Source organism: Lissotriton vulgaris, chromosome 6, assembly GCF_964263255.1.
Source record: "Lissotriton vulgaris chromosome 6, aLisVul1.2, whole genome shotgun sequence".
Classification (NCBI taxonomy): domain Eukaryota; kingdom Metazoa; phylum Chordata; class Amphibia; order Caudata; family Salamandridae; genus Lissotriton; species Lissotriton vulgaris.
Window position 1 is genome coordinate 1651487769 of NC_141694.1, and position 144179 is coordinate 1651631947.

Genomic DNA, 144179 nt, shown 5'->3' on the forward strand with positions numbered 1-144179 from the left:
GAGTACAGGTGCTAATCTACTTGTTAAATGTAACAAATTGTACCTGTCTTAGCATTGAATTTTTAATTTCATCGCCAAATGCCTCTTCATGCCTCTTACTCAAACACACACTGCCCACTCTGCACTCAGCTACTTCTGCTCACAGCTGATGATTTCTGAAAGTGGAGGGGAGTAATACTCACCTTGAGATCCTGTGAAAGAAAAAAGTGGGTGAGCTAGGATTTTTTAAGAGGGTTTGTGGGTTGACCCTAAAGAACATTTTGAAAAAGTGTGGTCAAATAGTGCATTTTGGATTACTATTTTTGCATAAATGTGCTCAATAGTCATGAGCTCTGCGAGGGCACACATAAAAAATCCCACTACTTTCATTGTGTGTCAAGAAAACATGACCTCGCTGAGGAGCTCTCCACATATTTTTCAGAATTTTCCTTGTTCATCCAAAACAATAGGAAATAGCTTCAGAATTTTGCCATGGTGTCCCTTGTATGATAAGAATTACCTCACATCTGCCAGTACCAGCATTTTGGGAGTATACCACATGCTATGGGTGCTCCCCTTATGTTGAGAAATACATACAATATGCCAGTGCCAGAATTTTGCCATAGATTTCTCCCACATACTGTGAGCGCCCCATATGTCAATAATTGTATCTAATATGCAAGGACCACCATTTTGCCATGGGTGCCATTTCATGCAAAAACTTACCTCCAATATGTCCGAGCCAACATTTTACATTTGGTGCTCCCATATACTAAGAATTATCTTCAGTAACATTTCAACTCGTATGCCATGGGTACACTCCTCATAAGTCAAGAATTACTTCCGGTAAGCCATGGCCAGCAAAACAAACACACACCCATCCACCCATTACACTAGACAACAGTACACCACCTGCACATACCCACAGACCACACCACACTCACCATTGCAGTAGCAGTATTAGAAAAGGACAAGCTTACTTTATAACAAAGTCTACAGCTCTTAAATGTGACTCCTGAGGCAGTCCTGTCTTTTTAGCCAGAAACACTGCTTGTTAAAATGTATACCCGAGTTTACAATCCTTAAAGAAAACAATGCAGTATTGTGGTTCTTGACAAGTCAGGACTGGCTGATGGAGTTACACTAGACAATGTGCTATTTGGCAACTAGTTAAAAGAAAATGTAAGCAATCAAGTTACAGTTTGTGATGTTCAGCCTTTATTCTTGGGTGCAAACAAAGGCTTATTAATGAAACTGTGAAAAGGCTAACATTCATACAGCCACAATATATTAGAGCTTGCTGGAAATGTTACTCTCCACCACAATTAATGCCTTTTTGGGGGTGGACTCTATGTCAATGCACCCCTGCAGCCACCACCTCGCCTGTGGTCCCACTGTGAACTAGCAATTGAACACATCACAATGAGAAAAAGATTACAAGAATTCTTGAACCTGGTACCTCTGTCCCGATGCAGATTCTAGGCTTTGGTGCACTTTTACAAGCCCCTAAACTGAAATAATATTTAGATTCGAGCAAATGTAATTTGTTTTATTTATTTATTTCTTTACTTAACTCCCTTGGTCGTATTCCGGAGTTTACTACCCCGCATCCTGCTCCTGACCCGCCCTGCAGCACTCCCTCGAGGAGCCGCCACTGCTGTGCATGCAACAAACAGAATATGTGGGTGGCCAACCTCCCAACCCTCCAGCTCCCTGGCAGTCGCTGTAGCACATACTGACTCCTCGGTGCAGTGCCCCTTGCAGGCTCACAAATCAATAATGGCCATCATAAGTATGACAATGCAGCTGATTGTAGGCCCAGAGGAGCCATGCGGCATGAAAGGTCTGCCCTGGGAATAACAAGAAAAGGGAGGCCTAGCACTGGGCAACCCAATAGCCATGAAGCATCACTGTCCCAAAGAAGACTGCTAACTTGAGGAAGGGAAGATGTATGCTCAGAAGGGGGAGGGAAAGAAAGACACACAAAGGTGGCCAAGTAAAACGTAGGCATACAGATAGAGATGGGAGAAGGGGAAGGTGAAAAAGGAAAAGTCATATTATTATTATTTAGAAGTTTTCTATAGCGCTAACAAGACCCGAAGGTAGCAGAGCGCTTTACAGTAAAAGGAATGAAAAGGTGGACAAAAAGACACATAACAAATAAAGGTGATCATCAAATGACAATTAGGGGGGAGGAGAAAGTTCGTACAGTAGGACTTCTTGGTAATAGGCTACAGGGTTATCACATGGTTCTGGGGATGGATGTTGATCCTAGTTACCTAGGACCTAGGGAACGGATGAGGAACAAGGATTTGAGTTGGCTCTTGAATTCCGCATAGGACGGTATGGTTCTGATATGCGGGGGGATAGAGTTCCATATTTTGGGGGCATTTCCTGAGAAGGAGCAGTCTGCAGTTTTCTTCTTTCTGGTTTTTGGTAGGATGAGCAGCAGGGAGTTAGAGCTTCTCAAGATTCTACTTTGGCCAGCTTTTGTGAGTTTGTTTGCCAGGTATTCTGGTTTTCCGGTGTGGAGGGCCTTGTGGGTTAGGCAGGCCGTTCTGAAGGTGCTACGCATATCCACCGGGAGCCATTCAAGTTCTTTGAGTGCAGGGGAGATGTGGTCGGATTTTTTGCATCCTGTGATCATTCTTGCTGCCGCATGCAATGTTGTTTTTAATGGAACTGGTGGGACTGTTTGTCTGAATCATGAGGGCGGTGGTAGTACCATGATTAAGAAAACATGCTTGCTGCCTCCTGCTACACGGGACACAGCGAAAACAGGGGTAGCAAGTTAAATGGCCATGGGTAGCAGCTGCTGGTCTTGGAAACCTCTTAATGCTGCCCATGTGTGGTATGTCATGGCACCAGAGATATGGAATGTAATGGCTTCAGTCATAAAAAAAATATTTCTTGCTCATGTTGGTTAGAAGGATTAAAACAAGATTGCATATTACCAAACTCTTAATGTAACCCCTCAAAATAATTTTCTCTTTTGCTTTCTGGTATGTAAGTTAACTATGACGGTGGTGCAAGTAAAGTAGATAGTGGGTGTCACCCGATATATCTTTGAGTCGCAATCAGTGCAAGCAAGGAATGTATTCATCATTTGCATAGTTTAGACATTAAGAAACAAAGACGGATGCATCAACAACCAAATTTAGGTCATACATTTCCAATTCAGTTACCCTTTACTGACTTATTCTAAAGGCCTAAATGTCTCCTCACAGATTCTCTGTGCACACCACAGTGGAAGGATACTTTTAAATACGAAATGTACTCAGCCCAGGTATAGTTTTATATTTCTTGACACTTTTATTTTCTGTCAGATATATTGATGGGACTATTATAAAACAATGTAAACATTTATTTTAACCTTTATGCCAATACATACTGTAGTGGTAGCATGGGTGTAAGGCTGGGAAAGGGAGAAAGACCCCTGCAAGCTTTCATTTTGCCCATGCAGATTACCTTATGCTCCTCAGCTAGATCCCAAAATCCACACCACCATACAGAAAAGCAGCACCCAGTGAGGGAAAGTAACACACATGACCAACTGTGGAAGAATACCATGTAGTAAACAGTGGGTTGTGCATGATTCTTTGGTGTAGGTGCGACAGCGTACAAGCAATTCCTTCTTCTCTTTGCACAACATGCGCTGCAAGTCACCACCGGATTCCTGCCCCTTTAGCTATGAAAAGCTGGTGCACAGCACGCAGGGCCTGTAATCACACAACTGAGCAGTTGGAAACCAAACAAAGGAACCGCCAAAGCCTCTTGTCTCCGACGAAAAGGTCATCGCCTCCTGTTGGCGCAGACACAATGGAGCTGGCAAAGCTGCCGCGACCAGAAGAACCAGCCAGGCGTCAAACGAGTTCAGAAACATTGATTTATTTTTTTACAAAAATAATTTCAGAAAACGCGAAAGTAACAAAAAATCCGAATGTACAAACGACTGTACAAAACATTATGACAATGGTCACGTTTAGCATTTTTATTAGTTTACTGCTTTCACTGAAAGCAAGCCCTCTAGACACACCATGCCTATAAATATCCACTCACTTGCATTTTGTCAGTAATTAAGGCTCCTGTTCCTTTGCCAACATAACATTTTTGCCTAGTACAACTTGTCAGCAGCTGGAAAACTAAGAATCTGAATGCAAAAAAAGAAACATACAAACTATCTTTCTCGTTCAAGTTTGCAGAGGTTGATCATTTCAAAATTATTGGCAACGACAAAAGCATTTTTCAGAAATTGATTAATAAATTAAACTTGGCTGGGAAATTTTAAATATGATTCAGTTATGCCACATTCATAAGCCATAACCAAAGGGTATCAGTGACGCGAATGTACATGTTTATAAATAAAAAAGAATGTTGCTGCAGGTCACAGGAAGTACACACTTTGGTAGTCCATGTTTACATTTGATTTTTGTTGTTCAAATTAGATGGTTTGTTCTTGCTCATGAATGAGCCACATCACTAAATAATTTTGCCTGCAAGCATGCCTGATCTTTTCACACAAAACAAAAGCCACTCGCGCCTACAGCGTTGCGCCCGACATAAAAACAACACAGTGTATCCTTTGTTTCTTCCAACAAAATGTCATATTTCACCATTGTGGCGTTATTGCACATTCCTCCTGGTAGTTTAAGTCTTTGTTAACCGTGTAGTTAGCACTCGAGAGGGTAGAGAGTGATTCATAGTGCAATTATCTCTCCTTCCGCAGCTGTACACAGCACTTTGTATCTGTTTTGCTAACAGATGTGGGCGGGTACAGCCTGTGCATCCAGAGAACCGTCAGCCAGTCACTTTCACATATGTCATCTTTGCAGGATCCTTCATCAGGTGACTGGAGCCCATCTTGAAGAAGACAAGATGCCGACCTGGAAATATCCAAGCAGAGACGTTAATAAAGGCAACACAAAGCATCTTCACTACATGAGATCATCATAAGACCAGAAATACCCTTCTTGGATACTTCTGACAGCACTATCATGGAAGTGTGGAGACGGGGAAACAAACCCCTTGGTGTCAACACTTGTATGGTGGCAGGAACCATCCATGTAACAATGTGCTTACTTCATGACAAGGCTCTTCTTAATAATCATCAGACGACTTTGTTCATCTTTATGGGGCTCTCATCCTACCATTTTAACCGAACCAGTGAAAATTAATTTACCTTAGTAGAGCGCTGTAATGTATAAACCACAACCCCCGGTGATCTGCCTTGCTTGCTTGTGGTCTCCCCACAGCTTTATTTAGATGTTGGGAACCACTAAGCCAAGGCGTTTATGTCAATGTGGCTCAGATGAATTTCTAGTGGACAGGAAGATAAAAGAAAGTCCTTGTAGTATTATGCACCGCAAGATGGAGCTTTCAACATCATATAGATGGAACTAAATGCCAGTCTGGCCCACAGGCCCGAAAATATCATGATCATGTTTTGCCACTTGACTCATCCTCTTTGCTTTTTGTGCGCTGCTGAGTAAGAAGATTTCAGTTCAGTTTGCAGTTGGTTACTGACTGAAATCCACATTTTCTGGGAAATAGAAGAGTAATTCTTAAAGGATAGGATTTTGTTTTATTATGTTCTGTGTTATCACAGTTTTAACTGAGTAGTTTATGTGGCCTCATAAAATGTACATCTAGGTTATTAGAATTCATTAGATATAGAGGGCCAAATGTATCAACTTTTTGCATCATCGCTTGCACCATGCAGGATGGCGCACGGCGATGCATAACCAAGATTCAGATTTACCTATCCATGCAAGGCCACCCTGCGTAGCTTGGTAAATTTGGTGTAATTCAAAGCAGCGACTTACACTGCATGGTAAAGCATTAAATGGGGTGAGTGCAGGTGTTCCCGCACATCCACTCATGTATTCTGACGCACTCCCAAATGTACCAACATTGGTAGACCTGGGAATGTGTCAGATTTGTATGCCTTCTCACCAGACTTGCAAAGACAAGAAATATCATTATTTCTTCTTGTTGTTTCCTCTTTCTAAGGGTACTGCATTCTGCAGGACACTTAGAAAGAGTAAATACCTCTGAGATTTGTTTTGCACAGGAAGAGCAAAATAAACCTGCTTACAATGCAGGCACCCTTGCACCATGGTGCAAGGGTGCATGCGTTTGCGAAAGGCACCACATTGTGCGTCCTCATGCGTCATATGATGTTAAATATGGCGCAATCCTGCCCTCATCCTTTCAGACAGCAAGGTGTCTTGCTGTGGTGAGTTGCATGAAACTTTGCTAAATTGGCCCCCTAGTTACTAAGCAAAGACTATGGTGAGAAAAGACATGGACTTCACAAAAGATTTGCACTCAGATCAGGTAGGCACTGCTCTCCAACTCAGTTAAAGATAACATCATTTGCTGTTCAAAACTTTACAAACATTGAAAATTAAAAAATATGGGTTACTTTTTGTTAAAAAAAAAAGTCAATGAAAAAAACTCACTAAACGTAGGTTCTGCATGTGAAACAATAACGAATCATACTTTTAATTGGACAGTTCTACCTTTTTTTTGCACACGTTTTCTGTGGTATAAGTTTTAGTGGGAAAACTATCCCCACAAAATATTCATTTTGCAAGAAATTGTACTTGCAAACAAAGTTCACAAAGTCCGCAAAATTCAGAATTGAGCTATGTAAAACTCTACTTCAGCTCTTATTGCTAGCAGTGGTGTCTTCTCCTGACCAAGGTGCGAGTCACATGTCAACTTCCAGGACAGATTCACAAAGTCTTTCTTGGGAGTAGTGGTTCCTTGCTCCAAGTGTGGGTGTGACTCGCGTAAGTATCTTCAGAAGGAAGCAATGCTCACTCATACCAAAAGCGCAGTGAATCACAAACGTTTCCCTTTACTCCCAGATCGTCGCACCTCAGTATAGAGTAAGAGCCGACCGCTCGCAGAAAATGCTCTGCAAATTGATCCCACTAAGCTTTTTTAATTTTGGAGACAGTTAATTTTGCCATACCTACTTCTCCCTTTGCTTTCCTAACTGCATGTATTGCTAACACCATGGTTCACATGCCTCAGATATCAAAGTCTAGCCTTTGTATTAATAGGTGTGACTAGTGGAAATACTAATATGTGTCATCTGTTGCACTGAAACAGATTCAACACTATTCCAAACAAATACATAAAAGAGAGCACTCAAAGGAAGAGAGTGCAGTGCAAGAATATCAGCATTAAGGCATTCTAGATTGGAATTACTTTTTCTACCATTTAGAGCTAGAACTGTAGTATGTAGTCCACATCAAATAATGAAATAATAATCTATGGTGATTGGTGACTTCATTGTATGCACGCCCTCCTTGAGCCAGATTCAAAATTGCATTTCCATGTGTAACTTTAACCCAATATTCAAATAAATCCATTTACTATTGCAAAATGCCAAAACCAATTAACAAACTAATGATTGACAAGTTTATACTCAAATGGGATATGTGAATATGGAAAATTCACAATATTACAAATTTAGAGCCGCAATGAGGTTGGTGGTTGTTAATGTGGGGTCCTATCTAGGAAAGTAGATGAGCACCCACAAACCGATAGGTTGTTGGTTAGGGGGTTCTCCATAAGGGAAACATTTTTCTGTGGAAGACACCAGAAAAATGTATGTGTGCAAATGTGGGTTTCTTTCACCTGGTAAATGTTCTACATCTGTATACTAAAGCAGGTGAGTAACATAGGAAAACTGAACCTTCACTGCTTTCCAAGGGCACCATGTGGAATGCCGTTTAAGTAATACATTTGCACCAAGATTAATCCTGCAAGGGAAATGTTTAAGCTTTTGCCCTAATTTTTTTAGATCTGGGCTGCTCATGTTCAGTGACTAGTGAAGAATGCAACAATGTCCTTTCAATTACCATGAAGCTTTAAATGTTTGGCCCCCGTGTAACTGTAAGGCCTACTGTAAGGTTTGAATAGACTAAAATAGCTAACAGCAGATGGCATAAAGTGAAGTAAATAGGACCTTTGAAGAGCTTGTTTAAAAAACCTTTGGTGCTCCATAATTAAAGACAATTCCAGCTTTGCAATATGGCAGTGTTAGTTACGCGACTCTGGGGCACTTCCTTTGGGATTTCAATTACTCCATCAATCCATCCACACGTCAGGGTTAATTTGAGACAATCTTTCAGTACGGTGTCATATGCTGGTGTTTGCTGGTGTCTAGATACTACTGCCTGATCCTAGCTGTTGAAGTGATCTCCTACATACTTCTGCTAACAGCTGGGTGGGATCTATGCATAATCACAACAGCAAATACAGTGAAGGACACCAGGAAATCACTGAACATATACCATCGCTCCTGTAGCTGTTAACCCCCCTCCCCTACACACACCATAAAAACCTAACTACTGAAAGATGTGTTCTTCAACATAGGCACTATTCCAGCTCCAGAATGTGCAGTCTATGTGTCTGTCATCTTAGCAATTTATAAGATATGGGAGCATTTAGCAGGCCCTGGAAACGGCAGAACAATATTGCAGAACACATTGATGTGCTTATGCAGCCAATTGGCTGATAGTTATTTAGTGTCCAATAAACAAAATATGGTGCAGTGCTCATGAGATTTAGGAGAAAAAAGATACTGAACTTTTGACAGATTTGTAAAGGTTTTGTGTTTTTGGAGGAACATATTATTCACAAAGTTAACCTAAAGTCACGTCCATCTCAACATTTATATTTGGCTTCTTTATAAAATTACGTGCTTGTCATATTGACTTCTTAGTACCAGCATTTTTTTAGGGACATGCACATTTGCGAAGTTTTTCTCTTGTGAATACAACGAAATAATATCCATATTTTACAGTTTTCTGCATGTGGGCTTTTACTTTAAAACAGCCCCCCCCTTAAGCGGTTTCATCAGCACAAGGAAAACAGTTGCACCACTAACAGCGCAGAAAACAGTACATTCACTTTCAACATCAACTAGCTCAGAAGGGAAAACTGCCACTATCTGGTGAACGCTTTACAGAAGGGTTAAATTTGGAGTTGTCAGCAAGTAGTTGGGTAGAAGGAAAAGAAATCTTCCCATGGTGTCAAAGTGTCCAAATTAACCACACCAAAGACAAAGTGTATTGTCGTGTCTTATATTTCTCCCTGTTCACACTAGGTGGTTTTTAACATTTTGTTGCATAGAGTTTTAATGAATTTATATATTGATTTATGTCTTTTTATTGAAAATAAATATGTATATTTTTACAATAATTAGGTTTTTCTTGTGTTGAGAACTTCCCAAACAATAAGTTGAAAATGTGTATTTGAGTGAGAGGTTTTGACTGATTGAGGTGACTACTCGAATTTGAGAACACTTAACTCCCCAAAAGGAAAAAAATCTTTTTTACTTGACAGTATACTGGAGCTCTATTTCCCTTTGGTTTAAAACTATCTGGTGAAAACAATGCAAGTGTGCAGATACAGGAACATATGGAAAGCCAGTGAACTACAGATAGGACTTCTAGCTGTCCTGAATGTAAAAGGACCTTCAGTTAATATATTGTGGATCCAGTGACTACATCTAAATACCATGAGAATTAATACATTGTTCTCTTCACGCCCTTCTTTAGACTGGTGTAGTGTTTTAACTGATTAACATATATTGAACAACAAACATTGTCCACAGATAGGAAGCATGCTAGGAACTCTTTTGCATAAAACAGAACAATGGTGGAAGTAGACACACCTGAAAAAGTATGCGTTTCTGGAATTCTAATTATTCGCAGAGAAAGGAGCAGTAAATTAAGAAATTGAAAAGGTAATAATGGAAGGAATTACACAGTTGTATCATCATCTAGCACACTTATGGTGGGTCCAATGCACAAAGCGTTTTCCATGAGTAGTTTTTCCCCGCTATTGCATAACGTATGAACTACTCTTGAATTTTCACGTCTGATTTACACATTTATCCCTCTTAATGGCTTGAAACAAGCCTGTCATAAATACGATCTGAATTCATGCAATCTTGGAACCCTTCCACCAATGATAACATTGTAGAGGAATGTTAACGGTCAGACTTTGACCATTTGGATCTGTGGTGACATAAAGTGAAGTTCCACGGTGCAGTTAATGGAGAGAATGTTGGTATGCTAAACATGCTCTCCACTATCGCATGAATATGTAACGTAATTTGATTTCCTTGTGATGTTGACAGAGCCCGTCAAAATCCAATAAACATTATGTATGGAATGATTATCACAGGCTGAATTAATGAGAATGTTCAGAATTTAGGCATTAACTACTGTTGACTGCTTTAACTATGTGTACAGTGAGAGTATGAAGCATGGAGTCAGGAATAGTGGCCATGTGTTTTTGTCTCCGTTATATGAGATTGGGGAAGTGTTGCTATAGATCTTATTACCATGGGCTCCTACAACTCTTATTTATTTTTCCCCTTATTAAGACCATACTCACCTTTAGGCTCAGGTTCATGGCTAAATGACAGACAATTGCTTCTAATATTCTGAGCACTGGGCAATAATGCTTAGCTTTGTGCTTCAATTAAAATGCAGGTATATAAATAAATATTAGCCACTCCTTTGTTGTTATCCAGGTTATATAATAACCCAAAGATAAATTACAAAGTGCAATAAAACCAAGTGACAGTTTTTTCCCATTGTTGGACTATTTATAAATATGACAAATTATCTGAATTTACATAGACAGGAAACTGCAAACGTCAACAATACCTGCCTAATGAACGAGCCATCCCCTCAATGAAACTAAAAAGAGCACAAGACCTAATAAAAAATACCATTAATTAAAATCAAAAAGAAGCAGCAGGTCCTATTCTGATACCAGGGAAAGCAGCGTATACAGGGATGTAATAAAAGCCTCTGCAGCCGCTTCAGCGCATGGGGATGGAGGGGGGGGGGGGGGGGGACTCCCAACTCTTTGAAGGGCCCCTTCTGCCCCAAGGCCAAAGAATATCTGTGAGATATGGGAGAGACAGGGGTCCATCTTCACATTCTGCAGCCTCATCATTTTAAGTTATGCCAGTGCCTATATAAATAACAAAATGAAGTACAATCTTAGATCCTTTCAACAGGCCCACTTTCCTTTCACCAGCCTTGCTCCTGCTTAGCAATTTAGATATTAGATCAAATTTTCTTTCTATGTGCTATTTGGTAATGTCCTCTCTTACTTTGATCTCAAAGCCTTATTCAGAAAAAAAACCTCTCTTTTACTCCAGTACACATCTGAGCTGCCTTAAGCAGCTGCTTGCAGTACCCGTTGCTCATTAATTTGAAAGAAGGCATTCAGTAATGTTTCACTGCGGTAAGGGGCACAGCGCTGTTCTATTCAAGCACTCCTCGCGCGCCTTCGCTGCCAGGGTAATTACCTGTCCATGTCGTCTGATTGGTCCACACAAAGGCGCTGCACTGGGAGTGATTCTCACAGACCTCGATGGCTTCTGCAACATCAAACACCGACAGAAGACAACCTTTGTGGTGGTAAGAAGGCCAACATTTGTAATCCTCATCAGAAATAGAGGCTTCCGGCATCCGTCTGTACTCTGGAATGGAGGACAGTGACATCTTAGCATCAAAGGGGATCATTGTCAGTTTAAAGCAGAGTTAAAGCATGGAATCCTGAACATCAATATATATGGTGAATGGTGGTGGAATACAGCAGATAGTATTCTGCCTATTTTATTCTACGTATTACATCTCTCTTGGAGGTTTTATATATCTGCAACAGGAAAGAACCTTATATCTTTGTGATCGAGGGTGCCTGTATTTTTTTTTACAATCCCACATGTCCACCACCTAAAGTTTCAACAAAATAGGGTTTGGAAGGTGCCAAAGCTGGGGTTCTGAACAATTCGTGGAACATTATTATTAATAGTATGCTTATCATTGTTGTTATTACTATTATTAAATAATATGAATACGAATAAAGCTAATAATTATACTGATATTAATATTCATCTGATTCGTGAGATCTTTCCATTCTACTTTATTCGTCTTATGCTTCCTCGAGCACAGAGCCGTTCTGTGCAGCCTGTTGCCTCCATTAATGCTGTTTCTCTTCCTCCCTGCCATGCTGGAATGTGGCATTAAATCAACAGCATCTAATGACCCGCCGAGATGCCCGGCTGTGTACAACGTGAGCAGCCCAGTCAGCGCGAGACGTGATGAGATCAAGTGTTCCAGGCTCGCGCCCTGCTCCGAAGAGCACGCCACGCTGTCCCCGCGCCAACCGAGCATGGATGAAAAAACAACGTTCTAATGAGGCAAAGCCCGCTTCCCTCTGGTCAGATGAACACGCCGGGGGTTGGGGAGGGGACGGTTGCGTGCGAGGGCCCCTGGGAGCCGAACACACGAGGCGCCTCAGTCAGCTTCCCCCCTAGAAACTTTTCAGGATAAAAACTGGCTGCCTCTCAGACTCTCTCTCCGTCTCTCCCACTCTCATTCTCACGCTTTTTCTCTACCGGATTGTTTAGCTTTTTTACTTTGTATTTACTTGTTTTTCTCTCTATTATTTTCTCATGCTCTGACTCTTTTTCACACTTGCTTTCTTTTGCACCCAGGTGGTCTCTACTCCTCTATTTCTCTTTCAATACCCAGCCTCTCTCTTCCTCTGCCATTATATGCCTCTCTTAACCTGTCACTTAATCTCCATCTCACAAGGCCTTACTTTGTCTCTTGTTACATAATGCCTATCTCCTTGTCTCTTTCTTTAGCCGGCTGCCACGTGTGCTTTCATGTTCTCTTTGCATCTCTCTATCTCTTTATCTATTTACCTCTCTCTGTCTCTATTACCAGCTCTGTCTTGAAATTCCATGCCACTTCTCGTGATAAAATGTGTCTCTTTTCACCAACCTTGTTGTTCTTTCACCCCCTGTCTTCCAGTCCTTTTAAATAATCTAACTTTCTGGCTCCGTATGTTTTCTTTTTCCATCTGTAGCCCTCTAGCTTGCTTTCTCTATCTGTCTCTCAATCTCACGGTCTCTTATCAGCCTCTTTTCCTTTCACTCTCTTACTCTGGTTCTCCTTTTCGCGTGTGTTCCCTCTCTCACTTTCTTTTTCTGTACCTATCTTTTTCTTTTACTCTCAGTATCACATGGCCTCTGTCCGTCTCTCTTGGTCTCTCTTCTTATCTGTCTCTTTACCTTTGTCACCAGCATTCTCTTAAACGTTCTTGCACTCTTTCTGGTCTCTTAGTCTTTCTTGGCATATGTAAGTTTCTCACTCTCTGGTGCTCTTTATCCTCCCCTTCTCTCTCCCTGTTACTGTCACTTTCTGCGTTCATTTGTTACTCTCTTTCTCTTCCACTGGCCTTTTGCGTGCAAACTCGGAAAGGTGGAAGGACGAATCTGCCTTTAAACAGAACAGATTCCAACTTGTGACCTTCGGATCACTGCAGTTGTCAGTAGCGAGCGGTAAGTCACAAATCCATCCAGACAGAAATGAAGACCGACACGAGAATGTGCTCGTGTGTATACTAGAGGGAATAAGGGATAACAGAGTTAGAATAGATATTAATGTTAATAAATGCAATCAGTGCCCCGTAAAGAGTAAATCTCTTTAACTAGACAGATCTCTATAGCAAGAGGTTACAATATAAGAAAGAGGGATCAGGAGTAACTTGAGAAAAAATATTTCACAAGGAAAGCAGTGGATTTGGGAAGACGCCTCGTGAAAACTGCTAATACATTTGAGAATGCCCAGTTGGAAAGAGGCGTCCCCTCTTCATAAAATGTGCCCTCTTCTTCTCGATTTGTCCCTGGTTGAAATTATATCAGACTTGGTTGGTTGCAGAGGTAGCGCACACAACCGCACTCTCCATTTCAAATGTGATGAAGATCTATGCATTTTATTCTTAAAATGCAAGTAATTCGACTTTAGAAACCCTGTCTGCTACAATTTTCTTGTTGCCAAAATTGTTGAAAGATTTCATGCCATTCTTGATATGCCGGGACAAGTTTTCAACAATCGCCCAACATATACTACACAGATATAATTAAACATGTTCATGTCTCATTAAAACTGGGACAGCTCACTTGACATATATTTCCTTAGTCATTTTTATTTCTAACTTTAGCTAGCCATACTTGTGTTTTGGAGTAACATCATTTTTTATTATTTTTCGGCGGGGATATCTTTAATGTATGTTATGCATTCAAATAAGGGGAGAGCATTTCGTTGAAGAAACTCCACTGAGGCCTGACTACGAGGTGTGGGGTACATATTGATCTGTGTGCAAACAGGAGTTTGGGTTTGAACTGTGAGTAATTAGGTAAATACTGAACCCCTACAAGAAAGCTCTCCTGGCAGCAGGTATAATTACAATGTCACATGGCCATCCTCCCTTTCCAGAGGAAAACACAAAATAAGAAGACTTTACTGCATCTTCGGGTACCCCAACTTTATAACCAGGGTCTAAGAGTGGAGGGGCTACTGACCCCGGGTACCACAACTGCTCAAATATGAGTGCAAAATCACAGGTGATGTGCAGAGTCGTAGCTGAATCCACATCCATGTTTGAAGCATTTGTTCATAGGCAAACTACTCATCTGCAAAACTGTGGATGAAGATTGTCTCAGCAGCACATGCCTCTCAGTCTGATTCCAATTGTTTCCATTATGCTTGTGGCCTGTCATTGTTTCTCCTGTTTTTAGGTCGAGCATAGAGCCAGCGCGCATGTGCTGCTCTGCATGACTTATTGTAGAGGAGTAGGGAATAGAAGTCCCACTCACTCTCCGCACATATTTGCATTGGCTTATGTCACTGTCTGTTCTAAACACTGGCTTCTGATTCGTCAATAGGCTTGTTAGTCCCTCCTTAGTACCGCCTCCTCTTCATTTGTCACCTCCGATGGCGACTGGCCCCTTTATTCGGTTGTTACATGGAACGTCTTATTTAGACTGTGAGCACTATTTTCTTTAACTCCATGGCTGCTATGCGTTTTCCCCATCTGTGCTGCAAATTGTTGTTTTACATTGTTTCATGACGAGCTGGGCTCGTCATGAGTGTACGAGGAGGCTACACCATGACGAGCCCAGCTCGTCATGAGTGTGGAAGGGGTTAATGAGTTTCTCCTACTGCAGGCACGACATGCTTAAATGCCTTCGTTACTCCCCCCCTCCCTCGTGTTGTCGTGCCTTCTCCCCCAGCCCGCCCTCCCTCCCGTTGTCCGTGCCTTCTCCCCCCTCCCGTTGTCCGTGACTTCTCAGACCCGTCCGCCTTCCTGTTGTCAGTGCCTTCTCGTCCCCTTCCGCCTTCCCGTTGTTGTTGCTGTAACCCCCCCTCCCGCCCCCCCCCAGTTGTCTGTGATTCCTACCATATGCAATGTAATAGGTCTCGCATAATTGCGAGACCTATTGCATTGCAAATGCTTGTTCTTCCTCACTTACACACTCTCCCTCTCTCACCCGCACATTCCCATCTCTTACCCACACACTCGTGCTCTGTCTTTTGCTCTCAGGCCTTCCTCTTTCCCACTTGTTCTTGCTGCTCTTACTCTTGGTCTGTCTCTGGGACCCTTTATCACTTCATAGTTTATGCTTCTTTAGCTTTCTTTCTTTGTTTGGAGCTCCTTTCCCCACCTGCTATTAACAGCTTGCATACTTGACTCTTGTCCTGTACTGCTTACACACTCATTTTCTCTCCATTGATCTTTCAGTTTCACCTCGTCACTTTTACTTCCTCACAGACTCGTTTCCATTTTTGCTGTTTTTTTTTTTAATTTCAAAAGATTTTATTAGAAAGCTCTTTATTTCTCTTCCTCACTTTTTTCTTTCTCCATCGCCCTTTCTTTCTCTCCCAATCTCTCTCTCGATACTCGGTGACTGCACGACGTTCATGCTTTTTCTGGCTATATTAAGCCGTCTGGTCTTATGAACATGTTTTTCGGTGTAACCTCTTGTACACACAACTGAACTTTAAATAGCTGAATACTTCAAACGCTTCCGTGGAACACGGTGCTTAGTAATGCCATCAATGTCAGCCTGCTTAAAAATAAATAGTGTGTGGCATTTGAAAGCTGGCAGCAGTGAAGAACAACTTAAAAGGTCATTGCTCGACTTCTGAACTAATGTTGTTCAAAACCTTCAAAAACTTGCCTTTCACTTTAAAGGCAGCAAAATATTTGGGGTCCAATCAAGAACGTTTAATTAAGCTGCAAACATCATTATATGATCGAAAATTACTCCACAAAATGGCACCTAGATAGAGAAAATGCAATTCTTGTGGCCTGCCTGTAGTCAGTACTGAGAAAAATTAAGCATTATTAAAACTCGCACCAGGGGTGGGTAGTTGGGGTGACCAGATTTTTCTTATGAAACACTGGGACGGGCACATACATAGAAATAGGACTAAATGTCCAATTAGGCCTTAGGGCTGCTTATATACAAATATCTATAACAATATATATATATATATATATATATATATATATATATATATATATATATGTGTGTGTGTGTTCTTTAAAAAAAAATATTTTCACATTACCACTCGTTCTGCGAAGAGCTCTAGGGTCCTGCTGCTTGGGGCCGGTCCGTGCCCTATGGCATCTGCAGCCCTGCTTCACACCTCATTAAATCCTGCCATGCTGCTTAAATGAGGCGAAGCAGCACAGCAGGAGAGATTAAAGAAGTGAGCTTCTTTCCCCTTTCTAAGAGGGCCGGTTGACATGTGAGCCTGCACAACAATGTGATTAACATGCAGGTTCACCTGATCAGCCCTTAAAAACAGGGACATTTCTTTAAATGACCCAGGCACTACCCAAAAACTGGGACATTTCTTCAATTTGGAGAAACGTGTCGGGACACCGGAACAATTCTCCAAAAACCGGGACAGTCCAGGGAACTCCGGGACGTCTGGTCACCCTAGTGGGTAGTGGATGGAACAACGCAAGGCTGTCCTTAAGAGTTTGTGAATGCCCACAAAATTCTCTGTTTGTGGACATTCATAAACTCCGCTCCAACCATTTCCCCTGGCAATGGTTGGAGATTTCTTTCAGCAAAGATCTGGTGAAACTACCCTGGATCACTGACAGAATGTCTGAAACAAAAATATCGTTTGGACAAAATATTGTGTCAAAAAATAATATATAGGACCAAAATACTGGGAAGGTAAGTACATAGAGGTAAGTATAGATTTACCATTCTTAACTCCACATCTGCGTACCTTCAAAATATAGATATCGTCAAGGTACATATATGTGGAGTTATATATAGTAAAACTTGGCTTACATATAAAAACTGACCTTCACAATATTTTTGTCCTCGATATTCTTGACAAAATATTTTATCCCACAATATTGTGTTTTGGATATTCTGTCTACACAGAACTACCCTTCCAGGGTGGGACTTGAAAGAGAATAGCCCCAAACTTAGTTGTGCTCTAGGGTTAGGGATTTCTCTATCTCCAAGAAGGTAAAGAAGCACGTGAACAATTGCAAGGTGGGTTGCCTTTCCCAAGTGTTGCCTTGTACTGTATGTTCAATTCCCCACACTGGAAATAGCAACGTCCAAAGATTCCCCAAGACCCTGCCAATAAAACCCCAGGAAATCTGCGACTGGTGTAGTTTACAAATAATCTTGCTGGCTAGTTTTGTGAATTTCAAAATGTAGCACATATGCACCAGTTTTTATGAGTGATTATAGGAGTGCTGATTTTCTTAACTTTTTGTGATATGGGCAATTGTGCTTCATTTCACAGTTAAGCGACCCACCATTCTGCAGCATACATGAAAAGTCAGCTGCTGCGAAGATGTGCAATGCATTATGCGACAGTGTGGGTTGCCTTTGGCCTGGTGAGAATTGTAAGAAAGAACTATGGCCAGTTTCTACAGGCCTTAAGATCTACTTCTGAAAAACCTGCCAGTGTAATACACTGGAGCACTATAGCAGCTATCTTTTATATCACAATTCAAACATGTGCTCCAGTCCGAGCTGGAAACAATAATATACAACGCAAGCAAAAATACACAGGCAAACCATCACATTCAGAGTTCAAATAAATAATTTAAACTGTACCTCCTGACATTCCAAAACCCTAGAGACTACACACACTCAAAATAAATATCCAAAGAATATCACCTGTTAGCCCCTGTCCTATGCTTACCTTTTTTCTTGTTTAGAGTATTTTAACTGTTTTTAACTTTTCATTGATGTTACTCAATAGATATTTTAGTGCTAAGTCCTCCAGCTGTGTGGAAATTTTCCCACATGCTCATGCGTTTCATGTTTTCTGCACAATTATAGATTTGTAGGGTTGTGAACTTAACAGGGCTAAACACCTTCTACTGACCACCACATAAGTAAGATTTGATAGTAGGGAAATTATATGATTTGTTGCCTTTGTTGACTTAAAATCAGCTTTTGACTGAGTGCCCCAGCTTGGCCTATGGAAAGTTCTTGCTGACCTGAAATACCACCACATATTTTATCGCTAGTAGTTAGTCTAAATGAGGACAACTATGACCACATCAGGTGTGGGGATCAGGGCCAGTTGACTGATCCGAGTACCAGTTCGTAAAGGCGTAGACCAGAGCTGCGTATTGGCACCCACACTGTTTTTGCTATTTATTAATGAGATTGTACATTTTAACAAGCCAGCCTCAAAACGTAAGCAGACTTCGGGCGCATTACTAGAGGAATATTTTACTTCATACACCAAACCCATTGGGCTCTGACAGTTAAAGGCCAGAACGGGGCTTTTCAAATTCTGAAGAATTAACTAGAGTTGAAAATAAGTTCCTCGGATATCTTGCCTCTATCCTTTCTAGTATACCACTGTATCAACTTGAGTTGGGTGTAAGAGGGTTGGCGGGCTAAAATTGGCTGCGTTCATTAGCATAATGGAGACACTTATAAGCCACACCCGAACTTGTCCACTATGCTGAAGGCCTCAATGATGTTATGAAAGCTGGTCGCTTTAGCAAGGTCTCCTGGCTCTCCAGTATTAAGGAGGCATTTTACTCTATTGGGTTGCTCAAGTTATGGGACCATCCGGATACTTCTAAGTACCCGTCCAATGACTCTCGGAAACAGCACTACTGGCCAAATTTAACAGCCAATGAATCCTGAAAAGCCTCTTGCTCTAAGCTCACTAATGACATTATCAACTTCAAGCCCATTTTCGGGTTTGAGCCCTTCTGGGATCAAGTGTCTGTCACTTTGAACAGGAAGTTATATTTTCAGTTTTGAGTAGGCACCCTACCACTGAAAGCGTTCACTTCCAACTGGATGAGCAGGAGAGCTGCTGGGTGTCCGGCTTGTAACTCCCCAAAGGAGAATGTTCCACACTTTTCATTGTCTGTCCAGCTTACACGAAGTACCTGGTTAGCTCCTATGTGTAGGCTGCTAGGTGTGAGCAGTCACTGTGTTGCCCTCCATATTCATAGGGCAGATAATGAACCAGTTTATGCCATTTTTGTTGCCAACTTCTTGGGCACCATGTGCACACTTAGAAGGAAGGCTCTCCTCTCCCTGCAGTCACTTGATGTTGTTTGTACCACCTAACAGGCACCATATTTTTTGCTGTATCACTTATGTGCACTCTCTCCTTGTAAAATCAATGTATGGGTATCTTTTTAGACTGTAGACAATTTTAATTCTTGGCTTGCAGCAATGTTTTTATGAACTGTGCCTTTGGTCTTTTCCATAGTGAATTTTGTATTTATTTATTTAATGCTTTTATCTGTTTGTACTTTTATGGCCCAGGTGGCCGAAATAAAGTTATTTGAACTGAATTGAACCGATTCAGGGTATGTAAGAAAATTAGTTAATATGCAGAAGAAAAATGCTAATTTGCTATAAACGACAACACAATTAACATTGCTATAAAACGGCTATTGATACTTTACTTTGTAAAATGAATGCATATGTAGTCTCATCTACTACTTTTACCCTTCATTAACCTAAGTATATGAGCGAAACGTGTCAGTCTATGCATAACGTGAAGAAATATCAGGAATAAAACATATATGAATGCCTAAAGTTTTTTGCAGTATGTTTTAGACATGCATTCTTATGTTCATTAAAACGTTACCTTCCATAACAAGTTTAAAAAAAAGTAAAACGAGCACAGGCCCATTCTGTTGAACATAATAAATGTAAATGAGCAAGAATCATGCTTTGGTTAGGGGTCTGTAATACTCAGCAGGAGACTGTGGCAAGCCCAATATATTAATGCATCTATAAACAATCAACAACAGAGAAGCGCTGATCATATTATAGATTGATTGCCCTCTTCAAAATATTGTAGGGTTTTTCTGAAAACTGGCTAACTTTCTGCATATTACTTTCAACGAAAATAAGATTAGTTGATTTTTTAGATCCTAAATGCTACTTTCATTTTTGTTATATTCCTCTGTCAACTTTAACACGGGCCCACTGTGGTTTATGGGTTGTATAAACCAAAATAAACTGTTTATCACTCTGAACTGAAATTACCAACTTCTTTTTGTGTGGCCCTAAATATCCTGTACACAAAAACACATTTGCAGAAACAAACGGTCTTGTAAAATGACAACAATCAAAAAAATCAAAAGCAATTCAGCCAAGTTCATGCGATGTACAAATGTAGAACAGATATGACGGAGCGTGTCCTCTGAATAACCCGGTGTCTGAAAAGCAGACGAAGAGAGCCGCGGTGCTGCAGTGTTAGAGCCCGCCCAACTCTGATTCTAATCAGTCCTAATGACCAGTTATTTCAGTCCCAGCCGCCAGATTGCATGTTTTACTACCAGTGGCAGCTAGCTCCCTCTTGGAAGGCTGCCCGGGCTTCTTTTCCAGTTATCACCTGCCATTGCGTCACGGTTCAGTGATCCAGACTCGTCGATGCTGTGCAAATGTAATCACATTACCCCCTTCCTGTCTTCACTCCAAAGGTTACAATGAGGAAAGGACGCTGCCTTCAAACCGCCATTCCACGGCATAGCTGTTGGCGCACAATAATAGCCAGGATATCTCTGCTTGTTGTCTTTTCTCAGGACTTCACGATTCACGGGATAGCAAACTTTTTGCTTTATTTTAAATCGAAAACGCCATGCAGCAGTTATATAAAAACACACCAAAATGGACAAACATAAATAAAAAAGTTTGACACAAAAATGCTAAAATTGCTACAAGTGCAATAAAATACCTACACGCCGTGTTAGCGCCGTATCAAGGCGTGGCCAGGACAGGTGAGAGCAGTAGGGCGGTGGGAAGTATACAGATGACGAGATAGGGAAAATTAAATTAAAAAAACATTTAAACCACTTACCTTGTGCTCACCGCATCAACAATGCGGCGAACACATGGCATGGTAAGCCGTTTTATTCATTTTTTTATATCATTTTCACTATCCCGTCGTCTGTCGACTTACACCCCCCCCCCACACCCCCCGTGCACCTGCCCCATCGCTCTTACCCTTACGGGCTGCGCCTGGCTGCATTTTTAAAGGGTGAGATTGCAGTAAAGAGATCTGCTACTCAAGTTCAATAGACTCCACAGTCCTATTGAAAAGGAAAAAGTAACCCCAATTTCCAATAGGCCCAATAGTGTGCTTCTCTCTACAGAAGATATGTTATAAAGGCTTCACGTCAACAGAGAGGCACATGGGTATTTGTGAGTAGACTTTCACACATAGAGCTAGACAAGTAGTTCAATTTGTGTCTCCCATTCCTGCTTGGCCCCACAGTAGATAGAAGAAGAATGCAACAAAATAAGGTGGCAATCACACCATCAGTTTTTGGGGGGTCTTTACTGGACGAGACTCTCGGTTAAGAATTTGCTTAGAGTATATTATGGTGGACTGATATCACAAGACTTTACCCACAGAGGTACAAGACCAGGGCCGGACTCGCCGAAGCAGGCACTGTGCGTTTCCCCATTGGGCCAACACGGTGGGGGCCGGATTTGGACCCCTGGGGGCGGTTTTTGTTACCGGGGGTGGTTTTGAAGCATAGCTGCAATATGAGCCCCCTGTAACAAAAGCAGCTGCAGTGTTTTCCACGCGCAAGCCACCCCCGGTGGGCGTCCGACTCAATTGCCAGGGCCGGTTAGCGTTCCCAGTCTAGCCCTGGACAAACCTTCATGGTATGGAAACATGATTGTATAAAGGCTATGAAGGATCTTGTTGGAAATAAATGTTTCTCAGCATTTTCTGATCTTAACACAGAGTTTTGAAAAGAGTTGGATATTTAATTGACTAAACACTTGTCGGGCAGATGATTTGCCCTGGATAGCATGCCCCAGGAAGCATTTGTGTACATAAAAACAAAGTGACCATCTAGTTCTGTATTTCTAGAGAAGTGTATCGGTCAGTTCTACACTTAAGGAGTGACCCATGCACAATAACAAGTGAACTCCTGTTGGGATTAGTAAATCTATACGTTCCTAGTATACTTGTCTTAACAAGACAGTGGTAGTCGTTATTGTGAATGAGATATTTTTGAATGTCAATGTTTTGGCCTTGATATAGTGACATACAACGTTTATGAATGACCGAAAAAGGCAAGTGGAGACAATTGCCTGATTGTTACTGGGCACTTAGTACTGACCTGGTGAAATGACAGTGTGGAGGTCAGTTAACCTGGCTCCAACTACACAGCTTGATGTAGTCTGGCACATCCTCAGTGGCGTGTATTGCTACTTTAAATTAACCAGAAAAACAAATGCTTGGAAGAAATGTATTGGACGTTTCTCCAGAAAGGCAAATGTACACCAAAAAATGATGTTCACAAAGTGTAGGCATATGAATAGTTCAAGCTCTAATTCTCAGCTTCCAGAAGAGGCAATGTAACAATGTGTACCTTTCACATACCATTTAGTGGGGGGTGTATTGTTTCCTTAAGAAAACCAGCTATCTCAGACAAAAGCGAATTTGGTGTACACCGGATGATGTGCCTTAGTTTAAAGGGTATAATAACACTGTAAGCGATATTCCCATCAGAGGTATAGCCCAGCCTCTCAGTGTTGAAAACTGCTTCTGAACAGCTACCTTATGCTCGGAGGATTACATTTTTTAATGATACCCTTTATTCTCTCAGTCAAAGCCCTGGTTGCTTTGATTCTCAGCTAATTACATCCTTGTCTCCTCATAGACCCACTCCTTAGGAATGGTAATGGGTTTTCATCAATTATTTTATGATAATGTGCATGAAAAAACTTGTTTTTGATTAACTGGATATGTTATAAAAGGATTTTGTTACTAACCTTTGAAATAATCTGCCTGTTCAGACCTTGTAATAATTCAGTCTTATAAATGTCAAAGAGGGTTAAAGTGTTTATACTCCAGTCTGAACATTTTTTTTAAAGGGGAACTTCATCCTACAAAGAAGATATTGAAATTCGAAAGTCTCCACACATTAAACAAGAAAGGCTTTGAATTCTGATCTATAATTTTTCTCACACTTAAGTCTCAGACATTTTTAAATATATTATTTTTCTTCTCCTTTGGCCTTTGATCTGGTGCAGCCACATAACTCTTGTGTATCTCAGTGCAATGTCTCTGCGTAGGTACCTGGGACTTCACAACCATTCCGCACTGACTAGTTTATCCCCTGTGGCCTGCCACTGAGCACAGGCTCTGAAGAAGAGATATGACCGTGGCTTAGATTTACAATCAGCCCCCACAGGAAGACCTGAATTGTGATTAAATTGGTAATTCTAATTGAAGCAAAAAACTTAGAAAGGCAATTATGTTTATTAATAAGGTTATAGTCTATTAAAACACATATACTTCTCTAAAGGTAAAGTTCTCTGTAATATATGATAGAAGATAAGGGGCTGTGGGATTTGAATGAAAACAAGAGTGATGTATCCTTCCCCAAAACATTGTGATGCGAACTTATTTGGACCAAAATAATTATGAAACTTTCAATACCAAAATCCTTAAACTGCCTTCTACTTAATGTCACAGACACCAGTGTGCGAGGAATCAACAAAAAATCCAGAAGCATAGGTACCAAACCGGGTGGCGCTACAATGCTATACCAGAGGCTGAATGTGTGTTAAATAAATAACTATACCATAGTACCACAAACACTAGTCTAGTCCCTGAAGACCTGGCCATTCAGCTAATGAACTAAACCCTGCTAGCGCCTGGATACCCTCACGGGTGACAAGTAGCGCTCTATAAATTTACTGACTGACTGATTGCCGAAGAAGTGCAATGCACCACTGAAAACCACCCCCCCTCCCCCCCCCCCTTGGCGCCGAAAACGGCTAGGGCGCTCGACCTTGGACCTGGGGATCTGAAAAAGCCCAAAGCTTGAAGAGCGCGCCCTTAGGGGCCGGCCCCCCGGCTCCTCGCCACACCCAGGATAGCTTAGGCGGCCTGGTTATCCCTATGGGCGACCGGCCGGGAAGTACTTCCGGTTCAAGGGGTGACGCACGTCCGGTGTAGGAGAGGGCAGAGACTCGGGCCTATTTAGGCACTGGGAGAGGTGGTCCCGGTCTCTTTCCTCGCCTGCACAGGGCGGACGGACCCTGGACTGCGTCCCTCAAGCTGTAAACTCCCACCCATCCGTCCCTTAGATCAGTAGTTCGGGGGGGGGGCGTTTTTGCGGTAAAGATGCCTTAGAACATTTACATGGACTTACAGAGTGAACGGGAGTCCTCCTTGCGTAGTCCCGAGGCCAGTACTGAGGGGAGTAAGCTCTCCGCAGGGAGAATGAGGCCACCGGCTGGGGAGGAAAGGGCGCCAGTTTACAAGCCTCCTGGGATCCTGAGCAGCCTGGTGGTCGAGGGGTGGGCCCCGGATATGGCGGACAAGGACTAGAGGGCAGGGGCCCATCACTCAAGGGCACAGGTGGGTTGCACCTTGCGTGTGGTGATCAGATTTGGAGATGCGAGCCAGAGGGCCCCTTAGTGCTGGGGGAAAAGTAACTAGTAGAATTGAGAAAAACTTTGAATGTCAATATTAAAAATGTGTTATTCATTTTTATCAATTTGAATATGTATTGTTTAGTCATGTTTATGAATACTGAAATTAAACATGGCCGTTTTACACCGACTCTCTCTCTGATGTATGAATTTGATTGTGGGTTGTGTCATCTGACTTGGCGGGCGTCGAGCATGCAGGGGGGTCCGGGCCATATGGGTTCGAGTCTCGGTAACAACGCCAAAACCTCCTGTGATTCTGGTCAAATCACTTATTCTCCCCGTGCCTGAAAAGAATGTATGTCCTCATGTAACGTAACTGGTGCTATGTAAAGCTCTCTGATACCCGATTCGGTTCGGGTCTAGTTCGCGCTATATAAAACTCGGAAGAAAAAATAAAAAATAAAAAATAATTGGAAATAAGAAGCAACAGATCTATGGTCAGTGCCCTTCCATGATATTGCAGGAATAAGTAAGACTTAAACATGGGAATACCAGTTTCTGGATTTACACAAATATGCGGCATAAAAGTCAGCCAGTAGAGTGGTTATAGCAACACAAGAACCCAGCATATACAGTAACAAGCATTGGCAAAATAAACAGGTCTGGCTTCTATGTGCCAATGCATGTAATGCTGTATACATATATTGTATGCATTATCGCCTGCCGTGTCAGCTTTATCAGCGCCTGGAAAAAGTAGCAAAATGGATTTCTTTCTACACAGAATGCACATGGGAGATAAAGAATTGAATGGGACATATAGCGTGAGGATTAAGTGTACCTTCACATGTAATATAGTCCCTCGTGCATCCCAAAGGAAGCCCTTGCTAATAGGTGGAATGATACACCAAATAGGGAATAGTATGAAGTGAGACAGTATAACTTCTCTGGTTGGAGACAGACCCCACTCCATCTATATTTTAAAGAATTTGTAACAATATATTTGGCAGACAGCTGTGCTATCAAGTCAAGCCCATAAAGGACATGTATAAATGAACTATTGGGGTGGAAGGAAGATGAAAGTGTATCTTTTACTAAAAAGCAAAAAGGTAGACAAGATGTAGACCATTGGGTAAAGCGATTTGCTAATTGCATATATATTTTTTTATTAAATGATACTTTGTTTTATATAGTGCATTATTCCACACATCTGGCGTTTTTAAGCATTGCAAGTAATGGGAATAGCCACTAGTCACTAAGAAGTTTTTTACTGCATGGCCTTATCAGCCACACTGGGCGTCACATTGGATATGCTGGTACTTGAAGTGCCTTACACAGAGTTAGAGTTGAAATAACACTCCCAAAGGATTGTTATCTGTATCTGCCACAAAAGCAGAAATACCTCCCTCTAAATATCGGAAAATATACTTTTGAAAGTGTGCCTGGGTATGGTGATTTACTGTGCAGACATTTTGTGCATTATAAATGTAAAGAACATTTGGCACACCCCTCTGGCCCCCTGCACGGAGGGGACAAACGCTGGGGCAAATTAAATGCTGGCTGCACTTGAAATGTCTCAGTGGGATGGGCTCGCAAATGTTTTAAAGGGCCAATAAAAACCGTGACTCAGACTTCAAATGCGGCGGCCCCAGTCTACAAAGGTGCCCCGAACGCAGCAATAAGGTCACTGCCATCTGGCCAGGCCGTGACCTTGCTGGCTATCTCGAGGGGCGGGTGCTTGCAGTGTATTGCCTCCACCCAAACACTGCCTTGCACAATACAGCACAAACAAGGTTGATCGCCAGGCTGTGGCCCTGAATATTTACCGTTGCGTCGCCCAGTATTCATCCTAGCCAGCAGACCGAGGGCAGCGCGTTTAGACTGAATCAAACACCCGCTGTGCACCTTATGTACTGCGCACTGGAGTCACTGAAGCAGAGTGGAGCCTAATTTACAGCGCTGTAAAATGTTTTACAGCTGGAACATTATGGAAGCTTAGGGCTCCACGCTCTGTGTAACCCGATCAGAGTTCACCTTGTTAAACTTTATTTCTGCCAGAGTCCAGATTGACAACAGGCTTCACAACACTTCGCTGCTGATTGGAAATGTCACTTTTCTCACTTCCCGCTGTAAAGAGCTGGAGGTCCTTCCCTTCCAAAAAGTAAGAGGTACTCGAGCCCCAGAGATTGGCGTAAAGTTGAACTCTGTAAGTTCCCGCTAAAAGAAGCTTTCTTAATTGTTGCAGTGCTCTGGATCTTGTCCTATTTTGCATTTAAGATTTATAAAAGTACAACAAAAATAAAAAGAAGAAAAATGTCTTCGAGACAAAGAATTCTTTTTTTGCTGGAAAAGACTACCAAAGAAAACTTAGTAAGAAATTAAAATAAGAGTATGAAAAAATCAATGTGAGTTTTATAGAGGGCGGAAAACTACTAGGATCGGGGCCCACCAAGGCAGCTGCCAGGCAGAATTGTACCCACATCCTATTGTTTTTAACTACATCCTATTGTTAAGGCCTTAATAAAAGAGCCAAGATCCATTCTCCCTTAGCTGAAACTATGATGGTGGAGGCTCCTCTGGTGAAATTACCTTCTCCTGTCTCTTATGACAGAGACAATTCCATTGGAGGATTAAACTCACAAAAGATGATGGGAGGAAGGCTTGCAATAAGTGTAACCAGTGGCAATCGCACGGTGTAGAACTCCAACCCATTGTTCCTTTGTGCACCATGACACCTCAGTTGGGAAGCAGCCACATGAACACCAGTCTTGAGCCTGCTCCAACAGGAACAGTCCAGCACAAACTGTATGAATTACCGCTTTAAGTGGCAAGGGTATAGATAAACTTGGCTCCCATGTTCACTGTGCCACTGGAACCAAGCTATGACCCTAAGTAATTACCACTAGCTGATATTATTTCACACACCCCATCATCAGTTTTTTTGTATGCGTCATTTGAGAATTCTCCACCAGTGTGGAATCCTTAAAAATACATTGTATATTCAATGCCCACAAGTTGGAAGACTTTCTGGTATCACCCAACACAAATTTCATGCCTTAAGTATTGGACACTTACCAGAGTTTGATGTTCTTACTTTTGTTTCAGAAAGGCAGTCACAGTAAAAACACAGGCTGCTCAACACATTTACGGTAGACACAGGCATAACACCCACCATGGCAGCAGCAGAGATAGTACTTCTATCAAAACCTGGTAAGAACCCCACCAAGATTCTGGAGAACAGACTGGTGCCTTATCTCCCTGGACTAATTGACCCAGACCAAGTGGGATACATCCGCCTGAGGCCGGGAGCGGACAACATCCGCCGGCTTGAGCACTTAGTAAAAAACGCCCACCTCCACGGTATCCCCGCTTGCCTTCTCTCGCTAGATACAGAGAAGGCATTTGACCGGGTTGGTTGGGCCTTTCTTTCGTAAGATTGGACTGGGGCCTGGTCTGATAACTAAAATCATGGCAGCTTATGTCACACTCACAGCCACCATCTGCGTTAATGGACAATCCTCACAGCCGAACCATCTGGCGAGGGGCACTAGACAGGGTTGTCAGCTATCGCCCTTACTCTTCGCCCTAGCTGTAGATCTTCCTATTTTATTTTTGTTATCAGGGTTAGATATTTCCTCCTCTGTTGTTGGGCTGTCTCTGCCACTTGTGTGCTCGCCCGCTGTTCCGGCATCAATGCAACCTTGAAGATGGGCTAACCTTATTAACAAGAGTAAATACATATTTGTTTTAATACCCTGATGACTCTCTCTCTAAAGCAATCTTGGCACATTGATGTTGACTGTATGTGTATGCTTGGGACAGCTTTGTTATTCATGTTTTTTTATTTGGAAAAGTCAATAAATAGATTTCTAACAAAAAAAACAGGCTACTCCAGTGAGACTGGATGCATTGCTATGTCCACAGGGCATTACCAGCCAGAGCATAGAGCCTTAAGGGCAACCATTTCTGTTTAGAATGGAGGAAGGCTCTCAAATTTGGTTCAGCCCACCACAGGCCCTCTCATGCACAAGCAACAGTGCTTCTGAAGACACCGGCTCTAGTTTCAGCTTTCTGAGCCAGTGCAAGTAGACATGCAGTAATATTCCGAATCACATGCAGTTGAGGTGGGGTCTTTGGGGACAGAGACCATGGATGACATCTAAGCGTAGGTGGTAATAGGAAATTTGATTTCCTGACCACCCTCCTCTAGGTTCCTGCACCCCATTTAGAGGTAGGTAAATAACTACCTATCTGAAATGGAGCCTTAGCTGGCTTCGCTGTTGGAAAGAATTGCCCGACAGGAAAGCACCATGTGAGTTCCAGGCCTTTGAAGACCTGCCCTATTCCGAACAGTCCTTCAGTGCTTAATTTTCTTGCTGGGGCTACTACACAAACCATGGTAGTATTCACAGGCATGAAAAAAGATAAAATTCTTCAAAGTGTTCAGAAAAAACTCCTACCTCATCAGGGACATTGATTTTTTTATTTAACAGAAACATCATTCACTCATGCGTTGGTTCTATTAAACAAGAAATCGACCAATTGTGCTGCCTAGAAATGGCGGGACAGTCAGTCCTGCACAGTTTTGGCAAAAGTGTATTTGCTCTGTTGGCAAACGTCCTTTTGTTAAATAATCCTGTGCGATTTCGATGGGGAATCTAAACTGGGTAGTCCTTCTGTCCCAGTGGCAGGATGCTAGCACACCTGTGCTTAAACACGGCCACAAGGTCCTGTTTAGAGTTGACTGGGAAAGAAATGACTCTAATTTGTAGAGGAAGAGGTAAATCCTCTGTTGGAGAGTATTCCTTTAGTGGCAAAGCCTCTGACGGAATCACTACTACCTCAGGCAAAATATGGCAGGGTTCAATCCACCAGAGCAGTCTTCAACAGGGTAGAATCCTCCAAGAAAGGATTACCAGTTCCTCCACCAACAAAAGGACTAACATTAAAACCGAACTCCAAAACCTCGATAGCCAAATCCAGCTCGGATTCCCACCAACCTTGAAAACCTTCTTGAAACAGAACTGATAGAAAATATCAGATCTTCAAGGCACTGGGATGTAGAATTGTGTCTGAATGAGCCATGCTGCATTCGATACCATGTCAGGGATGGAAATTCTGACAAAGACAAACCTATGGCATTAACATGAAGGAACCACGACAAGCCCTATCGGTTTTGAGAAACAGAAAGCTAGTTAAGAATGAATCATACTACTTTAAGGCATATCCGGCATAATTAGAAAAGGGCATATTCGAGGAGAGAGTTTTCTTTTATTATTTCAATGAAAGGGCGTTCATTTGAAGACTATGAGGTACTGATGCATAAAACATTTTGGTGAAGTTCCAATAACTACTCTTATCGAATCCACAAAAAGGTATTGACCCTTCAGTATTAGGGCTACAGACACAATTAAAACAATACTCTCCCTAATTATGATGTCTTCTTTATATTTTAATTTTAATTTTAATGAAAGCACACTACAGTTGAGTGGGCGGAATCCAATTGTACCGGACACAAAAAACAGAATCCAAAGTTCATCTACCTAATTAGTAGTGATGGAAATGGATTCAAAGCTAACTTGCAAGAAAACACCTCATCCATCTTCAAACCCAAACAGCACTCAGGAGGAAATACTGGAGACTGCGAGGGAAAACTATGCAAGGACATACCTGTAGTAAAATCAGAAAAAACCATGAACTACAAGTAGGGCAGTCTGAATCTCCATAACACTTCACTTGCTTAATAAAAGCTGTACACGCCACTGGCCGCAAGACATTCAAGAATCAAACCATTCACCACATGCCCATTTCCAATTACAGAAAATTTAATTACTTCAATAGCCAAATGCTTGAAAATGTGGATTCTCTAAACAAGAATAAGAAACTGGTAGGCATTTTTTACATTCCCTAATTCCTTGTTCTATGCCCAAATCCTGCTCTAAAAAACCCAACGACTTGAGAACATGGGACTGTTGAACGTACTTATCAAATCAAATTAAAACAGCTTTATTCGGTGACAACAGGGCAAACACCATAAAAGCACACTAATACATATATATCTTAAAGGGTGCATTCTAACAAAATTTCATAGGGACATTAATGGTGGTACAACATGTGCAAGTTTAAAATACAAAGAAGCAGCGTAAAATAGTAGGTCCATTTTTCAAAATCCTTTAAATGCAATCTACCACTAATTCATACAATAAAGTGCAAGTGCAATCAGTGCAAAGAATGTGATTTAGAGGATATCTTACTCATCATCTTTTTCATATAGGAGAGCGTCCAAAGGTGCATAGTCTTTTCTCCTTCTAATTAGGTTTTGTATAAAGCATGTTACAGCACTTATTATTTTCATGGTGTCCAAACTACAGATAAAATTAAACGTGTCCTCTTAATTAAAAAGCATGTTTTTAAAAAAATAGTGGTTTCAATACAGCTTTTCGGATATCCATATAAAAAGGGCAGAATAAAATAAGATGCAGGGTAGATTGAGAGGTTTTGCCATCACATGGACAAGGGGGCAAGATTCTGTGCCATTTCTCAGTTTTTGGGAAAGCAACTAAATAATGTAAAGTGCTTATCCTTAGTCAGGTCAGATAAAATCTGTGCTGGACATTCTGGACCAGGGTAAGATATAACTGGGTGCCCCTCATATAAGGACGTTCACAATAAGCTGCCACTGACTGTTTTTGCTTGATCATCCTATCCCTATCATGTTCAGTATTAGCAAGATCTCAATTTCAGATCTCTTTTACTAAATTCTTGTATGCTTATGGGGTCGTCTGTACAATTTCGCACCTTGTCAAAAGATTAAAAATGTGACACAACCATGGTATTGTCATACCATGGTCTAGTGCTAGACAATCTATAGCTAAATCCTTAGAGAATTTAGTTTCTTCCTTGGTCCATAAGCAATGCCAGAGTGTAAGGGCAGCTATATTGAGAGTATCGCTTAAGTATGGGACGGACAATTCTTTGTGTACAATTATGTTTGCGGCTGCACTAGGGACTGCCAGGAGTCTTTTTAGGAACTTATTTTCATTCGTTTGGAGGATTGTCGTATTTGCTCTCCCCGATATGGCAGCTCCATAATTAACTGCTGGAAAACAATTGCTCCTATATAAATTTAAGATTTCACGTAAAGGCTTATTCCCAAGTTTGGCCGCAAACCTCATGATTCCCTCAGTTGTTTTTAGGAATTTCGTTTTACATAGTTCAATGTGCGGATTCCATGTGCCGCTATTACAAAATAATAAGCCTAAGTATGAAAAAGTCGGAGCTCTGCTTATAAAACCCCCACCCACGTGATGCAGTCTACACTTTTGTCTTTTGCATCCACATGCCGTTACAAATGTTTTTTTCAGGTTCAACGGTAAATTTATGTTGGTCATGTATTGGGCAAAGTTTTCTATTAGACATTGTAGGCCATTAGCAGTTCTAGACATCAAGACAGCATCATCTGCATATAATAACAAAGGGGTGGAGCGTGTTCTGACTTTTGGGGCATCTACGGCTAATTCTTGTAAAAATGGATCCACATTATTTATGTATATGGAAAGTAAGAGGAGGGCCAATACACATCCCTGTCTAATACCCTGCTTTACTGCGAAGTCAGGCGTGCATTCCCCTAATTTTCCATACCGTACCCTTGAGCTTAAAATTGTAAATTTGGGATAAGAAAACAATTATTTCTATGGGAGCGCCGAGCCCTCTTAAGGTTTGCCATAATTTTTGATGATTTACTAAGTCAAAGGCACTAGTCAAATATACAAACCATAGATGAAGAGTACCTTCCTTGGCTAGCGTATACTTCCCAATTATTAGGTCTAGATTAAGACATTGCTCCACCGTCCCAATAGCCCGTCTGAAGCCATACTGTGCCTCCGATAAGATGTAATGTTCGTTTGCCCAGTCTTCAAGCCTTTCTAGCATGATTCGTCCCATGATCTTAGAAGAGGAGTCAAGAAGGGCTATTGGGCGGGAGCAATTAGCCTTTTCCCTGTCCCCTTTTTTAAACATGGGTACAATAACGCTTTCAACCCATGTGGTGGGTAGGACTCCTCCCAAAGCAGCATTGAAAACTGTCACAAGTATCAGTGTCCAGAAGTCCTTATCATATGAAGGAGGCTAGGAGAAGAGGAGATGCACAGAAATCCTCCTCTGAAAAAAACATATGTGAGAATCTACATACCCACAAATATTCACAGATTGGAAAATGTAGTGTTTAGTTTTTCGAGATAAAGTAAAACACTGTGGTGTGATATTCCATAATTGGGTGCATAAGTCGAAAATGTTTTCTGTATCTGATAACCGAAATATACGAAATAGGAGCCCTAGCTAATATATTGTCGGAATGGACAAAATATGATCCAGAATGTAATAAGTATAGACAACATTTAAGTATGGAATCTGGTGTTGGTGAATAAGTGGACTTTCTTGATTTCCAAAGTCAAGCAGAATCAATATCAATACAAAGTTGAAATCAGTGAATGAGTGAGCCTGTGGTGCAAGGGTATTAGAAACATCCATTTAATATCACCCTATGGTAACATCCGACAATTACATAACAATGGGAAGGATGACGTGTGCCTTGTGACAAAAGTAAAAACAAATTGAAAGGAAACTGCTTTCAGAGGTACATGATCTATTTTTTATGATAATGTTGAAGAGCAAATCTAGGGTGCTCAAACCCTCTGGCAGCTTTCAAAATGACATGGCAGCCTATAGAAACTTGCGTCCAGTCCTAAGTATGCTGGTCCCAGCGTGCCCACCTGAATCATATAGGTAGACAGCCTCAGATTTCCCTGCCTCTCTCCACCACCAATCTAGCCTAAGGGTAGGGGACCTCTGATTTTACCTATTGCCCATTCCTACCATACCAATCATTCTAGCACAATGGTAGGGGGATAGAGGTAGTGGTTGTGAGAGTTATCTGAAGTGCTGCTGTGGAGCTGCGTCAGAGCTTTGAAACTTTGTGAGAGCCTTTAGTCTTATCCCAGCTGGACTACTACTGCTCCATAATCTATACAATGGATCTGAAGAAGGACAACCAAATGTTCAAGAACATCAAGAATGGCATTGCAGATTGTCCTTTAACCTTTAGAAGTCGAGTCAAATCACTAAAACTCTACAAGGCCTGCTTCCCAGTGGATTCAATTACAGAATTCAAAGCAGTCTGTGCCATAATCATAGATTTTGAAAATTGGACCCTAATGCACCGCCAGCCAGAACATATAGCTGTAAAATGCCATTCTAATCACACAGATGATATTCAATCACAAAAGCAAGGCAGACAAACGATCAAAGTAATGGTTCTAAAACCGTGGAATGACTTGCGGATACACCTGAGGAGAAAGCCCAGTTTTTAAAGTAAACCTGCAGCAGGATCTTGAGGAAAAGTCTATTCAATACAGAGTTCTTTCCACACCAAGACAGCTACGTGAACAAATCTTAGCAAGATGAAACTGTGGCCCTTGTTTCATAGGCCACCCTCCAAATTCCTACTTGGTTGTTGTTAGACCTGGCACCTTGGCGTGAGTCTCCCTTCCACTTTTTGCTGATGTGCCTCCGATGTTTTGCTGGTTTTCCGATACTCAGGGCACTGCGCCACGGCTGACCCGTGCCGCAGTGCAAGTGCTCCCTACTGTAAATTGTACATGCGATTGGTATCCATGATTGGTTCATTGGATTTACTGTTAGTCCCTAGTAAAGTGCACTAGGAGTGCCGGGGCTTGTAGATGCCAATACTGCTGGTGGGCCTGCAGGGCTGGTTGCGCCACCCACCGAAGCAGCCGTAAAGATGTGTCCGGGAACTGCGACCGCAGAACCCGCGTGCGGTCTCGTACCGTCACGCTAGCTGGGCAAGTGCACCCACTTGCCAGCCCCCGAACCTTCCCTTGACTACATATTAGCCACCCCTATGGTAGGCCTGCGGGCAGGGTGCGTTGTGGGTGCAAGGTAGGACAAGCCATGAAGTGTGTGGCCGTCCTAGTAGTGACTTACCCCCAAAACCGTATTTCACTATTGAAGGCTGCCTGCTCCATTAGGACAGACTGAGCTGCTGGAGTTATTACACCCTATAATCCCAGCAGGCTCAAGGAGCATGGTAGCGCGTCATGTTTAGTATGCCTGAACTCAGGATGATAAAATATTTCTTTTAGTAAAGTTTATTTTAGTATCCTGGGTTTGCAAATGCTACTTTTAGAAAGTTAGCATTTGCTTGCCTAACCATTTCAGCCCGCCTCTGCTGGTATGTGTATCTGACTGTCTGGGATGTGTGAGTGACAGGGCTGGGGGATGACAGGTGGTGAATGCGTAGATTGCACCTTAGTGGGAGGTAGGAGTGGCTCTTGACTCTGAATCTTGCTGTGCTCTGCCACCACAATGCTGGCTCCGCCCTCCTGGGGAGCGACTGATGACTCAGCCGACACCTGGCCCAGGAAAGGCGAAGCCCCCATCAACAAGGTACTCTGGCTGCCCCTGTCCGCACAATGCTGGCTCCACCTCCTGTGGGGCGTCTGATGCGCCTGCCCCTCACACTGAAAGCAGAAGCCGGAGTACACCCACCAGAGTACTCAAGGACTGAAAGTGGCTATGCAAAGGCCCCCCTGGCCTGCAAGAACAAAAGAAATGCAGTATAAAAGTAGGAGCCTTGCTCCTTGTAAATTAGATCCTGTTTGGGCTACAGAAGGAACTCTGCCCGACAAGAAGGACCGGGAAGGACAAGGAAGAGTGCTGTCTCTTGCCTGTGTCTGGTGCCTTGCTGCCGAAGGAGAGGAAAAAGGAAAGACTACGAAAAGACTTTTGCTTTACAAGACTTTGTGCCAAACTCTGCTAAAAGATCTCCAAGGGCTTGAAACTGAACTTGCCCCCTGACCAGCGCCCCAGGACCAGTGGGCACTACACCCTGAAGAAAGCAACTGCGTGTGCTGCTCCTCGTGGCAGTACCGACGGAGGAATCTCCTCCAAGGCAACGACATCCACCTGACCACCGTGACCGGGGCCCAGAGCAACAGCGAGAGCAAAGTGAGGACCAGCCGCCGCTGGCCCGAACACCGTGACCGCAACTGCACCGGGAGCCCGAGAGCAAAGCGAAGGAGGACCCGTCCGGTCCGAGCTCTCGAGTTGACTGCGCAACGAGCAGCCAATCCACTTGCAAAGACGGACAGTCGCCCTGTGAGAGTCCCCTAGGTCGGTACCTTGCCCGACAGCTCAGCTGTGAGCGCACAGCTGCACCGGCACTTGGCTGGGTACGTCCTGCACTTGAGGACCGTACTGCCACTTGCCGCCACCACGCAACCGCCGCCTCCAGGGTCGGAGCGGACGACGAGGAGAGGACCCTGCCGCCACAGAACACCGCTGCCCCGGATGACCCGTGAACTGCTCGGCTGAGAGCCGCAACGAACAGCGACCCCGGGAAGGCAACGCGACGTGGGACAGATCCCCTGGGAGCCGCCTGCTCCACAAGAACTTTGTTGAACTGGGCAGAAGGCCCTCAAAGAACTCTTATTGCTCGAAAGAACTGTGGCAACTTGAACTAAGTAACTTGGAACCGCTACTTGAAAGTCTGATAACTGTATTCATAAGCCTGCTTGAATTCTATATAAAGATATATATATTTTTAAAGAATACAGTCTGGTCTCACTGTGTGGTGGGTTGGTTGTGACGGTGTAATATTGCAAGTGTTTAACCCTATGTGCCCCAAAGATTAGCCTACGACTGCTTAAGCCACACTACCTAGAGGGTAAGCAGAGGTTGTCTGGAAGGTAACCCTCAGCCCTGACGAGGAAGAGAGAGTCCCTGCTTGTCGCTAGTGTTACAACTGCGCCAACTAGAGCCTCCCCTTCCTACAGTTGTCCTTTGAGTAAACAGTCGCCTCATGTGATGAAAATCTTCTGTATGGATCCCATAATTACATAATTCTAGAGGCCCCAATTGGTGTTAATACAACAAGCCTACACTATGTAAACAAACTGAGTATGTAAATAGTAAATAAAACATATCTGTATCAATACATTACCACCCTTCATAGAATTCTGAGATTAGCTTAGCCAATCGGAAGAGAGACAATGCAGTCTTCAACTATTGTTTTTTGCTTGCAATCTAAATTCAGTCAAATTGTGAAAAAAGACTTAAAGCAGATGGTGTTTTTGTGTGTGTTTGATTGAACAGCTAGCATAAGCTTTATTGTTAAAGTCTCCAACAGAAAAGAACAACCAATAATCAAGGAAATATAGTAATATATCACAAATTAAAGAAAATGTCTCCTAAAGCTACGGATGTATAATCAGTTGAAAGAGCACAAATATCCAGGCTATTAAGTGCACCATTATACATCAAACCTAAATGACGGAAATTTTTTGCCACGTGGTTTGTACACAACTTTCAGATAAATGAAAATGCAAACATATTGCATTATGTCATTGAGTTTATTAGTATGGAATTACTGTACATAACCAAATCAATCCAAATTAGTACTTGGGCTAATGAACAATTACCAGTGGATAGTACAAGCAGCAAAGCGCAACAATAATTAACATCTTTTGTTTCTGCATTTATTGCAGATTGAGTAGATAATCATCAATCCTCTCCTGTGCATATGCGGATACGTTTTTTCAATATAAAAAGTGTGTGGGCAATTGGATATTTTTTAAATAGTATTGGATTCGCTTCCTACCTACTGCATCCTCAGGGGTACAAATATGAATGTTTTAAATTCAACAAGTGCACAGGAAGAAAGTAATTACTTTCAGGATGCATCAAGCAGCAGGGATTTCAGCACTTTTTTTATTCAAGAAAGTGTGCAAATAATTATCTTTAAAATGTAAAATACAGAAGTATAAATATTGTCAGCAGATAAGCACCACCCTTCACCCTGTTGTCGTCAACATCACAGGCCTTCTTTATCACCAGTTCCAACATGGCTGCCTTTGGCCAACATATGCTCCCATAAAAGCAAATATGCATTTAATGAGGGTGCACAGACTGGCAATTCGAGCATAGAATATACTGTGCCTTTTTTAAATAGGGTGAACTTATGAATAAAGCCGAGTTCATGTCAAAAACTTTGCCAAAGCATTTTACCTACCCACGTATTGCTTTCACCAACATGTAAAAACCAAGCACTGGCAAAGCCAATAGGTCTGACATTATCTGACAGCCTTTTTGCTTTGCCAATGCTAGTTTTGTTTTGCCATGGTTTAAAAAAAAATATATAGTTGAGGGAGAAGCTGGGCTCTTATCAATGGAAACAACCTCGGCTAAAAGCAAAAATACTTTTAGTTCTTGAAAAGGACATGTTGCCCTAGGGGGTCCGAAGCAATGAAAATAATGCCCCAAGGCTCTCCCCCCAGAATGGGGACAGCTGACATTACAGAGGACGGGGTTTGGCCATGCAAGATGGCGGGCCAGCAGGCGAAACCCCTACGCTGTGCCTGGCCCATCTTCTACGGCCTGGAGGCTGGCTTTGCTGGCTGGTCAGCAGTTGGAGGTGATGGTGAGTATGGATGCTGGTCATTCCCATGTTAAAAAAATTAGACGAGGTAGAAAACAGACTCTTTATTAATACTCACCTCGAAGTAAAGACCATTGCCGCCAGCTGCTGGAAGGTCTGCAACGCCCAGAAGCCACTGCGGTGGGCATCTCTTCTTTCCCTATCCACCCATTCCTGTAGTTTGGTTCTGGCATAGGTGGGTCGAGTTGTGTTACGTCACATTTTTCTGTGTGAGTATAATGTTGTTGCTAGCAGCAGCTACCTCTAACGCTTATCGGGAGCAGGTAGATGCTACGTTTTATGTTGTGTTATGTTATTATAGTATGCCTTTTGTTATTTTGTATCAGGGTGAGTTTATGGTTGGCGAGGGCACATCAGGTGCCTGTGGTATCTCACATGAAGATAAGTACAAAGATCCCCAGTGTTACGTGGACCTCAAAGGGGCTGCTTGCATCAACTGTTAAGGATTCTGCAATTTTGTGGGGGGGGTAGGGCAGTTGTTAATGCATTCTTTTCCTCACCTCAAACACATGCTCAGGTGGAGCCATGGGATACAGACCCTTTGGGGTTGCTGGGTGATGCAGTCTGCTCCAGGGTACCATGTAATGTGCCCGTTGCCCAGAATAGCTATCCGACAGATGTGTCAGGTAGGGTTGCTCTGGGGTGAGCAAGCCTCCTGAATGAGTGCAGAAAGCAAGGATTCGCATAAGAGCAACTCACCAGTTTATGCTCTGAGAATGGCCCTTAGAGAGCGAGCCCCAGGAAGGCCAGAGGTGTTGGGGGTTCGGGTTGAAGTGCAAACCATCAGTTCACCAGAATGCTTTTGATGCACTGCGTTGTAGGTGACTCAATGTCTAGCGGACTATTTATCTCAGGTAAAACTATGTTACAGCCTGTAAAAATTAGTGCTGTGTTATGATGTTAACATGGACATTTATGCATATTTAATAAATACGGCCTGAGATTTTATATCTCTAACCAGTAACAAATATATGATTTAGGCTGTCATTGGGATTGGGTGGTGGATTTGGAGAGAGGTTGTGCTTTGGCAGAAGCCATCAATGTGTCCCTTCCATATTACATACGTGCAGATGTGCTCCCTGTGAAAGGGCAGGATGCTGTTACTTCCACTGAAGTTAGTCAATGCCTGATATGGGCCATATGCCAGCTGCCCCATGCTCCAGTGGGTGTAAAAAAACTGAGAATAGCAAAATAAGAGACCAATGAATGAAATAGGCTGGTGGGAAGCACCTATAAGGAAATGAAGTATATAATTTTACTAAAATAAAAAGGCCTTCGCTACCACCAGACCTAACAACTAATAAAAATTTGATCTGCACTCCTCACATCAACAGGCAATTTGTTTGCGGTGGCCTGAGAAATTATACTGTGGCTCTTTGAATAATGTTTAATAATTCCCAGTTTTACATCATTTTAAAATGTCTACAAATGGGCAATAAATGTGTGCATGGACCTACATTGAAGTGTTCACTCTGTAATCATGGAACCAGTAACTGCAAAACTGTTTTTGTACATGATGGCTGCGCGTAAACTGACCCTCATCTTGATGCAACTTGTACCAATTAAATGCAAATTAGCGCCGCACATGTGCAATATGGAACCGATATTCCCAAACCTGACCTGCGTGTGCCCTTCCAGTTCTTGAGGCGGGAGCTGGCGGTACACTAGGAAAGCTGATATGCACGACATGACCGTGTTCACGAGCGCCTAAAATGGCCGCTGGAAACACTTGTCCGCGAGCACTGTGCGGCCTTATCAGGTTGCTTAAATATATCAAATCAACACAAGAGATTTAGCAGTTGAGAAACTGCAGTGCAGTCTACACTAATTTACCAGCGGCCAGACACCGCCCGACTATGTAATCACTGTGAACACAAGACTTTTACATTCGCAGTCACACAATACGCTGTTTCTACAAGTTATTTCATCTGAAATAAATGTAAAATCAGGAATTGTTGGGCAGACCTGGCAGCTGCTACTGGAATCAACTGCCGTCGCAGCCAGGCTCAACCTCTCGCACTTCTTCAACAAAGGGCTGTTTGTGTTTTTGATCGGACTGCTGAAAATAATTCCCCTGTGTTGACAGGCGTCACTCAGCTCAGAATGTGACGACAATCCGAGAATTAGCGAAGGCGGCCGAGCACCTGCACCCGTTGCCCTGCCAGACCCGGAGGAACCGTTTATAATTGTTGAATCTCTGGGCGCGGACATTGTAAAGAAATATATATCTCTGTTTACGTTCCATGTCTGACGAGAAGCCCACTGTCTCCTCTGCCTCTTTCCAAAGGTTTGATGTTTGCAACTAAACAGCAATCGCTTGTCTTTTCAAATCACACAGGCGCTGTGAGGCTGCGGAACGTTTAATAATAATCCTCGGTTTTTAATCCACAACGTCACAATGGACAAGGCTCGACAACTTGGGCCAGGGGCTGAAGCTCCCACCGGCGCATTAGGTGCAGTGGCACCGGGGCCCAATGAATCCTGATAATTGGTGTATTTCATAACTTAAAAAGCAGCGGGAGGGGGGCCTTTCCTTCCAGGCACTCAGGTATAGGACACACACAGGCTACGCCGCTGAACCAGGTCCCTGAATCACACTCAAACAGCACCAAGTAACAAGATTTTACCCAACATTGTTCTGAGTGCAAAGCGAAGTCTCCGGGTCCTTGTGAAGCAAGCAGGGTAGTAACTACACCACTGTCGCCAGAGCAGGTCTTAAACCTTCAACCACAGACATATACAAGACATGCGGGACCACAACTCCAACTCATGCCAAATTAAAAGCACCTGAAATGTTCTTACAGTAGATTGAAGTGCCTCCATGTAACATATTTCAAGTGTGATGGCAATGAACTTACAAACCATCTTAATTTCACTGATTTACCTCTGAAAAGCCTGCTTTACATGCCATAAAATGCCAGGATTTGGCAAAACATGGTTCAGACCATGATAAACTTCCTTGGTCTTTGCAATTTTTACATATTTTAAAGACACTAGTCCATGGAGGGGTAACCAGCAACAAGTAACCAGTAACAAAGAAATGCATACTCAAACATAGCAAATGAATGGATCCGTGTAGCATAATAGTCTTTAAGCTGGTGAATAGCAACCAAAAAAGTACTAAACTTCCTCGACTTTAAAGTGTTATTCCTCCAAATGGTAACTTGTGGGCTTGAGAATCTTAGAAGGAAACATCTACAAATGAAAAATCTACAACACCACACCTGATTTTTAAAGCAAATGTTAACACCTAAAAGGATAACTGGATCGTGGGTTCTGTGAATCAGGATTCTAATATGATGCTTCTTTTAGCAGAAAAGAAATCAAGTACAATTAGTCCAAATATGTATTGGTATGGGAAAACATGTTAGGTTCTCTAACTATATTAGCGTGCATTAGAAAAGGCCTTTCAAATGAAGTTTTGAATTTAGCTTACCGGCTTTCGGCGTTCGGGTCGTGTTTCCCAAATAAAGGCCACTTTTGTACAAGTACAAAACATTTTCTAGCTGACCAATGGTTTCATCGATCCCCCAACGAAGCTCTCCTAAACAAGTGCCAAAGAAGACATTTAGAAAAGAATAAAAAATTACACCTCTACTCCAACTTAAACATATTGTAACGACTGAATCTGCTAGTTTAGATACTTTTGATCGAAGTTGCCTGAGTAAGTTGCATGCAGTAATCTATGTCTTTGAATGGTTCTCGGGAATGTGAATGAAAGGAGAACAGGGGGTGTTTGCAGTCATCCTGAACTATATCAATATTCAGTACCTGGAAGCCCAGTGACATGGCTTTCCATGACCCATTGATCACCAAATATTCTTTGCTCAGTCAACCCTCTCTCCTATCCTCCGACCCACTATGCACAGCCCTGTCAATGTCTGACTTTACTCTCTGACACTCCTGCACCATGCTCGGCATCCATAGCTTATGTTTGGTTCCCATTTCTCCTCTGGCCCTATCTTCTCAACTACTAGTATATGGAAGTCGGTATGTGTGTCTACGGGCTTTAGGTGGAAATCAAACACAACCTAACTTGTAGAAATATATCACAGATACAACATGTGGAAATCAAACGTAACTTGTAGAAAAGAATCATAGACACAACAGATGGCACACAAACCACACTATTTCGGAAAAGACAGGCAATTAATTTATCATGCAAATATCCAGACATGCAAAAAGTTCTGTGACAACAAAATACTGGGTACCAATGTGCGTGTACCGACAAACTAAAGCCACCGTTCACAAACTAAAGGCATATCCAATACAAACACACAAATAAAGAATTACAAAATGCAAGAAAAGAGGGGCAAATAGTGAGTCAATGCAGTATAGCAGCAAGCGTTAGCACAAAGATGCCCGGAGTCGGGCTGCTGTGAGCGTGGGTGGTTTGAAAAGAGTGGTAATACAATGTTTGCTGGCTGTAGTGGACGCGAGTAGTAGGACATAGATTAGTGTGCATGCAGGAGTGTACACTGGTGCGGAGTACTTCTAATGCAGCTATATAAAGAATGAGACATTTTACTGGAGAAAATCTCAGAAAGACAGAACATATTCATATTAGAAGACCAGGACTGTTGCCACATCAGTTAGAAAAAGTGATCAAAAAACTGTCTATTGATATTGAATATAAAAACTTCCTCATACATATTCATTGAGAATATCCTGAAAACCTCACTGGTTTTTACAATTCGTGCAGTAAATGTCTCTAGTTGTGTTTAAATAAACATATATGAATTGTGCAAATATGTTTTTCTTTGCCAGCATACTTTAACTTGGATAGTAATTTTGTGTTATGTCGCTGATTAAAAGAAACACACTTTTATGACTAATTGCTTTATGCAGAGGTTTACTTGTAAAACTGCTGGTCTTCAACATACATATACATAGAACTTATGAATAGGAAATAGTTGCAAAGCAATTTAATCTAAGGATTCTCAAACCCTAACAGTATATTTTGGAGAACTCCTTATTCATCCCTCTTGGACACATATCAATACTAAGCTAATCAGAAATACTACAATACCTGTTGCATTCACTACTGCATCCAACAATGGTCTCAGTAACGAAGGTGCGCTGTGTGGCAGAAGGTACGTGAAGAAAAACCTGCCGAAAAAAATACATCCTTTATTGAAGCAGGGAATATCTCTAGTAACCACGGGACAGCTAAAAATACAGTTCCAATATTTGCTATGTTACCAGTCCTCTCAGGAAATATCTTCATATTCTCTAATCAAATAAATACATGGCTGAAGCCATTCCCACAGCTGTCTGGCTTAGCTGGACCAAGCGAACATACACAAGGCAGCCTTGTGGTCACCAGTAAATGCTCCATTAATACAGCAGCCTGCTGGAAGCCCAGTGTAGTGTGGTTGTTTGCTAGCCTGTCTGCTTTCTGGACATAGTTTATTAAATATCTATTTCTGGAGCGTCAGACCAGCAGTCCTGTACAGATGTGGGACAGAGCAGATAGAATTATAGCCTGAGCAGGGCAGAGTGGATGAGACAGCAAGAACAGAAATGATGGAAGAAACCAAAAACAATGTATGTAAGGAATGGTCAGTAACTACATGCAAGGTCCAATTGTTCAACATGCCACCCGCTTCACGTGAGTCCCATGCTCTCCACACCACTGGATTCAAGCAAGCCGGGCTGAAGACGGCTGGAATGCCAGAAACCGGTCCTCGGAAGCTTGTTTCCGGTCCAGGGAAGGCATGGCTTGGCAGTTCGGGCTGGACTGTTCCCATGAGGCACAGGGTCAGACTGATTTACATATGGCCATGTCTGAACTGGGGTGGTGTGGAGTGCAAAAAAACGATGGATTTAGGCCCAGATCTCAGTACTGGGGTGAATGTATGACATTATTCTGCATTCTGTCCATATACTGTGGTTTTTGCACCCGCTTCAGGGGAGCAGATGGAAGCAGTCCACCTAATGCTCAGTTAGCGGGTGCTAGACCACTATGCTGTCTTTGCATATTGCTTACAGAACCAGCAGAATCTCCATCCTGAGAAATGAGACAGTTAGCAAATTGTGAGAAATCTCAGGACTTAAGCAACAATTTAGAATTCAGGTTTTAAGGAGGTTTTGTGAGTGGCACTCTATTTTAAAAAACACAAAACAATATTACAGCCTTTTTCTAGAGCTCCTGTGGTACTTTGAATGTTAGCACCTGATTGTCCCTTCTGTTAATGGCCGAGCCATAGTCTGTCCCCTTTCTACTCACAGTTTCTACATAAGTCTCTTGCCCAGGCGACCACCATCAGGCTGTTATAACCTTCTCCACCTCCAGATCACACCAGGCCCAGTGATGACGCTGGGAAGGGGCGGGGGAGGCAAGTAGGATGGAGTGAAGTCATTAACGGCTGAGCTATAAAAGTGAGCTTGACTGGCATGTAATCTGCGTGATGTGAAAGGGGAGTTTCTTACAAAGCAGTGGACTTGGAGGGTGAATCACCTCTCACTCCATCCACTGTCATTTGCATGAAGGGTGCAAAAAGGGGTTATTTGTCAAAATATTGCAGTAAAAAGACATAGAGTAGAGAAGGCTGTGCATAAAGACCAATTTACAAAAAAGTCTGCATACAAACGACCGAAAGATCATGTTCCTGTGGACCCTTCCCTGGTTTTTGCAAAGAAGGTCCAGTCATACTCCAGACTCCAGCGCTGCAAGGCCCATGGGAGAGAGTTTGAAAAAAGTAAAAGTGCTTGACTAAGCATCCCATGGAGTGACCGTAGACAACTTGAGGATAATTAAAGATAGTCTTGCAAGGGCCTTGTATTTAGTTCTCTTTTTAACCTGGAGCCAGTGGATTTACGCAAGCACAGGCACAATTTACTATCATATCTTAGATAAATATGAATCTAGTAACATGGCTCAGGACCCTTTGCAGTTTGGGAAGTAATTCCTCCTCATATTAGGGACCTGTAACAAACATTTTAAGATGTTAACTCTCTAGGATTTTGGAGCTTTATTTTGCAAGCCAGAAGCCCCTCCTCAGCCTACCTATTTCAATGCAGGATTTCCTTTTCCTAAATGTGTCGATTACACAGAGTCTATCATAATAAGTCACTCTTGATTAGTCGCTTTAATTTACTGGCTCAATGTACTTTTGCCATGTCTTATCCAATGTCACACATTTTTGTCCCTCTTTAGCCATCTCTCCTTCATAAATTTTACATAAGTAAGCTCTTTGTACGTTTTCAGAATGGAGTTCAAGATTACGTGCTGTGATTGGAAGCTGTGTGTGTGTGTGAGCCAATAAGTCAGACATTCCCCCTGTGCATGATACATGTGCCATGGCATCCTCTTATCTTTTGCCACCTGTGCTTCCTGGTTTTTGTTGTAGCATTTGCAGGTCCCTCACCTGATCCAGCAGCAATCCATTTGTACTGATCTGCTATGCCAGCCACAGATCAAATGCTTTAAATTTGGTCCTTGTGGCATGAAGAGAGGACAGGGGAGCTGCTTAACACCTGCTATATTGTTTCGAGACCTACCTTCGAATTGTAAGTATGCCCTAATCTGGAAACAATTAGGGAACAGTGGAGGAAAGATATCAGTTTTGGTGAGGCTTGGGTCTAGATTTTCCACTGCGTGCAATAAATGGAATGCATTTCCACTAAAAACGGCTTTAAAATATATGTTCCTGTTTTATTAGGCTTATTGTTCATAGCCACACCAAGAACAATCCTTCTTTCAAGGTCACTTTAATGGAGCCAGAAGATTACTTTTCATTTGATGTCCCGTCCAATGATGATGGTTTCTGTAATGTTCCATCTTATAGAGATTAGAAGGGCTCAGCATATTCCTTTTCTGACAAAGGCCCCTCAAACCCCCTAAAAAAAATCAATAATACGGCTCCGTTGCCTTCATTATATGCAGCGCAATGATCAGCAACACATTTGACATGCCCTTAAAAACCCCTCTCCCTTGTGTTCATTGAACTTCATGCAACAAAGGTGTTTTGTTTTTTACACATAATGATCTTCTAGTATGCGCTCAAGATAGACACTAAGGGCCATATGTATCAAGCCTTTTGCGATTCGTTAAGGCCGAATCGCAAACGGCCTTTTTACCGATTTTCTAATGTATGAAAACAGAGCAAAATAAGGAATGGCAAAAAATTGCGATTCCTTATTTTGCTTAAGCATTTAAGGAATCGCAAATTTGCGATTCCTTAAATGCTATGTATGAAACTTATCCAAATTGCGATTTCAGGTTTAGAAATCGTAAATTACCACCAACTTGTAGTTGGTGGTAATTTGCGATTTCTTGTAAATATGCACAATTGTGCATTTGTGAGGGTGGCATATGACGCACATACATGCCCATTGGGCATGTATGTGCGCCATATGCACACACATGTAATTTACAGGGGTGCAGCAGGGTGTCCTTGAGACACCCCTGCACCCTTGTAATAATTCTCAAATTGCGATTAGCAAATTGCAAATTTGCAATTTGAGAATTATTTCGCAATCATTCCTATGGGCCTCCTGGCCCATAGGAATGCATTGGAAATTATTCCTTAATTGTGAATTCGCAAAATGCGAATTTGCAAATAAAGAAGATTAAGGAATCGCAAAAAAAAGCGAATTTCTTCATACATACCGTTTTGCGATTCCTAAATAGCGATTCCTTAAAAATCGCTATTAAGGAATTCCAAAAGGGTTTGTTGATATATATGGCCCTTTGGACTTAATTTATTTTTCTGTGAATACTCGTGCTTAACTCCCAACTTAAATGTCAGTGTCTAAATTCCAGATGTTGGATACGCTTATTTGTGGTAAAATGTCCTTTTGCTTGGGCCTGTACTGTCCGATGATTGCGGTTTCTACTGTACACCACTAACTTTCTCACGATACCAAAGTCATATTTTAAGGCTGCATACAGAGAGGATTCAGAACACATGCAACAATGACTAAACATAAAAATGAGCATAAAGACATTACAGATTATAGAAGAGAACTTTCTAAATGAAGAGAAAACATCACTAAACATGAAAAATACTACCGGAACATTTATAAGAATCTGATGGGCGGAAAACAACACTTCCTCTGTGGATAGGCTCTCTTCCAAACATCTGGTGTGTTCTTAATTTAGTTTTCTGCCTCATCGTTGGTCTTCTAGAGGATAATATTTGACATTGAAAAGAAGAATAACATTGCTTCATCGGGTTCCCATCTTCTTGAAATACACTGAAGGTCACGGCACAGAATAGCGGATAACATCATGGGAACAGACTTGTGTCCAATGTGTTCTTTTCGAAAAACTGCAGCAGCACTGGAAGGACCGCGTAAGAGGCAGAAAAGATGAACTCAGGCTGCCTTGGTAGCTACGTGAGGAAAAATAACCCAGGCACTAAATCACCATCAAAGTTCTATCAGCTTTGTGTCTGTGAAGGAAGCCAAACCCCATCTCCTTGGCCGTATGTCAAACAATCCACCTGGCAAAAATACTGTGTCCTAAATATAATTTGTAGAACTATTGTTGCGTTGTGTGTAGCTTTTCTGATGTCAAATTAGATGAATCTGTGTTTTTGCACACTATGGGGCTCATTATGATCGCGGACGGACTTGAGTCCGTCCGCGACCATCGAGGAGGGAACCTCCGCATGGCCTGCGGAGTTCCCTCCTGTCCAATTAGGATGTGACCGCCACCCTGGCGGTCACATCCTCTATTTTTAACATTGCGGCGGGTGCGGCTTCAAGCTGCACCCGCCGCAATGTTAAAAATGCATACATTGCATTTGTATGCAGAAAGCGTCAGGCACCGCGCGGTGCCTGCCGATTACTGCATACAAATGCAGGGGGGTACCATAGGTACCCCCCATGTGCACCCCCCACTCCCCCTTCACCCAGGGGGCCCGCAACGGGCCCTCGCAGTGAAGCTCCGTATGCTTTTCCACGGCGGAAAACCCGCCGTGGAAAAGCATTTCTTTTTGGGCATCCTAATATGGCTGGCGGTGTCTGAGAGACACCGCCACCATATTAGGGCTTTTCCGCCGCAGTTGTAAGCCAACCCCAGCGGAAAAGCTGCGGACAGAAACCAGGACCTACCAGCCATCCTAATGTAGCGGTGGGTCTTGGGTTGGTATGCTGCGGTTTTTCCGCATCCTGAGGTTCCGTGACAATTGTAAGTGGTGTTTTCGACTCACACGAATATGGTCGAGTCTAGTATCTATGAACCGCAAATGACGAGTTTAGCAAGTGTGCGCAGTTTCGCTGTGCTAACTTAAACCGTTCGTTTGTTATATGGGTTTGTCATCTGTACCCACGGGTTCCATCTTAGATACGGCATCCATTTTGTCTCTTGCCCTCAAGTAGCCAGCGAACGGACGCTGTCCGCTTCGCGACCCTGGGACTCCCAAGATATTTGCGGAAGACACATGTTCTTTGAAAGTGTCTTTATGACGAGGGGGATGCTACTGTAAGGCAGATGGCGCCGCTCGAGGCTCATCTTGCCGCACGGGCTTATTGTCTCAGTTGTGCATCTCATTAGGCACGTCCCTTTGATGCCTGTATCTCGTGCTTCTCGACACTCCCCTTTTACACCCTTTCCGATCTCCCCACTGTTTCCGTCTTCCTCTGCACCTGTCTTCGTTCCTGTTTCGATCTACTTTACTGCTGATTGGAATTTGCTAATGGTGGGAAGATGGGTTTTTACAGTTGGGAACCGCCAAATGTTTCCGCACTTATGTTCCGGATCTTGTGTGTTTCAAAGTGATCTAAGCGACCCCTCTGAGAGCGACTTGTGGGAACCAGGTTGTAAACCTTTGTGTTCAATGTTAGCCTATGGGTAAAAACTGTATAAAAGGAGCGATCCACAAATACAATTTGAAGCAGTCTCCCCGAACTACATTCGATGTACTTCCTGTGACTTCTGTGTTCCCTGCAGTAAATAAACCTTGACTCTTTGACGCCGAAGGAAGTGTCCCGTGTCTCTGTGATTTGTACGCCGGAGCAGGTTACCCACGAAGGTTTCAGGTGTTGTGCCCTGGCACCGCTGGGTCCAAAGAACCCAGTCCTTCAGTTGGCGCCCAACGTGGGGCTGCATCAGTGGTACCGGTCCAAGCCTGACGATCGTGAGGAACTTCGTGTGAAATCTCCGAGGGAAGGTGCACCCCGCTTCATCGATCCTGTTGTCGAAATAAGTGGCCCGAAGACTTTTCCCGCGAAGATTCCCGCCTCCTAACGGCTGCGACGGACTGCTACCCTGACTGTAGACCTGTTTTGGCGCCTGGCGTAGACCTTGGTATAGCGAGACGATTAGACGGGCCTTCCTGAGGACGCCATTGATCTTTGAGTTAAGTATTTGTGGGTCGCTCCCAGAGTTCTTTGTTGTAAACACTTTAGCGAGTGTTTTTGTTGTAGACACTTTAGCGGGTGTCTTTGTTGTACACGCTGTGTGAGTGTTTTTGTCGGTGACACTTTGCTAGCGTACTTTGTTGTTGTTGTATTTGTTTGACGACTGCAGCCGCCAAAGACCGAGGGTTTAGTTCTTTGCTGGGACTTGGTAAATCCCGAAATCCCGTAACCCTTGAAGTTTGTGAAACTCGGCTAGTGTGCAAGATGCCTGGTCGCAGTACTTTGTTCAGTTGCTTTAGACCTTGTGGTGCGGATTCCCTGCTGGAGGACTCGTGTCCGATACCTCCGGTTGGAACTCCTACTTATGACCTATATAGCAAACATGGGCTAGGCCCGATTGCTTTTAACGATTATTGGATCAAATATACAAAGAAAGACGGCGATCTTCGTTGGCCACCTCACGGTAGCTTCGAAGCGTCGATCTTAGATAATTTGGAAATGAAGTTGTTCGAACGTAAATCAAGGCCGGCCATGTTTGATGCCTTTCGGTTCTGGCGCAAAGAAGCCCGACAGAAAGAGATCAGACAAAATAAACGTAGTCAGCGAGATACTGTTGCTACTATAGTGAAGAAAGCTGAGCAGTTTCAGCGTGATAAGGAGGATAAGGATAAGGAAGTGTTTGAGAGATTACAGCGTATGTCCATAGACAAATGCTATCCTGTTTTGTCTACGGAGTCGGATAAGAAGGAAGAGGCAGTTGAGGATTCTTTAATGTCCTATCTTATGAAGTCGCCACCTCCGTACGTACAGGGTACCGCAGTTCCTGTGGTCCCTGCCGTACCTGCTCTCCCACTTGTTGTTCCTCCGCCTATTCTTCAACCTGCACCCGCTCTTCCGACTGTTCCTGCTCCTGTGCCTGTGTCTATTCCTACTGCTCCTCCGCTTCCACATACTCCTGTTCCCGCTACTGCTCACGCTACTGCTCCTGTGTTGTTAACCCCTGTTGCTGCTAACGTCTCTACTCCTTCTCTTGTTAGTCCTGTGTCTTACTCTTCTCCTTCTACTCGTAATCGTGATTCTCCCCTTGCGACAAACTTCTTTCAGTCGCTCGGACCTGTTTTTGGGTCTGCTGGTTCTGATGGTCCACAGAGACGTAGCCAGCTTCCTGGTAATAGAGAACGTGTTGCGCTATACAATATGGCGATGGGTTGGATGATAAACCCTGTTAGAAATCCACCTCGTGTTGTCCTCGAAACGTTTGATCAATTCAACATACCTACTCAGAGATATGTGTTTGATGAAATGTGCAAGTTCTTACATGATCAGATAGCGGCTGTTGCGCCTGACGAGGTGCTGACCGCCCTGTCTAATCTTCGGCTTCAGTTCGCAACTGGACTGATAGTCGATACTAATGTCCGACGTGCTATTGAACGGTTGCTATCTCTTCGTCCCGCTCCTATTCCTCATGCATTGTTCGTTGAGGACATTGAACAACGAGATGGGTCTGGCCAATATCCTATGCGAGAAGTTCCGCCAGTTTGGGTACCCGCTGATAATACTAATGCTAATGCTCCAATACCAGCACATTTCCAGAGAGTGTGGATACACCTCCCTTGGAAACGATCGGAAGTGCTTCAGGTGAAACAAACTTTGCCTGATCCTCGCAAAAATCCTGCGGGGTATTACAAAGAATTATCGCAGCTCGTAGACGCTACGATAATGAATCTGGCCGATATCGACATGTTGTTTGGCAATGTCGTACCGCAACCGGTATGGGCCAAGATTCGTCACCAAGATCACGCGAATGAATTAGGTGGTGATTGGGCTGCCATTACAGCGGCAGACGCTGGACAAGTGGCTGCTACTAAACCCGATCAGTTGATTGAACTTCTTCCCCAGCGAATCATTACGTTAATGAAAACGCTTATGCCAGCTATGAGGGTAAATTGGGACAAGTTGTCAGCCTGTAAGCAGAAGAAAGATGAGAGTGTTTCAGACTTCTTTACGAGGTTCGAGGAAACATTCGTCGATCATAGTGGGCAGGATATGGGTACTGAGGGTGGACAGAGGTTGTTTGTGGATAAATTTGTATCGAACTTATTGCCCGACTTGTGCAATAAATTGAAGAATTCAGAAAGTGCGTGGGCCGTTTCTACCTCAGCTCAGATTCTGGCTACGGCACAATATTACGAAAATAGAGAAAAAGAGGAAAATGACCGTGCCGATAAAAAAACGAAAGAGCTGAAAACTAAAGTGTTGTTACAACAAGCATATCCGCCGCGTTCTAATCAGAATGCGCCTCAGCAGAATAGATCGCAGTCGCAATCGAATCGATCGCAGCCGCGTAATGATTCATCTTTTCAGAGATCTTCGTTGGGGTACAACCAATGTGCTTATTGTAGACAGGAGGGACACATTAAATTCAATTGTCCTGCTTTAAATGACCGTAGTGGTGGTAATTCGTCTAGAGGAGGTCGTGGTGGTGCACAGCACGCATCACGTGGTAGAGGTCGTGGTGCTCAGAACGACCGTTCTGATAACTCGTCAAATTCTAATAATTGTTTCGACCAACGTGGATCATCGCAAGGACGATCTGCGCAGTACAATGTAGACGATTATTACGTCGATCAGGGAACTGACGATAGTAATTACTAGGACAGCCGAAGACAAGGAGAGGGAGTGGTATCAGTTCCGGTTGATCAGAGAGGGCCTTACGTCGCAGTTGCTACATCGGGCGTCGTTGAGCCTTTTCTGTTGGACACTGGTGCAGCGAAAAGTTCTATCATGCATTCGAAACTCCCTGGCGCACCTTTGTCTGGCTTAACAAATGTATCTGTTGGATTCTCTGGCGCCCCCGTTAGCAATCCAGTTTCGCGCCCTTTGCCCCTTAAAATTGGGCCTCGTGAGCTCGAAGCTCCGTTGATTTTAACCACTGGTTGTGGTGAAAATCTTTTGGGTCTGGATTTGCTTAAACGCTTGTATGCGACTTTGTATTGTTCTCCTGCGGGTATAAAGCTTACGTTCGGAGAGAAAGTAGTCTCTCCCATGTATTTGTCCCTCGATAAGCTTCCACCGGAATTGGATTCTCTTCCTGCATCTTTGTGGGCGACGGGTCCAAACGACGTGGGCCTACTTGATATCTCCCCTTATGTTGTTCAGTTGAAATCGAATGTGCGATTGCCACGTATTCCCCAATATCGTATCTCCCTGGATGGTGAACGAGCTTTGTTAGCGATCATCTATGATTTGATCGAGAAAGATGTCATTGAAGAAACTCGGGGAAACGTGTGCAATAGTCCTGTACTGCCCATTCTTAAACGTACTGATCCTACCAAACCGCCTGTTTATCGTTTTGTTATTGATTTACGGGAGGTGAATAAAATTGTGGTTCCTCAATTCCCTGTTGTGCCTGACATTACGGCGCTACTGACTCTGATTCCAGCTACGGCTTCATGGTTTTCGGTGATTGATTTGAAAAATGCGTTTTTCAGCATCCCGATTGCCGAAGAGAGCAGGGACCTTTTCGGTTTCTCTCTTGGTGGACGTAGCTTCCGGTTCAAACGCGCTCCTCAGGGCTACTGTGAAAGTCCATCGATTTACAGTCAAGCTTTGAAGGGTCAACTAGATGCGTTTAGGTTGCCGGTTGGTGCGGCTTTAATCCAATACGTCGACGACTTATTGGTGGCTGCTGATACTCAGGATATTTGCAAACTTGCTACAGTGTCGTTGCTGCAACATCTCTGTGAGTTAAATCACAAGGTGTCACCTTCTAAACTCCAATATTGTTGTCAAGAAGTAACCTATCTAGGTCACTTATTGTCAAAGGAGGGAAGGAGATTGACCCCAGAGAGAATTGCAGCGATTGCGCGCATGGCTGTGCCACAAACCCAAAGAGATGTGCGTGCCTTTCTAGGTATCACATCGTACTGCAGGCAGTGGATTCCTAATTTTTCATTGCTAGCGAAACCATTGGTGGCTCTTACGTGCAAGGATGTTTCGACTCCTTTACCATGGACGGAAGAATGTCAGAAAAGTTTTTCTGAATTACGTGATTCATTGTGTTCGGCCCCTGTGTTAGGTACCCCTGATTACAGCAAGCCGTTCACGTTATATGTTCACGAGAGGGAAGGTTGTGCTTTAAGCGTCTTAACGCAACCTTTTGGTGGTAAGCAACGTCCATGTGCATATTTTTCCTCGACCTTAGACCCAGTAGCTAGAGCATTGCCGAGTTGTTTGAGAGCAACTGCGGCAGCTGCGGTCTCCATCCGACAATCAGCAGGATTGGTCATGGATAATATGCTTACGGTGATGGTTCCGCATGCAGTCGATACTCTTTTGAACCGTACGAAAACTCAGCACTTGACGAGTGCGAGGTTATCTGGGTACGAATTGACGCTCTTGGCAAGCCACATTCAGATAAAACGTTGTAATGTCCTAAATCCGGCAACTTTGTTACCAATTAGTGCAGAGTCAGATGCAGTAACAGAACATGACTGTTACTTGCGTACAGAGGAGGAAACAAAAGGTCGTGTGGACCTTAAAAACACCCCATTGGAAGACCCGGATGGCACCCTGTATGTGGATGGGTCATGTTTTAAATTGCCGAATGGTGATGTGACTACTGCTTATGCTGTGGTGACATTGAATACTGTTGTTGAGACTGCGAGATTGAATCAGAATTCTGCCCAAGCTGCAGAGCTGATCGCTCTTACTAGAGCATGTGTATTAGCAAAAGGTAAACGTGTGAATGTGTACACCGATAGTCAGTATGCTTTCGGTGTAGCGCATAGTTTCGGACGATTGTGGCGAGAACGTGGTTTCTTGACGTCACATGGCACGAAAATACAGCATGGCCAGCTTGTGAACGATCTTTTGGATGCATTGACTTTGCCTGCTCAAGTTGCAATTGTTAAATGTAGTGCGCATCGTAGGGTGACGGATGATGTTGGTCGTGGTAATGCGTTTGCAGATGAGATTGCTAAGGAGACTGCCCGGAACCTTAGCACTCGAATGTATGTGACGAATTCGGTTAGGTGGCCTACAGAATCAAGTATGTGTGAGAATACTATAGAGAGTGTGAAAGCAATTCAGAATGAGGCCACCGACACTGAAAAGATGAAGTGGAAAGAAAGTACGGGAAGGTTGGATGTGAATGGTTGCTGGATTGATTTGTCAGATCAGAGAAGATGGATGTTGCCTGATGCGTATGTACTGGCCGTTGTGCAAATGGCACATGGGTTAGCACATATTAGCGCGAAAGGTATTTGCAAGTTGTTGGCTGATGTGTGGAAGAATGATGGAATTACTAAGTGTGCTGAACGTTTGGTGAAGAATTGTATGGTGTGTATAATGTACAATCCTGGCAAAGGAACCCCAACTCCCCCTGGCAGTTTTGCTCCTCCTTCGTATCCCTTTGAGGTGATCCAATTGGACTTCATCCATATGGAGCGATGCAATAACCTGAAATACGTTTTGGTTGTGGTTTGCGCATTCTCCCGATGGATCGAGGCCTATCCCCTCAAAGATAATACTGCTTTGTCTACTGCGAAAATCCTACTGAAGGAATACTTTCCTCGGTATGGAATGCCTAGAGTCGTGTGGTCAGATAACGGAAGTGAGTTTGTTGGAAGTGTGATGAAGAGTGTGTGTAAGGGCCTTGGAATTAATCAGAAATTCCATAGCGCCAATCATCCCCAGTCAGCTGGATTGGTTGAAGGGTACAATGGCACCCTTAAACTGAAATTAGCGAAGATCCAGGCTACGACTGGACTTTCGTGGCCTGACGCTTTGCCTCTAGCATTACTGTCAACTAGGGCGACTGTACACTCCCGAATAGGGCTTAGTCCCTATGAAATAGTGTTCGGCCGTCCTGCGAATGTGTGGGGGGTTCCTAGGCCAGGTATGTTTGTTGATCTTGAGTACCCGATGTTGATTGACTACTTACATGACTTGACTGCTAAACTGAGGTTAATTCATCAACAGGTTTACGACGCCTTGCCGACGCAGACGGAGGGTCCAGGCCACCAGCTCCAGCCTGGTGATTGGGTTGTCACCCGAAATTTTTCGCGCAAGAAGAATCTGGACCCCCGCTTTGTTGGACCTCACCAGGTGCTTTTGGCCACGAGGACTGCCGTTCGTCTTGAGGGACGGAAGAACTGGGTACATGCTACCCATTGCAAGCGAGTCCCTATTCCTTTGCCGGCAGACCCGTGGGTGAGGAAAGGCATTGCGTCAACAGAAGCAGCGACATTGCCGGCGTTTGTACCTTTCAGTGACGCACAACTTGTTGGTGAACACTCAGCGCAGCAGAAAGCCATTGTTGGAACATTGTCAGCAAGAGACTCAAGACCAAACCAACGAACTGATCAACAGGACGCTGTCTCTTCGACAGATCCTTTGTTTGACGAGCAGACACGTCCCGGGAAACATCGATATTCTTTGCGTTCTCATACTAAGGACAAATAAATTTTTTTCTTGCTTTGCTGAAACTGATAACTGCAATATCTTCGTTTCCCATGATCAACTTTGAACATTCGTATCATTGAAAATTGTTTTGTATATATATATATATCAAGCTTCTTCCTTGTATCTTTTTCCTTCCACAGCTGAATTATTGTGCTAAATAAATACATATTGTGTATTGAGGGCCGTAGGGCCGCGCGCGTACTTCCTTCTGGACAGTAGGTCTTGACGCTAGGTTAAAGGCCGTCGGTTCCTAGGAACTCCTGGGAATTGACTATTGCTGCACAGAACGAAGTGCGTCAAGAAACGTTGCGGACGGTCGTAGGGAAATGGCATTTTCAAAGCTGAACGATTTGGAAGGAGCTCAGGCGTATAGAGTCAAGCTGCAGAAACTTAGTCGTACTAAATGTTTTGTATTCCAATTGTTTGTATTGTTTTTAACTGCTTCCGCATTTTTGGCGGGTGGGGTGTATTACACTATGTCTTACTTCTTACTTCCTACCCCTACTCCTACTCCTTACCCTAACATTACTTCTACTGCTTCTCCTCATTCCTTTCATATGTTACCAGAACACGAACAGGCTAGACGTGTAGAATTCCGCAACAATTCCTTTATCCAGCTCCTCCATCAGCATCAGTTAGTGGTTAACACTACTAATTGTTGGGTGTGTGGGTTGATGCCACATACTACGGGTAAGGGAATTCCATATCTGGTGTTACCGTATAGTTCCCAAGGGTCAGCTCGAGCATACCAAACAATGCTTCGAAGCGCACTAGGTTTCCACCCCTCTCCAGAACGTTCCCCCAAACCGGGTCCTACCTCATGGCAGTGGGTGGTATCGATGATAATACAGGATTTGGAAGATGAGATCCATGATGCTTATCTCATCCCTAAGGCAGAGGTACAAGCCTATAGGGCACCGAATAGAGGGGAATATAGTACGTTCACTAATGAAAAGCAGCTTAAAAGCTCGTCTCCAATATGGGTCGTACCCCACACTGGTAATCTTTGTCTTGTGGGTCGTGGCTCGCAAGCCTCACTTGGAGTAAGTGCTTGCACTGAAAGTTACGTTCTGTCAATGTCCCCGATCCCTGTGCTTCTGGCTGCCAAGGGTACGTACTTCATCTGTCATGATCGTGCATACACATGGTTGCCCGCAGACTTCATGGGCTCATGTTTTGTTGCAAATCTGTTGCCTCCGACGTTCACTGTAGATGCCGATTATCATAAGACTAGGGTTGTACGAGGCGTAATTAGTGAAGAGGATACTGCCGGTCAAGAGGCAGGAGACTTTTTCAAGGGTTTCCTCCCGTTTTGGGGACCTATGGTTAATAGTAGGAACCTGAGACATTTGACTCGAGTGGTAGAATCGACAGCTAACATTACTGCCAGTGCCCTTGGTAATATCACCACAGAACTTCAGGCGGAGAGACTTATGACATTACAAAACCGTATGGTTTTAGATGTTGTCTTAGCAGATCGCGGTGGGGTATGTAAAGTGATCCATTCGAGCTGTTGCATTTTCATTCCAGATAATGCTCCTACTGTCTATCAAGCCATCTCGAAGTTGCACAAGATCTCCGAATCCATACACGTGGATGTAGGGGATTGGACGCTACTTGGTTGGTTTTGGGGCCTGGTGTCGATTTGGGGTTGGAAGATTCTGACGATCATCGGGGTTGTGGTAGTGTTCCTGTTCACGTGTTGCCTTTGTGTGCAGTGTGGTCCTGCCTTATGTGGCCTCTGTGCTACAACGTGTATGAGACAACCATCTGTTACCAAGGGGACTCGATTGGACAGAGCTATGCTACAACGACATCTTGATGGTCTGATGAATATCGAGTATGATTCCGACTAGTGCTTGCCTACATGAGGGCAAAAGGAGCGTCTGAGGTTCCGTGACAATTGTAAGTGGTGTTTTCGACTCACACGAATATGGTCGAGTCTAGTATCTATGAACCGCAAATGACGAGTTTAGCAAGTGTGCGCAGTTTCGCTGTGCTAACTTAAACCGTTCGTTTGTTATATGGGTTTGTCATCTGTACCCACGGGTTCCATCTTAGATACGGCATCCATTTTGTCTCTTGCCCTCAAGTAGCCAGCGAACGGACGCTGTCCGCTTCGCGACCCTGGGACTCCCAAGATATTTGCGGAAGACACATGTTCTTTGAAAGTGTCTTTATGACGAGGGGGATGCTACTGTAAGGCAGATGGCGCCGCTCGAGGCTCATCTTGCCGCACGGGCTTATTGTCTCAGTTGTGCATCTCATTAGGCACGTCCCTTTGATGCCTGTATCTCGTGCTTCTCGACACTCCCCTTTTACACCCTTTCCGATCTCCCCACTGTTTCCGTCTTCCTCTGCACCTGTCTTCGTTCCTGTTTCGATCTACTTTACTGCTGATTGGAATTTGCTAATGGTGGGAAGATGGGTTTTTACAGTTGGGAACCGCCAAATGTTTCCGCACTTATGTTCCGGATCTTGTGTGTTTCAAAGTGATCTAAGCGACCCCTCTGAGAGCGACTTGTGGGAACCAGGTTGTAAACCTTTGTGTTCAATGTTAGCCTATGGGTAAAAACTGTATAAAAGGAGCGATCCACAAATACAATTTGAAGCAGTCTCCCCGAACTACATTCGATGTACTTCCTGTGACTTCTGTGTTCCCTGCAGTAAATAAACCTTGACTCTTTGACGCCGAAGGAAGTGTCCCGTGTCTCTGTGATTTGTACGCCGGAGCAGGTTACCCACGAAGGTTTCAGGTGTTGTGCCCTGGCACCGCTGGGTCCAAAGAACCCAGTCCTTCAATCCGCCGGCCCGGAGGATGCGGAAAAACCGCAATCCTAATCTGCCCCTAAATTTTGAACTCAATATTTTTATCAGACGCTATTTAGACCACAATATTCTGATACTATACCCCTCATCTCTAAAAATCCAAGCACGCATTTTGCATTTTCGTTTGGAGTTTCCTTGTATACTTTTACTTGTGCTAAAAATATAACCTATGCATACACCCAGTCGAAGAGCCCACAGCATTTTATGTTATTTAGCTTGCTTGACTTTCACTCTGAGATGCAATAACACATCTACTAGCTTCTCTTGTGTGGAATCACTTATGTAGCGTATGAAAGTAGTGAACAAATCTACTGCCATCATGCCCACTCAGCAGGGAATTATAGTTACACATTGGAGACACTAAGTGGGTCGTGTGGTATCCGATTAAATGTATTTCTCATCACTACTACGTTGGGAACTGTCAGTACTAGGAAACCGATAAGGATAGATTGGCTTCAAACAGGCCAGAGCAGATAAACCGCTGAAGCCAAAACCTTAACTATCTCCAACTCAGAGGGGATCATACCTTTAAAATTCAATCATAAGCAGGGATATATATCAAATAGTGGCAGCCAATACTGTGCATTTATGGTTCATCCGCGCTCTGTTGACAGCCATTTATTGACTTGTTATTTGTCTATAACGTTGATCCCAGGAAGGATCTCCGTCAAATTTTACTACTACATTGCGAATGAAGGGAGATAGCTTAAAAGGAGCATCAAAAATTGTGTTTTCCAGTTGTACGTCCCATACAATATTTTGCTTCCGGGGGCAGCAAAAACTGGTGATGGGATTTATGTCAAACTTGGCATGAAAGTAAACCTTTATTCGACAAGTTCATTAGTTCTTGAGAAATCAGAGTTTGAAAGATTTGCTGAGTCGGCTTGAAATGGAGAACATGTTTGCATATCTTGGTAGTTGAAAAGCCATTTGGTATAGCTCCTGTGCCGTTTAGCAAATATGCATCAATATTGTCAGACAAGTATTAAGTTGAGATTAAACTTGCCATTTTCAAATTCAAGCAGATCTATGGGAGGAACAGTAAGAAAAGGGGGGACATGGAAAGTGTTCCAACGGCAAATAGCGTTGGCAATATGTAAAGTGGCTACTGGTAGGGGAAGGTGGCGGGGTGGGGGAAGGTGGTGTCGTTAGGAAAAATAAAAGTTCCTGTTGGTCGCCGTCGCCAGCTGTCGCCTCTCCTTGCAGGAACAGGAAGCACCCAGGGTTCAAGACTACCTTAGCCAATCACGAAACTGATATGAGCGTCGTGGTTCGGCTTTCAGAGAGGGAGTGGGAGCCTGGGCATCTTCACCACCCTGGCTTTAATAAAGCCTGGGTGGAGAACATGCAAACTGCACATGACTGTTTGGCCGGCTTCAGATGACCGGTCAAACAGTCATGTGTACTTTAGGTGCAGCATCGGCCACTCCTCCTCCCTGTGACGCGAGGAGCCCAGCCCTGCCCACCCCGGCCTAACCTGGCGGCAACGTGAATACTAAAAATAAAATGATAATATTTTCCAGACTGTTTGAGAGAAACTTGGAAGGATTGTTTTCTATAGGTATGCTAGTTTTTTGGCCAATCAAAGGGGCAAAGCTAATGGGGGAGGCAATATAGTTTTAATTTGCTTATAGGTGTTGTGCTGTTTGATAATTCTGCTTCAAATGTGGCAGGCAATTAGCAAGTTACACCCAGTGCAAGTTTTTTCAGAAAGTACTGCACAAATTCGGCAGAAATTTAGCACATTTGGCGTTACTTGGTATTTAAAAGGCCATTCAGATCCATCAAAGGGGAGCCCAGTTAAAAGCGGGGGCAAAAGAAGCGCTCATTTGCTGAACACAGTGACACTATGAGACGTATTTATGCACAATTTGGCAGACGCTTGGTTTCTAATAGTGTTTCTAATTCTGTACCAATCCATCAAGGTGGAGCCAAAGGTAAAGAAGGGGGCAATATTATTTCCAGTTGCTTATCACAGTGTCACTGTTTAATTAATCTGCACCACATATAGCAGGTAATTACACCAAGTGCAGGTATTTAATAATTTGTGTTGATCAAATGGGTTGGCAAGATAGAGATGGAGTCAAAACACTTCTGGTTTACTAATAACTCTGGAACCATGGGATGGATCTGCACAAATGTTGGCAGAGAATGGGCATATATATAGGCAGCTTCTGGTTTTCTCATAGCGCATGCTTTGACTAGATTAAATGCCTTCCGGCATTTCCATGCCCATTTCTGTATCACATATTGAGTGTTACTTAGTTACCACTTATAACACTCTTTAGTTGCCTGTAGGTACGAGTAAAGGAGGTGGAATGTCTAATATTTGCCACTTGGCAAACGCATATGCTAGCTTCCATACTTCACCACCCTGCTCGGGCCAAAGGAACATGACCAGCACATTTATTTGACCGTGCCATATATGTATAGACCTTGGATTGTGAGTTAATGACTAGCGTGTCTAAATATTTACCAATTATCAATCTGAGCAGACAATGTATAACGATTCCTTACAGGCATGGGTCACGACTGTTTATTGTATTACTTTTACTTTAAGCATGTTTTCAAGCTTCAGGATGCCCCTACCTGTGCATTTGATCATGATTTTTGTACCAGGACGTGTGGTCACGGCATAATATCATCTAGTTCAAAATGGCCGACAGGTTTCCTGGGCCATCGACTCATATGTAATCAGAGCCCTATGTTTTTTTCCAATGTTTATTTATGCATGTAACTTTGTTAACTCTGCGTGTGATCAAGTCATTAGTTTGGCGAAACGTGTAACGTTTTGAGGATTAAAACCGTCTGCTCTAAGCTCATGAACTTTTGAGTATGCGTGTTTACTTTGAATTGGATAGGATTGCTTAAAGGAATATATATATTATATATATTTAAAAATATGTATATTATATATATATGTGTGTGTGTGTTTTAATATATATGTTTATGGGGTTACGTGCATCTCAAACTAATAAATAGGAGAAATTGACTCAGTAAGGTCACCCGAGTTGGTGTGGTACCAAAATATTGTGGCCTAAATATCGTCCGTCAAACATAGGGGGTCATTAGAATGTCCGGCGGATTGCCCCCGCCAGGCTGGCGGTAGCCACCGGCAGCCTGACGGGGGCAATCCGCCCGACATCCTTCCCTGAATTCCCCCCCGCCATATTACAATGGCGGGGGGACCGCAGCGGAGAAAAACACCGCCCGCCACTTTTCCGCCCCGGTCGCCTTGCGGCCGGGGCGGAAAAGGAATAATATGGTGGCGACACCATCAGACACCACCAGCCATATTAAGATGGGCTTTTGGCAATGCCTTTCTGTGGCGGCAATGCCGCCACGGAAAGCAGGCGGACTTCACTCTGGGGGCCCCGTGCGGGCCCCCAGAGTGAAGGAGAGTAGGGGGGTGCACACGGGGGGTAACTGTGGTACCCCCCTTCATTTGCATTTACAAAGCGGCAGGCACCGCGCGGTGCCTGCCGCTTTGTAAATGCAAATGTGAAAGTGCTTTTTCAGCATTGTGGCGGGCGGTGCTGAGAGCACCGTCCGCCACAATGCTTAACATGCAGGATGTGCCCGCCACTGTGGTGGGCACATCCTAATACCACCCCCGGGACCCCCGCCCTTATGGCGGGCGGTCCCGAGTCCCTCTAGAATGACGGCGGACTAAGTCCGCACGTCGTCATAATGACCCCCATAGTGTCCTAAATATGATTTCCGAAAATAATATCTAATATAACTAACAAAAAATTCTACACCAAACGTAGCAATATTATTATAAACAATGTTTAGGACTCCATATTTATGTCAGACCATATTTTTGTTATTGATATTCTAACATACAACTCCAAGAGTAAAATGATGTCTTTTGATAATTTCAATGAGGAAAAGTTCATTCACAACCATTGCAGGAACCAGAAAAAATATGAAAATACTTTTCTGCTGTGCTTAATATTTAGCAATAAAACAAATGTAGTTCTGATTCTATTACTTAGTAGCTTATTGTATCATTTCCTGGCCAGCATCCAACATGAGTTTCCTAATTTTAATGCAAGAAGGGCTTAGTAATATGAATACAGCTTAAGAAATGGAACAGGATGAACATACTAAGAAAGAATTGTTCCTGCAGCCTATAAAGCTAGCAGGATGTCCTTGGTTATCCTTGAGATAGCATTAGAAGCAGGGCGGACAAACCACTGCCTTTTGGCAAATGGACACATTCTAGTTTTCTGAGCAGGCAGAGGGTAGAAACAGATCTGTGCAATATAATGGTAAACATTTCTTTAAAGATGGGGGTACCAATTTGATTGGTTTATACTTTATTTGCAGAGGGACCTCTAGAACCACATAACACAAAGTGGTGGGTGATTGATTGTACCACGCATTAGCATTAGTTGAATCCTTCGTACAAGGGGTGTGGTCCAACAAAAATGCATTTTTGAAGTTCACTTTATGTTCTACAGCTGGCGACAGTGACACACTGATGCACTCTTGGACTCAGTGCACTAAGAATTATTGAATCCCATTGTTCAAGGCCTGGGTGTGCTGTATTGTAAATCCCCTAAAACCTTGGTATGTGAGAGTGATGACCAGATGTGCTGTTAGTGATGCAAAACTTCTATGTAAAAATGCCTGAATTGCTCACATCTACTGAACTAGAGTGAAGTTGGGCATGGGGAACAAGTTAACCTAAACACGTGTCTCCCCTGTCCAGTTTTATGCAAAACCAAATAGTGTGCCTTATCGAAGAGAGTGAAAATATGCAGAAAGAGCAGGACTGATGCTCAAGCGTAGACAACCAGCGAAGGACTAAAGCACCCCTGCATCATTTACAAAACTGGTTGACACCCGAGAGTGAAGGACTGGCTCCGTTCTTTAGTTAATAACACTGGCAAAGCCAACAGGTTGATGCTAGCACTTCTGCTCTGACAATAGCAATAAATAATGCCTGCTGCAGTGTACAACAATTAAGAAAGAAGTGCTTTCAGCATATAGTTAATGGATACAATTAAAACTAAATGTGTGACGAGAGAGAGTACTTTTCAGATGTATTATAGTCCCACAATTATTTCAATGTAGAAGTAAGCTACACTCTAAGAGCCAATGGAAAGAAGTTGAGGCATAAATACCACTGTGGGCCGAGCTAACATGTGATTGACAAGATTCCGAACCAATGGGTGAAGGTTTTTGAGCCAAAGAAGACAATGGATAGGATTTTTATGTTTGATGGTTTATGACACATCATTACATGTCAACCCTAAAACTGGACTGCATCAAGGAATGCCAGCAAACAGTGTAATGCCTGGTAGATTCTATGCTCAATGGTGAATGCCATTTACAAGAGAGTGCAGTATACTGATACAAGTGTTCGGGTTCTTTGAATAATTTATTACTTATAATAGGCCATTTACATAAAAAATAAAGCATGCACTGGTGCTATTTGCTGTATTCGAGCAAGCATGGTTATTTTGAGAAGATTGGATAAATGGAGCACGCTTCATCAAGCACTTCCCAATGTACCCTTACGCTAACATCCCTGCCATCACCTTCCAGAGCCATCTAAAATGATTTCCCATTGTGCTCAAAGTATCCTCCCAAAATACCCTAATGCCCTCTACTGCAGTGCTAAAGCCTGTCCATACAATAAGCTAAACACTAACATAGCTAACGCCACCTTCCACAGCCTTCTTAAGTGATTTCACACAAAAGCCCTTAACACTTCATCCCACCATAACCAAAAGCCACCTGCTGAAGAGCGCTAAAGTCTTACATATAATAACTTAACCCCACCTAATAACACTGTTCTTAGTCATTCCTTTGAGATACCCTAAAGGCATCTTCCCATTACTCAAAAACCTTTTCCCAAAAATGGCGTCCGCCTGTCATACTGCCCCAAAGGCAGTATGATATCCTAAAACCACCTTTCATGGATCCTCTAAGGCATCTCTTAGCACTGTAAGATCACTTCCCCCAGTGAGCTCTCCCTATGAAACACTTGATCTGCTCTCCCTATGAAACCCTTAATCTACTCTCAAATGATTCACAATCTAACTTATATGAGGCCCTAAATAGGCTTCCCTTCATACTGGAAACTCCAAAACGGGGAAGTAAATGTGACAATAAATGTGACAATAAATGCGACCGTTGCGCAGCCAATCTGTAGTGCTGACAGATTACAAAATTAATCCAACTTCCCGTGGCTTGGTAAGAAAAGAGCCATGCTGCCCCTTCTTTTCCCACCTGTGTGATTTTAGCCTGCTGCTCCAGGGTGAGGTACCCAGTGCTTAACCCCTTCGATGCTCATGACGAGCTCAGCTCGTCATGAGGTACACCTCTACACCTCTCGTACACTCATGACGAGCTCAGCTCGTCATGAACAATGGGAATCCATCATTGTCAGCGCACGGGGGAAATCTGCACCGCACCGATGGTGTTAATTTGCAGAAAATAAGTGCCATAGCTCTTGTCAGGAGGATACAGAACCTCGTACCACACATTGCCCTTTCCAGTGCCACCATTGATAGTAACAACACAAGTGCTACTATTCACACTCCTACAAGTGTGACAATTTGGACTCTTTCAGGCCCACAAAGCTATAAGAATGGCTTGGGCGGCAAGTAATATTCATTTTATTGCCTATTGACTTAATAATTAACTGTTGTTGTGGTCATCTCTAAATTACTCAGACAGCGCCACCTTATGGCAGACAGTCACAGGCCTCGGTGCTAACAATTAAGTGCTGGTGCCGAGCACCAGAGACATCCAGCTCAAACTAAGCCCTGCACCACCCAGTACTATACCAGCAAAATGTATCGCCAGTGGTTAGTGTGTGCAGGTGGTGACAGTTGTGAAGGGACCAGCAGCAAGGAGGAACAGAAAGATTGGAAAAGAGGAATTGAGGTTGAGGGAAAGAAGTGAGATAAAGAGACAGAAAGTGTAGTGTTTTGAAAGAAAGAAGCGTGAGGTGGAAACAAGACTAGGCAGCCCTAGCATTCGCAAGCACAGCCAATTAGCTTTTAAGAAAAACTTTGGCCAAAGCACTTAATATTTTACAGATTAAGCACTGGGACTCACAGCAAGATCCTGTTGAACCAAACCTTTGGAAGACAGTTCACATGAGATACCCCATGAAATGTCCATAGATATGAAATGTTAGGAAGTCCACTAAAATGTTTCTGGCAAAGAAAGATTAAGAGAATGAGAAACGAAAGCTGGGTGGGGAGTAATAAAAGGTATACAGTCAAAATATTGAGTCAAAAATAGAGAATTGCAGTAATGTCGAATTAAAAATATAGAATGGACAAAATATCGAATGGACAGACTATAGTCAACAAAAATATCGAATAGAATTGCAGTAATATCGAATTTAAAATATAGAATGGACAAAATATCGAATGGACAGAATATAGTCAACAAAAATATTGAATTTGACGTAAGTAAGTTATTATCGATTTTTTAATAATATCGAATTTTTTAAAGTGTTTTTTTATGTTAGTATATGTGTGAAAGGTGTATATTTATTTTATAATTTATTTTAAGTAATTAATTTTAGGGTATTTAATTTTTGCGTAATATAATTCTGTAGCGGGTTGTGGGTTTATAAGGGAATAGGGTGGGAAGTAATTTAGTTATAATTAAATAAATATTTTAATTTATTTATTTGTATTTATTTTGAATTAATTGTTGATTTATTTTTAATTGGTAATTAATTAAAATATAATTGGTAATTAATTTGTATAAATTGATTAATTGATAATTATGTTGATTTTATTAATTTATTTTCTGTAGCGGGTTGTGGGTTTATAGGGGAATAGGGAAGTAATTTAATTGTAATTAATAAAATGTTTAATTTATTTATTGGTATTTATTTTGATTTTTTTTTAATTTTTAAATAATTAATTGTTAATTAATTTGTGTTAATGGGTAATTATTTTTAATATTTAATTTGTATTTGTATTTTTAATTGATTAATTATTATATTATATTAAATTGGTAATTACTTTTAATTAATGTGTAATTGGTATTAATATTCAATTTATTTGTATTCATATATGAAGTATTTACTTTCCCTACTGTTGCACTCACTGGAGTGGGAATAGTAATTTTTACTCCTACGCTATCCAACGCTTTCCCTACTGTTGCACTCTCTGGAGTGGGAATAGTAATTTTTACCCCTACGCTATCCAACGCTTTCCCGAATGTTGCGCTGACTGGGGTGGGAATAGTAATTTTTACCCTTACGCTATCCAACACTTTTCCTACTGTTGCACTCACTGGAGTGGGAATAGTAATTTTTACGCCTATGCTATCCAACGCTTTCCCTACTGTTGCACTCTCTGGAGTGGGAATAGTAATTTTTACCCTCCCGCTATCCAACGCTTTCCCTACTGTTGCACTCACTGGAGCGGGAATAGTAATTTTTACCCCTACGCTATCCAACGCTTTCTCTACTGTTGCACTCACTGGAGTGGTAATAGTAAATTTTACCCTCCCGCTATCCTACTGTAAAAATACTGTATATTTTTTAATCATATGTTCATATATATGTATTAAAAATGAAATTGCATGTTTTTTTTTAACTTACATTAATTATTTATTAATTTTAAGGTTATTTAAGTATTTTAACCGCATGCGCGCTAGCGGGTTTTCCCGCTGCGCGCTGAAATGTGAAAAAACCCGCGTTACGTGACAAAGCCAGCTCGTCATGCGCACAGTGCAGGTAACGCCCATGACGAGCTGGCTTTGTCACCAGCATCGAAGGGGTTAAGTATATTTAAGTTAATTATATTTATTATTTCATTAATTTTCAATTACTTTTAGGACATTAAAAAAAAATCGATATTTTGACTAACTATAGTTTTTTACTACGATATTTTTGATTCAATATTTTTGTACTTACCTGTTTGGAGATAGGGATTCGATATTTTTGCATTCTATATTTTTTCCTCGATATTTTGGTAAGTCTATATTTGTGTCATCTCGATATTATGTCAGTGATCCGTAATAAAATGTAAGCATACATTTTGTAGGAGTACTAACCATTGAACAAATAGTAAACATTAAAAAGTGAGGCTCTCTCTTAGGTTTCTTAAGGCAACTAAAGATAATAGCTTCTAGGCAGTGTGGGATGAGAATTTAGGGCATCATTTGACATCATGTGATTCAGGGCATTTTGGCAGATAGCTTTAAGGAACATTGGGTTATAGCTCTAGGCAAATATGGGATGTTTATTTGGGGAACTACAGAAGGTTGGAATTGTGGCACTGTATGAAAAAGATTTGGGCATCCTATTATGTTGTATTAGGGCCTTAAAGAAGGGCTTGGGGTGGCTTTGGGGCACAGGAGAGCAGTGGCAGCTCCTCCGCTAAGGCAAAGGAGCGTTGCCCCACTGCTTGTTGAGCAGTGCAAAAAAGGGAAAAATAAAATGATAATAACACCATGTTATTATCATTTTCTTTTTCAGAGCAGACTCAGATCCAGGTTAAGGCTGGCGGGCTGGGCAGTCAGAGCAGGGGGAGGAGGAAATATATGCACCGTAAGTGCGTATATCACTTTGGCTGTTGTCTTGGGCCGGCCAAACTGACATGCGCACTTAGCATTTCTCCACCCAACAGTGTTGCACAGCCTGGTGGAGAATTGTCCTTGGCACTGCCTGTGCGACCAAACAGACCATTCAGACCAATCACAAAGCTGCTGTCATGCTGGTGACATCAGATTCGTGAATGGCTTAGGAGAGTCTGGGAACATGTGTGCTTCCGTTCCGTGCTGCCGGGAAGAGAAGAGGATTGCGGAGAGGCGGCGGCCATTCACAGGTAAGTGTTCTATTTTTGTCATGCCCACCACCCCTGATCCGTAGAAGTCCCCACTGTAGGAGAGGAGCCTTTGAGGAATGCAGATGGGTTAAGCACTGTTGGAGATGGATTTATCACACCATGCAATATGTCTGTAAGGCACTGCAGGAAGTCGCTTTAGGGCAATATGGAAAGTGGCTTTGGGAATTGTGAGAGCTTGATCTAGCATACCAAGTGATAGGCCATTCACGTCATGGAGAGCACGTAGAAGGACTACAAGCTGGTAAGTGTACCGTAATGTGTACTCTATAGTGTTTGTTCACTTATTCTCTGAGTACAACTCCAGTGAAGAAGCAGAAAATGGTGACTCGGAAGAGAGGTAGGCCTGGAAATATCAATGCTGCTAACTGAAAATTTAGAATGATGATCAACGGCTTGAAGGCCGCCTTACTGGGGGTATCCATGCTTTAATAAAATGAATGCATTTTTTTTTCTTTTTTAATATACTTTCAATCAACTTGGCCCCACTCAATTATTCAGGCTGTTCTCAGGCTGAAGTTCTAGGCCAACCCTCTAGCCCCTTCTAAGATGCCAAGAGCCTCATTTGCATCGGAAATAAGACGATATGTTCAGGACTTAGAGGTTTATAAAACCAACACTTTCAGCAGGGGCCCTCGAACGCAACGGAGGAAAAATGCATAAGTTAATATTTGGATTTCATGTAACTGGCTATTAAGATATTGAGAGCAGCTTTACGACTTAAACTTCGACATTAGCACTAACCGTGAAATAACTGGCATGCTGTTTGAAAAAATATTTGCTGATTAAAACAACAAATGTTATTTTTGACCGATGACTCACTCGGCTCATCGTGTGCATGCCTGGAGTGGGACAGAGAGGGGCCGTGAGGTACCTGTAGGCATTGTAGAGGTTCCTCTTCGCGTTCATGTTTTGACATCTGCCTTCGGCGGAGCATGGGAGTGTGAAATTCCTGGCTGGAAACTCCATGAAGCAGTCACTGTGGCTAGAACAAGCAGTCTCTTCAATGCTGGCGTCATCCAGGTCGGTTACTTTCAGCTCCCCGTCTACGATCACAAACTGCCGGGGCCGGAAGTCCAGCAGCGTCACCGACCCGAGCGGGGAGTGCGCCAGGAAGTGCAGGAGGCGGACCAGGCTCAGGCAGATCTGCAGAGGGAGGAGCTTTCATTAGTGTGCTTTCATTTGTACAGGGGACACTTATCAAACTCACTCACTATTGTATCCACTATTCCTCGGCCCTCAGGTTCAACCACCAGGGTGGTACAACACAACAGTCATTACTTGCTTTCTATTACATGTATGCAAGTGACCCGTCGATGACCTCAGGCACACTCCATCCTTTCCAACCCAGCAACCCCTCCACCACCAGCCTGACATCAAGATTCACATTTGTAGTTTGATTAGAGATATCACAACTCAGGATGTATGTATTACAGAACTCATAACATTCAATGTGAACGAAAATAGCACAGCACTCATATTTTACAAGGTTGTAACAGAATGATATTCCCACAACGTTTGCCAGACATTGAGTCACTTACAACCCGATCCCTCCCAGTGAATCAAAAAACATTCTGTGAACTCATGGTTTGCCCTTTGGGCCCTCTAAAGGGCCTCTTCAGAGCACAAAAGTCCCAATTGCTCTTAAGCCCTTCACTCTTAACTTGTGCAGGAGGTCCGCTCACCACAGAGCAAGCGGTGGGGGGAAGGAGGGAGGGGGGGGGGGGGGTTCTACCTGGGGTGCCCCCGACATTTGCCCGATAGCTGGGCTATCGAGCCATGCCTAGATCCCCTGTAGCAGGCCGCATCTTCCAAACCATCCCAAAGGGCCACTGTCCTTAGCGCAAGTGCACATGCGTGAAAAGAGGGTAAACAGCTGTGGTAGAGACCAACCCAATCCCCCACAAAAGGCAGCTTTTTAACAATTTCTGAAAACATCCTCTTTGAGGCGCATATGACACTGTGCCCTGTGAGATGCCAAAGGGACCCAAAGTATCCTGCCAAACATTAATTCACTTCGCCCCAATACAACAAAAGGTATAACAAAGAAAAGAACCAGAAAAGGAGGTGAATTAGCTACAACAGTAATTTGTACCAGCACTACAACCCCATAGATTAACATTATAACAAAGAACGTAGCATACCAATCTACACCCAATATAATCTCATGAACTAAGGGATGGGAAAAACATGATGCCCTGCCCCCAGTGGCTCCTAGGTTGCTGCAGGTCCCTCGGTGTCAGCTGGAGGTGGGGCAGGGCGAGGAGGGCAGGAAGAAAGAGTCCAAGCCGTTCTTATCCTGATGTTTTCATTGTGTTGTTTTTTGGTCACGACCCAACTGGCCCTAGCTGCTATGAAAACTCACCACAGCGATAGGCACTGTAGGGCAAGATGGCGGGCTTTTCGCTTTATCAGATTAAAAATTAATAAAAAAGCAGTGACGTGTTGTCGCACAGTGGAAGACCCTTCCCAAAGGTTGACTGGTCATCTTTCAGTTGCTTATTGCTTTGTTTGGGTGTTAAACTATTACTACAGAGGTGAAACCTTTGTCCAGGCACTGTTAAGGTGAGTAAAAATGGCAAGATAATGAAGTAATACTATCAAAAAATGTATAACATTGCACTGCATAATTTGCTTGCTTTGGTAAAATAATGTATTCAACCCTGCTGCATAAATTTGACCCCGCTAGGTCACATAACTCCAGTGAACACACAAAATTTGAAGAGAGGAATAGTTGCAAATTGTTTAACCACTGACATAGCGGAGGGTGGCATTCCAACCCATCGTTTTTCACCCTCCAAGCGACTCAAGACATGGGCCTGACTTATGAAATCAGGACTGACCCTGCTCCTCATGGAATGGAGAGATGAGGCACCCTCCAAAAGGGTCCACAAGTGTTTTTTGTGAAATACTGTTTAAATAAAAATAAAAAGCAATGCACTTGTGATATAATGCCATCACTTCAATGGAAGCAATCCAGCAACCTTACATGTCAACCTGAAAGGCATCTTCAATCTACAAGTAATGCCTGGTGAAGGTAGAGCAGTCAGTTCTCTGGAATATAATATCCTGTAATGAATTAGCTTCATGTGCACAGGTCCAATACAGTGCAACAATATCTACAGCAACTACACATTCACAGGAATAAACGGTCAATCTCCATACGTAGATAGGTTTCTTTGAAATGGGAGGTCAAATTAGTAGGTTTGTTAACCAATCGAAATATAGAGGGGAATACGGTGACAAACAAGAACCTCCTCTACGTACCTCCATGGCCTTGTAGAATAAATACACATGGTAGATTTAGAATGAGCGTGCACGCCTGCAGGAACGCTATATCTTAGGCATTAATGCTCAATATTCCTGCTAAGGAAGGCCTACATCTAGAAGAAAGGGGGTGGTATGTTGTGTATGGACAATAGATGTGTGTTTGCTAACCACAGCCTCAGACATGAATCACATTTTGTGGAATTGAACAGTTGATGAATAATGATTAACCTGTATACAATGAGTGTTGGATATAAAAGGTACTTTTAGTCAAGCCTTGGGGGAATGGGATGGCACAACAGAGGGTGAAGCAGGGAGATGAAGGACATTACATTGGTTTAATCCCTTTATGCATTAAGGGCGCCGCTTTTCCAATTCACAACCAATAGGAACCCTGAGTGCAGGAATCCAGAAGTAGCACTCCCTCATGCTCACCACTGTGGGGAGCACAAGTCCATCTTGATGCTGGAGTTTAATGTGACCTTAACACATAGAAAGCAAAAGACATATGATGATGGATGAAATGCAGAGCAAGTCAAACATTCACCCCCAGTCAACAGATCTGGGTTAAACCCATCGTTCTTTAGCTCACCATGCCACCCCAGTTTAGACATAGCCATATGCAAATCAGTCTTGACCCTGTTCCTCATGAGAACAGTCCAGCCCGAACTGCCAAACTAGGTCCTCACTGGACCGGAAACAAGCATCCTGGGACCGGTTTTGGGGTATTACTCCATATCAGCCAGGCTAACTTGAATCCAGTGGTACAGTGAGCCCGGGACCTACTTCTGGGCATACCCGGCATACTTAGGATGAGAAAGCAAAAAACATACAGTTGATGGATGGAATGCAGAGCAAATCAAACATTCACCCTAAGTCAAGAGATCTGGGTTAAATCCATTGTTCCTTTGCTCACCATGCCACCCCAGTTTAGACACAACCATATGCAAATCAGTCTTGACCCTTTTACTTATGGGAACAATCCAGCCGGATCTGCCAAGTCAGGTCCTCCCTGGACTGGAAAGAAAGGGATAGGTATGCCCAGACGTGGGTCCTGTGCTCGCTACTCCGCCATATTCAAGCTAGTCTAACTGGTGAGGGATGTTACCTCGAAGCCGAAACCAGGATGCTTGTGTAGGGAAGACCTGTCCGAGCAGTTCGAGGTGGACTGGTCCCATGGGGAACAGGGTGAAGACTGAATTCCATATGGCTGGGTCTAATCTGGAACGGCGTGGCGTTCACAAAAAGCAATGAATTTACCCAGATCTGGGACTTGGGATACATTTTTGATTAATTCAGCATTCCATCCATCATCTGTTCTTTTTGCATTTGTCACCTAAGTGGGAAGGGTATGCCCATATGTCGGTCCCGTGCTCGCTACGCCACAAGATTCAAGCTGTGTTACCCCAAAACTGGTCCCAGGATGCTTGTTTCTGGTCTAGGGAAGACCACGCCTAGCAGTTCGGGTTGGACCGTTCCCATGGGGAACAGGGTAAAGACTGATTTGTATATGGCTGGTCTAAATTGGAATGGTATGGCATGGAAAAAAACGATGGATTTAAAGCCCGATCTGTGCCAGGGGGTGAATGTTTGATTAATTCAGCATTCTGTCCATCATCTGTTTTTTTTTTGCACCTAACACATAGAAAGGCCTACATTTTTTTAAGAGATGAGCAGAGGCAGTGATAGAGCATGCCTTATATGGTAAATGGGTACTTCAAGAGGGTACTACTATTTACAGAACCGAATTCATGATTATGTACTTAAAATACACACAGTGAGAGAATAATGCACATTTTCTTACCATGTGATATTTAAGACTTTAAACATCTTACCCACACAACCAAAATTACCATTAAAATAAAGCATAAGCATTGTTGTGGACATTTAATACAATTTAGTAGCGATAACATCTACAACTAGAATTTGTGGTAAACAATAATCATTAGCTATGGTGGAGTTTAATCGCTGAACCCTGTAATTTATTGCCTCTTGCTTTTGCCTTGCAAGCCGTGGCAGATCCTCCGGCGTTCATGAATCTTATGTCCTTCCCACCTCCTTGCTTCAATCAGATCCTAATTACTGGGTGAACTTGACACATTCATGTATAATGCCAATCTTCAAACAGCCAGAGTGCCTACATCATGGACGGGATCAATTCTACATTTGCTCCACAAAAAGTGAAGACTGGACGCGCCCTGCAATCTTTCGCCTCGTTGCCCTCTTTGATGTGGAAGAAGAATTTGTGGGCAGCCATTGCTGAAAGAACATGAGGAATGAGGAGCTACAAAAGACCTTGGGCCACAAGTGCGTAGGTTTTTTCTGGTCACAAACAAGCTGTTTACGACTGGACAAAAAGCATTTTACTATGTTCCAAACCCATTTTGCGATTGAGTAACCTATTCCCAAATCACAAAATAAGTTAGCGAGTCTGTGTTAGGAAGGGATGTGTTGAGGCCATACCTTTCTAATAGGGACTCGCAAGGGTATGTAAGAATGTTTTGCAACAGGAATGTGGTAAAAAAACATTATCATTTTACCGCCAACTTCAAATTGGTGGTAAACCATTCGCGTATGGGAAGGGGTACCGAGGGGCCATCTTGGGTGCAAAAACTTTTTTAAGGGCAGGCAGAGGGCAGTGGTCCCAAGGACCACTGCCTACTCTTGAAAAAAGGAAACTGAAACGTTTTCATTTTTCTTTTTTAAATGCATCCCGTTTTCATTTAAGGAAAACGGGCTGCATTTCAAGAAAAAAGGTTGCTTTATGTAAAAGCAAATGCAGACATGGTGGTCTGCTGTCACCAGCAGGCCACCATCCCTGTGTTTTTAGCAATTTCCTATGGGTCTCAAATTGCGACCTACCTCATGAATATTAATGAGGTAGGTCAAATGCGACCCCATTAGGAATTGCTAAATGTGCCAAACACACATTAGTACATAGGTGCTTTTAATTTCCTAATAGCGGATCGCCAAAATTCGCTATTAGGAACTCACAAAATGAAACCTACGTATATGTGGCCCCTTGTCCCTTTATTCATTCTGCACTATGTACAATAATTTGCAATGTTTTTAATAACTAACAAACATATTTTGAACATTACAGTACATCTGTTTTGAAATCTAAGGGGCCGATTATGATGGCGGGCGGGCGGAAAAAGGACAGCCCGCCATAGGTGCGGCGGTCCCGCAAAACGAATTAGGATACGCCCGCCACACTGGCGGGTGCATTCTGTATGTTTACATTGTGGCGTGTGGCAGCACCCGCCACAATGTAAAAATACATGTTTTGCATTTGCATGTACAACGTGGCAAGCACCGTGCGGTGCCTGCCACCTTGTACATGCAAATGCAGGGGGGTACCATAGGTACCCCCCACGTGCAGCGCCCCACCCCCCTGGGGGCCAGCAACGGGCCCCCAAAGGCATTTTCCACCTGTCTTTTTGCGGCGGGAACTCCGCCTCAAAAGACAGGCATCATAATGCCCACGGCGGTGCCTGCATGGCACCGCCTCCATTGCCCCATGATGCCGGGTCCCGCAAGGCGGGCGGAAAACGACCGCCTTGCGGGACCACGGCGGATGGTCTTTCCATCCGCCGCTGTACCATTCGCATTCCCACTGCGATCCTAATTTGGCGGTGGGAATTTTAAGCGTGATGGTGGGAAGTCCGCACCGCCGGGCAGGCGGCGGCGGACTTCCCACCATCGTAATCGGCCACTAAGATCCAAAAGATTCTTTGTAAGTTAACTGCTGCTAGTGGCTTGGGAGACAATATGCATGGATTTGATGCTCTTAGATATGAAAACCTAAACAGCAGAATGAGCTTCTAACACTGTCCACAAGAGTTAGAACAGGCTGCTCCTGTAAATAAGAGATTCATCGCACCCTTGAATTCCTATATGGCACTTTTGTTAGTCGGCCCCAACATAATATTTTGTGGAAATATTATTGAGAACATGTGTCCCAAAAAAAAAAGGTTATGCGGCACAATAGGAAAGGGAGATATGGTTGTAATGACCGGTGGTGCTAATATTGAAATGACCCTTTACCGCTTTGTAAACCGCATAGACTGCATCCTTTATAGAAGAGTGATTGTCAAAGATCAAAGGACATGGTGGGTTACACAATGAAGTGGCTGAGAACCAGCAACTAATCAGCCAGAAAAAAAAATGTGGTCTTGAGAAGTAGTTTACAAGAGTGATGGAGGTATACAGGAGCAACCTTTACTGAGGCCTGTGAGAAGATTTATCTCATAAGGAGCAGGGATTCAAACAAGGCTTAAACAAGTGTTTCTACAAAAAGGTTATCTTAAATACAAGCATCTTTGTGTACAACTGAAATTACCGCTTCGTGGACTATCAATGTGTAATTTGAGTAGACATGGTAGCAGAGCAGAGCTATCGCCCAAAGAACTAGAATTTACTGAAAACAAAGATTTAATTCCATGAGTAGAGGCTGGAACGCCACCAAACACAAAGAGAGAGGAAACCCAGGTCTGGTGACTGGCTTGGATCTAACAGCCAAATTACTCAATGAGCCAAAAGAAAGACCCATTGTGCAAATAGGCAAAATGATATATAATACATAGTAACGCTTACAGTTTCTTTTAACATTCATTGACGTGGGCTAACTTTTCATATATTACACTGTTCAACTATAAATGCCAACCGCGAGGCTCGAGGAGAGCGCCACTAGGGCCCGGCCTCCCGGATCCTCGCCATGCCCAGGTTACAGTAGGTGGCCGGCTCGCCCTATGGGCGACCGGCCGGAATTCACTTCCGGGTCACGGGTGGCGCACGTCAGGTGCAGGAGAGGGCGGAGACTCGGGCCTATTTAGGCTCTGGGAGTTGTGGTCCCGGTCTCTTTCCTCGCCTGCACCGGACCGGCTGATCCTGGACTGCGCTTTTTGTTTAACTCCCACCCACCCGTCCCTTAGATCAGTAGTCTGGGGGGGGGGGCGTTTTGCGGTAAAGAGGCCTTAGAATATTGACATGGACTTACAAAGTGAACGGGAGTCCTACTTGCGTACTCCCTAGGCCAACACTGAGGGTAGAGACGGTAAGCTCTCCGCAGGGCGAATGTGGCCACCGGCTGGGGAGGCAAGGGCACCAGGTTACGAACCTCCTAGCATCCTGGGCAGCCTGGTGGTCAAGGGGTGGGGCCCCGGAGATGCCGGCAAGAGCCAGAGGGCAGGGGCCCATCACTCAAGGACGCAGGTGGGTTGCGCCTTGCGTGGGGTGCTCAGATTTGGAGATGCAAGCCAGAGGGCCCCTTAGTGCTGGGGGAAAAGTAACTAGTATAACTGAGAAAACTTTAAATGTCAATATTAAAAATGTGTTATTGATTTTATCAAATTTTAATATGTATTGATTAGTCATGTTTATGAATGTTGATGATTAAACATGGCCGTTTTACACCCACTCTCTCTCTGATGGATGATTTTGATTGTGGGTTGTACCATCTGTCTTGGCGGGCGGGGAGCATGCTGGGGGGTCCGGGCCCTATGAATAGAAATTTTTTATAAGGATATTACTTGCCTGATTTGCTTGCTGGTGCTCCCCAGTGTTACAGATAAAGACGAATAGCCACAGTTACTTGCATCAATGTCCTTATGATCACACAATATGACCTAGTTTGGAAGCATGGATTTCTAGAAGTCTAACCTGGCCATCTACTCTATGTTTCAGCCTTGTGTATTACTTCCTCCTCTCCTTCATTTACAAGAAAAGACAGAACTTTGTGTACAGTTGTCTTTGAAGAGAAAAGTTTGTACATGGTCTTCAATATTTTTAATAAAACTGTCTTGCAAAGTACACAAATTACATTATAAACCCATATGGCACAAAATAAATAAATCTGTCTGTCAAAATATTTGGAAACTCATACGGGATTTAATAAAAAAATCTTAATTACGTAGCAGGTTCGCCAACTGAGAAGCAATGTAATTAAATGGTGGCTAGCTGAGGACTCAAGCACTGCAGAAGCACTCCAGTCATTGGGCCATTGCTCGCAGTTTTTCACTTCCAGCTTGTGTCAAACTTGGAAAAACTATTTCCAGGTCAAGTGTGGGATATAAAGGGCCAACCCCAGAACTAGTCTCCATCTTTTTTCTCAATTAAGGTTCTACTCACAGAGCCTGCAGAAGAGCTTTGTTTTTCTTCCACGTAGCCCGCCATTTACAAAACCTACATGGATTAAAAAATGCATATAGGTTGTGTAAATGTAAGGAAACAAGGCGCTCCATTTACATGTTAATATCATTGAGCTGAGACATTTCACAACTATTACAGAATAAGTCTCAAGCTTCAGAAGATACAAGAAACAAATTAACCTTTTAAGTGTGGGCATTGGCCAGCGCCTGATGCCCTCACTCCATCCCCAGTGTGTCTGTCGGCCATTGCCCGATGCTGGGGAGGCTGTAAAGGACTCTCTGGTGCTCACAGAGGAGGATTTTCTTTTTTAATTTCAAAGTATTTTATTAATTTCAAAATTTTGTTTGGGCTACTGAGGAAGAGTCTATTTTTTTCTAGAGGAAATGACGATCATCGAGTATTTTCTGTAAAAGCGAAATGAGACGATAGGCTCATTTCACTTTCACTGGACTGGAACTCAGGGGTATATCTCAGCTACCTGAGTGCGGATTTTTCATGGGAGGATATCATTGGAAAGGTGAGAATCTCCCCTTTTCAAAAGTATCTTTCCCTAGTGGATCCCTGCTTGGGGGGTGCAGAAAGAGGGTGATCCTCAAGAAGGGCTCTCAACTAAACAGGGATAGGATAAAGTTGAGGGAGAGACCCCCCTGGAATGGGCCAATACTCCCCCCACCCCGGGGCCCAACCAGACTTTATGCCCCAATTGAAATTAGATGGGGGTTTCCCCAGTGGTTTGCCTTGAATGGCTATCACAATGTTTTCTTACCCACAATGCTCTGCAAACCTTAAGCGTTGCGTAACATTTTGCATTTTCCTTATATTTCTGTGAAGGAAAGTTCCAGAATCTGCGGGGAATCACATATTTTCTACTAATCAGCAACCCCGACTTGTTCCAATAAAAGTGGTACCCTACGTATGTGACTGGTCCTAATACTGGCAACATAAAAGGCCCTAAAATAAAACGTGCAGAAATCAGCAATAGGGGCAGCAACGGTATTTGGACCCGGGCTGGACGGCCACCCAGGTAAACCTACCAAAACCAGTCATTTCTGAAAACTAGACACTGGGGAGTCCAATGTGGTGTACTAGCGTGAATAAAATGATGGTTTCTTACCCACAATGCCTTGCAAACCTCAGGCTTTCCGTCACAGAAATGTGAGGAAAATGTGTAGTTTTAGGCAAGGTTTGAGATTTGCAAGGGCTTCTGCGGATAAAAACCTGGCGAGACCCACGCAAGTCTCACCATCCTGGATATCCATGAGTGTCTAGATTTCAGAAATGTGCAGGTCTGGTAGGTTTCTCTGGGTGTGGGCTGAGCAATGGCCCAAATCTTGCAGCCACCAACGTTGCAAAAGAGGACTGTTTGGGGGGATGTGGGGGGGGGGATCTTGATCTGTCAATGTTGCGTTTATGGCCTTTTCCTGTCGCAGGCACTAGACCCACCCACACAACTGAATTGCCATTTTTAATGGGTAACTTGGGGGGAAATGCTGCATGGTAGGAAATGTGTGGCTCCCCACGGATTCCAGACCTTTCCCTCACAAAAATGTGAGACAAATGTGGGTTCTGACAAAGTTTTAGATTTGCAAGCGCTTCTGGGTAAAAAAAAAAAAGCAGTGACAGCCAAGCAAGCCATGCAACCTTTGGCCTCCCCGGTGTTGAGTTTGCAGAAATGTGCTGGTTTAGGTTTCCTTGAGTGGGAGCTGAGCTAGAGTCCAAATTACACAGGCAGCAACATTGCTGAAAAATGTCTTTTTAGTTAGAAAAAGTTGTTCTACCCATGTTGAGTTTTGCCCCTTTTCCTGTCACGGGCACAAGGCCCACCCACACATGTGAGGTACCATTTGTATTGGGAGACTTTGGGGAATACTGGGTGGTAGGAAATTTGGGGATCCCTGCAAATGCGAGCACTTGCCCTCACAGAAATTTGAGAAAGTGTGTGTTTATAAGCACAGTTTAAGGTTTGCAATGGCGTCTAGGTTAAAAATACCTTGCTAGAACCACACAAGCCACACCACTCGGGACAATCCCAAATGTCTACTCTTCAGAAACGTCTTGGGATGGTATCTTTTCCTGAGAGGCCGCTGAGCTAGAATCCAAAGTCTGCAGCAGACCATGTTGCAAAAAAGCATGGATGCTGATTGGTACTAGATGAGGTGGTGTTTTGGGGTGTACTATGTTGCGGGCACTAGGCCATGCCACACATGTGAGGTAGCACTTTTATCGGGAGACATGTGGGAACACAGACTAGTAGAGCGTTTTGTTATTACCAATTAAATTTCTCTGCATTTGTGCCTTCCTAATGTAAGCCAGTTTGCTAGAATGAAGACAAGACATTTTGCAACATGCCCTCTAAAATCACATGCTAGTATAGGTACCCATAAATTCAGAGATGTACAAATAACCACTGCTCCTAAACTCAGTATCTAGTGTACATTTCAGAAAATACATATGTCTCCTTCATACTCATTTTTCACTCTTTACATTTTACCATCTGGCTTGCTCTATATTTGGTACACAATGAAAACCATGCAAGGTGCAGCTCAGCTGTTGGCTCTATGTACCTCAGGTTCTTGGAGAACCTACAAACCCTAGATATCCCCATGACTAGAAGGATCTAGCAGAGGAAATGGTCTATTGTTTGAGAAAATCAAGAGGTTACAGATGAAAATATTGTCACAAATGCCTATTTTTTCCTACTCGATTTCAATTTTTTTATTTCAATAGTTAGCTTCTTTGGAAAAACCTTGATGTACTACACAAAAGACAACTTGCTGAATTCAGAATTGTCTCTACTTTTCAGAAATGTATAGCTTTCCTGCATCTCCAGTGGGTTTGCCGCCAGTTTCCATCACAAACTGAAAGGAGGTTGAAAGCCCACCTATTAGGAAAACCAGGCTACCTCTTAGAAAATTGTAAAAACTGGGAAGATGGTGATTTTAGCACATCAAACTTTTTATTGGAGCCATTTTCTAGTAACAAAAACCCAGACACATGTGCCAAGAACTTTTTTCCCAATTTAAAAATATATATATATCTGTACCTATATTTTGCCTCTTTCCTCAGTCTCCTTTAAGGGAATCCACAAACCCTGGGCACCTTTAGAATTCCCATAATGTTTGGAAAAAATCATGCTAATTTGGTGTGGATACACTAAGTAGAAAAAAAAGTTATGGAAGCCTAAGCCAAAATAGCCAAGAAAGGGCTCAGCATAGGTGTAGAAAAGCCTCAGCAGTTAAGGGGATATAGAGACATTACAAGGTAATTTATGATGGAATGGGTATAGCTCTTGGGTTACGGTATGGCAATGCAAAATTCTACTTCACGTTTTCACATTAGTGTTTGCATTTTATGAACAATGCAACTTAAACTCATGTTTCCTATTTGGTTCACCTATTGACTTTGTTACAGCAGCTCCCCTTTATTTTTTGCTGTTTTTTCATTTTTTTTCCTTTACAAAACTATTGAGGGGAGAGGGAGAGTGGTGTCTCTCCTTCCTCGTCAGTGGTTCATCCCATTATGGGGACATACTCGAACCTGCCTTGGCTCGCCAATTTTAATCTGTGAGAAATAGAACATCCAGGATCTGTACTATACTAATATTTATAAAGTGCTTTGGGTCACTTTTCTTGTCAGTATCATTTGCTTGCTTCTTATTTGATTGCTATCCTTCCCTTTTTTGTTTTTGTCCCTTTCCTTCAGCATAGCTTCTTTAAAATACTTTTGATTGGAGAATGTGTATCCTGTGTATCTCAATGTGTTCCACTGCTGGAACTACTTTTTTTTCCTTTAAGCACTCCATGAGACTTCTGACATGTTTCTGCTTACTCCCTCATGTTCTGCATCAACTGTCAAATACCTGTTCCCCACACTCTCTGTATTCTTCCCCACAGTTTTCCCATTGCTTCCCCTCCCCAGCCAGCTTTTTTCCCCTTTTCTGCATTATTAATAAACCACCAAAACCATAGTTCCTCCATTTCTCCCCCTGCCAAATTCCCATTGTTTCAGACATTTATTGCCGGCACTGGCTTGCCTAATTTCTCCACTGGTCTCTACCATACCGGACTCATTTCTTTTTTTTTTATTTTCTTTTTTTTTTTTTTTTTGGTAAGCCCATCAGCCAAAATTGGTTGCTGTGCTGCTCATTTCTCTTTGATGTACTTTTATGTATATTTTTCTAATTTACCACTTCAAGGCTGATGTCTGCCATCTTGAAATGGTAAATTAAAACTTAACAAAATGGCCTCTATTTTTCAATGCTGTTCCACATAGGCAAACAAGCATTTTCTCATAAAACCACTGTACCTCGGCACTCTCCAAATATATAACAATTGTCTCATAGTGTGACATATTTACAATTCGCATGCAGTGTGTTTACTCACAGTAAACTAATCCATACAATTTAGACTTCTGCAAAATGTCATTTAATATCAAGCATGTTCTCCTGTTTGCTGACACAGACCAGCACTGGAAAGAGTATTGCCAAAGCCAAAAGGTTGGGTAATGCTATTGAAAGACGAGGTATATGGCCTTTGCCAATGCTTTTTTACATGAAGAGATCATGCGCTCAGTTTTTCAAATGTTTTCAATATTAAAATCTCTAGAATATGCTGTTTGACTGTACTTTCCTATTCACCACACACAGAAGTCACATTTTAAACATACCAATATACAACAACCCTATCTAACACACTGAAAATGTTAAGGTGTCTCGTATATATGATTAAAGGAGCTTCTTCCCCTGAAGAATAATTAAAAGGTCCAGCAGTGTTTGTACCACCAAAGAGTACAGCTTCTTTAATATTTGCTGAACGCTTTTCAGGGTCGAGCCTGGCAGGGCATGCGCTGCTCTGGGAGGCATGCTGTATGCAGGTATGGACTTGACGCTCCGCCCACTCTCCGCCCATCTTTTCAATTGGCTCCTGCTACTGTCCTTTCTAAATGGTTCCTTCTGATTCTGATCCAGCCTTAGTAACCCCTTGTCTGCATTTGCATCTCCCATGAGGACTGGCCTTTTTTTTATTGTTTTAGCTACAGTCTGTAAGCACTATTTTCTTTAATGTCTGTACTCTAGCTACTTTTGCAGGCACAACAGGCTCTCCCTAATCCACCCTGTTTTCATGACAGCTCAGTGCCTGATCATGGACACTGCGCTTTATCTTTCAAAAATGCTCAGTACACAGACCAGCACTTCAGCAGGAGCTATGCTGCTTAACAAATGCTTTTTATTTTTAAAAGCGCCCCATACCATGCTTTTACTTTAATGGCAGCCACACCTTTCTTTAGACAAGCCACGTCTTAAAGAAAGGAGCGTGGCCACAATTAAAGTCAAAGCGTGGCATGGAACCCTTTTATAAAAAAAAACTCACTTTTTTGTCAACTTAAACAAATGCTCTTTCTTTTGTTAAAGCGCCACATACTGTGCTTTCACTTTAATGGCGTTAGCCTTTCTTTCTTTAACCGCGGGCCATCATTAAAGTGAAAGTGCGGCATAGGGCGCTTTTACAAACAAGCATTTGGAATGCAATAGGTCTTGCATTTGCAAGGGTTTAACCTCTTTGAGGCTCATGATGAGTTGAGCTCGTCATGAGCCACGGCACTCCGGTGCTCATGACGAGCTCAGCTCTTCATGAGCCGTGGTCGCTCGCATGCAGGGATAATTCCCCCGCTGTGCTGAGCGATCCACGGGAACGGGTGTGGCCGTGACGAGCTGAGCTCGTCAGGAGCACAGGAGCGCCGTGCCTCATGTCATGAGCATGGGGGCGCTGTGCGCGCGCCCCTCCCCCCAGCACAGCAGGGGATTAACCCCCGCAACGAGGGGGTTAAGCTATTAGCATTGTAAATGTCACTGCATTTTATTTATGTTTTAAAAACCAAAGCATAAATAAAAGGCATTGCCATTTACAATGCCAATAGCTCCAACTTGCATGAATGCAAGACCTATTGCATTGCAAATGCATGTTGAAATATGATGTGCATTTTCTATGGCTGGGTGGACGGACAGACGGACAGATGGATGCCCTACTGTGCCAAATTAAGTAGCATAAGTTAATACTGACATACAGATTTCCGCTGATATGGTACTCAGTTCTTTTGTATTTACTTTTCAATCTCCTGGATGGAGGCAATACGCTGATATCCCGGTTGGGGCTGAGGGAAAAAGACACAATACTGGCTTCCTGACAATATTACTTGTCGAGGAATAAAATGTCCTTTTAGGGTGTGATTTGATGATTTAACGTTCACCTCAAAACATCTAGTCAGGAAAACCATGCAACATCTGCAGCAAGGATATGCAGTCTAGGTTGCATGGAATGGTTACTTAACATGGCTGAATTGTATCATGCAGATGTGTGCCTTTTCTTATCTTTTCATACTGGGGTGTGAATAGGTCTACTTCTCATAATAAGGTCATATGAAGGTCACGTGAGGTGGGATGAGATATTAATTCTGTTGTGGGGTATAAAGAAAGTGGATCTTTGCCCGTCCCAATCCTAACCTCCTTTCCCCTTGGCCCTTCACCCACACCCCAGTGTATAGAGTTTATATGATGGAGAGCAAGGGTGAGCAAGTAAATTATTGTTTCTTGTTAGATCATTGGCCAGCGCAGGGAGAATTTCCTGTGCAATTTTTCAGATTTGCAGTTCATATACAAGTGCATTCATAAATACAAAGTCAAAAAATGATTATCAGAGGTTCTTTAAATACTACCCAAGCTACAGAGAGCGGAGAGTCTGTTAGCATCGCTACCCTCAGATGTCGCTCATTTAGATGTCTACAGAGATATAGTGTTATGTAGTAGGGAAGGGCCACTGGTCAGATACAGGGCATGTATGGTTGGAGCAGAGGAAGTGACATCCTCATGCTGCGTGTACACATACAAAATGAATTACAAACAAAAGAAGAAAATGTCACAAAATTCTACTACAGTTGGGCTTTTGTATAAAAAGCAAGACTTTTGCAAACATTTTTACACTAGTGTTCAATCACTCATGAGGAAAAGCTAAGTATAGTAATAACTAGAGTACAAAATGTTCTCAAGTTACTGGTGCTGCATGGATTTGTAATAATGAACGGCAAACAGGGAATATAGGGTATACCAGAGAAAAAGACACATCCGTTTTCAGCACCAACACCCACAAGACAAAAACTGCACCAGGCATAGGAAAAGAGCAACTGGAAGACTGTCCACTGTACGAAGACCAATAACTGAGCAGCACCAAACCTTTGATCGTGTAATACAAACTTTGATCACCTATGGCTCTGATCTACTTATATAGGCAAATATAGCACTTAGTGAAAACTACATCTGCTTGCCTCGATTGGGGAACTTCTTGGTCCAGCCTTTAGCAAGTAAAAGTGTACACATAAAATGCCTTTAATTCAGGAGATATATCAGCAGTAACCATGAGAGTCAGTCATTGGTAGAAATAGATTGCACCTGCCAATCACAGTGTTGTGTTACTTACTCGGAATCTGTCCTCCCACGACGTCTGCAGAAGTTGGATCATTTCCAAGGGGGCACCCAGCTCCGTGATGGCGGTCAGTGTGTCTGGGATGTCACTACTATCCTTGTAGCAATAACCATAGAGCTGAAGGAAACAATGAAGTAATATTAGACATAATGCACCATTTCTGATTCCATATCAAGAAATCTAAAGCCCACAAGCACGCTCATTTGGAACGGTGCCTCGTATGTGTACTGTTCACAACATCTCCTTTTAGTATTGTCCCTTAAACACTCGGATCTAGGCCTACTACATGCCTAAGTGTTGCAAGACCCAACCTCTCTACAGGGCTCCACACTTTGTTACTGATCTCACAAGACCACCTGTCCCCATGCATGCAGGAGTGAGGAAAACCACAAGGCACAGCCTCTAAACAAGTCTAAACTCTTCATTCCAAGCTCACGCGAACACCTGTCCACGCATAAAGGGGTGTTAGGGAAAGTGGTAAGATTCACCTTCTTCACAGGGCATGATCACCGCTACTGACCACCCAGAGCGAGGCGTCCACATATACATGGGTGTTGGGAAGGTCACCAAGGCTCAAAACTTTCTTACTCAGCACACATGACCACCTATCAGTGCACACATAGCAAGTGAGGAAGGATGATAGACTCAACCTTTATGTGAAATGCAAAAACTACAGTTGATGGACAGAATGCAGAACAATGTCATACATTCACCCCAGTACAGAGATCTGGGCCTAAATCCATCGTTTTTTTGCACTCCACACAAAGTGCAAAAAACGATGGATTTAGGCCCAGATCTCTGTACTGGGGTGAATGTATGACATTGTTCTGCATTCTGTCCATCAACTGTTGTTTTGCATTTGTCACCCCGAGTGGGTTGGGTATGCTCAGACGTGAGTCCCATGCTCTCCACACCACTGGAGTCAAGCTATCCTGGCTGAAGACGGCTGATAGCCAGAAACCGGTCCTAGGATGCTTGATTACGCTCCAGGAAAGACATCGCTTGGCAGTTCGGGCTGGACTGTTCCCATGAGGCACAGGGTCAAGGCTGATTTGCATATGGCCATGTCTGAACTGGGGTGGTGTGGAGTGCAAACAAACGATGGATTTAGGCCCAGATCTCTGTACTGGGGTGAATGTATGACATTGTTCTGCATTCTGTCCATCAACTGTTGTTCAACCTTTATGTGAAGCTCAACTCCTCTTTACTGAGTACACATGACCACCTGTCTACACAACCACAGTTGATGGAGAAGTCCACACGAACCAATCACTATACGGGACTTGATCACCTGTGCACACATAAACGGGTGTTTGGGAAGCTCACTAGACCCAACCTGTGAGCAGGGTATGCCTCTTCATTACTGAGCACACAAGGCTAGCTAGCTACACAAGCTTGTGTGTTGGGAAAGGTTTCAAGACTCAGTCTCTATAGAGGGCTAGACTCTTTGTTACTGAGCAAATGTGAATACATGTCCACACACATATATGGTTTTTGAGGACGGTCGCACGACCCAACCACTCTAGAATGCTCGCATGTTCTTTACTGAGTGCACACAGCCACTTCTCCATACCTAAAAGGTCATTGGGGAATGTTGCAAGACCCACCCTCCATATAGTAGACAACTTTTTGTTAAGCAACACACAAACTAACAAATATACATAGCTGTTGGAGAATGTCACATGACCTAAACTCTTTAAAAGGCTCCACTGTTTGTTACTGAGCTGACATGACTACCTGCCCGCACATACATGGTCTTGGAGAATATCGCAATACTCAGCCTCGAAACAAGGCTTGCATGTTCTTTACTGAGCACATACAACCACCCAACATAGGACCACCTGCCCACATATACAGGATTGCTGATGAAGGAGGCAAGACCCAGTCTGTGCAAGGAGTACAACTCTTCCTCAATACGGAAAAAATGACCACCTCTACAAACATACATGACCGTTGGGATGGCTGCGCTGCCTAACACCTCTACTGAGATCCCACCTAAGGCACCCCACAGTGAGCCTGCGAAAAGCTGCAAAGCAAAAGAGGTAGAAGAAAGACACTATGGAAATGGCAGATCCTGCACTGTACAAGCGATGCTTTACATAGGTAGCACAACACAGCTACACTAGGGATAAACTATAAAAAGCGAGTATCTTTCTGTCCACCATCAGAGGTGGCCGGCCATGACTGCTCAGCTTCTTGTTGCAAAATGTCTGGTTACCTGCATGTGTTTTGGGGCAAGCAAGTGTGAATAATAATCCCCCAGAGAAGGAGGGAGAAGCGAAGTCATGAAACACTAAAAGCTGTTGCGCCTAAGAAAAAACTTCCAGGCCCTGTGCACCTCTCAGAGTCCTATTTTGTACGTTCTGGTGCTTGCATTCTTTGAAGTGCAGTAGGATTTGCAATTCAGAAAATGACACTAACCAACGATTAAGGAAAACAGATATCTGAAAGTTTAAAAAGTCAAGTAAAACGCACTGTGGATACATAACTAACACCACTAGATCACAACGCAAAGCTCTACAGGGAACAACGTGAGGTCCCGGCATTGACAGAGTACTGCTGCTGGGAGCTGCTGAGCTCCTACCCCTCTGGATTAATGTTGTCTGAAAAAAAGTACCAGCTCGAGTGAGGTGCACGGTGTAAACTGCACGGTGTGTCTGTGGGATAAACACACACTGCTCCAGGAGAGGCAGGGGGCACTGGGGGTGCCCGGGCAGTGCAGGAAGTTCGGATGACATGTCAGGCGCTGGTGCTTGGCACCACAAACGCCTCGGTCCAGCGCCCGAAAATAGGCGTCTGAGAGGCGGGAGGTGTCAGGACATGGCCCCGGGTCATGTTCACAAGAAGGGCCGGGGACTAAAAAGGGAAGGTTGGTTCGGGGTCAACTCCTGAAAGGACGGGCTGTGCTGTGCTGGGAAGCTTAGAGCGGGACAGCAGCGACAGGGGCGGTGGGGCGGGCGTAGTGGCATCTAGCACAACATGGCACCGAACAGAGGGCGGGCACTCGTCCCCTGTTAGAGAGCAAGTGACAGAGGATCCCAGACAGTGCGGCATGGGAAGGGGCGATGCTTGGAAATGGCCGAGAAAAATAAAATCACAAAATTGGAAATGTATAATCATGTACCATTTGCATGCCAACACATTTCATAACTTCTATGGTGTACTAAACACTACAAGGACTCAATGGCGCGGAATTAAGGGACGGAATTTGTTAGACAAGAATGTGTTTTTTCATAGCGCTTTATAATGTATTTATTCGGTTTCTGAGCGCTATAACAGGCTTTAGTCATAGCACTTTAATTAAGAGACATTACTTTTACCCAATGTGAAGCACTCAATTTCCCGCCTCGGAGGGGTGGCTCAGACTTCCTTGCCATCCTCTGGAACTGGGGTTCACTGGACCATCATGCAAACCAAATGTATGTGTTTTTAATATTACTGCCCGGGCAAACGTGAATAAAAGACATATTCATAGGCATAACACTTGATATTGGAAAACTCGCTTCCTTGCCTAAGGTAAAATGAAAAATTATTTGGGCCCAAAACGTCAATGGGAAACGTGTGCGCATTCCAGAACAAACATTCTTTAAAAAAAAAAAAAAAAAGGAGGGAGCAAACACAGCAAAATATGTCGATGTAATATCAGGGTTGGACATTCACCAGTCTGGGGCTATTAAAATGCCACTGGCTCTCGCCCGCGCCTGGACTGCGAAGAGTGCTGGTCAGCGGCTCTGGTGCCCCCCCGGGGCGAAGGTCGGGTCACGCCGCCCACGCTGACGGATAGTGTGTTACTGGTTGCTGCGCAGTGTCGTTGGTTCTAGGGGAGCGATGACGTAGGACAGCGATTCACGAACAAAGCACAAAGAAGGGGGAGTGTAGGCGCCCTGTGACCCTGGGCTCCTGGCTGCGCGCGCGGTACACTGTGGATCAATAGGTAATTTGTAGAAAAATAAGTGCCGCGGCTCTTCTCTGGCTTGCACCAGCCCATTTTTTTCCTGCTAGCCCCTTCTAAAACAGAACCAACGACCAAGCAAGAAATAGGGAAGAGGATGTGGCGTAATGGCCAGAGCCACCGACTTTGGAACAGGGGAACCAGGTTCGAGTCTCGGCATGGTCTCAACATTCTGTGATGCTGGGCAAATCATTTAATCTCCCTTTGCCTACCATAAATGAATATAAATGTGTCCTTAACTGGTGTTTATGAAAAGTGCCAGTGTTGATGATTAAGTGCCGATACTGAGCACCTGAAACCACCGGCTCAAATTATGCAAATCTGTGGATGCGGCGCCGTCAGTTGAATTAGATACCCTATAGGCAAGCTGTACATTCTATCAAACAATATTACATTAAATGTTCAGCAACAGGAGACTTTTTATTTGGGCTGTTTCTGCATTTTCCTCCTGGAAGTAAAATAATATTCCCAACAGATGAACTTATCCGCCAAGATAAGCGGAGTCCACTTAGTCGTTTGTCCCTCTCAGGTCGATTTACATCCTCTTTTATTTATAGCGCCGAAATCCCAAATATCAGCGAAAGCCAGCACTATATGAGAAACGGAATTAGAAGCAGCTACAGCAAAGCTCCAGGCGGTGTTGTAAGCGTCGACTCTGGCTAATAAAACCGCTGCTTTATATTGGGTGTTTACTGCCTGGGTCAGCGCTGCACCGCACAATACATTTACAAGCGGCGTACAAGAACTATTTTATTTTATGCAAATTGTACAATTATATTTAAAACAAAAAGAAGGCTGCTGAATAACTCAGAACAGGAAAGTTACTTCGTTTCATGAATTCAAAATTGTAAAAGCACATTCCCTCAAACTTCCAGTCCTGCCATCAGTTCTATTACACGCGTGGGTAACTTTGGACAGTATATTTGCAGGCAGGGTGTGCACTATGCTGTGTTATGGAACAATAATACTTATCAAAGGGTTTCTGGGGACATGATACCACTAGGTCAATTATGGTACACGCCTCCAGGACCTCGAAACAGATGTCCTCGACAATAACGCACGCCGTAATCAGCACTTTTATATTACACATTTTAGGCACCGTTAACTTGTAAAGTAGCTTTATATCACTTGTATCGAGGTGGGACATGTCTATTAACATCGGTAGGTTAATAACCCAACATATTATCTGTTTTTTTGTAGTGAAAAATAGAAAAATATTAAATTATGTTTTATCAAATGCTGGGACGTCAGCAAAGACGCGTAGACTTGATAAGGGCTTCTCCGTAGTTTTGGCGGGTTTTGCAGCTGCTCTCTGGTTTGTTCCGCTAACAAAGAGGGGTTTTCAAGGGGGGAATGTTGATTAAAGAACTATTTAACTGCATTGTCATGCTTATTGACTAATTAGCTGGCGAGATGGGAGTCGGACCCAAGGAACATGAGTGCAGAACGTCGAATCAAAATAAACCAAGAATTTACCCGAAGGATATGATGCAACATTGTTCAATTGTATAGTGTCATCGATGTGAAATATGAGGTTTTTGAACGCTTGAGCGTGCGTGGGCAATTTTTTTTAATTGTTTGTGTATTCTTATTGTAGGGACCCAGCGCCCGAAGGGCCTGCAAGCACTTCCCGTCGAAAACCTGCGGACCCCCTGCGGGTCCCATGAATATCGACTGATTACTTCAAGGGAATAAGAATACAATATCGACTGCTTGGGTATAGAAGCGAGGTCAAAGGTACGTGCGCCACACCCAGGGACCTCTGCTGAGAGCCAAGCTAATTAAGTGTAGTTAGTTATAATGCATTGTCCAGAGCACCTATCCAGTGGAAGCTGCTACAGGTTCTCCCAGGGATCTGTTTTGCATTATTGGCCCTCTATTCTCTTGAATCGCGGCTGAGCAGAGCCTGGAAGGCTCGCGGGTTTCGCCTCGAAGCGCTGTGCCCGACATCGCAGAGACTCTATGGAGCCGCTGAAAATCCGTTTAAAGGCAGAGGCAGGCAGGCTCCAGACCCCGCTCCCGGCTTTCATTTCCCTGCTCTCGATCAATCAATGTGAAGCGAGTGAGGTTGCTCTGTGCGCCTCCTCAGCGCCCAGGTCGCGCCGCCGCCCCCACAGAGCCCCCCCCCCCCACACACACACATACTACTACAAATTACAGAGACACATCTGCCCCCTTTCAGGCACAGAAAGGGGACGGGGCCGGGGTCAGACCGCACACAAAAGCCGACAAGCCTCCTGAACAAAAACACACAATAATAGACCTTATTAAGCTGTCATCAGCAGAGAAGTATTGGCAAACAACAGATCCCCGGCCTTTAGCGGCCTCGGGAAAAGCGGCTTCGGAAAACGAAATAAAAAAAAAGAAAAAGGAACCCAGACGGGGCATTGACCAGAACGCGTCGTGGGCTTGGACGGAACAAAAGGTCACATTTAGTGGACTTCAGCGAGCCTTTCATACCGTCACTCAACACGTGAACTGTGCCACGAGAAATACATGCGCCGTGCTCCCTGCTCGATTGATGCCGTTAAGCCATATACATCTTTTTTTAAAGTAATTTTACTGGCTCTGAGGGCTGCTGAGGTAGGATACAGCCCCCCTCCCCCCTTTGCGCGCGCGTAAACACAACGCCCCCCCTCCCCCCCCCCCCCCCCCCCCCCCCCCCCCCCCCGACTCTCCAACACGCGTTCACACGCGTAACCTCCATTTCCTATGTTAATGAGCGGCACACATTGCCCGGGAAAGAATCTCATTTGGTTTAATAGTTTAAAGACGGGGTTAAATGTAGGGTTAAATAAAACGGATCCCTGGCGAGGCCTGGGAGATTGGGCGCCGCGGGCACCTGCGCCCGTGAGTGAGGGGACTCTGCTGGCACAGAGTGGTGGGTACAGAACAGGGAGCCCTAGATTTGCTGCTGTGGGTACAGCGAGCCCGGGGTGGGCAGCCTCGGGGACTTGCAGATTCGGGTGCAAGCTGTGGGTAGAGAGAGCCTGGGATGGGCCGATGTTGGTAGAGACCCCGAGGCGGGCTGCTGTGGGAACAGAGATCCATGGGTCGGCTGCTGTCGATATATAGATCCCTGGATGGCTGGTCTGAGCACAGAGAGCCCTGGATTTGCTGCTGTGGGTATAGAGAGCCCCTGATGGGCTGCTGTGGGTATAGAGAGCCCTGGATTGGCTGCTGTGGGTATAGAGAGCCCTTGATGGGCTGTTGTGGGCACAGAGAGTCCTGGATTGGCTGTTGTGGGCACAGAGAGCCCTGGATTGGCTGTTGTGGGCACAGAGAGTCCTGGATTGGCTGTTGTGGGCACAGAGAGCCCTGGATGGGCTGCTGTGGGTACAGAGTGCCCGGAATGGGCTCCTTTGGATACAGAATACCCGGAATGCGGTTTGGGTTCAGCTAATTCCGAATATGCTGTTGTGGGTTAAGAGAGCCTTGAATGGGCCGTTGTGGGTACTGAGTGCCTGGAATGGGTTGCTGTGGGTACAATGCATCCGGGAAATTGCTGTTGTGTTTGCAGAGAATCCAGGATGGGTTGGTGTGGGTACAGAGAGCCCGGGTGGGCTAGAGCTACTGTGGGCACAGAAAGCCGAGTGTTGGCCCAGAGAGTGAGGCAGGGGTGCCTCTGCTGAGAGTAAAGAGTTGGGTGGAGGCGATTGTCTCTCCTACACGTGGCCGCCATGTCTCCGGTGCAGGAGGGTGGGGTGGTGCGGGGGTCGCCCTCTGTTAAACATTAGCACTGAGGGTGTTTAAGGCCGCTCGTTTGAAGGCCGTGGAAACATGGCTGCCCAGGTAAATGATTGCAGGGCACAGGCAGGAAGTGCCCCGCAGCTCCTTCACACGTTAGCGATTGCTGCCGGTGGCACCGGCCTCTGCCACGCGCCCTCAACCCCGGAACCAGCGCGCCTTAATGAGAGCGACCGGGGGGCTCCAATTCTGACACTCTGTGCTGGGGGGAGGGGGGGGGGGGCATGTAACTCCCCCACCCCACGAGCGGAGAGCTGCGGACGCTGAGTCGACTCTCCCCTCCCCGCACAGGAGCTGCAGTGCCAGCAGAGTCCCCCCATGTCCCCTGGGGTGCCCGGCCCCTAATGAGCCCCCCTTCTTTATCGCATCCAGGGGGGCATCCGCGGGCGGCCGGCCGAGGTTCCAAATATCCCTTTCAGAGGCAGAGGATTGTCGAAAAGGACCGCTGCTGCTGCATTTTCCACCATTGTCCCTGTACAAACCCATTGTGCTCCTTGCATTTCAGTGGAGCAGGCGCCTGTCACTCACCGGCTCCCCTGGGGCTCAAGTATAGCCAGCCCTGTTTGCCACTGTTTCACAACCCTCGTCTCTTATCCGGCAGAAACGCTGCCTAACTCAGATGACAGAATATGTTTCCTGTACTTCAACAATGAGAATAGTGCACATCCGCAGCCCTTCTGCATCGTCTCGGAACAACTTCCTCCCGGGAAAGTCTGTAAGAGCGGTGTGGGGGCCAATGCAGCCTCATTATGTGGAGCTGTTTTTTTGCCCACATACAGTGCATACGTCACTGAACATGTCAACCGTAAAAAACAAGGGATAAGCACACGTGCTCAAGATCATATGGGTGGCAGAGGGCTCCCTCTTCCTTGGGTACAGATAATACCGCAAAGCAACACGCCCACCTCAAAGTCAAAAAGTCATACATTGTGTGTTTTAGTTATTGTTTGGCATTGTATAGCGCGCAACCTGGTGTCAGTATGACATTGAGGCACTTCTCGCTGACACATGTCAGTCTCACTGCACGAGCAACATTTATGTTTCCGGGGTAGGACTCTGAACCCATATTTTGGGAAATATCTTGCTAAACGTAGCGAGAAGACCACGAGACACCAGGCGCCATTCTGGAGCGGTCCGGTGAAAATATATAAACGATTCTTAATTGAGAAGGAGGCGCCTGTTAATGCTGACGTCATTCTGTAACCCCCACCCCTTCTTTTTGGAAGTGACCGTGTCATTTACGTTTGTATGGATACTATCATTCGCCTCCAGCATTTTGCATGAAAGGCCCATGACCGATGTACGGGCAGATGGAGCGCGACACGACTCACATGTTTTTCAGAATCTTCGCACTCGTGCAAAATACAGGGAACGGTTTGCTGCTTTTGTGACATAGGACGATTATTGTACCAGGCCACGTGAGAGAACATGCATCTGGGAACGTCGTTAAACATATCTCACATGCGTTCCATTGCCTCCTACAAAGGCAGCAGAAACCGTGCCCGTACTGTGCTCTGTTGTTGCGCAGCAGCGTAATACCCCTGCGTGAGGCCCTTACCACAACGGCCAATATAGACAGGTCCACACTAGGCCACGGTCAGCGATCACGTAGAAAAGGATGCCCAAACTCCGCCATCTTGGCTCAGCTCTCCGCTTCTCAGCGACAGATGAAACGTGACGTGACCAAAATCACGTCTCCAGGTCACGCAAGCGCCCCACTTCCATGTGCGGGGGTTACCGTCCACCAGGTCTGCTTCCCATTGGGTGACACACCGCGCCTGGGACCTGCCCCGCCGCCATGTTAGTTGGCCAAAGTTGACACTTCCACGGGACCGGGATGTTAAAGAGCCGGGGATGTGGCGAGGAGCCCCTGCTTGGTGTTTGCTGTACCTCCCGGAAAGGGGGCGCTCTGCACTGCCTGAAACGTCCTTTTTCCCAAAAATGAAAATAGCGGCACGTATAAGTTATTGTGGGTGGAATGGCCACCTCAGGACATCGACTGTAGGGCGTGCAAAGAGTGTGTCTAGAATCCATTATGAAGGTCTTCTCTTAAAAGTGAGCAGGGGTGACATTTAGGAGCATTTGAAGTAAAGTCTTTTAGCTGGCGTGTATACTATGTGAATCAAGTCCGTATGAAGTGTGTTGTGATATTTATTGGCGTTGTGTTTGGTTTGTGTGTTTAAGAGTGTGGAATGTGCGCGTGCGTGCTCTCTGTCACGTGTATTGTGTGTAGATGGTGTTTATGTGTGTATGTTTGTTAAACGTAGTGTGTGTGTTGTATTCAGTTGTAGATGGTGTTTTTGTGTGCATATGTTACCCGTAGTGTGTGTGTTGTGTGCAGTTTGTGTGTGTGTTTTATGTGTCAGGTGTGTGTCTACGCGTGTTCATGTACTGAATGTGTGAGTGTTCACTTGGACACAAAGTGAGGGCACTCGCACGCCCCCTGAGAGTACAGCGACGGGGGCTCCAGGCCCCTGCTACAGTGGCAGGGACCAAGACCGAAGCAATTAGCGAGGGCTGCCAAATCCTGTGTCACAATAAATCAGTGACCCAAACCCTCCTCTCCAAATACCCCTCATTATTAAATCGGCTTTAATGAAGCCCACGCATTTCCATGTTAATAGACTTGCACCTGCCCGCCACAATGGGAGGAATGCCGGAAACCCGAGCGCTGTCTGCGGATTACAAAGACCCCTCCTTCAGACCGGGCCCTTCGCCTCCAGTGCAGCCGAGACACCCTGCTCCGGAGGCAGCCGAGGGGAGGCAGCATGTCTGCGCCAGGCGCGTCGGAGAGGACTGGCAGCTGCCTATCAACCATGCTCCTCATATCATCAACTCTAACATGGTTGCGCGGGTCTCTCTGGCCCTGCCCAGTGCTATCGCCGCTTCCTGTGGAGGGGGTATATTGAGGAGTGCGGAAGGCAAAGCTGCAACCAGGAGCAGCAAGGGGAGAGGGGACTGATAATAACTTCTCAGCCGTGCTCCGCATTTCAACAATTCTTTGCGCAGTTCTTGTGACTTTACACAGTTGCATCATTGCTTCATGGAGGACATTATGGTATGATAAGGCATATTAGCAACAAGGCGCAGCAAGCAGGGCTGAGAGCTGCTTCTCAGCCGAGCTCTGCATTTCAACAATTCTCTGCAGTCTTTGAGCGGGTCTCTGTAATCTTACACATTTGCGTCGCTGCTTCCTCAGAAAGTGGGATATCGGGCTATGGGGAAGGCATACCTGACACAAAGGCGTCTCAAGGAGGGGTGGTATGTACTTCTCAGCCCTGCTCTGCATTTCAACAAATCTTCGCGCACATCTAGTGGGTTGAAGGTCGCCTACACTGCAAAGCCTGCACTGACGCTATGCAGACGCCTGGGGGAGGGGGCGGGGGGGGGGGAGCATGTTATCTCACTCCGTACGGGGGAAACTAGCAAAAGCAGGGCGGGCTGGGGGCGCGGGAACAGGAAACGTTATCCTTAGTGGGAACCTAAGCAAACAGGACCAGTCACGACTTACGACTGGAGCCTACTTCCACAGCCACACTAAATAAATGTCCAATCGTGTGTTTGGAGAGGGCATACTGCTCAGACCACAGCAAACCATAACAGAGACAGGACATTCTGGTTCCGAAAGGCCCCGCAGCACAACACCACAGCACAGACTTCCTAAATTCATTCATTACAGTTTGTAATACAACGATATTCACAAAGCCGTTATTATTCTTTAAGTTTTGAATTAAAAACAGGCACAGTGTGGCGCACCATCATTCATCCCGTGTGTCTGTGTCATTTACTATTTATGAAACATTTCCCCCCCCCCCCGCCCGACCTCCGCACGGAGAATCACGGTATCTGATATTTTTTTTTGCTAAGTGAATTCCACAAATGACTTGCCCCCTAGCGCTTCGATGCGGCGCTACCGAGCAGGGCCAGTCATTTGACACCCATGTGTCCCAATGAAGGTCCGCGCGCCCCTTCAGTAGTCGCGTCATTTTAGTAGTGTGGCGTTTGGAGTGTACGCCCGATCTGAAGTACAGAAGCCACGTGGGCCCAGCATGCAGCCTAGTATTGTGCGACCAAACGAGGCCATTTGCCATCGTTCATCTGTCTCTAATGGCAGCTCTATGTAAAATAATAAAACGTGTATATGTACAAGGCACGTTCGCTCCTCCTGGGAGTCTTGGCGCTATTCACACCTAGTTGTTGTTTATTGGGCAAAACACAATGGTACGTTCTGGTGCGATCGTGCTTTATATAACGTTAAATAAACAAATACATAAATTGCATATTTACACAAGGACGCGCATTTTACGTGTCTCCACGGGACCCCACAGCTCCTGGTTGTGGCAGTTTACCAGCTTCTAGGCGCATGACTAATCCCCCTGCCGACTGGTGGCGCAGGCGCGTGTACCCTTCGCTAAAACTGGGTGCCGTGTAGAATACACATTTAATATAAAAAAAAAACATCCTCAACACGTACATGTCGGCAGTGAGTGGGGGGCGGGGCATGCCTCAAGAGAGGGCCGACGCTGTCCATTACATAAATATAAATCGACCAGAGGAATAGAGAAGAGGCACTAAGAAAATAAATAAAATGTTACTTATAAAACCAACATAATTCATGTTAATTAAATTGCTTAATTATAACAGTTTCTAACTAGCACAGCAATAACACCTACAAAGTGGCTTTCACTGTTTTCAGTGTACCCCTCTCTAAAAACCGGGCCGTGAGCCAAAATTGCGATACTCTGCCGGGACCGCTGGTGAAAACCCGGGACTGGCCCGGCAAATCCAGGGCGCCTGGTCACCCTACCCTAGCGTGGTCAGTCACACCCAGGCGGGCAACATTAAGAGGCTTGTGTTGTGTGTGTGCTTTAGATAACTCACAGCTCAGTCAAATCACTCATCCTAAGGATTTTGGCGACACGTAAGATATATTTTGGGGGCCCAAGTATGGAAATAATTTGATTTGTTTGTACTAGTTCCATACTAACTCAAACCCACGATGCCAAACAATCCTACAGACCATGTTAAATTTCAACAGGGCCTCTCAAAATCAATTGTGACATGACTTGCCCAGGACCCTAAAACTCCTTCGGAGGACCCTTCTCGGTAGGGCGGTGTCCAGCCAAGGGCAGTATCCTGTCGCCTCACCTCGCGAGGCGTAGGGTGGGGCAACAGAAAGTGTACCGTGTCGCGTCACTTCCACCTGTCGCAGTGGCCATGGGGTATAAGGATTGCCTGCCCCGCGGCCTTCCTTGGCCTCTTTTTGGACCTGAGCATCGGGGTATCAGCGTGCGGACCTGCGGTGATTTTCCCTATATTAGGCTTGGGGTCTAGAATCCTAAGGTCACCCCTAGTTATCAAGGGGATCCACCAGGACAGCACTAAGGGGTAAGGTCCAGCAGCCCTGAGCCAAACAGAGGATGCACACGCCCGTTTTGGGGCTAGGGAGCGCAGGTCACCAGGGGTGGGCCCATAATGAGGACAAGGGCACAGTGGCAGGGGACCACGGATGCGAGTGGTTGCACCTGTGAGGTCCGATGGACCGGCCCTGGTGTTGATGGTGCTTCACATAATCCAATACCATTTCCCGCGGGTTTTCTTTTCCACCTGCCTGTATCACTTTCAATTTTATGACTGTTTTTACACCAGTGTGGTTTGACAATTTTGAGCCTGTTTCGTACCTTCCTGTAATAAAATCTGCTCCCCAAGAACCACATTTCTCTCTGTAAGTCGTGTTAGTGAGTCCTTTGGGTTGTGTGGGGATGCAGGCCAGACTGGGGGTATCCGAGTTCTATGGCTGGAAAGACGAGTCAGAGGGGGAGCCCTTCTTAGATAGAGGCATAGAATAGTCAGTGGGTAAAGAGAGAGAAAGGTACTTATGTCATGGGGGGGGGAAGGGGGGGGGCGTGGAAGGAGTGGCCCTGGGCAGTTGCCCACTTTGCCCATGCCTTGAAACGCCTCCGACACATGGGCCTATCATTTAGAGATATGTGTGTGGGCAGCGGATGGTCAGTCACACCCCTGGCGCCTATCGATAAGAGGTGTGTGCGCGCTAGCGCGCTCGCAAGAAGGGTAGGGTGCGCAATCACACCCAGGACACTCGCCACTTATAGGTTTGCGAGTGTTAGAGCGCGCACACTCACACCCAGGGCGCTCACCACTAAGGCGTGTGAGCTGGTAGGGTGATGAATCACACCACACGAGCGCATCATTGTGTGTGTGGTGTTTGCGCAGTTGCGTGCTCCGTCACTCCACATGCGCGCATCTTTATGAGGTGTTGGTGTGTGTGTTTTGTGTGCGCCGTGTAGTCCTCAGCTGCACCCCAGTCGAGCAGCATTAAGAGCCATATCTGGCTGTGTGTCGTGTGACCTCCCTCGGTGCCCAGTCACACCACAGGCGCGCAGCATTAAGATGACGCATGACTGTGCGTGTAAACCGCGGCCTGCTCGCGGCAGCAACGTGCGCGGGTAAATGTGCAACATTGAGAGGCATGTGTGTCCGCACGTGTGTGCTCTTTCACGTGCACTGGCGCGCGGCACTCACGGCCCAGGCGGTTTCTTTATGTAAACTGTAAGCTTTAAAGCAGGCACTGGCATTTTCCAAACCGCTAGAAATCCTATAAAGACCTCTTAACTCTGAAACCCAATGCAAATGGCCCCCGAGGGAGCGCGGCTTCGGGCCGCGAGTTCACGCTGGTCTTTTATCTGCACCTCGGGGCGGGCGGCCTGCGGACAGGTCCTGGCATGGGGGAGGGGAGGAGATGGGATGCCACTGATTGTAAGAGCCTGGTGAGCGATGGGTGCAAGTATGTGTCAGCTGAAAAGATTCGCATGGCAGTGGGGGACAGATGTTTGTATCCATTTTGAATTAAATACGACGCTTTCTCCTTGAATTGCATTTTTAATTGTGCGCATCCACAACGTAAAAAACAGAAGCCAGCCAAGGTGGCATTACTCACCGGCCTGCAGATGATTTTTGGTCTGTAGGTGAGACCCACCCAGATGCATGCCTCTTTGAGTCCAGGCGTGATTTATTGCAAGGTTCGGGTGCAGACTGCAGTGGCCATGCTAAAGGTGTGCGCTGGGGAGTAGGGACCGCGCTAGCAGTGCGCCCCCTTGTACAAGCCGGGAGCAGGGCGTCCGTGGCCGGGGACCACCGTGTATACGTCCGGGTGCAGGCCTCGTGGCTGTCACCGCGAACACGTCGAGCGCAGAGGCCCCCGCGGCCGAGCACTGCCGTGTACAAACCCGAGCGCATCATGGCACTATGGGCGCCATACCGTGTACCCGCCGGGAGCCGGGGCACCGTGGTCTTGCCTCGCAGGCTGCAGGCTTGGAAGAGGCCTCCGCAGCCGGCGTCGGTCCATGCCGGGAGGCCGTGCCTCTGTGGCTCCAGGCTCGGGAACGGAGGCCTCCGTGTGCGCCCCACGGTATACGAGCCCAGAAAAAGGGCCCTCGCCTCGAAGTGTCCCGAGGCGAGCACATCCCGCCGAATTTAACGGGACCCCTTTCAGGTGAAGAGTGATAAATAAACATGTTTCAACTCAGTTTCATAACTCCAGACCCTACTCACAAACACGGGCTAACATCAATGCCTGGGCGGCGTAGGGAGGGGGGGGGGGGTGAAATGGGGTGCAGAACGCCCCCCCCGCCCTTATGAGGAAGAGGTGTTGGAAAAGTTCAGTTTCGAACGGGGCTCCTTTTATAAGTGAGCACAATCACATCGGGAAAACATCCCCTCAGAGGGACTGTATTTTGGATTAAATTATACCACAGCGCTTGTCTAGGTACGCCCCTTGCACGCACACTGTGCCGGGGGAGCGTGAGTGGCTGGCTATTGATCAGGACAGTTTTGACTATGAACTGAAGTACACTGCCCTCCTCCACCTGTCCGTCGCAGCCCTGCGTGTGCCCGAGTGTGAGGTGTGGCGGCCTCAGCAGCCGCCCCGCGGCCGGCGGTGTGTGGATCGTGTGCCGCAGAGGGCTGTAAACGCGTTTACCTCCCGCAGGGCCTGTTTATCCAAGGCCCCCATAAAGCACTTAGCGCCGAGAGCTCCTGACACCTTTTATTGGTCCGGTGCACAGTAGCTCTGCCTCGAGCGCGATGCTCTGCGCGGCAATCTGCAGTGTTAGCGCTGTGACCACCATTCGAGGCGCATGGGCGTGCCTGGCCTAACCACCCTACTAAATAAGTGTGTGCGAGGCACCTATGACCCTTCTGTGAGTGAGATCGGGGTATGTAGGCCACCCTACGGGCGAGCGCGTGAGTCTTGTGCGGTGGACACGTAGAAGTGCAGATATTCAATGTTTAGAGATCTGTTTGCTCCTGAGAAGTGCAGGTAATCCCCCATTAAAGGTATGGCAGGGGTGCGGATCCTAACAGGCATATGTGTGATTTTGGTAGGGAGAGAGAAAGAAGAGAACATTCGCTTCCTGGGATATATGTGTGTGTGTACACGCGCGCGCCCGCCCTATTAGGAGATTGTGTGTTTTGTGGAACCATTCTAACGTGTATATACGGGTGTGTTTGTGCGGTCGGGAGAGTTTCTTATGTGACCAGTGAAGAGGAAGGAGGCCATTTTAATTGCTAGAATAAACCAAACCGTCTCGGACAGGCATGTTATGTTTTGCTGAATATTTAGGAGCAGCTATTAATGGTGCAGCGCAGGACAGGAAGCCGCTAGGCGCGCGCTGCTCTCTGGACACACAGATCAGCCTTGTCTCTGAGAAGTGGCTGCCTGTGTCCACACCTCCTACCGGAGCAGCACTGACAGGACCAGGCTGGAGCAGCACGGACAGGACCAGCCTGCAGCAGCACGGACAGGACCAGGCTGCAGCAGCACTGACAGGATCAGGCTGCAGCAGCACGGACAGGACGAGGCTGCAGCAGCACGGACAGGACCAGGCTGCAGCAGCACTGACAGGACCAGGCTGCAGCAGCACTGACAGGACCAGGCTGCAGCAGCACTGACAGGATCAGGCTGCAGCAGCACGGGCAGGATCAGGCTGCAGCAGCACGGGCAGGATCAGGCTGCAGCAGCACTCACCGGCCCTTGCAGGGGCTTCGCTCGCAGGACCAGGCTAGTGCTGCAATCTCCGGACCAGGTGGATGCAGCACTCGCAGGACAAGGCTGGATGCGCACTCACCGGACCTGGCGCGTGCTTCACTCACAAGACCAAGGTGCAACTGCGCTCACAGAACCAGGCTGGATGCGCACTCACAGGACCTTGGTGGAGCTGCACTCACAGGACTAGACTGGAGCTACAGTCACCGGGTAATGGCTGACACTGCACTCCCAATAGCAGCTCCATCCTCGGGACCAAGCGCGAGCTGCACTCACGTGGCCAGTTTGGGGCAGCACTCACAGGACCAGGATAAAGATGCAGCCCCAGGGCCAGGTGGGGGCTGCACGCGGAGTCCAGCGGCTGGCCTCTTCCCCGGGAACGTGCGCATCCGCCGACTTATCAAGTGCTTTTTATCCACCCACTGACCCACGCCACTCGAATAAATATATTAAGACAAATCTTTCCCTGCGAGTCCATTAGTTCATTGGTCACACGGAGGACAGGAAGCCTGCCCCTTGACGCCCTGGTGTCCAGGGCTCGAAGCTCCCCGGCGGGTTCTGCTAGTGCAGCCGGAAGAAACCACCCTTGCAGAAGCTGAGTACCAACAACCAGGCGTGCTTCGGTGCCCAGCACCAGCCTGCCGAGAGACAGCACCGTGTGCCAGCCGCTGGGATCTGAGGCAGGTACGGGCGAGAATAACAGCTCACACAAAGTTTGGAAAATATGTACTAAACTGAGGAAGCTGTCGACTGAAGCTGTCATACCCGCAATGAAGCCTTGAGCGACCTCTGACCTTCCACCAGCCACAGTCACTCGGCCATTCTACACACAACATAATAATGCCAGAGAGGAAGTGGGCTTCTGTTCCCAAGCCCAGAATCCCAGAAATCGAGATGAAAACCCTTGCGAATAAACGTAGCTTTGTCGCACTCCGAGGCTTGCCTGTCACCGCAGCGCCTGGAGGCTGCACAGTAACATCAGACGCTACAAGATCCGCGCCCTTCAACCAGTGCAACTTAATGCCACTGAAGCTTACCATGTACTAGTAACAGTTTGGTGTGCCCTTAATAAATAACGTAAACTGAAATTGGAAAATCTACTTCTGCCCTCCCAAACTTTCTAGTGATGCGTTCAGAGCTCTATATGAATCCACTCAATCCATACACCTCGCATTCAAATCATCCATACACCCACCCATCAACCCATCCACCCATCCACCCATCCATCTTCTGCCCACCCACATAACAAAGTTATCCTCTCATCCACTCATCGAACTTGCCACCCATCTACTTGAACACTACCAAACCTATCCATCCACCTACATGGGACCAATCAATCCATGAATGCACCCAGCGGGCCATCCATCCATCCACCCGGGCACCCTCGCCCTGCCTGGCCCGGGAGCCCCCGTTACCTGCAGCACGTTGGGGTGCCGGAGCCGCTGCAGCAGCACCATCTCCTTGAGGATCTTGTAGGAGGCCAGCCGGTAGCAGTCCCGGGCCGCCCCGTACTGCCGCACGCAGCTCTCCATGTCGTGGCCGCCCAGGTCCACGGTCTTGAGCGCCACGGAGAGGCTGCGGTTCAGCGCCAGCCTGTGCACCGCCTTGGTGTATCCCGAGCCCAGGTACTGCGCCCCGGGCGCGCCGCCCAGCTCCGCGCAGCCCAGCCCGGGGGGCTCCAGGGCCAGCAGCCTCTGCCCGGGCTCCGCGCGCGGCCCCAGGTCCATCAGCCTCCGCTCCAGGGCGCTCACCTGCCGCGCCCGGTAGCGCAGCAGCTCCCGCTGCCGCTCCCGCAGCTGCCAGGCCAGCTCCCGGGGCTCCGGGTCCTCGGGAGGCTCCTCCACCCGCCGGCGGCGCCGCTCCGAGCCGGGCACCAGCAGCACGTTGAGGACGGTGGCGATGAAGAAGGATCCGCAGAGCCCGAGAGCCACGGCCAGCCGCCGCCGCTGCCGCATCCCTGCCAGGAGCCGCCGAGCCCGCTGCCCACCCTCAGCACATGGCCCGCACCGCAGAGGGCCAGCGCCGGCCAGCCGCCTGCCCGCGCCCGCGCCGCCGCATATATCACCCGGAGCAGCCCCGGGGCTGACACCCCTCCTGACGCGCGCTGAGTGACAGCCCTGCCTCCGGGGCGCTGCCGCGGGGGCCGACGGGACGGGGAGTCCGCAGCAGCTGGATCCACCGCTCTTTAGTGGGCAACGTGCAGGAGAGGGGACTACATGCCCCAGAGGTGGGCAGCCCCGAGCAGACGCCTGTAGCCAGGCTCCCCGGGCAAGCTGTGACAGAGGGGAGGAGTTGCAAACAGAAGGGTCAGCGGGATACCTCACAGGAGCCAGGCAGTGACGGACAGGCTCGGGGAGGCATCTGCAGATGTGGGACTTGCCTGAGAGAACAGCTGGCGAGTGCTGCGCACAGAACAGGCACATGGGCAACCCTTGCACATCACGCCTGCACGCCACCTGCACAAGATTAGCAACCTATTCCCTGCAAATTTAAATCACAGGACAGTTGCACTCTGCCTCTACATCACATCTGTGCACGACAGCAATACCTCACATGCTAATAGGTGCCAGCAATGTACTCTCTTTATACCCGCATAATAATGCAGCTCCTGAGGGCTGCAGATTGAAGCATAAGACTAGGGTGGTACGTTAGCTGCACATGGCATTCATATCATACCTGCATATCATTATCCTGGCACTGTACACAGACACGGTAAGTGTGCACACGATAGGTATACATAGCAGATCATACCTGAAAATATACTGGTCCTTTGTAGATTCACATAGATGGCCACCATTGATGGTTGGGAATGGCGTAAGCGCGCGAGGAACCCGCGATCGTTCAGGTACTTGCACAAAACGTACATATGAGGGCTGCTCGTGATTTCGGCACGATATACTTTCACGCGCCACCTATACATACATACTTATGCGAGCACTCGTCACATATGATTCTTCTACATGATGACTGTAGATGACAGCTGCATGCGACAGCTGCACCTGATACATGCACACTATACCTGCAGGCCATTGCTGCGCTCTTTTCATACATATCACATGTAGTTTGTCTGTGGAGATCATGAGTGCATGCATGTCCCATGCACAGTCCTGGCGCTATACATGCACACGAAAGCCAAACATGAAACCTGCACAAGACATCAAATTATGAATGGATATGATGTCTGCGTATCTGCTGCACGCGATGCCTGTATATCACCTGCACACCATGCCTGCCTATCACCTGCACACGATGCCTGCCTATCACGTGCACGCGATGCCTGCCTATCACCTGCACGCGATGCCTACGTATCACCTGCGCACGATGCCTGCCTATCACCTGCACACGATGCCTGCGTATCAACTGCACGCGACGCCTGCCTATCACCTGCACGGGAGGCCTGCCTGTCACCTGCACACGATGCCTGCCTATCATTTGCACGCGATGCCTGCGTATCACCTATGCGATGCCTGCGTATCACCAGCACACGATGCCTGCGTATCACCTGCACACGATGCCTACGTATCACCTGCACGCGATATCTGCAGACCGTATTCACCATCATAGCTGCAGATAATGCGTGCACTTGATTCACGCAAGACAGATATATGACAAATGCGTATTACAGCTGCGTAGTGTCGGCACATGGTATTTGCCGTTTGCAGATGTACATGTCGCATGCACCTATACACATAGTTATGTTTTTGCACGTGACCATATTAGCGTACATTATGCCTGCCCTTGATGGCTGCAAAGCTCTTCACGTGCTGTCTGACTTGCTATGCAGAAAGCGCCAAACATGCTACAGTGATGCATGGCTTTTCCTAAGCATGAAGCTCACCCCAGCAACAGATGGGCTCATAACTGCTCGCTAGGGGCGCGCTCTACTGGCAGCAGCACTGCACTTTAGGATGCGCTCCACTGGCAGCAACCACACTCTAGAATGCGCGTTCCACTGGCAGCAGCACTGCACTTTAGGATGCGCTCCACTGGCAGCAACCACACTCTAGAATGCACGCTCCACTGGCAGCGGCACTACTCTCTAGGATGTGCACTCCACTGGCAGCGGCACTACTCTCTGGGATGCGCGCTCCACTGGCAGCAGCACTACTCTCTAGGATGCGCGCTCCACTGGCAGCGGCACTACTCTCTACGATGTGCGATCCACTGGCAGCAGCACTACTCTCTGGGATGCGCGCTCCACTGGCAGCAGCACTACTCTCTAGGATGCGCGCTCCACTGGCAGCAGCACTACTCTCTGGGATGCGCGCTCTACTGGCAGCAGCACTGCTCACTAGGATGCGCGCTCCACTGGCAGCAGCACTACTCTCTAGGATGCGCGCTCCACTGGCAGCAGCACTACTCTCTAGAATGCGCGCTCCACTGGCAGCACCACTACTCTCTGGGATACGGCTCCACTGGCAGTGGCACTACTCTCTGGGATGCGCGCTCCACTGGCAGCAGCACTACTCTCTAGGATGCACGCTCCACTGGCAGCGGCACTACTCTCTAGGATGTGCACTCCACTGGCAGCGGCACTACTCTCTGGGATGCGCGCTCCACTGGCAGCAGCACTACTCTCTAGGATGCGCGCTCCACTGGCAGCGGCACTACTCTCTAGGATGCGCGCTCCACTGGCAGCGGCACTACTCTCTACGATGTGCGCTCCACTGGCAGCAGCACTACTCTCTGGGATGCGCGCTCCACTGGCAGCAGCACTACTCTCTAGGATGCGCGCTCCACTGGCAGCAGCACTACTCTCTGGGATGCGCGCTCTACTGGCAGCAGCACTGCTCACTAGGATGCGCGCTCCACTGGCAGCAGCACTACTCTCTAGGATGCGCGCTCCACTGGCAGCAGCACTACTCTCTAGGATGCGCGCTCCACTGACAGCAACCACACTCTAGAATGCGCGCTCCACTGGCAGCAGCACTACTCTCTGGGATGCGCGCTCCACTGGCAGCAGCACTACTCTCTAGGATGCGCGCTCCACTTTAATAGCGTTGATCTATAAGTGCTCACAATGCTGGCGGCGCGTTCCCCTTTTAATGCATGGCTCTCTCTAGGATGTGTGCACCACTAGTGGCAGCACTGCTCTCTAGGAAGGGCACTCCACTTTTAATAGCATCAATCTATAGAATGCACACCACTGGCAGAATCACTGCTCTCTAAGATGCGCGCTCCACTGACAGAAGCATCGATTCCTACGATGCGCTTACCACTTGCAGCAGCACTGCGCCATAGGATCCGCGGTTCACTGGCAGCTGCGCTGCTCTCTAGGATGCGCACTTCACTGGCAGCAGGTGCTGCTCTATGGAGTGCGTGCTTCACTGGGGGAAGCGCTGCTCTCTAGGATGCGCACTCCACTGGCAGCACCTGCTGCTCTCTGAGATGCGCGCTTCACAGGCAGCAGCGCAATTCATTGCGACGCGTGCTTCACTAAGGGCATCGCTGCTCTCTAGGATGTGCTCTCCAATGGCAGAAGCGCTGCTCTCTATGATGTGGGCTTCACTTGCAGCAGCTCAGCTCTCTGCGATGCACGCTTCACTGGCAGCAGCGCTGCTCTCTAGGATGCCCGCTCCACAGGGATGCGTGCTCAAATGGTGGCAGCACTGCTCTCTAGGATGCGCGCTCCATTGGCGACAGCACTGCTCTCTAGGATGCGCGCTCCACTGGCGGCAGCACTGCTCTCTAGAATGCACGCTTCATTGGCAGCAGCACTGTTCTCTAGGATGCAAGCTCCACAGGGATACACGCTCAAATGGTGGCAGCACTGCTCTCTAGGATGCGCGCTTCACTGGCGGAAGCCCTGCTCTCTAGGATGCGCGCTTCACTGGCGGAAGCACTGCTCTCTGGAATGTGGGCTTCACTGGCAGCAGTGCAGTTCTCTGCAATGCGCGCTTCACAGGCAGCAGTGCTGCTCTCTAGGATGCACGCTCCACAGGTATGCGCGCTCAAATGGCGGCAGCACTGCTCTCTAGGATGCACGCTCCATTGGCGGCAGAACTGTCTGCTCTCTGGGATGTGCGCTCCACTGGCGACAGTGCTTCTCTCTAGGATGCATGCTCCATTAGTGGCAGCACTGATCTCTAGGATGCGCGCTCCACTGGTGGCAGCACTGCTCTCTAGGATGCGCTCTTCACTGGCAGCAGGCTGCTCTCTAGGATGCACGCTCCACAGGGATACGCGCTCAAATGGTGGCAGCACTGCTCTCTAGGATGCACGCTTCCCTGGCGAAAGCGTTGCTTTCTGGGATGAGGGCTCCACTGGCAGCAGCCCAGATCTCTGCGATGAGCTATTCACTGGATGCAGCGTTGCTCTCTCGGATGCGCACTCCACAGGGATGCATGCTCAAATGGTGGCAGCACTGCTCTCTAGGATGTGCGCTCCACTGGTGACAGAACTGACTGCTCTCTGGGATGCGCGCTCTACTGGCGGCAGCGCTGCTCTCTAGGATGCGCGCTCCATTGGCGGCAGCACTGCTCTCTAGGATGTGCGCTCGATTGGCGGCAGCACTGCTCTCTAGGATGCGCGCTCCACAGGGATACGCGCTCAAATGGTGGCAGCACTGCTCTCTAGGATGCACGCTTCCCTGGCGAATGCGCTGCTTTCTGGGATGTGGGCTTCACTGGCAGCAGACCAGATCTCTGCGATGAGCTATTCACTGGATGCAGCGTTGCTCTCTCGGATGCGCACTCCACAGGGATGCATGCTCAAATGGTGGCAGCACTGCTCTCTAGGATGTGCGCTCCACTGGTGGCAGAACTGACTGCTCTCTGGGATGCGCGCTCTACTGGCGGCAGCGCTGCTCTCTAGGATGCGCGCTCCATTGGCGGCAGCACTGCTCTCTAGGATGTGTGCTCCAATGGCGGCAGCACTGCTCTCTGGGATGCGCGCTCCACTGGTGGCAGAACTGACTGCTCTCTAGGATGTGCGCTCCACTGGCAGCTCCACTTGCAGCAGAACTAACTGCTCTCTGGGATGTGCGCTCCACTGGCGGCAGCGCTGCTCTCTAGGATGTGCGCTCCATTGGCGGCAGCACTGCTTTCTAGGATGCGCGCTCCATTGGCAACAGCACTGCTCTCTAGGATGCGCGCTCCACTGGTGGCAGAACTGACTGCTCTATAGGATGCGCGCTCCACTGGTGGCAGAACTGACTGCTCTCTAGGATGCACGCTCCACTGGCAGCAGAACTGACTGCTCTCTGGGATGCGCGCTCCACTGGTGGCAGCGCTGCTCTCTAGGATGCGTGCTCCATTGGCGGCAGCACTGCTCTCTAGGATGAGCGCCCCACTGGCGGCAGCACTGCTCTCTAGGATGTGTGCTTTACTGCCAGCCGCATTGCTCTCTAGGATGCGCGCTCTTCTAAGGTGCGCGCTCCACTGGCGGCAGAACTGACTGCTTTCTAGGATGTGCGCTCCACTGGCGGCAGACCTGACTGCTCTCTGGGCTGCGCGCTCCACTGGCGACAGAACTGACTGCTCTCTAGGATGCGCGCTCCACTTGCGGCAGCGCTGCTCTCTAGGATGCGTGCTCCATTGGCGGCAGCACTGCTCTCTAGGATGCGCACTCCACTGGCGGCAGCACTGCTTTCTAGGATGCGCGCTTTATTGGCAGCAGCTTTGCTCTCTAGGATGCGCGCTCCTCAAAGGTGCGCGCCTCACTGGCGGCAGAACTGACTGCTATCTGGGATGCGCGCTCCACTGGCAGCAGAACTGACTGCTCTCTGGGATGTGCGCTCCACTGGCGGCAGCGCTGCTCTCTAGGATGCGTGCTCCATTGGCGGCAGCACTGCTCTCTAGGATTCGCGCTCCACTGGCGGCAGCACTGCTCTTTAGGATGCGCGCTTTACTGCCAGCAGAATTGCTCTCTAGGATGCGCGCTCTTCTAGGGTGCGCGCTCCCAGGGGCGGCTCTAGGCTCATGGTGGCCCTGGGCAGGGAGCGTAGGTCGGGGCCCTGGAAGAGGAGGTCCGGGGTGGGGGCGAGCGCGGAGGCCAGTGAAGAGGGGGGCGGGGTCAGGGTGTTTGGAAGTGGAACAGAGCCGGAGGCCGCCAAATCCCTGCCAGGGGCCGCTACACAAATATGTATCCATCCTCAGAGGATTATTATATTAAGGATATATATTGACGTGGTGGCCCCTGGGGTTTGGTGGCCCTGTGCAGGTACACAGCTTGCACATGTCTAAGGCCGCCCCTGGCGCTCCACTGGCGGCAGAACTGACTGCTTTCTAGGATGTGCGCTCCACTGGCGGCAGAAATGACTACTCTCTGGAATGTGCGCTCCACTGGCGACAGAACTGACCTCTCTCTAGGATGCGCGCTCCACTTGCGGCAGCGCTGCTCTCTAGGATGCATGCTCCATTGGCGGCAGCACTGCTCTCTAGGATGCGCGCTCCTCTTGAGGCAGCGCTGCTCTCTAGGATGCATGCTCCATTGGCGGCAGCACTACTCTCTAGGATGCGCGCTCCACTGGTGGCAGCACTGCTTTCTAGGATGTGCGCTTTATTGGCAGAAGCATTGCTCTCTAGGATGCGCGCTCCTCTAGGGTGCGCGTCCCACTGGCGGCAGAACTGACTGCTATCTGGGATGCGTGCTCCACTGGCAGCAGAACTGACTGCTCTCTGGGATGTGCGCTCCACTGGTGGCAGCACTGCTTTCTAGGATGCCCGCTTTCTTGGCAGCAGCATTGCTCTCTAGGATGCGCGCTCCTCTAGGGTGCGCGCCCCACTGGCAGCAGAACTGACTGCTCTCTGCACTGCCATCCACCCAGTCAATTTCCATCTAGTCCCACCGACCTCCCGCCCGACTGCCTCCTGATTGAAACTTGCTCTTTATGCAGCTCCCTTCGTTACGTTATTGCTGAAGCCTGTAGTACAAATTTCACACTTCTAGAAGCATATAATATTTACATTTCATTCCATATGGAGTTTTTAAGGCGCTGCTCTTCGCTGCAGATCTCCGATGATCTGCACAGTGGCACATTCTGCTGGCGCCACCAGTGTTCCTCAAACGTCCATTCCATTCTCCGTCTGTCTCCGGAGGGCAGGGCATGTCACAGAGGAAATACACGGCGTTCTGGTGCAAGGAGGCACAGCTGGACCCTGAGCATCTGTAATGCGCCACAATCTTCCAGCTTCCGCTGATACCAAGGGCAAGGCTAGACGAGCCCGCCTTTAGGGGCCGGCCCCTCGGCCCACGCACCCCATTCGCAGAGTGTAGCCGGTCGTCCACCCTATGGGAGGCGACCGGGTAGAGGAAGTCCTTCCGGGTGGCGGGGACGCATTTCCGGCGCGGGCGGGGTCAGAGGCCGTGACCTATATAGGTCACACTCACAATTCGGTCGGCCTCTTTCCTCGCCTGCGTACAGACCTGCTCGCACCTACTGCCCCCCCCCTTTACCCCCAGGCTCGGTAGCCTGTTTTCTTTAAACTTTAAACTTTAAGTATTGACCGGTCCCCGATCTTGTAGCTTCCCCTGCCCCATAGTTGGCGCTGACCCTCACTTCCCTCGTGGTTTCGAAGGAGTTGCAGCGGCTGTTTGTGAAGGCGTGGAGGAGTGCGAGCAGGACCGAGTGGAATCGCGGTGGAGCAGAGTTGAGCAGCAGCGACCAGTGCGACAGGTGAGGGGTTGTGGCTCACGAGGCTGCGGGCTTGGGTGGGCTTTGGGGTTCGCCCTGCTTCTTAGCCGTTCCGTGGGTGTCCCCGGGGCCTGCTCAGGCTGCGGCGTTTTGTTTATAGGTATCCGCTGAGCTCTGACTCCCCTTGCCTGCCGCCTGGGCGCGAGCTGCAAAGGCGGGAGGGGGTTGGCTGGAGCGGCGCTGCGTAGGTTATTCTGCGAGCGAAAGGTTCAGTTTTTAAATTTTCCCGCGGGCAGACTTCGAGGGCACTATGCCACCCAAAGGCGTGCACCAGAAGCGAAAGGGTAAAGACCCAGAGGTAGCGCAGCTGCTCAAAGCGTTGCTAGCCAAATTTGACGGTGGCGAGGACAGTAGTGAGGAGGAGGGGGACGGGGAGCTTCCTGAGCCCGAAGCGGAGCCCGAGGCGGTAGTTGAGCGCCCGCGGAGGCCGGGTGTCCCCCCTAGGGCCGCTTTCCCCCCTCTGAATAAGAAACCTAGAGTGCAGAAGCAAGGCGGGCGGGGCAAGAACAAGAAAGCGGAAGGTCGGGCGAAGGCGAACCCTAAGGAGGTCCCGCTCGAACCAGATGTTTTGATCGTACCGCCCCCGAGGCAGCCTGAATTACCGCCAGCAGCACCTGGCAGCCCCCAGGGTAATCCGGGGACACCCGCCCCTGTTGGCCCACCGGAGGACAGGACGGGGGCGATTTTGGAGGAGATTCGGGGAGCATTAGCGGCCCTCGCGCTGGTCCCGGTCACGGGGGGAGAGGTGCATCCACCTGGCACTGTAGCACCAGTAGCGCCCCTACCAGCGGTCCCATCGGCCCCCCAACCTGCGGCACCAGTGACTCCTCTCCCAGGGGGTGCAGCTTCGGGCCCGCTCACTGAAATATTGGGGGCCCTTAAAGCATTGTCAGCAGGTCCTAAGGTCCAGGAAGTTGGGGGGGTGGGGCAGTGGTTGCCACCGCAGCAGTCGCGCCATGGGTGCCAAGTGCATCTGATGATCCCACCCTTAGCGAGATTAGGGCTCAATTAGCGTTACTGGTCAAGGAGCGGGGGGCCAATGGGCAGTCAGGTCAACAGACCACCGCATCAGGGACGTTCGGTCCCGCGTCTTCAGGAGGTAAGCCTGAGGGCCCGAGTGTTTTACCTGCCAGTGGGCAAAAAGCCGAGGGTGGGCAGGGTTATGTGCTATCTAAACCGGGCCGCTTGGCTACTCATGTGTCACTTGAAATTAAGGAGAAGATCTGGAAAGGGGAATATGTGGATCTGTTTTCTCTCATTCGACCCAAAAGGTGGGAGGTAGAGTAAAAGGATAAAGATGGTAAGGACAGCGCTTCCAAGGATAGGAGGCCGAGAGTAGAGGAGTCCATTACAAACTGGCTTTTTGGTTTTCAGGTGTTCATGACAGTGTTGATTGAAAAGAAGCCAGAGCTAGCTGCATCCTTGGTTTATTATCAGCATAAGATTTTGAAGGCACACGCAACTCATGGTGGTTCTGCTTGGTTAGACTATGATAGGGGCTTTAGATGGGAAAAAGTGCAGGATCCTGACATGGGGTGGGACCAAGTGGAGGTCAATGTTTGGCTGGAAAGTGTGAATGGTGGCAAGTCAGGGGGGTTTCAACCAGCTAGACAGCCCTTTCGGACTTCGCAGGGGGGGGGGCGGTGAGAAAAGAGGAACCTGTTGGGCCTTTAATAGGAAGACATGCACCTGGCCCTCTGATAAGTGCAAGTTCAAGCACGTGTGCTCCTACTGTGGGCATCCCTCCCACCCAGAGTTCAAGTGCATTAAAAAATCCAAAGAGAAGGGAGGAGGGGGTAAGGACATCAAGCCCCCACAGCTTTGAATTGCCCACTCCCGTAGACATTGGGAGACTGATTTATTGGCTGAATCAGTATCCTGACCGGTCAGCAGCCGAGTTATTGTACCTTGGTTTTTCTGAGGGTTTTCGTATCCCAGCGCAGGACGTTCCCCCTGTTGATTATTGCAATAATTTACTTTCGGCACGGGCCCAGCCAGCAGTGGTCAAATCCAAGATTGACAAAGAACTGGGGTTGGGGCGGGTAGCGGGCCCGTTTTTGACTCCTCCCCTGCCTGGTTATGTATGTTCTCCTTTAGGGGTGGTCCCCAAGAAAGACCCTGGTCAGTTTAGGATGATACATAATCTGTCGGCGCCCAGAGGGGCCTCAGTGAATGATGCAATTGACCCTGCCCTGTGTTCAGTTACTTATGCCTCATTTGATGCCGCTTTACAGAAATTGAGGGACCTAGGCCCAGGAGCCATCATGGCAAAAACAGAGATAGAATCTGCCTTTCGCCTTTTGCCGGTACACCCGGAGGACTATCACCTGTTAGGTTTCCAGTTGGATGGCAAATTTTATTATGACCGGTGTATGCCTATGGGGTGTGCAGTATCTTGCAGATATTTTGAGACATTTAGTTCAATGCTCCACTGGCTATTTTCATATAGGTCAGGTTACAAAGGGGTCGTGCATTACTTGGACGACTTTATGGTGATGGGGCCAGCGGCTTCCGCAGACTGTGAGCATGCTTTAGAACAGTTAGTGGCCATGTTTCATGAGTTCAAGATACCCCTGGCCCCGGGTAAGACGGTGGGCCCGGCGACATGTATGTCATTTTAAGGTATAGAGATTGACACAGTGGCGGGCGAGTGCAGGTTGCCCCTTGATAAGGTTCAGGCTTTTTCTAGGGCCATTGAGGCGGCATTGTCTTCTGCTAAGGTGGCTCTACATCAGTTGCAGGTACTAGTTGGCCAGCTGAATTTCGCCCTGAGAATCATTCCTATGGGGCGCCCTTTCTCGAGGTCAATTGCAAGAGCTATGGTAGGCCTGTCCCAGAAGCACCACAGGGTTCGCCTCAGGGCGGAGGTGAAGAATGACTTGAAGGTGTGGCTGAGTTTCCTGACAAACTTTAATGGTTCTGTTGTCTGGCCGGCACCGGCGGTCTCTAGCAAAGAACTGGGATTGTTCACGGATGCGGCTGGGAGCATTGGTTTTGGGGCAATCTTGGGCCCACGTTGGTGTGGGGCTGAGTGGCCACGTGAGTGGCATGAGAGTGGTCTGACTAGGAACATTGCATTCTTAGAATTGTTTCCGATCTTGGTAGCAGTGAGCATTTGGGCAGAGCACTTCAGGAACAAATGGGTGATCTTTTGGTCAGACAACATGGCTGTGGTGGAAGCTATTAACAGGCAGGGAGCTACATGTGCACACGTGTTGAGATTGCTGAAGCGGCTGGTGTTGGAGAGTCTGAGGTTGAATTTGATGTTCAGGGCTGCGCACATTCCGGGCGTTGACAACCACGCTGCTGATGCTTTGTCTCGTCCCAAGTTACAGGAGTTCAGGAAGTTCCACCCGGAAGCGGAGGACGAGATGACAGTGTTTCCCCCATCACTGTGGAGGATTGGAGCCCCGCTCTAGCGGGGCTGGCAGGTGCCTCACTGAGTGACCGCACTCGGGTTGGGTATCAACAGTGTTTTTTGACTTACAGGTCCCTGGTCTAGTAGGCGGGCATCACAAACTGGTTCTCCGATCAGGCCATGTATTCTTTCTTGCAGCGAATCAGGGATCAGGGCAGGTCTCTCTCTTATGCTAGGGCTCATATTTCAGCGGTGGGATTCTTCGCTAGATTGGCTGGTTCACATGATCCTGGGTCATCCTTTGTAGTTAAGAAGGCTTTATCGGGTTGGGCCAGGCTGGAGGGGCCCAGGCGGGATTGCAGACGCCCTTTAGATGTGAGGACTTTGGGGGACATCCTGGGGGTATTGCCTATGCTCTGCACCTCATCATATGAGGGCAGGCTCTTTAAAGCAGTGTTTTCCTTGGCATTTTATGGTGCCTTCCGCTTGGGCGAGATTGTAGGGTCTTCCCGTAATAATCAGGATGGGGGGATTCAGTTTAGGGACACGAGGATTGAGCACGGTGACCTGGTGGTGATCCTTACGAAATCCAAGACCGACCAGGCAGGTAAGGGGGCGGTTATTCACCTGCGCCCCGCTCTGGGAGCCCCGGTATGCCCGGTGGCCTGCATGCAGGAGTACCTAGCCTTACGCCCTAGTGGGGGGTGGGCAGCCTTGTTCATCCATGAGAGTGGGGAGTGCATATCGCAGTTCCAATTCAAGGCAGTGTTGCAGAAGGCCTTAACACATCTGGGTTTAGGGGGCGCGGGTTACTCTTCCCATTCCTTCAGAATAGGGGCAGCAACTTTGGCGGCAGGAGCAGGGTTGTCATCTGTGGCTGTGAAAAAGGTGGGCCGCTGGTCGTCCGATTGTTTTAAGCGTTACATTCGCCCTGAATTGCTTTGACAAACAGTTTTTGCCACGATTTTGCTTAACTTTTCTATTTCCTCTCTGATTAGTATTCCGGGAATGGTGGTGTGGGTGTTGGGTCACTCATTTGTGCGGCGGGCGGCTGAGCATCTGCGACGGCGCCGTCTGAGGAAACCACCGAGTTTGGTCGGGGCTGAATTTCTATGGCACGGTGTGGGAGGAATGCGCATCCGACATCTGCGGCGGCTCGTGGAGGAGATTAAAGAACGCGAGGGACAGAAGTCCCCGGACCTAATCATAATCCATCTGGGCGGTAACGACATGGTGGACCGTGGACGCTTGGCAGTCAAGGAGGCGCTCCTCGCGGAATTTTCTTGGCTTGGTCACACCTTCCCACAGGCCAGGATTGCATGGTCATGTATGATTCCAAGGAAATGTTGGGGCAATGGCATCAGGGCTAGGGTTTTGAACATATTAGTGAGACGTCTGAATGGTGAGTTGGCAAAGCGGTGCTCAGCGAAGGGCCGCTTGCTGCACTTACCCCATAAGATGATTTCTGGCCCGGCTATTTTTCACCAGGATGGAGTGCACTTGTCGGACATTGGCATGGACGCATGGATTAGTGGAATCTGGTCTTTTGTGCTGCATCTGCTGGAAGGGGGGAAGGGCGTCGGACCTATGGCCCCTAGTCGCCCTTGTGGCGGAAAAGAGACATTGGAACACTGATCTTGATAGATGGCATAGACGGAAGTCCACCTTGGGCACTCCCTTAGGCCAGCACTGAGGGGAGAGAGGGTAAGCTCTTCACAGGGGGATGGAGACCACCGGTTGGGGAGGCTAGGGCGACAGGTACGAGCCTCCTGGGTCCCTGGTCAACCTGGTGGAGGAGTGGTGGTGCCCTGGAAATGGCGGACAAGGTTACGAGGACTGGGGCCCATCACTCTATGACGCAGGTGGGTTGCACCTCGCGTGGGCATCGCTTCCTGGGGAGAGCCTAGCCAGAGGGCCTCTTGGTGCTGGGGGGATAATGTCATTCTGTGTGATTATTAAAAATGATAATGTACAGTTTAAATTTTGTGTTCTGATTTGCAAGTTTTAATAATTTTAATAATTATGCATCGTCATGTTTGTTTTGTTGATATTAAACATGGCCGTTTTGGACACCCACCTAAATCTCAAGTTTTAATTATTGGGTGGGTGATGGGAGGGCGTGGAGCATGCTGGGGGATCCGGTCCCTATACAGTCTCAAAGCCCTTTCCCTGCTGGAGAGAAGTCTGTGTTGGGGATGTCATGCATATGACCTCTCACAGGGGATGTCTCCGTTCTCGTGTTCTTGGTGCAGAGAGCGAGCGCTGGGCTCTGAGACTCCGGACCACAGCGCTGCGGAGGCCCAGAGGGCTTTTCCAGTCAAACGCTCTCGGGAATCCTCCCCTAGTGCAGTGAGAGGACCAGCCCAGAAATATAACTCCAGGCTGGCGCTCCTGGTGCACGGGGACAGGGCTGAGCTCCGAAGTGGGAGGACCGAGCTCAGCCTGGAAGTGCCTATTTGAGAGGACGTCTACAGGCTGGCGCTTAGGAGCCCCTCCCGAGTGCCCTGTGTGGGGGCCAGCTCCAGGCTGGTGCGGGAGAGTGCGCCGGCCACGGAGTTCCCTGTGTGGAGGCCAGCTCCAGGCTGGTGCGGGAGAGTGCGTCGGCCATGGAGTGCCTATCTGAGAGGACATCTCCAGGCTGGTGCGGGAGAGTGCGCTGGCCATGGAGTCCCCTGTGTGGAGGCCAGCTCCAGGCTGGTGCGGGAGAGTGCGCCGGCCACGGAGTGCCCTGTGTGGAGGCCAGCTCCAGGCTGGTGCGGGAGAGTGCGCCGGCCATGGAGTCCCCTGTGTGGAGGCCAGCTCCAGGCTGGTGCGGGAGAGTGCGCTGGCCACGGAGTGCCCTGTGTGGAGGCCAGCTCCAGGCTGGTGCGGGAGAGTGCGCCGGCCATGGAGTCCCCTATGTGGAGGCCAGCTCCAGGCTGGTGCGGGAGAGTGCGCCGGCCACGGAGTGCCCTGTGTGGAGGCCAGCTCCAGGCTGGTGCGGGAGAGTGCGCCGGCCATGGAGTCCCCTGTGTGGAGGCCTGCTCCAAACTGGCGCGGGAGAGTGCGCCGGCCATGGAGTCCCCTGTGTGGAGGCCAGCTCCAGGCTGGTCCGGGAGAGTGCGCCGGCCATGGAGTCCCCTGTGTGGAGGCCAGCTCCAGGCTGGTGCGGGAGAGTGCGCCGGCCATGGAGTCCCCTGTGTGGAGGCCAGCTCCAGGCTGGTGCGGGAGAGTGCGCCGGCCATGGAGTCCCCTATGTCGAGGCCAGCTCCAGGCTGGTGCGGGAGAATGCGTCGGCCATGGAGTCCCCGGTGTGGAGGCCAGCTCCAGGCTGGTGCGGGAGAGTGCGCCGGCCACGGAGTCCCCTGTGTGGAGGCTAGCTCCAGGCTGGTGCGGGAGAGTGCGCCGGCCATGGAGTCCCCTGTGTGGAGGCCAGCTCCAGGCTGGTGCGGGAGAGTGCGCCGGCCATGGAGTCCCCTATGTGGAGGCCAGCTCCAGGCTGGTGCGGGAGAGTGCGCCGGCCATGGAGTCCCCGGTGTGGAGGCCAGCTCCAGGCTGGTGCGGGAGAGTGCGCAGGCCACGGAGTCCCCTGTGTGGAGGCCAGCTCCAGGCTGGTGCGGGAGAGTGCGCCGGCCATGGAGTCCCCTGTGTGGAGGCCAGCTCCAGGCTAGTGCGGGAGAGTGCGCCGGCCATGGAGTGAGTGCCCTGTGTGGAGGCCAGCTCCAGGCTGTTGCGGGAGAGTGCGCCGGCCATTGAGTGCCCTGTGTGGAGGCCAGCTCCAGGCTGGTGAGGGAGAGTGCGCCGGCCATGGAGTTAGTGCCCTGTGTGGAGGCCAGCTCCAGGCTGGCGCGGGAGAGTGCGCTGGCCATGGAGTCCCCTGTGTGGAGGCCAGCTCCAGGCTGGTGCGGGAGAGTGCGCCGGCCATGGAGTCCCCTGTGTGGAGGCCAGCTCCAGGCTGGTGCGGGAGAGTGCGCCGGCCATGGAGTCCCCTGTGTGGAGGCCAGCTCCAGGCTGGTGCGGGAGAGTGCGCCGGCCATGGAGTCCCCTATGTCGAGGCCAGCTCCAGGCTGGTGCGGGAGAGTGCGCCGGCCATGGAGTCCCCGGTGTGGAGGCCAGCTCCAGGCTGGTGCGGGAGAGTGCGCCGGCCATGGAGTGAGTGCCCTGTGTGGAGGCCAGCTCCAGGCCGGTGCGGGAGAGTGCGCCGGCCATGGAGTCCCCTGTGTGGAGGCCAGCTCCAGGCTTGTGCGGGAGAGTGCGCCGGCCATGGAGTGAGTGCCCTGTGTGGAGGCCAGCTCCAGGCTGTTGCGGGAGAGTGCGCCGGCCATGGAGTGCCCTGTGTGGAGGCCAGCTCCAGGCTGGTGCGGGAGAGTGCGCCGGCCATGGAGTTAGTGCCCTGTGTGGAGACCAGCTGCAGGCTGGTGCGGGAGAGTGCGCCGGCCATGGAGTGCCCTGTGTGGAGGCCAGCTCCAGGCTGGTGGGGGAGAGTGCGCCGGCCATGGAGTGCCCTGTGTGGAGGCCAGCTCCAGGCTGGTGCGGGAGAGTGCGCCGGCCATGGAGTGCCCTGTGTGGAGTCCAGCTTCAGGCTGGCGCGGGAGAGTGCGCCGGCCATGGAGTGCCCTGTGTGGAGGCACGCTCCAGGCTGGTGCGGGAGAGTGCACTGGCCATGGAGTCCCCTGTGTGGAGGCCAGCTCCACGCTGGCACGGAAGAGTGCGCCGGCCATGGAGTGCCCTGTGTGGAGGCCAGCTCCAAGCTGGTGCGGGAGAGTGCGCCGGCCATGGAGTGCCCTGTTTGGAGGCCAGCTCCAGGCTTGTGTGGGAGAGTGCGCCGGCCATGGAGTGCCCTGTGTGGAGGCCAGCTCCAGGCTGGCGCGGGAGAGTGCGCCGGCCATGGAGTCCCCTGTGTGGATTCCAGCTTCAGGCTTGTGTGGGAGAGTGCGCCGGCCATGGAGTGCCCTGTGTGGAGGCCAGCTCCAGGCTGGTGCGGGAGAGTGCGCTGGCCATGGAGTCCCCTGTGTGGAGGCCAGCTCCAGGCTGGTGCGGGAGAGTGCGCCGGCCATGGAGTCCCCTGTGTGGAGGCCAGCTCCAGGCTTGTGCGGGAGAGTGCGCCGGCCATGGAGTGAGTGCCCTGTGTGGAGGCCAGCTCCAGGCTGTTGCGGGAGAGTGCGCCGGCCATGGAGTGCCCTGTGTGGAGGCCAGCTCCAGGATGGTGCGGGAGAGTGCGCCGGCTATGGAGTGCATATCTGAGAGGACATCTCCAGGCTGGTGCTTGTAGAAGCCGAGTCGCCAGCTATGGAGAGCTCTGTGTGGAGGACATATCCGGGCTGGCGGCGGTGCTCAAGAAGTCCTCCCCAGGGGCATAGTGACAGAGATCGACTCCACGCAGGAGGACAGTGCCTGGGCCTCGAAGTGCCTTCTTTCAGAGGACAGCCCCAGGATGGCACTTCCTGGAGCGCTTGCCTATCCCAGGATTTCCGAGCTGGGCTCCTTTAAAGTGTACGCAGGCTGCACAGAGGACGGGGATGGCTCCCCTGCCCTTTGCATGCACAGGGGATGGGGCGACGGCTGCGTTGCGCGTGCACAGAAGACGAGTGCGGCTTTGCTGCGCTGCACGTGTATAGAGAAAAGTGAATTTGCTGCGCTGCACATGTACAAAGGAAAGGATGTCTTCAGTGAGCCTCTTATGTACGGAGCGGCTCGCTATGCAGCGCTGCGCGTGTACAAAGTCGTGCGTCGCACTGCATATGCAGAAAGGACGCGGTGGTGCCTCTTCTGCGCTGCGCATGCATAGATGAAAGGATGGCTTAATGCGTTGCTCGTGCACACGGAGACAGTGCGCAGTGCCGTGCGCTGCGCACTTAGCTGCATGCGCACAGAAGGCGCAGCGGCCCTCTGCTGCGCAATCCCCTCTCCTTACCAGTCACTGAACGTACTGCGCAGCTCATGCTCCGTACACGAGGCCTCTGCCTCGCTAGAGACGTGAACCGCAGCAGCCAGCTCTAATAGCCGGGCTATCCATCAAGAGCACATTATGGCGCTGTTAGCAACTAATTAACAAATACAATCAGGCCGAGACTCCACAAAAGAAGGCACATCAACAAGTGAAAGCCATAAAACCGCCGGCAGGGAATTCCGGGCTAAAGTTCATCGCTGCACGCGGGAGCCGAGCAGTATCCAATGGTGATCGCCCGGAGGGGGCGCGTAAATACACATGATGGATACATTGTGGCTGCGGGGTTGTGGAACCGCATTCAGCTCGCTCAGCAGGTGGGGCTAGCGCTCACGGGGTGTATAGTCCTCGGCGAAATCAAAAGTCCAAATATGTATGGAGCCTATAATAAATTTATCCTGCTACTCGTTTTAGGCCCGCCCCTTTTTAAACAGGTATGGAAAATAAGGAACTGGGCGGTAAAGCAGTTTGTCTAGGCTCACACAAGATGCGCACTGAAGCTGGCAAGCCAGATTGGAACCCACACCTAATTGCGCACGTGTTTATGAATCTGACAGTTGGCACACTCTTACACAATGCATTCGGTTTTCACAAGACATTTACAATGTGTTGTGGTTTTGTCTAAAGTGTTCCTAAATCTAAGAATTAGAAATAAGCTTGGCAAAGGCAAGACTACTGCTATTGTTATTATTAAAATAGCAATTCGTTTTTATTTACAATTGCTTTCCTAACACACCCTTAAAAACTCCCCACGCCCCCCAGTCAGAGGGTAATGAACATCAACACCCTTGCCTGCTACTGTCATCTGTGAGATTCCGTGTAGCAAAACAAACTGCCCTCAGACTTTAACACAGTGTAATAAAAGTGAAAAGCCTATTGGCTTTAATACATTTTTTCACTATTAATACGAGAGCCCAACAGACGCATGGCCGAGTAAGTGACACTGATTCCCCTGAACGGCTGGAGTCAGGAAGGGCGAATAAAGAGGTAATCGCATCCTACTTTGGTAAATAGCTGTATCTGGATGCACAGGGACGCATGCCACAAAATGGCGGCCGGATTTCCTCGGTTCTCCGCTGAAACCTCTCTAGGTAGGTCATGATTTACCAGACTGAGTGAGTAATTCAGGGAGAATGCTGCTGTGTCCTGTTCACTCCTTTGCAAGCAATGGGCACCTTCTCCCACACTTGCCATTTCGAATGAAAGAGTACCCCATTCAAAGGAGGACCCCCCTATAAAACCAGAGGCGCAGCTAACATTAGTGCAGCAGGCGCAGTGGCATCGGGTCCAGAGCCTTCAGGGGCGCATTGTACCCTGATAATTACGGTAGTTTGCGCCACCAAAAGGAGGCAAATGCGCTATTTCCTTGCTTGCTCCAGTGCGCATGTATCTCCGTATAAAGGGAAAGAGAAAAATACTTGTTTTTACCGTGTCCTGCATCCATTGTCAGTTCAGAAAGTAGTTTTTCTGAGACTAGGCCTGGGTGGGTTTTGGGGCTTGCTGTAATGTCTCTCACTGGAAGGCCTCTTTAATACACACCGACACAGCAACGTGTTCAGTCTCTGCCCCTAACATAGTTTATTTAAAATAATCAAATATTTTTATTGCATCGTCCAAGATGAAGTGAGCAGCATCTGACCGAATTTTCTCGCAGGCGCAGCACAAAGTGTGGGTCTACAACCAAGTGCGCGTGAAAGTGTGTGTACTCACTGTTGACAAGGTTAGCACGTTCTTTGGAGGACATATGTACCACAGAGCGTATGTTAACAATGCACCATTTTGTGTAAAGACACTGGAGGGGAAAGAGCCGCGCTCCGCGCAGTCGAGAGAATAAATGGGCCAAAGAGTCCACTGACGGCATACATATAGCTCCCAATAACATTATTCCATGCATCCTCCGCACGTCTGATAAAAAGTTTTTAGTAATGTACGCACATCCACAGAAGAGCGATCACATGACCGAATAATTCAGTATAATACTACATAGGGCCGGTGATGAACTTGCAGTCGGATAAGTCAAACACGATTTCACTGCCATGCTCAAACAGCCTCCACAAACCGCCCCCGCCCCCAACCGCCAGCCTCCACCACCCCTCACACGCTGGCATCCGCGGGAGGCTCTCCAGCAAGCGACACTTGTCAGAGTGGTTGTTTTTACGGAGTAGGCGCCAGAAATGGCGCCGCAGAGCACAACAGGTAAACAGCCGGCTCTCTTCTAATGTCGCAGGGTTTCATCGGGTAAGAGGTGGCCGCCATTTGTCAACAAAACAGGCACGCGCATGCAAGAGGCTGCCCTGCGCACGTGCTAGCCTCATGCTAATTTTTTTATACGACTTTTAGATATGACAGAAACTTTCAGTATACACACAGGGAATTTTCTACTAACTCGACACGTAGTAAATGTACAAAACATTTTATATCGGCCTTTTTAGATGTTTCTGGTGTCATGTAGCTGGGTGCAAACACATTTTACCACTGAATGACGAATGCAGTGGCGTCACTGGGGTTGGTGTCACCCGGTGCGGGTAACTCATGGTGTCACCCCCTCAGGACTTACCGCATGGACCACGTCTGTCGGAAATGTACAGCACTAGGTATTGTCTTGCTCCCTCTCTCTGTCTAGCTCTCTCTCTCAGTTTTACTCCCTCTAGCTCCCTCTGACACCCTCTCTCTCTGTCTTACTCCCTCTAGCTCCCTCTGTCTTACTCCCTCTATCTCCCCCGCTCTGTCTTGCTCCCTCTAGCTCCCTCTCTCCCTCTCTTACTGCTTCTAGCACCCTCTCTTACTGCTTCTAGCTCCCTCTCTCTCTGTCGTACTCCCTCTAGCTCCCGCTCTCTCTCTCTTACTCCCTCTAGCTCCCGCTCTCTCTTACTCCCTCTAGCTCCCGCTCTCTCTTACTCACTCTAGCTCCTTCTCTCTCTTTCACTTCTTCTAGCTCCCTCTCTCTCTGTCTTGCTCCCTCTAGCTCCCTCTCTCTGTTTTACTCCCTCTAGCTCCCTCTCTCTCTGTCTAGCTCCCTCTCTGTCTTATTCCCTCTAGCTTCCTCTCTCTCTGTCTTACTCCCTCTAGCCCCCTCTCTCTTACTCCCTCCAGCTCCCTCTCTCTCTCTTACTCCCTCTAGCCCCCTCTCTCTCTGTCTTGCTCCCTCCAGCTCTCTCTCTCTGTCTTACTCCCTCTAGCTCCCTCTCTCTGTCTTACTCCCTCTAGCTCCCTCTCTCTGTCCAGCTCCCTCTCTCTCCGTCTTGTTCCCTCTAGCTCCCTCTGTCTCCCTCTCTCTGTCTAACTCCCTCTAGCTCCCTCTCTCTCTGTCTTACTCCCTCTAGCTCCCTCTCTCTCTGTCTTACTCCCTCTAGCTCCCTCTCTCTGTCTAGCTCCCCCTAGCTCCCTCTCTCTCTCTTACTCCCTCTAGCTCCCTTTCCCTCTGCATTGCTCTCTCCAGCTCCCTCTCTCTCTATCTTAATCCCTCTAGCTCCCTCTGTCTGTCTAGCTCCCTCTCTCTCTCTGTCTTACTCCCTCTAGCTCCCTCTCTCTCTGTCTTACTCCCTCTAGCTCCCTCTGTCTTACTCCCTCTATCTCCCCCGCTCTGTCTTGCTCCCTCTAGCTCCCTCTCTCCCTCTCTTACTGCTTCTAGCACCCTCTCTTACTGCTTCTAGCTCCCTCTCTCTCTGTCTTACTCCCTCTAGCTCCCGCTCTCTCTCTCTTACTCCCTCTAGCTCCCGCTCTCTCTTACTCCCTCTAGCTCCCGCTCTCTCTTACTCACTCTAGCTCCTTCTCTCTCTTTTACTCCCTCTAGCTCCCTCTCTCTCTGTCTTGCTCCCTCTAGCTCCCTCTCTCTGTTTTACTCCCTCTAGCTCCCTCTCTCTCTGTCTAGCTCCCTCTCTGTCTTATTCCCTCTAGCTTCCTCTCTCTCTGTCTTACTCCCTCTAGCCCCCTCTCTCTTACTCCCTCCAGCTCCCTCTCTCTCTCTTACTCCCTCTAGCCCCCTCTCTCTCTGTCTTGCTCCCTCCAGCTCTCTCTCTCTGTCTTACTCCCTCTAGCTCCCTCTCTCTGTCTTACTCCCTCTAGCTCCCTCTCTCTGTCCAGCTCCCTCTCTCTCCGTCTTGTTCCCTCTAGCTCCCTCTGTCTCCCTCTCTCTGTCTAACTCCATCTAGCTCCCTCTCTCTCTGTCTTACTCCCTCTAGCTCCCTCTCTCTCTGTCTTACTCCCTCTAGCTCCCTCTCTCTGTCTAGCTCCCCCTAGCTCCCTCTCTCTCTCTTACTCCCTCTAGCTCCCTTTCCCTCTGCATTGCTCTCTCCAGCTCCCTCTCTCTCTATCTTAATCCCTCTAGCTCCCTCTCTCTGTCTAGCTCCCTCTCTCTCTCTGTCTTACTCCCTCTAGCTCCCTCTCTCTCTCTCTTACTCCATCTAGCTCCCTCTCTGTCTTGCTCCCTCTAGCTCCCCCTCTCTCTCTGTCTTGCTCCCTCTAGCACCCTCTCTCTCTGTCTTGCTCCCTCTAGCTCCCTCTCTCTCCGTCTTAGTCCCTCTAGCTCCCTCTCTCTGTCTTGCTCCCTCTAGCTCCCTCTCTCTATCTTACTCCCTCTAGCTCCCGCTCTCTGTCTAGCTCCCTCTCTCGCGGTCTTACTCCCTCTAGCTCCCTCTGTCTCCCTCTCTCTCTGTCTTACTCTCTCTAGCTACCTCTCTCCCTGTCTTACTCCCTCTAGCTCCCCTCTCTGTCTAGCTCCCTCTCTCTTGCTCCCTCTAGCTCCCTCTCTCTCTGTCTTACTCCCTCTAGCTCCTTCTCTCTCTGTCTTACTCCCTCTAGCTCCCTCTCTCTCTGTCGTACTCCCTCTAGCTCCCTCTCTCTCGGTCTTCCTCCCTCTAGCTCCCTCTCTCTCTCTTACTCCCTCTAGCTCCCTCTCCATCTGTCTTCCTCCCTCTAGCTCCCTCTCTCTCTATCTTACTCCCTCTAGCTCCCTCTCTCTGTCTAGCTCCGTCTCTCTGTCTTGCTCCCTCTAGCTCCCTCTGTCTCCCTCTCTCTCTGTCTTACTCCCTCTAGCTCCCTCTCTCTGTCTAGCTCCCTCTCTCTGTCTTACGCCCTCTAGCTCCCTCTCTGTCTGTCTAGCTCCCTCTCTCTCTCTGTCTTACTCCCTCTAGCTCCCTCTGTCTCCCTCTCGCTCGGTCTTACTCCCTCTAGCTCCCTCTCTCTCTCTGTCTTACTCCCTCTAGCTCCCTCTCTCTGTCTTGCTCCCTCTAGCTCCCTCTCTTTTATTCCCTCTAGCGACCTCTCTCTCTGTCTTGCTCCTTCTAGCTCCCTTTCTCTCTATCTTACTCCCTCTAGCTCCCTCTCTCTGTCTAGCTCCCGCTCTCTCTGTCTTACTGCCTCTAGCTCCCTCTGTCTCCCTCTGTCTCCCTCTCTCTGTCTTACCCCCTCTAGCTCCCTCTCTCTCTGTCTTTCTCACTCTAGCTCCCTCTCTCTCTCTGTCTTTCTCACTCTAGCTCTCCCTTTCTCTGTCTTACTCCCTCTAGCTCCCTCTCTCTCTCTGTCTTACTCTCTCTAGCTCCCTCTCTCTCTTTGTCACTCCCTCTTGCTACCCCTCTCTGTCTTGCTCTCTCTAGCTCCCTCTAACTCCATCTCTCTATGTCTTACTTCCTCTAGCTCCCTCTCTCTATGTCTTGCTCCCTCTAGCTCCCTCTCTCTCTGTATTACTCCCTCTAGCTCCCTCTGTCTCCCTCTCTCTCTTACTCCATCTGTCTTCCCTGGATTTGCATAAACAAGAGTGCGAGAAACAGGTGGCACTGTAGTGAAGAGCAAGCTGAAATTTGAAACTGGTTCACTGGAAAACTTAAGACTGTGCAAGATACTAAAACATAGGAAACCATGCACCCTCAGATGAGCTAGGCTGCTATAGAGTTGCCTTGTGAGCAAAGAAAATTGCAGTCAAGCATTGCAGATCTCCTAAGAGACGCTGGCGAGTGTGAACAGCATGAGGAACAAGCTTGCACAGGGAGCGACTGCGACAGTAAAGGTGAGAGCAGAGGCGAGGCTGCAGTGCAGATTGGTGTCACCCCATGTGTTGGTGTCACCCGGTGCGGTCCGCACCCCCCGCACCCCCCTAGTGACGCCACTGGACGAATGCTTGATCCTGGAGATGCTTATGCATCACAATAATGTGTGTGCGTATTGTAGCAGCACGGTACAGCTGAGGTATACCATCACAACAGCACTGAAGCAAGACAACAGCTAAAATAAAACAGCACCACACGAACAAAAAAGCAATGCAAGACATCACAATGTAACAACAAAAGCATAACAAAACAAGGCAGGTTATACATCAAGACAATGCAACACATCAACAAAATAAAAAATCACACCAACAAAATACAACACAGTGACAAGAACACAACAAAGTTGTCAGAACTCGTACCTGCGCCTGCATTACTGTGTCTGGGGGGGACGATATACAGTTAAAGAAAACGGGCGCCGAACAAACTACATTACCCAGGAGCCCCGGGTAAGGCTATTTCAGTTCCTGTGACACGCATCCTGTTGCGTGTTATTCCGCTTCTTGGATTCCGTGAACGAAGGAGGAAGGTGTCGGAGGATCTCGTTGCATCAGGAAGGTCTCTGGTTTTGCTGAAGGTTCGCCTCCAGGTAGGAGCGGTTTCCGCCCTTCCGTGACCGCCATTGAGCGGAGCGCTGTGGGGGCTCCCACGCGTTGCCGTGATTACAGCGCGCAGTGAAGGAACTGCGGCGCTTGTCTATTTGTTTCTTGCAGTTAGCAGCGGAGCGAGGTGGTTTTATTTGATACTCGCTTCCGTGGGACATACGAAGTTCTTGGCAAAAAATCAGGGTTGATTAATCAGGACATTAACCCCTTCGAGGCTATTGACGAGCTGGGCTCGTCATCGCGCTTACCTGTCCTGCGCGGATGACAAGGCCAGCTCGTCACGTAACGCGGTAATTTCGAATTTGCCGCGCACAGCGGGAAAAGCCGCCGCAGCGATGCGGTTAAAGCGGAGCGGAGTGGTGAAAGGAGCCACACGCTGCCGTCTTTCTTTTGGTTGTTTCCTTTGTCTTCTTCTACCTTGGGTAGGTGGTGCACGGTGGCAGCAGCTGCTCCGTGTATCCAGGGCAAGCGCTTGTGTTTTGTGGAACATTTGATAATCGTGACGCTTGCGGAGCACGGCGGTGGTCGCAACTGCGTGTTGCCGTGGCAAGCACTCATTGATAAATTGTGAAGGTTGTGTTGATGCCGTATCAGAGGATTACATACTGTTCAAACAACTGCCAAAAGTAATGAAAGTTTATTTCACGTGCCTGTGGTTCTATCAGGGGCTGGTGTGCTTCCACCTAGCAGAGCGGAGTGCTGTGGTTTTTGCTTCCCACGCATTACCGTATCTGTTGGGTTAACATTACAGCTTCTACATATTATTTTCCCTGTGTTCAGTCACTCTTTGATCAAGCTTCACTCAGAACTCCTTATTTTCGGTTAGCTTGAGTTTTCACTAAGGTATAAGGAAGCACCATGATAAATTCATTTGTGTAAGCTTATGTATGGGATTGTTTCTTAACGTATGCCTATTCCCTATGTTAAAAAGGGGTTCCAATGACAACCAGTAACTAAAGACCCTTTTTGTTGCCCGGCGGTATCGCCTCTATGACCCACCAATGTTAATCAATGAAGAAGCAGGCGCTGGAGACTGGAAGGCAGGAAACGAGGATTTTATTCTCTCCGGAGGAGAACACGTCAATTCAGACAGCAAGTATCGTCACGAGGTGCTCTAACCACATCTCTGAGGCCTGGCCTCTTATACTAGGGTTTATGACCTTTATTGCACATAACACATTCTCGCAATACGTTAATAGTTGAAAGAACATCCTCGGAATCTCCCCTTTAGGCCCGTTCCCACATACATTTACAGTTGGATTCCCCACCCCGGTCACAACAGGTGATGGTTGTCGCACAGCAGGGCATTCCGCCGATTCACGGAATGCATGGGGTTTGATCGGATCTCATGGGGTGGGGGCTTTGATCGGTTCGGGGGTCTTTTGATGGGGAGGGGAAGCTTCCCACTGTACGGGGTAATAAACGGTATCCGCAGAGCCAGGTGGCGGCCTGGGAACAAGGAAGACAAACGGGGACACAGGCAAAAGGGGGTTTGCATCAAAAGGATCTGAGGCCATGAAAGGAATGAGGGGAGGTGTCGCGCTGGGAACAGGATGGGATTCCGCGGTGAAGCTGCGCTGAAGAGGGGTTTATGACCCAAGGCATGAGAGAGCGGGGGTTGTCGGCGTGCGGGGGAATGCTTGCGAGGTTAAGAGAGAGAGAGAGAGACGCGCTGGCTATCAGCGAGGGGCAGGGAGGCCATAGTGCTCAAAATGGCTGCCGCTTACGCGCACGAATGGGCTTGGAAAGGGGCAAGATGGCGCCGATAATGTTCACCAAGTTTGTATTTATTTTCCACAGTCATTGACCATATTGATTTTTTATTTTTGACCTAACATTGATTGCTCAAAATTGGTTCATGAGGTATTCACTACGTGCAAACAACGTAGAATAGAAATATTCTATCTAGTCTTTGCACGCAGCGATAAGATAGGTAGTGCTGACTATTATCCCATTGTGATCCGTCATGCCTGTCTTCTCCCCACTGGTTAGTAGCCTGTTTAGCCCGGACCGCTTATTAGAGATGAACCATCCGGCTCCACTGGAAGGCACCCCTAATAAGGACATGTTCATGAAGCATGGATTGATCGCTATAGCCTATAGTGAGCTGTGGCATAAATATACGAAAAAGGATCAAGAAAGACAGTGGCCACTGAGAGGATCCTTTGATCTTGACAAAATAGAAACGGTAGAAATAGCCCTTCGTAGGAATGAAACAACACCTATTATGCTCGATAGTCTCGGTATGTGGCGCAAAGAAGCCACACGACGAAGGGAAGGCGACGAATTTAGAAAAGGTGAAGGGACACGACGGACAAACCTCCAAACGTCTAGTAGGCAAAGGGAAGGGCCAGCGATGGCACAGTCCCGAGGAGTAGACATGAAAAGAGAACGGTGTAAAGGGATGTGCCGACAAGTCAACCCCGGGACACAACGACCCGAAGGTAATCCCCCGACACTGCGCACAGGACGAATAGATTTAAAACAGAACCAATGTGCTTTCTGTAAATGCCTCGGGCACTGGAAAGCCCAATGCCCGACTCTGCAAAGCATAGGTAAGAATGGAGGGTTGACAGAAAGGACAGACCGACAGAAAGGAAAAAGGCGCGAGATAAAAACCAATCAGACTAGTGCAGACAGAACAGACAGGACCACCCCGTTTGATTATGCTCGATGGCACAGATTTCGTCAGACCAATTTTAACGACATGTTAGAGTTCTGGGACTGATTGCTCTCTGTTGCTCCCCCACTCTGAAAAACAAACACAACTGCAGGCCAGTGTAAACAACCCCCCGTTAGAGAAAAGACTCAAGAAAGCCAAGCGTCTATTATATAACTTAGGATTTAATTACGGTAAAACACACAACCAACAGTAAATAGAATAACTAGTAGAACTCTCTAAAAAAAACAAACTTGACTAATAGGAAAAATACAAAACATGTTATGCTCACTCCGGAAGTCCTCGAAATGTAACAGTTCGATGGTCCCGCCCATCCGAAACACATAGCACGTGTGGGGCGGGGCCTGCCAGCAGCCATGGGCCAAAAGAGATCGCCGGCGAGAAGGCACTGGAGACTCCACACAGCAGGCAATGAAATGGTCTTCCCATACTACCCTTCCAGGGATGGCGTCCCCCGGGCCGCGAGTAGGGAGGGGGCGGATGCAAATGACCCCCTCCCTCGTATCTCCTGGTCCGGCCATCACGAATTCCTCCATCGAACGGATGCAGGGTGGGCAGGGAGGAAGAGGCGACGCGGACGAGCCTCTTCCACCTCCACAGGTAGGAGGCTTCCCTGCCCTGGTCCGGCGCCGATGTCCTCCAGCCGGGCGACGGCCATATACCTACGCTGCACAGGACACATAATGCCCGACTGGTATATTTCCTTAGCACAGGACATACAATGCCCGGCTGGTATACTTGCATAGTACAGGACACACAATGTCCGGCGGGCATATTACGCAGCACCGGATGTACAGTGGTCCCCCAAGAGTCGGAATCAGGGGCGTAGGGTGGTCATCATGTGCGCCCCTGATTCAAAGGGACGGCGTAGGATGCGCCGGGAGAGGGAAGCGGCACGGACAAGCCTCTCTCACCTCCCCAGACGAAGGCCCCACTGCTGCACCCTGGCGCCCCGAACCAAAATGTCCTGCTCCAGCAGCATGATGCTCTGTCTTTCGCCATCACAAGAAGTTTCTCCCTCTCCTGATAGATACGACGAAGGGCGGTTGCCGCAGGGTCTCAAAATGGCGTCTGGGCCCTCGAAAGGCGGGTCTAGGCCGCTGGAGTAACTTTGTCCGAAATTGCAACTCGGGCACTTGCCCACCTGGGCGCAAGCCCCCACCATCGACAAACATCCCCTCGACTTTGAAGATTCTACCAAAGTCCCAAGAGCCCTCGGCCCCTTCAGGCTTCCGGTGAGGAACAGCTGCATTGATCTCAACTGAAATAACCACGGCACAGCAACAAGATGGCGGTGCTCTCGTGTCTGCATCAGCTTCCGTCTGAACCACCCAGGAACATTATGGGCTAACGAACTCGAGCAAGTTCCGGCTGAACATCAACATGACCCGGTAAGAAAGACTCTACCCCCTCCCTCTCTTGATCGACGGTCCACACCACCAGCCCCTCTGCTAGCACAGTTTTTTTGAACTGCCGAAAGGGACCCTGGTCCAACCGCCAATCGTCGGGGACACTTTTTGCCCCTGATGCTACTTCCGGACTAAACCGGCCTCGCCCAAGATGGCGCCGGTATCAATGGAAACTAACGGATGCCTCGTGGTATTCCTTAGCTAATGAAACTTGATGTACTAAGATATATATACGAACCATTGTGCACTCGATGAGAAAGGGAGGAGGGTTCACTTGGCGAACATTTGAGAGGGGTTCCGTAAAAATGTTGATTTCAATGCACAATTTATTTTGATGTTTATTGTAACTGATACATAACGTCGCTTATGATGCACACCCACGGTTTACATCTAGGAAATGTGATTACGATGAGCTTGACTGTGTTTCCATTTATGAACTGAAATGCCCCTGATTCCCTCGTCACGCAGTGAAATGTTTTTAGTTACTTGCAAATAATTAATTAGGGCTTTTTTTTACATGTTCTTGTGCTACAAAATAACCCCCTACTGTATGTGCTTCCATCGACGACATGTCAGGCCAAAATATGATTGCGCTCTCACATTTTACGTACTGAATAATTCTACAAATAAAGGTCTTAAAAAACTATGGATAGGCATCGCATACTTTTGTAAATACGGGTATCGGTGGGAGGGTTTTTCTGTGCGCAACTGTTCTGCTTTTTTTTAAGGTTATCTGAAAAAAATGGTTGTTCGGCCTTGGGTTGATGATCGAATCAAAGGTATGATACGCTGCCTCCAAGATATGCGACTAAGCTCAGGAACTAACGTATGAAGAAGGACCTCGACTTCTGAGAATGGGTAAAGTAAAGCGGTGTGATTGATAAAATGTTATAAAGATATGGTGGTCGAAGGTACTAAGGTACAGAGTTGAACGAAGAACTGATATGCCTTAGAACATCACAGCTTTGGGAATGATTTAGGGATCCCGATGGCCGGATACATCTACAAAACCGGGTACCTCACGCTAGGCACCTCTGATTCCTCTTTTTAGCGTTTTCCCTACACACGATCTTTAATGCCATCCTTGAACCTCCCCATGAACCACCTATCACGTTGCCCGCCCCCATGACTTTAGGAAACCAAAACCCTAAGGGATTATATCCCGAAGAGATAAGTACGAGTATGTGGTAAGTAAAGGACTTTCGTGCCCATACATTTGATGTGTTCGAATGTTGTCCCCCCACCTCCCCCTTTTTCCTCCTTTTTTCCCTCTGCAGGTTACATTAGAATCCCGATTAGAGTATCGTAAGGGATCTGGAACCACGTCACGCCCGATGCATGAAAACGGACTAGCGCTGCAAAACGGCACAACCAGGACGCTCTACCCAATGCACGACCTTTTTACCTGATCTAATGCTCTTCTGTCCCAAAACTGCATGCTTTCTACATCCTAACACAAACCCGAAACGTCTAACGTTGGGTAACGCACTGAATAGCCCGAACAATACACGGTCATTCTCCATGTCCCACGTGTACTGTTTGGCCTATTCTCTCTCTCTCTCTCTCTCTCTCTCTCTCTCTCTCTCTCTCTCTCTCTCTCTCTCTCCCTCTCCCTCTCTCTCACTCTTTCACCCCTCCACGCTTTCCCTTTTCCTAACGACTGGCACCTAATTGACGAACCTGGTGCACCTCCTGATTGGCCCCAAATACCACAAGTATTTGCACTAAATTTGTCCTACATAAAATTGTATCGGTACCACGTTACTACCTCTCCTTTTCTGCTAAATATGGATGAAATTTAAATTGGCCAAAAGGAAAGGGACAGGTATGACGACTAAGGTTCCCTAAATTTGACCCACAGTCAGGGAACTATTTGTCAGTGGCTTCTATGATAAAATGTGTCTGTGGTAATGCGACCATCCCCATTGCAAATTGTCCCCATAATCCAAACAGTAAGAAATGATCGAGACACCCCCGTCTTCCCAAAATGCCCCAGTTTGGTATCAGCTACCCTGAACAAGAATCTGAAAAGCGCCCCTTGCTCCAATTGGCTGTGTTCCTAATTGTTTTCCATAGGATTGCACCCACCCCAAAGATAAGTTTAATAATTATTGCAAGCCCCCCCCCCCGAGTTTTCGTAGTAACCAGGTTGCGAGAATTTATATAGAAAGTTAGAAAGATGTGTGCAAAGTTAAAATTAGATCGAAAACCGAAAGAACTTGTTGCAGTAAACCTTATTGAAAATAGGATGTTTAGCTAAAAGATTTTTTTACGCATTGATGTAATGAAGAGTCGTTTAGCCTATGTTCATCCCTCAGAAGGATGCCAATCGGACTGTGGTGAATAACACGTTGTACTTTTTCGTAAAATACAAGGCCCTGAAGACCAGCCTAGCCTTGCAAGACGCGTACTAGGGAAATGGGTCTCTACCAGAAGAACTGACATCTACTATAATAGGCGTATGCAATAAATGAGTACCAGACCTCGTACCTATTACAAATGAACGTAATAATCATCAAAGCACCAAAGAACTAGCCAACAAAAGGAGGTTGTAAGGAATCCAGCAAACCCATCATCAATTGTTTATACGTTAGCCGCAAAAATCTCAAATGTAGCGAGTGCTTACCCCAGTTGCTTGGTGTTGGGAGAGAAATAGATTTATGTAATTACCTTCTTCTGCAAAATCTCTAAAGACTGTCTTTTCAACACTCATTTAAGGGTATCACTGTCGGAGGAGAAAGAGACCGGATGTGGGAGCACGCGGCCTGACTGCGGATTGTGGAACATCAGCGACGGAGGCCGAGGCGAGACCACAGCAGTAAGGAGACACAGGACGGGGCACTGTTTCAGACGAAGCTAAGGAAAAGGGCTGACCTGAAGCCCCTGCTCTATGTTCAACGTGTGCCAAAAAGTCCCCGCTCTCTGAACATGGTTACGGACTCGCCTGTCGAAAACTCTCCGCCCCCCCCCGATCTGTTCCCGACTTGGCCTTGCTCCATCCCCTCCTCCTCCGACCTACCATAAGGACTGTTCACACCCGCACCTTTCCACCCGAACTCCCAAGTTCCACCAAATCCTACTGAGCTACCCAGAGAAGAGTACTCCCTGCGTCAGAAGGGAGGGAGCTCCGACTAAGTAGACCACGAACTATGTTAATCTTAGAACGGTGACCTAGAACTCCACCAAGGGTCGCCTCTAAAGAGAAGATGAACGAAGTATGTGGTTCTGCCCACTGCTGAACGCCTTGAAGATGATGGAAGCGACTGGAAATGTTCACCACACAGACTCAAGAAACAAACAGATCCCACAATTCTGGAACAATTGCATTTTCCATTGCAAATCTATGCTCTGCATTACGGAAGAAGAGGCACCTGCTCCAAAACCGCAACGCATTGCTCCTATGAGGTCTGGCGAGACAAGACAAAATGTACCCCTGCCTGCAGACCTCCAACAACTCAATCCACATGAACATTTCTGTTGATAGGTAATCCAGGTGCTCGACAGTGCCAACAGAAGACGGCATAGACACTGAGGACTCTGATTTTTATTTTTTTTATTATATCTCATTTCTCTCCCAACCACCATTGGACTGACTATGCTCCCGCCGAGTACAAAAAAAAAAGGACTTACTTGTATGATAACTTACCAGTTCTTATTCCAAATGACTATAAGCATCTATGATCTGTACCCAACGCCCTCGCTACGTAATTCTAGTCTGATATTGCATTACGATGACTTTTTCTGCAACCAACTTAACGATGAACCCGCCTACTAAATGATGAGATTTTTCGATATGATGTTTATAATGTGATGTTTATGTACAGTTCTTTCGCCTAAGTCCCCTCTCCCTTACTTATGATCGCTGCATATAGGTGTAGATAGGAAATAGGCCAGCAAGATGTCTTGGAAATGTTAAAGGGAGGACTGTGGAAAATAAATACAAACTTGGTGAACATTATCGGCGCCATCTTGCCCCTTTCCAAGCCCATTCGTGCGCGTAAGCGGCAGCCATTTTGAGCACTATGGCCTCCCTGCCCCTCGCTGATAGCCAGCGCGTCTCTCTCTCTCTCTCTTAACCTCGCAAGCATTCCCCCGCACGCCGACAACCCCCGCTCTCTCATGCCTTGGGTCATAAACCCCTCTTCAGCGCAGCTTCACCGCGGAATCCCATCCTGTTCTCAGCGCGACACCTCCCCTCATTCCTTTCATGGCCTCAGATCCTTTTGATGCAAACCCCCTTTTGCCTGTGTCCCCGTTTGTCTTCCTTGTTCCCAGGCCGCCACCTGGCTCTGCGGATACCGTTTATTACCCCGTACAGTGGGAAGCTTCCCCTCCCCATCAAAAGACCCCCGAACCGATCAAAGCCCCCACCCCATGAGATCCGATCAAACCCCATGCATTCCGTGAATCGGCGGAATGCCCTGCTGTGCGACAACCATCACCTGTTGTGACCGGGGTGGGGAATCCAACTGTAAATGTATGTGGGAACGGGCCTAAAGGGGAGATTCCGAGGATGTTCTTTCAACTATTAACGTATTGCGAGAATGTGTTATGTGCAATAAAGGTCATAAACCCTAGTATAAGAGGCCAGGCCTCAGAGATGTGGTTAGAGCACCTCGTGACGATACTTGCTGTCTGAATTGACGTGTTCTCCTCCGGAGAGAATAAAATCCTCGTTTCCTGCCTTCCAGTCTCCAGCGCCTGCTTCTTCATTGATTAACATTGGTGGGTCATAGAGGCGATACCGCCGGGCAACAAAAAGGGTCTTTAGTTACTGGTTGTCATTGGAACCCCTTTTTAACACCTATAGGGCTCAAGCGTATATCCTCAGAGGGGGAATCAGAGATCACCCGTTTGCCAAGTTATGCTTTTTCACACAGGTATCTAGTTCAAGGGGTGCTAGTTGCATATTGGTGGTGTTGGTTGTATGGTGTTCTTACCTCTGTATGTTCTGTCGTTTCAGGTACATCCCTTTCCCAGCAGACCCCTTCCTTCCCTTCCCTGTTTATTATTTTGCACTTACCCCTCGCCTAATGGCTCAAATCCTCTGTTGATATATATATCAGAGTGTTTGTGACGTTTGGAGGTGGGCCTTATGTTCACCATCCGGATCCTGTGGAGCGTACCTTGACAGAATAACACGCCCACGAAATTAGCTACACCCGATCCGGGTGGGGACTATATGGCTACCTTGGAGGATGTGCTTCAGGCCTTGGTGTTGGTGCAACAGGAACTGGTTGCTTCTAAGGCCGAGGCCACTGCTTTGAAAGAAAAGGTAGATAGGCTAAGCAGGAACCCCTTCGATGCCTCTCCCTCACAAATTCAGGTCACTGTACCGCCTCCCATTCCCCTTGCAAATCCAGAAAGATATTCGGGAGATCCAGCTAAAACACAGATATTCCTGACACAAGTCTTGATGCATTTCTCGTGCAAGCCGGCCTCCTTCCCAACCAACCACTCCAGAGTGGCCTTTGCCATTTCCTATTTAATAGGTGATGCGGCTAATTGGGCAGTTCCGTTGGTTCGCAATGATGACCCTGTGTTAAATAACTGGAATGCGTTCAGGGCGGAATTCGAGCGCGTGTTTGACAGAAGGGCCACTACGTTTAGTGCGGACAGAGAGCTACTGATGCTGAGACAGGGAAAAAGAGATTTGATATCCTATTTGACGGATTTCAATAGGCTGATAGCCGAAACGGCTTGGCCTGAGGAAAAGAGGATGTAACTTTTTTATCAAGGATTAAGAGAAGGGCTTAAGGATATCATAGCTCAAATAGACCCTCAGCCAGCTACTTGTAAAGACATGATCAACCTGACTTTACGTCTGGATGGTAGAATGAGTGACAGAGGGAGTGACAGGAGACGCTGGGATAGGGGGTATTCTGGGTCCGACTACAGTCCACGTAGGGCGCTACCGTCCCCCGAGTCAAGTTCCGAACCTATGGAGTTAGGGGCCGTCAAAACCCCTCTGTCCAAAGAAGAGAAGGAACACCGTCGAGCCTTGGGTCTGTGTCTCTATTGTGGGAAAAAGGGCCACTATGTTAGGGACTGTCCTACTAAACCCAAGATGAGCGGGGGATGGAATCGCAACAAAAGACTAGCCATTACTGCTGTAAGGGGGTCTGGGGATGAAGAAGTGAAGGTAGACACTCCCCTAGAAACCAGGGCCCCCCTGTATCAGATTCCATCACTGTCTGTGCTGACGCTGTTAGAAACAGAAGCTCACATACTCCTTCCCATGTGTCTGGAGAGTCAGTCACAGAGCCATCAGGTGAAAGTGATGATTGACTCAGGGGCCACGGGGAATTTTATCGACAGCGGGCTGGTGACTGCTCTGTCCTTAGTACGAGTGCCAAGAGACGTTCCTGAGGACGTACTAGCAGTGGATGGGAAACCATTGAAGTCAGGAAAGATCACGGAACATACAGACACGCTTGTCTTGTCCGTGGACATTTCAGAGGGATGTCACAGAGAGGAACTGATTCTGAACATAATCGAGGCGCCTCAATATGAGGTTATTTTAGGAATGCCCTGGTTGAGCCACCACAACCCCACGATTGATTGGAGGTCGAAGGAGGTCCGGTTTGAGTCCGAGGAATGCAGAGAGCATGTGGTTTCCTCTTGTGGAACGACCGCTGCTGTGTCGTTTCTACCCTTACTAGTAGCCACTGCTGCTGAGAAACAGGTGGTCTTGCCCCCGCATTATAAGGGCTTTGAGGAAGTGTTCAGTGAACGTTTGGCGGAACAACTGCCTCCTCATCGACCCTATGATTGCCGAATAGATTTGGTCAATGGGGCTACTCTGCCTTCCTGTCGTGTGTATGCACTCTCAGTTCCGGAGACAGCGCACTTGAGGGAATATCTCGACCACTATGTGGAGATTGGGTTTATCCGCCCCTCGAGGTCCCCTGCGGCCTCTCCTTTGTTTTTCATCAAAAAGGCCAATGGGGAGTTGAGAGCGTGTGTCGATTATAGGGTGTTAAACAAAAATACAGTCAGGAATCGATACCCCTTGCCTCTAATATCAGTCCTGTTGGATCAGGTGAAGGATGCCAGAATATATACTCGGCTTGACTTGAGAGGTGCTTATCACCTGGTCCGGGTAAAGGAAGGCGATGAGTGGAAGACGGCCTTTAAGACTCGATATGGCCTTTACGAATATACTGTCATGCCGTTTGGGTTGTGTAACGCCCCGGCGGCATTTCAGTATTTTTTGAATGATGTTCTAAAGGAGTTCGTTGACATTTGTGCGGTTGTCTATATAGATGACATTCTTATTTATTCCGACAACACCACACAACACCATGCTCAGGTGTCTCAAGTATTACAGAGACTAGGGGAGAATAGACTGTTCTGCAAATTATCCAAGTGTGAGTTCGATGTGTGTGAAGTGGAATTCCTTGGAGTGATGTTGAGTCATTCAGGTTTGCAGATGTCAGAGAGAAAGGTAAAGGCAGTACAGGAATGGCCGGTTCCAGCGAGTGTGAAGGATGTGCAACGGTTTCTAGGGTTCTCCAAACTACTACCGTAGATTCATTGCTCAGTTTTCTCAGGTGGCTGCCCCTTTGTCTCGATTGCTAAGAAAGGGTGTTCCTTTTTTGTGGACAGAAGTTACTGATGGAGCCTTTCAGACACTAAAAGCCGCTTTTACCACCGCACCGATACTGGCCCACCCTAAGCCGGAACATCCTTTTATAGTCGAAGCGGATGCTTCGGATAAAGCTGTGGGGGCTATCTTATCACAAAGGAATCACCTCACGTGGCAACTCCATCCAGTAGCCTACCTCTCAAAGAAACTTAGTTTGGCAGAAAAGAACTACACTATAGCTGAGAAGGAACTGCTGGCCATCAAAAAAGCATTTCAAGAATGGCGTCAATATTTGTGGGGTGCTGCGTTCCCTGTTACTGTATATTTCGATCATCGAAACTTACAGTATATGAAAACAGCACGCAATCTCACTCAGAGACAAATGAGGTGGATGCTGTTTTTCTCTGAGTATGACTTCGTGATCACCTTTCGTCCTGGGGCTGACAACAGAAAGGCTGATACACTATCCAGACAACACCAGGGGGAGGACTCAATAGAAATCCCCAGACTTGAGTCCATTGTGGATCCGGACAAGGTTGTGTGTGTAGTACACGCTGATACTTTCTTGGATCGCGTCAGCCGAGCAAAAACCCCGGGAGAGTGGGTAGCATGGGCCACCCAGGGAAGAGGTCGCATGATAAAGAAAGGCCTTCCTTTTCAAAACACCAAACTTTTTCTCCCCGATGATGCTACGAAAAAGACTGCTTTTAACTGGTGCCACGATTCTCAGTTGGCAGGACATCAAGAGGTGGGTAAAACCGTGCAGCTGATGCAGAGGTATTTTTGGTGGGACACAGTCAAGAAAGATGTGGTAGCATGGGTAAGATCGTGTAGTGAATGTGCCATGGCCAAGAATGAGACTGGGAAAAGGAAAGGATTGTTGGTTCCCCTACGACTCCTAAAAAACCGTGGCAAACCATTAGCTTAGATTTTGTCACGGGTTTGCCTCCTGATCAAGGGATGACGGCAATATTAGTTGTGATTGATAGTCTTACCAAATTGGGTCATTTCGTTCCCTGTGTGAATCTGCCTACGGCAGGTCAGACGGCACAACTACTATTGTCCAACGTCATTAGGCTACACGGGGTGCCCGAGGTCATCATATCAGATAGGGGTCCCCAGTTCATCGCCAGATTCTGGAAGTTTTGGTGTCAGGCCTTAGGTATCCGTTCCTCCCTTTCAACCAGCTTCCATCCGCAAACGGACGGACAAACGGAACGGTTGAACCAAACCTTGAAGAAGTATCTCAGGTGCTATGCTGCGGAGGCTCATGATTCATGGGTTTCCTTATTGTGGATGGCGGAGGTAGCCTATAATAACGCTTGGCACTGTTCTCTGGGGGTGTCCCCGTTTTGTGCCACATACGGGTATGATGCTAGGATCCTTCCAGTTTCCATCCCTGAGGCAATAGACAATCAGCCTACAGTTTTGGGTCAGATGCGGAAAGTTCAAGCCATTCACCAGAAAATTAGGTTTCACCTAACTAAGGCTAAAAAAGAGTATAAGATCTATGAAGACAGACACAGGAAACAGGGACCAACGTATGCCGTGGGTGACAAGGTATGGCTTTCGACTAGGAATATCAAATTCAAACTCCGTAGCATTTTTCACCCCCGGTTCATTGGGCCATATGTAGTGGTAAAGAAGATTAATCCGGTGGCCTACAAATTGAAACTGCCTGGTTCCCTTCGCATTCACCCTGTCTTTCATTGTAGCTTGTTGAAACCTGCATTTTCGGACAGGTGCAGAGCTCCCCCTCCTGTGTTGTGTGATGGGGGTTTTGAATATGTGGTGCGGAGCATCAAGGATTCCAAGTACAGGAGGGGTGTGTTGTGGTATCTGGTGTCGTGGAAGGGGTATTCAGTTGAAGACGACTCCTGGGAACCGGTGTCCAACATCCACGCCCCTGATGCTATCCGGTCCTTCCATCGGAGGTTTCCTACGCGGCCTGGGCCTAGTAGGCGCTGAGAGGAGGACCTACTGTCAGAACTCGTACCTGCGCCTGCATTACTGTGTCTGGGGGGGACGATATACAGTTAAAGAAAACGGGCGCCGAACAAACTACATTACCCAGAAGCCCCGGGTAAGGCTATTTCAGTTCCTGTGACACGCATCCTGTTGCGTGTTATTCCGCTTCTTGGATTCCGTGAACGAAGGAGGAAGGTGTCGGAGGATCTCGTTGCATCAGGAAGGTCTCTGGTTTTGCTGAAGGTTCGCCTCCAGGTAGGAGCGGTTTCCGCCCTTCCGTGACCGCCATTGAGCGGAGCGCTGTGGGGGCTCCCACGCGTTGCCGTGATTACAGCGCGCAGTGAAGGAACTGCGGCGCTTGTCTATTTGTTTCTTGCAGTTAGCAGCGGAGCGAGGTGGTTTTATTTGATACTCGCTTCCGTGGGACATACGAAGTTCTTGGCAAAAAATCAGGGTTGATTAATCAGGACATTAAAGCGGAGCGGAGTGGTGAAAGGAGCCACACGCTGCCGTCTTTCTTTTGGTTGTTTCCTTTGTCTTCTTCTACCTTGGGTAGGTGGTGCACGGTGGCAGCAGCTGCTCCGTGTATCCAGGGCAAGCGCTTGTGTTTTGTGTGAGGAAATATAAATTTTATGGTCAAGTTGTGTTCCCTAGCGTGTACCCCACCGTCTCCATGTACCAGCTTAAAGTGCATGTAACTTCCCTCCTGTACCAGCTATGAAGACGCAAATACATTTGCGTCCAACGTTAACATGTCCTCTTTCAGACCCACCCTGAATGGGTTGAATAGTCCGTTCCTAAGTATGCTATGCCAACGTCTTTTTGTAGTGTACTTTACACGTTTTTCAGCTCTGGCAAAGTAGGCCCTGAATCCTGCCATCGAGCCTTTTTCTCCTGCCTTCTGACTCTGAAGGCCTCAGCCCAGGCTGTCTCTGTACCCGTGACCTCTGACTTACTTTCTGTGCGGCTCCCGGCGCTTAGCACAGCCTGCTGCCTGCCAAGACTGACTTCAACCTTCAAATTATCTGTTCCGCTCCTCGAAAATACATTCCTGCCTACTAGTTTAAGTAAACATCCCCCCAGCTGCAGAGCGAAGGGCCCGGCCTCACTGTCTCTGTGCAAGTAATTCATAGCTCTGTTGCCATGGTAGGCCCATGCCCCTCGCATTCTCATACAGACACTTAGGCGCTTATACACGCACTCACAGTTAGTATAGAATAGCTTCTGCCCCAGAGACCTTTCCGTTTAGATAATATGGTTCCCAAACATCAGATATCAGATATGATAGAAGTACGAGTTGATCTGACATGCCAGACTTCTGTCTCTTTCCGCTAGTGTAAATGTCAAGTCCCCTGCACCCTCCAGTTTTCACGTCAATCACACGTCATGCAGCTGCGCGCGCATCCAAGCCTCAGATTTCTGCTGACATTGCAACATTTCTGCCTTGTAACACCCACTTATGACGTTTCCAGCACACACCTCTAGTTCACGCCTAGTTCACGCCTTCTGATTACGTACTACTAACACGTGGATGCTGTTATCTTGCCTTCTCTCAGCTGTTACGCCTACTATATTGGTTTCTATGATGTGATTTAAGTATATAAGCTATGTATTGTCAATAAAATATTGCTCTATCCCTTCCTGAACCCTCGTGGTTGCAGGAACATGATATCCAGTTCTAGAACGATTCCTTTTTAAGGAATAAAACCCCTAAGAACTCTAACACCACGGACTCTGTTTTTTTCTTTCCGATTGAGTTATTATTGATTAAGTACTTACCTGCATAGAAATTAAGACGGTAAATTAAATATTTACGACATGTGGAACATTTGATAATCGTGACGCTTGCGGAGCACGGCGGTGGTCGCAACTGCGTGTTGCCGTGGCAAGCACTCATTGATAAATTGTGAAGGTTGTGTTGATGCCGTATCAGAGGATTACATACTGTTCAAACAACTGCCAAAAGTAATGAAAGTTTATTTCACGTGCCTGTGGTTCTATCAGGGGCTGGTGTGCTTCCACCTAGCAGAGCGGAGTGCTGTGGTTTTTGCTTCCCACGCATTACCGTATCTGTTGGGTTAACATTACAGCTTCTACATATTATTTTCCCTGTGTTCAGTCACTCTTTGATCAAGCTTCACTCAGAACTCCTTATTTTCGGTTAGCTTGAGTTTTCACTAAGGTATAAGGAAGCACCATGATAAATTCATTTGTGTAAGCTTATGTATGGGATTGTTTCTTAACGTATGCCTATTCCCTATAGGGCTCAAGCGTATATCCTCAGAGGGGGAATCAGAGATCACCCGTTTGCCAAGTTATGCTTTTTCACACAGGTATCTAGTTCAAGGGGTGCTAGTTGCATATTGGTGGTGTTGGTTGTATGGTGTTCTTACCTCTGTATGTTCTGTAGTTTCAGGTACATCCCTTTCCCAGCAGACCCCTTCCTTCCCTTCCCTGTTTATTATTTTGCACTTACCCCTCGCCTAATGGCTCAAATCCTCTGTTGATATATATATCAGAGTGTTTGTGACGTTTGGAGGTGGGCCTTATGTTCACCATCCGGATCCTGTGGAGCGTACCTTGACAAAAGTAACATAACACGCTAACTCAACAT

The 144179-nt window shown here is 47.0% G+C and overlaps 1 protein-coding gene across 1 annotated transcript; it reads right to left on the reverse strand.

Moving 5' to 3' along the window:
• Window positions 1-3847: 3847 nt before the first annotated feature.
• PKDCC (protein kinase domain containing, cytoplasmic) lies at window positions 3848-104492 on the reverse strand. Its single transcript, XM_086927814.1, has 7 exons — window positions 103772-104492; window positions 85588-85710; window positions 69576-69847; window positions 43294-43373; window positions 41701-41808; window positions 11330-11503; window positions 3848-4862 (listed from the first exon to the last, which is right to left on the reverse strand). Exons 1-7 carry the CDS (start codon window positions 104309-104311, stop codon window positions 4777-4779), a joined length of 1383 nt encoding a protein of 460 aa, XP_086783940.1. The 5' UTR covers window positions 104312-104492; the 3' UTR covers window positions 3848-4776.
• Between the last annotated feature and the right edge of the window lie 39687 nt (window positions 104493-144179).

What these genes read in the sequence shown, in the direction of transcription:
- PKDCC (XM_086927814.1), bottom strand. Translation starts at nt 104,311, where the DNA reads ATGCGGCAGCGGCGGCGGCTGGCCGTGGCTCTCGGGCTCTGCGGATCC. An exon ending in AACCTCTACAATGCCTACAG is followed by an intron (nt 43,374 to 69,575) that starts GTACCTCACGGC and finishes TTTTTTCGGCAG; the next exon opens with GTTTTTCTTCACGTACCTTC. An exon ending in CAATCAGACGACATGGACAG is followed by an intron (nt 4,863 to 11,329) that starts GTAATTACCCTG and finishes GGATATTTCCAG; the next exon opens with GTCGGCATCTTGTCTTCTTC.